Consider the following 144,179-nt stretch of genomic DNA (forward strand, 5'->3'; position numbering starts at 1 on the left):
CCGCAGTTATTATTTTTGACTGGCATAAGTAACTGAAGAAAATCGGCATTAGCTTCGTCCGGATTGCCCTGACTCATTCTGTTTATGTATTTAATAATAGCAGTCCGTTTGGCCTACCTAGCGTTTACGGAATCGCATACGGTTGGTACGACTAAAAATTTAAAACTCCAATAGCAAGCAATGGCTATCGATGAGATAGTTATATTTCGCTTTTTAATTACTGTTGCATTTTACTTTTTACCTCCAAACTAAACATAAAACAAATGCAGTGCTTCGCATCTCTACAATGTGCCGTCTGCGTTTACGAATTGGCTATTTTTTAGAGTTTGCAGACACGGTGCTTCCTACGGCCCCCTTCTGAATTATTCAGCCCTCAGATACCGCTGGGGTGATTGCTCTCCATTTGGCCGTACTTACATGCACACTAGTAATCAGTTGACGACAAAGACAGCAGTGTGTATGTAGTGATATTCTATATTAATGAACACGATCTACGATGGTTGAAATTAGTGGGGTACAGACAGGGATATGTCGTCAAAGCGTTAAGTCAGCTTTAGACAATAAGAACATGAATTATTTATGTATACTCCCAGCTCTTACGACGATTATGTTGCCTACGTTCTGAGTTTCTTTGAATATCCCGAATACATTTCAGCTGCTGCCGCCTGGCAATTTTGCTGGCTAATTATTTCGCTTCCGGAAACTTGCTGATAATATGGTCAATTTATCTCGTCTGTATCTGTGCCGTCCCTTTGACCCATGCGTAGTTGCTGAGTGTATGGGTATTTTATGCCGCTGCGCCAATCCTGGCAGAAGACATGTATGTGAGTATGGTGTTCTCTTCATCGCTACTGGCTATCGTAGCGGTTGAAAGTTGTACAAATTCATTATGCATATATACTATTAATCTTGGGAAACGGGTTTGTAGAACTTAATACGCCTGTTAGAGTTTGGGTCGTCCCAAGTGCCTTGTAGTAAAGCGCTCGCTGGCATTTTAACCATGTACTGCGGGCAGTGCCGCCGGCCGCTACTAATCGTCAGGTGCGGTGTCGATGCCGATATTGAAAATGCATGCATGGAGCACGCCCATCTGTGGAGGCACCTTACGATACACAGGGTGTTTATCAACGTGCGCCTCAACGCTGAGGCCTATTATTCCCAGCCCCTGTTCGACTTTAGTGACAGACAGTTTTTTAAAATTGTAGATTTTATGATACGATTATTGTTCCCGCCCATATCGTTATACAGCACGAGTGTATGGCACAATAGCTCAACGAGATTTACACACTTTTTTCGTTCGAGACTCGAATGTCACAGTTTCACCCTGGCAGAAGCCATGCGTGGATGAATACCTTTTTTACTCAGCTGAATTTGGTTTTTCCATAGTAAGCAATGTTGATTGGGGCGAAATTATCGTTTTTTTTTTTGTGACTTGCTGAACCATTGTTTAGAAGTCAAAAGCCTTAAAGGCTGATATGGGAGAGTTGTTTGTTCTTTCAGGTTGCACAAAATTGGCGCAAAGTAGGCTTGGAAAGTTAACTTTCGATTTTTCAGACTATAGCTTAGAAATAGTAATTCCTCTCAGCAAAATTGTAGATTTGTAAAAAACGCGCCAGTGTAGATGTCGCATGAGTTTCAATCGTCTCTATACAAGCGATGCAAGAAAGATTTAAGCGTCTTTGTCTGATGCAGATCTGTCCACAGGAGTAACTTCGTATAATAGCGATTCCAGTCAACTTGTGGGTCAGACCTGATCGAGACTAGTAACTCTATATGAGCCTATGCGTATTGAACAGTATAGTTAGTGCGTACATACATCGCAAATAGATAAAAACGTAGCTTTTTAAATAACTACTGTCCGTCTATCAAAGGGAACGCATCTAGAGCAAAAGGGCTGCCACTGATTATTGTCGCTCACACCAGTGTACGTAACTGTGAACGCAATTTACGTAGTTGCAAATGTTGCGCCACAGCTTGCCAAGACTTGTTTTTCCAGCAATATAAACAGTAAAAATGTTTTTGTTCTATTTGAACAAATCCAAATTTGATTAGTTAGCGAGTCGGCCGGGGCTGTCATTCTGACCACATTAGAGAACTTGCCGGTAAGAGGCATGCCCCATATGATTCGCAGCAACCTTACTTTCGAGAAAGTTGTTAAAGCTGTTAGAATTTTATGATGGGAACGTTCTCTTGAACTCTATATAACAGGATTTGTTGCTCATCTAAGCATCCTAGACAATAAGCGATTCTATTTTGGCAAACTGCGAACTGTTAGATGGAAAGTCATCTTTCATTGTAATTGTGGGTTTCAATTCAACTGGGTTCAAGCCGTGTGATGACAGTGTTGTACTGATTAAAATGTCTAAGCGTGTTGTTCACCCGAACTCTGCCGAAACGGTATTACAGAAACTATTGTGTCTTACTTGGGTGACAAGCAGTACGGCATTAATTTTGCATGAAACGTGCATTTCAGCCATCTGCGCAAAATACAAATCGTTTCGTTGCTTAAAGGCAGCTGCATGAAAGTTTGATTGCGTGCCGAATTAAATTATAAAAAAAAATAGCTATGAAGAAGCGCCTAGCATTCTTGCTTACGAAACCATAACTATATATATATATATATATATAGCAGCTTATATTATAGTTGCTTCATAAAAACCTATGTGGAAAAATTGTAACTGTATTAAAACTTTATGAGGCAGTATGCGATATAGTCGTGTTATGTAAACTACTGTGGCACATATGTAAAATCTTCCGTTAAAGTTTTCCATTTCTTCTATGTTGTGCAGAGGGTGTTGCTCAACTTGTATTACGTGACAAACTGTGTTCAAGTTATATTATTAAGTACTACCAGGGTTTGTATACATGAATACTATAGCCTAATAACTAGCTATTACAGCCGAAACAATCACAATTAAAAACGTCAGTCCAGAAAGACATAGATGTGAAAGGAAGAGAGCAGAGCCACTGAAACGGTAAAGGAAATAAATGTTCAACGGAGACCGGAATGGAAGGGGTAGCGAACTTATGGACGAAATAAAGGAAAAGAAAAAAAAACCATTGACGTAGAGCAAATCACGAAAGACAGCGAATTCCTAGACAGTATGAAAGAGCAGAAAAACAGATAATCTACGTCATAGAAAGACATAGGCGACGTAAAACGGCTCAACGCGAAAACATGCCAATAAGCGCTAGCATTTGTTGCTACAAAGCCTATTTCTCTAAAGATAACTATCAGAGCAGATTTATGTAATGTACAAACAAAGAGTAAATAAAAAAAAAACATAGAACTACATCAAAAACTGGATAAACTCAATACAAGCAATGCATTAGCAACAAGAATATTGGCACTACCAAGAATATTGGAAAACCAGGCATACAATTGTCTATTTCAGGTGACCTCGTTTGGCGTCACTCGGGGGTGCCGTCTTCCTGAGGGAACGTACAATTCTTTGATAATCATACAAGATCCTGTTTATCATAAAATCGGATAATAAGACACGACTATAATTACTAAGCCACGCAAGCACGAAAGGATGTACAGTAAGTACTGAGGTAGCAGACAAAACAGGAACTGTTGTTCAAAATGCAACAGGATTAGGCATAATGTCATAGCACATCGTCGCACGGTACCGATCAACCTCCAGAATAGGTTAATGAACAGGTACTCTCCGAATCACATCGGGTCTATTATTATTAGGTATTATGCATACCGAGTCATGAGTCGCGGATAGGCCATTTTTTTTTCAACAATATTGATCGATTTGGCTTCAAATAGTTCGCCAAAAGCCCTATTCCTGTTCAAAAGGTACCTAATATCGACCATATATAAACAATGAATATGAATTTGTAGATGCGGTAAACATTTCAAAACAGCGCAAATCTTCACGAGCTGGATTTCCCAATTCAATCGCGGAGCTAGAGCTTCATAGACTAATTTTCAAACATATGATTATAATGAAGGTCTGAATCATGCAGTCAGTTTACTTTATATGAAAGACGGTCGATATTTGAAATTATATCCAAAGCCATAGGCCGAGCCTGCTTTCTCTGGAAAAGACTCATACCACATATATGGGCGACGCTCTTACAACGGGAAGGGTTTCATAGGTTTAAAGGAAGTTAACACCATCAATAAAATTAAATTGAATCATAGAGTTGTTATCCCAAAGAATGTCGAACTTTTGAAGATTTTTAGGTATCACATCAATGTTAAAATATGCTCGTTGAGCGGATTATGTATATTTTGCAATATACTTCTACAAAAATTAATAAAGCTACCTTTAGAATGGACAAAATCAAACAATACCGTAAATGGTAGGTACGTAAGGTCGTGTCAGGTTGCCGTAGAAATGTTAAGCGTCCCTACCCGTAAGCGATACTCGTCCATCGAGCGATTGTATCTATATTTAGCGCAAGAACAACAGATATTTTTCATGAAGGCACTTCTTTTTCGGTAAAATTTCGTAAAAACACTGTCGAAATTATACAGTCGGGAAAATGATCGGTAGAACAAGAAAGACGACCAAAAAGCTAAAAAAAAATCCACTTACTATCACCAAAAAATCTTGCGTTTCTACACACGAAATTCATGTTGGAGGGAAATCTTTTACTTATGATTAAAATTCGATGACCCTTGTGATCCCATGTGGTTGAATCCACTGAGAATGCACCAAAGAGTTTTTCTTGCAACATTCAACGGAACTCGCTTACTCAAAAAGGATTACCCCTCAACGATAACCTCCGGTAGAAGACTATGGAAGATGTCGAATAGACTCAGATGTTTCTGAGGATTCACGATCTTTTCGTTATTATGTTAATAATGAAACAAATCGCTAACCTACCAGGTTATTGTACAGAATTTTTCAAAGAATTAGTTTAAGCAAGGTATCAAATTATGCTATCCTATCGATCATTGCTTGCATGATCTGTGGCTTGGCAAACGCGTATCATACCAGGTAATTCAATGTGCTTTAACTTAAGTTATATTAAACGCGCATATAATTTCAACACAATATAATACCGTTACTGAGCTAATTGTGGTTATGTACTGCGTTTAACTCTAACCGTCCTAGCTGGCCATCGGCGCCAGCCGTCTGTATCTATGGCAAATGCTTATTTCTGTCAGTTCCACGAGCATTGACCTAAGTATGTAGTCGGCCGAATGCTTTCCCCAGAGATCGACCACTGATTTGTTGCGGTTAACGAAAATCAATGTCCTTATCTGGGCGTTTCGCTATCGCTGCCGTCATTGCTGATGCCGAGCGAATCATCGGAGCGTGTATGGGAGCCTTTGGACTGATCGAATTTGAGAATAACTCGTTTTCTCCGCACGGTCGAGGTCTGCTAGGATTGGCCTGGAGCCAGCAGTTTCCCTGACTCCACACGAAATTGCGGCAGTTAGCGTCGTTCTCTTCCACTTCCAGTTCTTTCCTCCTATCTCTAAATTAAACCAGCAAACAAATGCTCATTTTAAAGGCTACACGAGGAGTAATGAACGACACGTCAGGACTGTGTATGGCTAGACGCTTTTTTTTTCCACAAGTTAAGTTGATTGCGGACAGAGTCACATGAGAGTGTCCTGCGGCATCGACGCGGATAATAATACCATTAGCTAAGCGTCTCAGTTTGAATTTGGTACGAGCCTATTTTACTATTACTGCTTCAGGCTCAGGTGACTGCGTGCAAACATAGCGTATACCAACGAATATAAGAATTTCAGGAGGCAAAAGGAATTAACTCTAATACACAACCTCTCTCCCTCATCTAAGGTTAAAAATCTCAATTGGAAACTTTAGAGTTTTATAGTCGAAACGTATTTTAGGAACTGCTACGTTGTTATATTATGGCTTTTTGCTCGTTACGTCTGCCCGACGTGTTCACCTTTTTAACCGTCGTTGTCATAAATCGCCAATTTCATTCGTTTACGAAATCTCAAAAAAGCTTTGGGTATAATTTTCTCTTTACGCTTACTAGACTCCTGTCCCACTTACAATCAAAAGCGGGTCTTGACCGATTCCTTAATTTCAAAAAGACAAAGAAGAACGCAGCCGTTTTCTCATTTTTTACCTAAAAATAATAGTAATGATGTAAACCGAGCCGACTCTTCTTAACACCTAACAATTCGACTAGGTCTGTATGCATCGCTATTATGACACATACCGATATGGACTATCATCGTTCAACGAACTTTGCTAGTACTTGTTTTTAGTATTAATAGAAGGTGCAGCAGACCACATACGTATGCGTGACGCATGTATTTAGTGTGCGCAGTTGCAGTATACGTCTAGCGAATCTGTATGCTCACGGCAAAATTACCGTAAAAAAGATAAGTTACAGTTATAGGTTTGTTGGTCATGACGCCGACTATGAAAAGATTGGAGAAGTTTTGAAGCTTCACCTTGGTGAGTGGTGCACGTTAAGAGCGCAACGGGTTGAAGTGTGGATTTCTGCAGACGCTTCAATGGGCCTCACATCTATACTACATGCATAGAGCGCTTAAAGTTGTACCTAACAAACAAGCATAACATGATAATAACAGAAAAAAGCTGACTAGCCATTAATCCGGGCTGCGTTTACGGAGGACAAACGGAGAACAGCGATAGGCTCATTTTAACCTCTTCAAGCTACCCCCATTGCGCAGTTCTGAGAACGAAACAAAAAACGAACGTTTCGAAAGCCATTCAATGGTGGACCAAGCTTATTATTATTATTATATTAAATTAGTGGCATAACATTAGAGTCAAACTCAGTTGAAGGTGGACGTAGAATAATGTGTAAATAAGAGGACCTATGAAAATCTGAGTTACATTAAGCAAGTAAATGGTATTTCGGATGTAGAACGTCAACACCAGATCAGAGTCACTTGTGCCTATAGTGGGCATAGATATGGTCTTCAAGAACGAATTACAGTTTGCATCTTACGTGATCATCATTAAGGAGTTCTAACCCCTAAAATGTTTGATGCACCTTCAAACAAAACATCTAAATATAGTTAAAGACAGTTATATTTAATAGGTTGAGTACCCAATATAAAGGACGACAGAAATTATTCAATATCAAAGAAGCTAGTTATTTCGTTTCCAACGTATAGTAGAAAATATGCTTTTCCAAGTCACTAGCTTATAGGTCGCGTAATTACACAGAGTAATCCATCAGAACTCGGACAAGTTTTGTCGGCCTATTCATCATAGCTGGCAGCCATTTGTTTGCTATTCTTGACACTAGAAAAAAACCAGGTCGTTCTATGGATGAAACCACAAATTTACCATGGCGGAGGCCCGAAATTTATTTTCATAATATTAGTGAAGATCGGCTAATGTCTAGCTACTTCGCACTGAACCAATCGCAGTGGAATCAAGAACCATTTGTTATAGGTAAGAACAAATGGTCAGCATTATTGCCAACTTCTATCCAGCTTCAGAAAATTTAGGTGAATCTTTTAATGCGGCAGAGATGGATGATCGTCACCAGCGTATAAATTTAAAGGGTTCATTAAAGTGGTACAAAAAGCTGTATTTACTTATCCCGAATAGGACAGAAAAATTAACAGCTATCTTCGATAGGGAACTATCGTTTTTTGGCTCAGGTGATCTCTTTGAAGCTTTTCGCACCTTTTAAACCTTTTTCATTGGTTCAGATTCGTTTTTTTTTTTTTTTTTATCTTTTTAGGAATTGTTCACCTGTTATTAGACCACCAGCTAAAAACCTTTTTAGGAAACCTGTTTGAAAAAAAAATTATAAAATTTTTATACGATTATGATAAAATATGTAGATGTATATTATTATTTGGGGATTACTAATGAGCGGTCTTGAGTTGAAACTGTAATCGAGTTAAGCAAAGGTGGTATCTAATCAATATAATTGTCAGCACAAGCAAAATATTGTTTTTTATTTACTTTTTACTTACTAAAAATGTATGTATAACCAGAAACAAATCGTGAACAAAGATCTGAACTTACGAAATCCTCGCATACATTTAGGCATAGTAAATACAGTTTGTGCTTTATTGAAAAAAATTCATAGGGCCTATATTAGGCTCTATAAAGTTTTGTACCGGAAGTTTGTACAGGAAGCACCACTCTATTCGCCACCCCACATTGAAGTGTTTTAGCAAGTGAAAAAGCCTATTTTTGGTCGACAACGTATTTCTTATCGCTTTAAAACAACCTTATTTTGATGATGAAGCTACCACTTTCTAGGTGTGTGTCTGTAGACGTGCCGGATCGTTGGAGCAGATGCGTTGGCGACATACCAATGATGCGACGCTGGCCTCATCTTTGAAGATGTATCGCTACTAATTGTAGAGCTCGCAGAAGACGCTGTGTAGCAGATCCGGATCGATTCTGTCAATATTCAGCCGAAATTCGCGCCGTTGAAACAAAGGTATCAAAGGGACAATGTCTTTGCGACCCAGCTCATTATCCCTTTCATACACTAAAACATATACGTTCGTATATATTCGACAGGTATCGACAACTTGGAGCGCAAACTGCCCAACAAGGAATCACACAGGACACGCAAGGCATCATCCTGATCTAGACACGTATCTGACAACAGGTCATCTTCACCGCCCAAGGTTTTGTTCTTACATACAGGTTTTTTTTTTGTCTATAAATAAATTTTGTTTAACAGGATACTGTTCTATTCGACTGGGCTTCGATGAAATTTTATTTGTGAATAAACATGAAAAATTGACATTAGTAAATGAATTTTAATGAACAAAAAATATTGTTTACTCAGGGATATATTACGGAACGTTTTACTAGACATTGTCAAATTTAAACTTCTCAATAACTTAATCTAGGCAACGAGCCTGACTTTTTTTTGAAATTGGTCATGTGTAACGTGTCAGCTTACCGCGCTAGCAGAGCCAGGTTCTATCTTCAGAATTGCCAACAATTTCTAATCTTATCAAGTGGGGTGGGTTGTTCATAATTAAGATGCTTTAAACGAGCTTCACAAGTATATGGATATACTAAAGAAAATCAGATTCTTACGAGGTCACTGGGTGGATGATTTACTGGACAGCCCCCATACATGCTACGTATTTACAAAAAAATAGTCAAAATAGAGAGGCAGTAGAAGATCAACTCGCAAGTATTGCGGATGAAACAAATCTCTGTGTACTATGTTTATCTTGAAGACAACATAATCTAACAGTGTTAACGAAAGACGTGTGTTGGTCAGGCTGAATTGCAAGTGCTGGAGCTCATTATTCAGGACGTTGCTGCCTAATTTGCCCTCCGATAGGCTCAGCATCTACTGTGAGCTAATATGTAGGGACATATATATTGTACGCAGACGGCCACACAATGAATAGCAATCTGTGGCCAATACACGGCATTCTAGAACTAGCAAAGCGGATCGGTGCGAGTTGTGAGACAATATGTAGATGTGGATACACTCCGGAGCATACGCTCAGTAATGCATAACAACGATGTGTCGTCTAGGGTTCGACCCAAAAAACGTACAGGTATAGGAAGTATAGGTTACATCTACACTTCTATCGATACCGCGTACAGCTAGTGTTCGGCGGAAATCAGTTCTACAAATCGATACAATTCTAGGTAAAAACTTGAATATGGAGTTATGTTAAATAGCTCTGTAGGTGTGTCGTGTAGGAAAAATCGTACTCCTGTCCCTCGCTAAAAAGTAACGACCGTCTAACAATCGTTAATTATCCAAATTTAGCTGAAGCCGTCACAAAGGCCATTCGCTTCTTGTACGCAACGAGATCATTTTTGTGTCGCCTTAAAATGATAATGCATAGTGACATCACAATATTGAACGTGGAATCGTGTACACTGACGACACGCATGTAACAAATGCTGTAGCTGTAAGTATGTACACTTCATCCAAGTGCTTCACCGGCTTCTGGAAGACAACAATTGCACTGACGTTTCAAGTTTAGTTGAAACATCATATCTACATTGAATCAGTAACTTCACTGAATCCATATCGATCATCTCTTAATACAATTCATTCGTCATCATTCTGCCATGAAAAGTGAGTTGTGGACGTCCTTCAGGACGCAAGCATCATCAAGACTTGGCCTTTTATGAAAATCGCTATCGCGCTACTCGTATATGCATATGAATAGCGCAATACCGATTATCGTATATATATTTAGTATAGTATGAAGAGCCACCGCTTATGGAATAATAACTAGACTTGTAATTAGCAAGGGATAATTTTGTAACTTGGGTTTTCGATTGAGACATGGTTTCTCATTCAGTGTACAGTGTTAAATAATTACTAATAATGCTATGTTGTTGAAATGGCGTCACATTTGCGGACGTTGTGTTGATATGACATAACAAGATCTACGCAACCGTGCACACAATAAAGTATGGTCCAGTATTCAGTTTCATCGAGAGACCTGCAGCTCTCCAGAGACGCGTATGTAGACCGACCGGTCAGAAGATCAACCGCGTGACGTGTCGTCCACAGTGGCCTAACTATGTTAAATCGGCCTAACGTACCTGCTCACTTTTCTTCTCGGAGGACACATCGTATCGTCTTACATCAACGGAAGATGTGCAGATGACACAGTGGTACAGAGTAACGAGGTACAGGAGACACTGAGCTATACGTGGTGGTAGTTATTTTGTGTTAGTAAACAGGACGGACAGACCCGGTAGGACGACGCACTTCGTTTTAGACTAACTATACTTAAAACTGTAGAAATTCGGGGCTGTAATGAATAGCAGTCACGATTTAGTTTATTCGCGTGAGTGACACACACTTAAGTGGATTTCGTCCGTCTAATTAGTCCCTTCACACAAGAACGGTTGAGAAGTTAGCCTTTTTTATTGCAATACGTACGTTCGCTTAAGAAAGCTATTTCGTACGTCATTTCCTTCTAACGTCACGTTGCCAAGTTCACAATCATCGTACTTTTCTATTAGATAGTCATAATTTATAAGCTGTGTGCGCAGTTTGCCCTTTCGATATCATTCCCATTTAGGTCTAACGCTTCTCGTTGCTAATCAAACTGTACTCAATGCTGATACTCAACTGATTTTGAAAATCGAATTTTAATACATAACAAAGGACCATTTACTTCATAGCCCTCTTCCGAATCGTTCCCTAGCGTTTCACTGTCTCGCCGTTGCCGATCTAAACCCCCTCTTTTTGAAGCATGTAAGTAGGCTATTTATATCTTCGTCGTTCTCGCTTCTGCTATCTTCGGTGTGCAGCTATGCAATTGTGTATGAGGCAGACAGGCACCCAGCCAGCCATGCGAGCCCGCTCGTGTCTTTCGGGGTGTGTAGGGTAGTGGGTTGAAACGAACGAAGTGAGGCATCGGTAGCTAAAAGTATTGCTAGCATCGGCGGTAGGAGACACATTGTTATACGGGACCTATTGAGATTTACATAATGTAGCCCGGCTTTTTTCCTAGACGTGCACTCAGACCCGTGCGTCTGCCACCACCAATGAACCAGCCACCAGCGAATTCACTCTACGACTTAGTTTATGATAGCTATACAACTTTGTTGAAAAAACTACACGGCAGGGTAGGATCAACGTAACGTGATCGCTCAATGAAGCGGAGCTCCTCGACGAAGGTAGACAGTGAGAGAGGAAGAAAAATCGGTCGGGTCTGAAGGAACGGCCGCCAGCCCAGTTTTCAGTATCGACTTTCCCGAACTCGAGGCAACGACAAACTTAAATGAAAGTAAGCGGACCTTGTGAAAATAGTCCATATTGTAAATCGGCTGGCCGCGTCATCAAAACGGAGCAATATTATTCGCTTTCTTCAGTTGGCTGAGTATCATGATAAAAAAAAAAAAAGGGAAGGCAAGTGTCGTCGAAAATGTTTGCCGAAGTGAGATAAATAAGGACTTTTAAGGTTTTCAAATATGTGCCGAATACGTTCTTGCCAGAAACAGGGCATTGCATAGCATGAATACACGCACCTTTAAGCACTCTATTAGCGCTATTGCACCAGCAGGAAAGCTTAGAACATATTATTCTAAGAAAAGAAAATATAGAATAATAGATTGAGGCAAATTAGGTTTAATTTTATAATATGTACTGTTAGCTAAAGGGCAAAACTGTGTTTGCAGTGCTCTAATTTATAGCTATCAGTTAGTATAACTGCGCTGTAAATTGATAATAAGAGCCACTCGAAAGAATCCTAAGCATAATGTAGGCAGCTAAGCTGAGACCTTCGGCTCTTGTGCCGGTCTGCCACGTCCTTTTGTCGGGGCAGCCGGATACCATTACATTCAATTATTTATTTTCAAAAAACGACTAACTTGTTAATTATTTTAATAGAATTTCTCTACTATTACTAGTTAAACCATAATACAACAGTCTGAGTGGTGTCGAACCAAAGCCGAAGATCTGATTAGAAGTTATTTTTTTTACAATGAGTAGTCAGTAACTAACCTCTGTCCACATTCTCAGAAGCCGCCGTTCTCTTCTTTATTGTTGTCTATCGACTTAGGTATAATAGGTATAATCACATATTTAGTAAGACAACTGTAGAGGTAAAAGAAAACTATTTTCAAGATAGAGCCTTAAAAATCGAGATAATAACAGGTAGGGGCGCATTTTGACAGGGCAGTAAATCAAATCAGATCAGATAGTGATGTGCTTACGGAATTCAAGCCCCATAAAATAAAACACTTTTAGGGGTATTTTCTAATAACTAAGTGATCTTTACAATAATTATTACTCGGTGTTGGATTGCGTTGTATCCGACATCAGCGGGATCTGACACGAAGTAACATCATTTTAATAGGTAACAAGCTATGCAGAAACTTCTGCCTGTGTTGACACAAAAAATTTGATATTTCACTGTAAGAATGGCCACGACATTAAGCGCTGGATAAGTTAGAGGTTTTGTTCACTTTATTTTTGCTCGATCTTAGAACACGAAGTAGAACTAAAAGATACACGGAAGCCTTGTTAAGTACTACTGGCTAAAAAGAACAGGATGTGGTATCTATTAAATAAGAACAAATAAGATTTACATCATAGTAGCTCATCACATTTATTATAGCTAAATAATCAATTCATTTTCCTTCCATTTAGAGCTGCGTCGTGCACCATCTCGTGCATAGATACCATCGGAAAATCATTCCACTGTCTTCGAATCCCATGTCGTTTATTCTCACGTGGCTGAAAGCGCGTTCGGTCAACGTACCTCCATACGTCCTTCTCACCGAGAGCAAAAATCTTTTTGTCACTTACTTATTTGATCTAATCAGCTAGCCGATCCGAGAACGTTCGGTGCTTCCTCGGCCAACTCGAGTCACATATATAGGTACATTTATATATATGCGCAGTCTCATTGAATCCTTCGGTAGGGGAGGACGTTCCGTCCAGTCGGAGCGTACCAATTTACACTCGCTTAGTGCAGTACATGGGTGGTGTGGAGGCTGTTTTTCCACAGCGTGGATCGCCCCTGAAAGGCTCGTGTCGTTAGCTTAAGCATGCACCGCGATGAGTGCGAGCCCAAGGCTGACAAGGCAGGCGAAGAGAGAATTCGTTTCTAGCGGTGCGCAGTACCTCATGCAAGAACGGTTATCTCAGGCTCACACATGTCTCATGAGGCATTGCTTTATGCGTATGCTACAGCACGTTCTTATTTTACTTGGTTAGTCGTAATTATCCTAATGGGTAGAGAAGCAGTTGACGAAAACGGTTGAGGTGAGGGACGAGTGCAAGAAAACAATACAGACGATAACAACACGGGCGGCGATCATGTCATTAAAGGGAATGACGACAGAATACTATATTCATGGTATATCAAAGCAAATGACGAACAGTACACTGCTTCTTTATGAGTGCGTGTCCAGCGTGTTCCTCGGGGTTGTAACATTTACTTAGACGCGTGTGTGCAATGGCACGAAGCATTCGCAAGAAGGGGTCAAATAAATTATGTAGTTCGTAGGTCGCTCTGCCATCGTCCTATACCTGTTTCTTATCAGTGGTCACATTGTGCAAGGTGAGAGTTGAGTTGCGGTAATACGTAAAGCCGACATTATATATATATATATATATATAATTCGAAATAATAGAAATTTTTCACGATATTGGGATCTCCCATCTACGTGTTTCATTCTAAATATTTCACACACTAACGCTTCATCTATTTTTGCTAAGCTCTATCTTTTAAAGTAGCAACAAGTTCGTGTGAGGTTGCACCTATACCGCACGCAAAATGTCTAACGGTTCGATGTTTGGTATTAGTCCAAAGATCACTCACACCGATGTTCTCTATTACGCTTATTCAATATTTGTTAATATAAAGCAGCATTTCTCATTACTATGTACCTAGGCGAAAATGATATTATAGGCAACTACATGCTTTCCTTCAAGAAATGAATGAACTATTAAATAATAATAAAAACTTAGTTTCCCACATCTAGAAAAAGGCCCAATGTATATTTTTAATGAAACGCAATACGTAACATTTGCAAAAAGACATTTGAACCATCCTGTCGTTACCCTAAACTGTTCTCAACCTGCAGTATCATTACAGTCCATCAACTTATGGAAATTAAGTTACGGTCTGAGAAGCAGTATTGGGGGTTAAGTAAGATGATGGGCCACATTTAAGATTTAACATTTTTTACCCTAATCCCTTAAACACTTCATCCCATTACTGTGTAATATATCAGACGCGCCGGCATAATATGATGGCGTGCAATCGAGTTAGGGATAACGTCGTTGCCCGACCAGTAACTCAGAGGGCATCGTTGTTCTCAAAATGAGAGAAAACTGGCAAAATTGTAAGCAACCAAGACAAATGTTTTTCACGCAGTCATAGAAAATTGTAGCTTTCTGAAGAGTGGCGGGGGACATCCGAGCGTTTCCGAATTATGTTGCATTCGCTCAGTCCCATAGCATTGCCCTCTTTGCCGCCTACTTCTTTTTTCGGGCTTGACGGATGACGCGTTTCAGATGAAGGAACATCGACGCTTTTGGTAGCTACAGGACTATGCGCTGTGCCATGGTATGGGACGCCGTCCTAGCTATAGCACTAGTGATAATAATAGTATTACCCGTCGTTCGAGAAGAAGTCTGCGAATATAAATTGGACATGTGTTCCCCCTCCTGCTCCCGCTGCCTGCACAGGAGCCATCAGTCGCCTCGTCGCCATTAACAGCGTCGTGGTTCTGTCAGTACAGAAGACGGCCAAACCTTATCCAGCGTCTGTATATCACTTGAAGAGCGTACGAGCAAAAAATGTACAGAGACGATGAAACGCACGCAAGGAAATCATGGTATGAGGAAAATCTTCTATTTTCCATGGAAAAGGACAGAGCCAGTTACAACTTCAGTACAAAGCGTTGAATTGTCAACTCTACACGTTCAACGCCGTTGGCGACACAGAAATCAGTTATCAGCATAGTGCTTGCGTTAGCGACGAACGTCAAGATAATGACGAGTCGATAGCCTCATTAACTGCTTTCGGCAACTTCCCCGGCAACTTCCCCACACTCAGAATCCGAATCAATATAATGAGCAGTTTCTAAATACTTCCCTAAGACGTACGGCAACCACAGCGTAACTACTATGTAGGGTCAAATATAAGTTAGCTTTTTGAAAAACAAAACCTGCCGTGAGGTAATAATTATACTAAAACATTTTATTGGCCTTTGGCTAGTGCCACAAAGTCTATCACTCTATAGTCGGATTTTTTTTATAAGCGTAAACATTTCAGTAGGAATATGTCAGCTTGTTACAAGTGGTAACTACACCTAATTAAACAATGCAAGGTTAAGTATCTGAGATCCCGGGCCTTCTCCTGTTAGCTTATTGCAAGTATAGTACATAAGAAAAATTCTATAAAAGAGAATAAAACATTCAAACATAGGACGCCGATCGTATGTCGAACACGCTAGTCATCCTATTCTAGCATTTATACCCTCCAACATCTTTAGCTCATGAGATTATTCATTCTTACTGCTTCGAAATACGCTTCACCTAAACGTAAGGTGTACTTTAACTAAGAGAGCCGTGTTCAGCCTTAAAAGATGGTACTATGGGTGGCTTAATTATGACGCCGGGCAAATTTGCTATCCCCAAATGCCCCCTTCCCCCCTCTCCCTAAACAATGTAAGACAATGAGACCATTACGTTTACAGTGCAATGATCTGTCAGTTTTTACGTTTTAAAGTTAAAACGGTTTTGCTATAGTACATCCATTAGTCATGTCACACATCGATTGGTAAATTAGGAAATATAGATTATGTGCGGCTAGGTAATGCGACAATCAAGGGAGGATATCCGTATTCTCGATTCTTGAACAGACTATGTGACGTAAAACGATCATACACAAGTCCGCGGTAGAAGAAAGGTTATGAATTCATCATTTAAGTCATACTATTTAAACTGCTATAAAGAAACGTAAGAGCCTTCGCCGATACTTCGTTGAAGGATGATTATTTTGGTTCGGGATCACCAGCATTGAATGGTCTGAACCAAGGCTGCACGAACGATAGCTTCCTGTGCGACGATCTTGGCATGTGACCGGAATCCTCAACTTGGGCGATGTGCATGTCAACGCTGTACAGCTGGCTTGTTTTAAGCATGGCTCCGTCGTGGACAACGCGTCTGTTCTCATCGTATGTATAGAGCTTGACTCGGTCAAAACGTACCGTATCGCGCATCCAAGATGAGCCCAATTTAGGACTATCCGGATGTCGGAAACATTCACGGTGACCGGACGAACCCACAAACTCTAGCCAAACGTTATACTGCTCCATTGGATGGAGTCCGGTAAGCTGTGCTTTTGGCGCAGGCATCATGCGTCTGCCACGGGCTGAAATCTTCATACGCATTTGACAGTTGTATAATGAGGAGTTCAGCAATGACACCGAAGGCTGATATAAGTTGACGGTCGCCTTTCGGACGGATTTTTTTGGCGTACTTGTCACGCTCGCAGTAGGAAGACCTCTCAAACGAGCTACGACGAGAGCTCGTCGCTGTTCGAGTCGTTCACGCTCATCGGCGGCTACCTGTCCTATGGCGGCATGAGCCACACGGACCTTTCCCGTTGACATGGCTGCCGACTCTGGTAGCACAGACGATCTTATGCCGACTTCGTCCGTCCGATAGCGTGGCAGGTTAGCAAACCCAAAAACGTTTCATGGCCTTCGCCGCTTTATCGATGCTGATACGTGAAAACGTGCTCTGTTCTAGAAGTGTCCCGTTGTAGCAAAGCAGGTTCGTTAAATAACACCATTTGGAGTGCCGAGAGCTTCGTTTCTTGCTGGTTACAGCGCTGACAACAGCTTCTATCTATGAAATCCCCTCTTCATTGAATGACTTGAGAAGCTACATACGAATAATTTTTCAGAAAGATCAGCTGCTAATTCCATCCATTTCGATGGAAATTCCAGTTAAGTCATCTCCTTGAAGAGCGCCACTTTACGATAATATAAAGAGTAAAATGCAAAAACTATATTGTACCTCTAAGTAACAAAGCGAATGGTTTAGAAAAGATTAACAATGCATTGTTTAATGTAGATAAATACACTGTCATATGTTATAAGCAAACCAAGGGAGCACAAACGAGGAGTAATGGAAGTTTTAATTATCAAGTTATTAGGGTAATTTCTTTTGAGCGGTATTATAAGTTCGTCGTCAAGATGGAATCACATATTGTTGCTCAATTGAAACCCGTGCGAAACATACCTGATCCAGTTGTGCGCTTAACGACGGCTATTGTATGGGCTAGCCATATACACCGATGTTTCTAATATTGAATTCAACGCTATTCTATTGAAGCGTGTCAATATATGATTTCAGTTTACGTAAGTAGCTTTTTAAGCCACAGCTTGCTCTGGGGTTCCTCAGAAGCGTACAGGCTATAGTGCACGACAGCATACCTGACCTTCGACCTTACATATATTTCTTCCATACAATGCTGATATCTATGAATAAATACTAAACAAAATAACTGCTTTTGTCCGACTTATCTGGTAGACAGAAGTTGTACAATTCGAGTATGATTTTAACGCTTCGTTATCGAAAGCGTGAAATTTCTTATTCCGTATCGTCGACTTGTATTATTTTCCTCTGTACTGAAGCCATCCTATTTAAGCTATCCTATAGATGCCGTTGAGAACGGCAGTGACGGTTCTCTAGTCGACAGTCAACTAATAGGTAACTTCAACAAAAGCATTTTGCGGCAATGAGTACCAGCTGAAGGGTGTTTTAAGAGAACCTGCGCATAAAAGACGCAATTTTTGAACAATCAAAGAAACTATATAATACGATTCACTTATTTAGAAAATGATTCGTGACAAGGTCGGCTTTTTTTCAGTTATCGCCGTCTCACCTGCATGCTAACTAAAAGTCAACAACTATTTTACTAAGTAAAAAACAATGCATAAATCAATTAATAGTTTGAACTATAACTTGAGCATATGGGTTTCGGTGGATAAAAACATTATACAATTTCTTGTCTTAGTATTTTTCTACTATGCAGTCTTTTAGACCCTAAAATTATAACGTTAGGATGACCTTTAAGAATATGACTGAACCGTGCAATTGAACCGGATTAATATAAACCGTACTTGCATACTGAGCTCATAAACTGAGTAAATAACAATATGCCGAAGTTCTAATTCAATAAAAACGAGAAAATATTTTTCCAGTTACTAGTAAGTTGAAAATTTTGTTTACGTTGGCTAGCAGTAAGCTTTGTGTGTCTGTATAACAATATGAACAACACCATTCTCAATTGCTTGCCTAATGTTTATTCGAATTTAAAACTATATTCCGATCTAGTCTGGATTTCTAACTTCGGTTTTATTATAACTGGTCTCATGATCTTACACACTATATAATGGTAAAATTCGGTAAAAATAGTAAAAAAAGCGAACACAGCCTACCCCGCTCCTCTTCTGTACATATCTACTTTATTTTCCAATCCCCTATCAAATAAATTTGCCAATTTCATGTCTCTTTGGCCTCTGTGCTTCTTTTGAGGCCCAGTCGAACAGAGTAGATTTAAAGCAAGAGAAGCGCTTAATTTACTAAGTGTTTTTAAATTTTCAAAAAAAGGGAAAGTTTTTTCCCCTCCACGGGATAGCAAGCTTTTTGGGCGAAAGATTGCTATTCCGGCGGTGTATTGGGGGTCGGGCCGATCACTGCGAGCATACATCTGAGGTCGTTCACAGATAGTCTGATAAAGGCAGACAAGTAAAAAAAAAAAGCTGCTAATAAAACGATAGTCAAACGATGTTTTTGCTTTTTTTTAAAATTGCAACTAGCAATATATTTCTAGATTATTAATATCGTTTTATTTCCTATTCATATTGGTGTAGAGAAGGCCGACGTTTTGGTTACCGTTGAAATAGCTCACCCGTCTGCCGTAGTCTTTGAAATTTTGATTATAAGGGAGATTTTTGGATGGCGTCTTATTTTGGCTCATAGTTGATTTGGTAAAGTAGCTCCTAACGCATAATTCTAATTTGCGATCTACTCTATAATGTTTACGTGATAAAATAAATATTCCACCAAAGATAAATAATAACATTGGTCTGCTTTACCAATTTTATTAACGGATTGAAGTAACCTCCGCATGTATTTCGAAATCAGTTAACAGAAAAACAGGATCAAGAACCGCTCTTAAAGCCAAAACGATGGCATCGTCATTACCCGTGTAGCTGTTAATAGAACAGAAGCTTTAAAAAAAATAGCCCACACACATTTGCTGTGAAATTCGACCGCCATACCTAGGAAGCAACAGTGACTTCAGGAATAAGCTGCTTCATTGGCGAAATGGAACGATGCATAGCCCATGCTACCGATAGACCTGTCCGCCCACTGTAGTGCCTTAGTAAGTCAGAGGTTAAGACTTTCCCCATATTACGGCTAATACTGCGGCTGCTGGTAGTGGAAAACTGCAATTCCGCGTTCAAGACTAAATGACTAGACAGTAGCGAAAGAGTAAAGGGTTTGGGTTATGCGACAATGATTGATTGGACTGTTATCGTTTCCTTGTCTTCGTGCGGACTTGTGCTACATTGCCCTTTATTAGGCATCCTGCCCGCAACTGCTGGAGCTGCTGGTTCTAGGCGTGTGGTCCTGCCTCTGCTGCTACAACTGTGGAGGGATGAAAGCTGAAGGCCAAAAGTAGTAGATCCACTTTGTGGTCTATTTGAGCGAAGCCATGGAGACACGAAGGAGTGTATAGCGGAGAGCGGGCGCATTAGTTGTTAATGCTAACTGGTACCATGTAAAAAGCTACGCGCGTCCCAGTTAGATAGTTAGCCCGGGGGCTGATTAAGCTCTAAACAACTTCCCTCACCCCGCCGAATGCCTCTGTTCCCCCTCCCGCTGCTCCAGCAGCCCACAGTCTACTTAGCAGCCTCAACTGCACTTTAACGGGTCTCTCCGACCGTTGAGACAGACCGGTTTACCCATCAAGGAAGTTGCGATAAGGAGCAACGGAGGCATTACAAGCTGCTTGTCTATTCCCCTGTAGGTGGCCCCTTTACCCCTCTCTGATCCTTACTGCCCGTCTCCTGTTTCAACATTTATTTTAAATCTTAGGGCTAGGGCTGTTTCTCTGTTCGTCGTCGATTGCCTGCGATGTGGAGCATGTAACCTTAGATTTGAAGCACATACTCCACTTGATGGACTTGACCCGATAATACTCGCTTCCCTGTTCCTCTCTTCGCCTCCATCTGTCCTCCGTAACAAATCCAAATTAAATACTGTGCCTGTGCTAACCGGAATCTCACGAGTCTTTTGCTTATTCATTCATATATACGTTCGTCTCTCGGTGGTCCGTTGTTTTTGATAGACGCACCGTTGTAGCTGCTTGCCTGCCCAAAAAATAGCTATTTTTTTCTGCCGCATTTATCTCTTCGTTACATACGTATACTATGTAATCGCAAAGAAGCAATCGTGGCATGCTCCGCTATGTACAGCGTTTGTTGTAATACAAAGCCACTGCAAAATGTATAACAAAAATATTTTTATTTATTTAGTGCCAAGGGCGTACGATACCATTCATGCATTTGTATCATATGTATGTCAACGGCTCAGTGCTATATCAGAGTTGAAGCAAAGAAAGGCACCATAGAGGCTAGCAGGTAAGCGTGGTACCCTGTTTCGCACTCATCCTTAAATGTATTCAAAGGACTATAAGACTGAGGTATTCAATTAAGCCCCAATATCGTTCTTTTAATAGGTACAAAATAACCCCTCACCCAACTTAAAACCATGCGACAACTGGCTGGAGACTAGCCTACACTAAACTTGTATGTTAACAGTCATTGTTAATATATTCGCGTAATTCACATTTTTCCAGTTCTGCTGAGTGTGATCTCTCTAGGGAAGCTGTTTCATGCTAAGGTTAAACCACCGTACCTAAAGCTGAGCCTCATTCTGGCTTTACAAAGAGGAATGCCTCTTGTTTCGTTAAAATGAGATAGACCTCGGGAGAACCTGTCTCACCAGTGTTATCTCTGAAGCTGTGTTCTGTTGTAACAATATAACAGATATTCCTATTAATAAAGTTAGTTGCCATTCTTTATTTTCAGCTAGCAACAGAACGTGTTACAAGGAATGCGAATCGAAGCGTACCAATAACAAGCGTTAAATATTATTTTGCTTCGTGTTTGCTCTACCGTATTGTATAGAGAGATATTACTCGCGTCGTCGTCGACGTGTGTCGTTACTCGACACATAAATATATCAATAGCTCGTTTTATGGCACATAGAGTAACTGTTTATCTAATTGACGCCGGGAATCTAGCGGCGTTCGCATCGGCAAAGCCGATTGGTTGCGCCTTAATCCTCAGAAGGCGAAGCTTCGAAAGCCGGACTGAATGACGCAAAGAAGCAGGGAAACAGCCACCATCGTCGTAGCGATTGTTTATCCGATCGTTGGAATGTCAGAAGAGTCATTTCAGCTTAATCCATCCCACTTGCAGTTGTTACTGTTTTCCAAGCCGTAGAGTCATGTACGCCACTGTCTGAAGCCGTCTAGGGTACGTATCACTCACTACTCGTTCGTATCAAAGCTTTCTTTTTGTTTCGAAAAACAAACAATTTTATTGATTTTCAGTTATATTGGATATGTGTGTGTGTTCAGTGCTTGATATAATTAATTCTTACATCAGAACTTAAGTGGTAAGTATCGTACTTGATAACAACATTTGGTGTCCATTAATTGGGTTGGGAAAAGTAGGACTCTGTGGGAGAGGTGCTGGGCACGAAGCTATTTTACTTCCTCTTCTAGCAAGGCTACGTTACCTTTAACTTTTTAATACTACGAAACCTTCGCAGCTTACTCTCGCAAAAGCTTTCTTGTCGTGTCAATCCCAACTACAGTAAAATGATTGCTTCTTCAAAGGGAAGGTGTATATTGTATATTGGACTGAGCCATATGGCTATCTACAATTCTATTACCGTCAAAATTTTTAGTTTTGAGATACACACGAGTCAAGAATTTTGCTCAGGTTACGTTATTGAGTTTTTTTCATTGTCCAAACTTCAAAAGATGGAGCTCTATACTTTTTTTGTTTGATGATAAAAAAGCAAGGTTTTTTTTACCACAATTTCCTGCCCCGAAGTTACTTTTTCACTCCCAAACTGAAAGCAAGCTACGTTTCACGAACGCCATTAAACTGAGCTTTATTACATAATTTATCCTGCGAGTTAAATGAGCCAAAGTAAAATGAAGCTGCATGGGCCGCTGCATTTCGAGCATACATAGAGCCGAGTACTTTTGATGCAAAGTTCAAAGAGAAATAAGCAGAACAATGTAGCCTCAGAGTACAAGTTAACTTATTAAAACTGCAAATACGTGGCTATATATCAATTTGAACTAAAGAATAGCACTACATGTCATCGTCATAAAGAATATACAAAACTGAGGTGCTTCTTTAAGAAAAGTCGTCGATTTTTTTTAAATATCGCATCGATCATAGAAAACATTACTACCGATGTACACGCCACATTGAGGATAATCAATCATTGATCAGAATTTTGTCCGGAAGGATCGTTCATCATAAGATAATGTATAACCACAATTGTTACACAGGCTTCAGTGCGGTCTAGCTGGTTTTGAGGGGCGATGCGCACATTTTCATTGTTCCTCCATTCCTCCGCCTTCAACTCGCCGATGTGCCTGTACTTGGGTCACTCAAGACCCGACTTCACACTGGGCGTCAAAACGTTATATAGATTTGTGATAGATGAAACACAATCTTTGACCTGCTTAACTTGGTAGTAAGTATTTCCTAACTAAAATTATGGCCCACTCTAGGAAAAAAAGTACTTTTCCTTAAATACGTTCTTCGCACAAAATCATTGGTGGCTCAGACAACTCCACCTTCACAACAGCACTGATGCTACAATTGATACAGTCTCGAAAATGAGAGAATGGTGATGATCCTATATGAATCATATAAAAGACCTATCCTTGAGGAATATTCTGGTATATTCGTAGTAGGTAACCCGTAGCAATAGTGTTGTGCAAAGTTCTGGCCCATATGGCTCCATCCTTCCGTCAATGCATATAAAAAGACCTGTTTAAGCCTGAAATCAATGTGATACGATGAACATGAGTACTGAATTGTATCTGTCCATGTTATTTGTGCGTACTCATTATTTCATCTTCACTATATGGTAGAATACAGTTCGATTTTTTGAATCATAAACTATAGGTGTGATTTCGTATCGTTTTCAGCATATGGCGTTCGGATTTCTGTATGTAGTGCAGCAGTTTAACCAATATAACCTATCGTTGCTCGTACACGTAAACCGGACCTAATAGGAAGCGGGTCGTTTAGGAGAAAGCAATATGCTTAATCCATGTATAATCTCGAGATCAGTGTAACGACGATCTCCGGGACGCCGCTGCTCCTCCTGGCTTCTTGCTTACACGGTGGCCTGCACTGACTAGACAAAGTAGAATGTTCAACACACGTGCTATGCTAATGTAAGCAGTATCGCGTTAGAAAAATACATTGGGTACTGATTACTCCTCATTGAGAATAGTACACAGTAATGTCAATTCGAATGCTATAGCTGTGATTATGCCAGAGGTTGGGTAGCGGAATGTTCCTGACACTCTTTATAGTTATAGTCTACATGTCCGATACAAAACACTTCCGAGCGCTAAGTCCCCGTGCAGCGTCGCTTGACATGGCTGCTGGGTGACATTTTGCTCTGTTTATATATATACATATATGATAATACAGGTTGAAGGGCAGCTTTATACACTATATAGCCTGCTGTCTCCGACTACATAATAAGCGCTTCTGGGCCGACGTTTTCCGTGCGCATCAGGATGCCGTTGTCCAAAAAGAGATGATGTTTGATGTTCCTTCGTACCACAAGACTCATGGCCGCCGCCAAACTAGCCGAATTTGGTCCACTAGCTACAAGGAAAAAAGCAAGTTCTAAATCTTGTTTCCTTAAGAGATTATTCGATATTGATTTTCTGCAGCCTTTGGGTAATCTATACATGTTACGCCATCACACACTCAAGTAATCTCGATGACCAAACTCGATGCCAATTAGTTCCAATAATAATCCAGTTATTCTAATTGCTCGAAGATTATTTCATACCTATAATAGACTGTCAATGAACACAGTTTAAGGCCTGCACGTCAGCACCGTACCCAGCACCTTGTTTTTCGAGCTATTTTCTGTGCCGCAAATTGGCTGCTGGGAGCGGACTAATCTTTTTGGAGCTGTATTGTTTAATATATAAACAATCTTGCTGTCTCGAAACCTTGTAATTCAAAAGTGAGGTTCAGATGTGTACTTTTGTCAATCACCTGAAAAACGCTTTATAGACACCTAGCCTTATGCCAGGGGACCTACGTTTAATAGTTTATGTTCTTTTTTTGAAAATCGACGAGCTCTAAGACTGTTATAAGAAAACCTCGTCAAAATCCTTCAACAATTATTTTATGTGATGATAGTGTTATGATTGATCTACTGAAATACATTCCAATGTTTGTGATATTTAGGGATGCGCCCGTCTAGCCCGTCTGAACAATGCGTTCTCTTAGCTTTGAACTCTCTAATTACGTTCAGTTGATGTTTTGACGATTTTTTTTGTTTGTTTTTACGTTGTTGCTTTCGCTCGAGACACGTGTACACACTGTGTTATGAACTAGTAATAAACAGATGTATTTCCATTAGGGAAAATCTATTCTCTAGCAATTCAAAGTACATTGGAAGCCAACCGATCAAATCTGCGCTTGTGACTATAGAAGTCTTATGGGATTTCTAACGATTGATCGAATTTACTCAATTCAATAGCATCCAAATATTTAGTAAACTTCCATCACAGTTCCTATCGAATTTTGTCTACTAATAGAACGTGCTTCTAGAAGCTCCTTCTTTTGGTTTTACAACGGAACCACGTCGATACGTAAGAAATAAGGTATAAAAATGTGTCACGTGTTGAAATACCTAACACATTAAAAGCCTACTGCCAAGTTTTCGTGCAACACGTGTGCCATCTTTTCTGCTTCTTCGCTGCCATTCGTTACCTCGTTACAACACGGTCGTTACTGTTCTCACTCCAAAAAATGCACTGCTACCATTCTAATAGACCGCTATCCCATCATTTACCGATTCAGCATGTTGCTACATTGTACACGCTGCCGTATACCGTTTTGCGCAATGCTTGCTTAGTACGAGTTGAGTTTAGGGGGTTACTCTGTTCAACCTTTCCTACTTTTTTTTTTTCAGCTTTTCCGTTTTTGTTTTTTCACTTCAAGGGTTCGATCACTAAGGGCCACCTTTTCCCAAAGTTTGTTTACTCAGTCCTTTCGCTCGGCCCAGTACTTTTGTCGACGGCGGTTATCGAACGCTCCTTGATTTAAACGAGGAATATGAGAAATCTAGAGAAAGGGACAGAAAGCAGATAAATTGATATTTTCAAGTACTCTGATATAAAACGTGCGGAAAGAATGCTTGAGCAACAGTTTAGCCATTACTGAAGCTTCATAGACGTAATACACATATTTCTGAACTAATCGAACCGTCTACTTGGTGACCATACTGCCCGTTTGTTTTGTCATCGTTTTGCCGCAAGCTATCACGGTTCACGCTGCCGCACAAATCGGCAGGACTGTTTAATCAAGCGTGAACTGTGACATCTCGAACGAACAGGCCATGCTCGCTATTTCATTGTTGTTGACCCATTTTTGTCTGTAGTATATCGCTGTTGATTCAGTCGTCTGCTATGCCTAAATTCCGCTATCTTCTGCTTTGTTTGTAATACACACACTAACAATATACTAGTAACGACACCTACAACATGGGAGTAGTGTCTACAGTAAAAAGTCAAGTCAGCTACAATTTGTGGAACTTACTTTAACTTCCAAAAATTCGTTTAAAGGAACGTTTTGTTTCTATTTAACTTAAAACGATGATATTAAGCTATTATAAACTATTGATGTATATTAAGTATCCATTACATACTTTACAGAATACAACTTGCAAGATATCTCCTGCTGACAGATAGGACAGTCGTTTTATGCATCTAATTTCGATTATTATTAGTATTTTATTATATTTCATTACGTAGGGAATTTCCGATACACTTTAGCTAGGCCATTCTACATTCTTGTAATTTTTTGAGACGGGTGGGTTCGTATTCACTGTGGCGCATCATAGGATTTAAAGTGATTTTGTTAACGTTTTGCTCAGGTTTCTATATTAGTTGAATAACTGCCGCATACCGTAAGGGGCACCTTCATGCGTATTTAATAAAGAATTTTATAAGATACGTTCGAGATACAGCTTCTGTTATAAGCGGGCACCTTTAATTATTCGTCAATTCTATAAAAACACCTTGTAACGCTTCAAAACCTTAATTTTTTTCCCAAGTTTAGACATTACTATAGTAGACCACCTTTAGTGTAGTCTTTGGGTAAAGGGGAATGTTTTTTCCCCGTTTAGCCTCTTCGTTGTCTGCTAAAATTGCAGTTTGTGGATGAAGGTTCGTCTTCCTAAACAGCAGGGTGCCAGAGGATGCTGTCTCTAATTTAAATTTTAGACTTCTACGTGCAGCGACTAAGCTCCACCGTTTAGCGCTACCGCGGCGGCGCCGTTCCAACATGCAACCAGATGAGGAAGCTAGAGCTGCCTGCCAATTCTGGACCTTGCGCCCCTTTTCTCTCTCCAGAAGCTAAATTCTGACCCTCTAATCTACATTCTAGCATCTGCGTTTCAGGTCTGGCTTCCGACTGTAAAAGATAATAGAATAGTTTCAGTCGCTCATGTATTAATGCAAATCATTTTTATCGTTTCTAGGTGGCCTTTGAGGAAAAAATCTATCCAAGGTCAACTATACAAGGTCGCGTTAATTTTTGCGTGCTAGCCTCTTCATCCCGTTAACACGTCGCGGGCGACTTCACAAATATGGACTTAATCCGTAATTCCCGAGAAGCTGACTGCTCTCATTTTCAAACAGGTGATATATGCCTAGAAGTCGGTAGCAAGTAACATAGTCGTCTGTTTGCAAAAGCGCTGTTTGGAGCATCGGCACATACAAATAGCGACTATCGTTGTTCGCGTTTAAGAAATATAAAAAACTAACTGTATCTCACGCTCAAGTTTAGCTGTTGTCATTATAGGAAATTTTAAGAGAGAGAGAGAGAGAAACTGTTGTGCGGCAGCAGAATTGTCCTGCCGACTCGGAAAAATTGGAAGCGCTATGCCGAACTTCTGTCTAGTGGTACTTTGAGGGTTTATGGAGATAAATAAATCATACAGCCCTGAATTGACGCCTCTGTATTTCAGTAAAAATTACATTGTTAGCTACAGTGCACGAAGGAACCGAGCACTGGTTTGCCTAAACACTGTCAATGGAATTAGAAGAAGAAGAAGCAGAAGAAAATCGATGGTTCTGACTGCGTGGGCACCCCTACGTTTGAACGGACCTCCCAACGCGGATCGTCGTTATCGTCGTCAGCTAAGTGGACTAGGCTGCTTGATCTAGTTTATTTGGCAAACAAGCACCTCTCGAACCCAACGATGACGACCGTAAGGACCCGCTATACCAAGTCGTTTCTCAGCGACACCGTTCGGACGTAAACGAGTGAAGTTTGTGCTCAGTTAGCGACAAGCAAGCAGCTAGTTAACTCGTTGGAACTATAATTGTTCATTTGAAACAGTAACTAGTGACTTTCAATTCTACGGTACGCGTCTTCGAATGTTTCATCTACAAATTGCAGTCTCTAGTGTTAGCAGCAGCAGCGGCGGCGGTAGCGGTAGAAAATGGACTTACACAGGACAGAACGGGTAACTGGGCAGACCCCATTTCCAACACCGTCGTCATCTGATGCGAGAAGTGGCAAAAAAAGTTTGCTCTAACAGCAGGGCTACCGCTCTGTCAGTAACATAAATTGTTTTATCGCCTCTGCCGTCGACAATGGTCACTGCTATGCTCACAATCACGATTTTAAACATTTCATTGATATATGTGATCAGGGAAGGCTTCTCGAATACTGACGGCTGACGACCCTCAAACGACGTTCCCCACTTCGCATGTTGGTTCAGTAGCATGAAGTATATTTAGCTTCTTCAGATACAGTCATTGAAAAATGTCATGTTTCGTCTCATAAAGTTATCACAGAGTTTCGCGCGAAGCCCTGTAATATTAGATTGCCGCGTGAAATGAGGCAATACATCAATCTGTTATAAAGTATTAAACTGAGTTAGAGGTGATCTCATAGGTCTTTGGTTTGGCGTCTTTCTTCCTGAACAGATCGCATATATTTTCAGGAGCAGGGTATTTACTATGTAAAGTTTGTAATGATGACCTTTGTTGCGTTATTTTAAACCCAATAGTTTTTGTATGCTTATATTTCACTAACTATGTGGGACACAAAAAGATAGACTAGAACCCGCTCGCAAAAACGCGTCAAGCGAGTTCAAGTTGGAACGCATACGTTTATACAATGCGTCACTGGAGAATAATTTTGTATTTCCTAGAAACAGCGGAAAGTTGATGCTTTTGTAGAGTTCTGCCATTTTGTCGATCCCGCCGCCATCATCACTGCCATTAAATTAGATCCTCCCAGTGGCAGTGACACTGCGTCCTCAAGAAAACAGTTTTCTAGCATTAGATGTTGACAGAGACTTGAATTGGGTTACAGACGGATAAATCGATCAGGAGACTCAACTCGAGGTGAAACTGGCGCTCTTATCAGGTTTTTGTACCGTGTTATCATGCGGCGATTTTTCTTGCTAAATTTTAGATTTCGATCGCCTAATAAATTGCGACTGATGTTCCTTGCAAGAGGCTTTTCAAAATGACTTTGTTTCTTCACTCGCATAACCCTTTTGTGAAATTGCCAGTAAAGTTAATGCGATGGTACTCTGTTTAGAGCATGTGCAGGTACAGCCCTCATTGGTTTTGATTCTCAGCAGACGAAACATTCGGTCTAGCGCTGCGTACTTTGTAGCGTCGTTATCTTCAAGGACTGCGATGGCGTATTTAACGTTACGCTGAGTAAAATCGTATACAGTGGTCAAACTGAATAGAACTACCCTTTATGGAGTGTTTCACGTTCTGGCAAGATTTAGAACAAGGCAGCCGTTCAATGAACTGGTAACGTTTTCTTACGAAGCTTAAAGGACGTAACACGCTTTTGCGACGTCGAAATATGTCGATGTCATTGGCATTGTTTGCAATACTACAACATTAGGTATTACTAAAGAATAAACTTTAAAAGTACAATTACTGAAATATTGCAGTGTTTTGCCGCGCGTAAAGATATGTACAGAGGGTGAACGCGCTCGTTGTTGTTATTCAGATTGATACCAGCTAAGATAATATGCTACCTTAACAAAGGCGGAAATCCTCAAAAAGTAGTTTGAAGAGACATAACCGACAACCTACAAAATTTACGGCCAAAACCAGACGAGTCCACCTGCCGCCCTCGAAAGACCTCTTCAGATTTTAGCTGTACACTACGTCAATATCTGTCCACTAAATATCTGACGATACCGTAACATCTGGATACCCCCCCCCCCCCCAAAGTACTATGCTCTTTGATGTATGAGAGGTCTTTGTATATATAGACCCCAGCGCACACGATGCCGTCGCCACTAAGGGTAAAAATGTATGCCAATGGTATAAAAAAATATGTACTCGTAAATAATATGCGAGAGAAATCTAATATGCGGCAGGGTTTGCTAAACTTTTATGAGTGGGCCTAAAGAATTGACTTAAAAAATTGATCTATCTATTAAAAAGTGCGCCGTTTCATGCTTCCAGCGTGGGCCTGCAAAACAAGAATATAATACGGGTGACGTCCCAGAATGCAATTAACGATCCAAGTATCGTCACGCCTAGCTTTCCAAAATATTCAGAACGTATGGCGGACATTTTGCTCTGCGCGACACAATGTTCTACAATTGGATTCTGCAAATTTTTTTAATAGAAGATATTAATTTATACATCACACTGTTTCGTAGATATGTTCAACCAGTTATGAGCTACGCAGCGCAACTGTAGAATTAAGGCCTAATCAAAGATAGGGGATTTCTATGCAAGGTCGTGAATACATTTACAACGAGTAGTAGAAGATATCCAGTGAAGGTTACGCCTATTTTAGATCATTTTAAGATTACTGATAGAAAAAAAAAAAGCGTTTACGAGGATTTAGAGAACACAGGTGATTGTATTTGAGAAATGATTTAATATAGCGAGCTGGAACGAGGGCTAACGGAAATGTTTGAGCACAGTTCACAACGACGATATGCGAATGGTCTTTCTCCGTATCTCGTATATACAGAGAACAGGTGTTACGCATACGTTCCGTAAATATGTACGAAACATTTTATGTATACATATATATGAATAAATTTTTTTATCGCTAACGTTTACGTGTCGCGTGATTTGTTTTATCTATAAAAGGATTATTTATATTCGTAAACAAAGTATATTACTACAGGTTTTCGGGAACAAAAAACAGGACGAGGTTTCACCAACAGCAGCAGTACATCCCACCGGCCCGATTTCTTGACAGCGTATCGTAATTAGTTGATTGAAGGTAAGCGGGAATCACCGACGGTACCAGTGAATTTTTTGTTTTAATTTTCGATGATAATGTTCAATAAATATGATTTTTTCTTGTCATTAACGCTGCAACAAAGTTTTCGTTTGAACACAGCGAGTCTTTATCGGTCACAAAAACTAGCTGACATCAGTAAGCGCGAGTAGCCGCGTTACAAATATAAACTAATTATATAATCGACAGGTGTGCAAATTATCTGCCCGAATTTGCTCGCTATTATAAACACAGAAGTTGTGTGTATTCGATCCGGCAACCCTTTCGCTGGACGTCTGGCGGATGCCCAGTGCTATTACAGTATGCATAAAAACGTACGCTAGGGCAACGCTCCCAGAGGGCGACGTTGCTGAATCACTTGTGCTCACTAAGAATGGCGCCTGTATGTTCATTATAGTGAAAAAGGCAAAAAGGTAATTTTTTAATGGAGTGTATTTGATCGCACAGCCTAGCATATTGGATAATCGAGAAGAAAAATGATCAGTGGAGCTTTTCGAATGTTTTTTACTTTTTGTGTCGTAATGCTTCGCTGCAATTCCCGATCATTTAAGTGGTGCACCGCTTCTTTGTAGCTTCACTTCGGCGTCTACTCGTGCTAAACATGGCCGAATGTATAATTTTCAATAGCACACTGTGCGATTTAGCCATGGGACAAATTTTTGTTGGCGGAGAGACGGATTAGTGAAGCTTTTGTATTCGTGAACGATCGATTGGATGCTCCATAGTTTGACTGGGTCCGGTAAAATTTTAGCGTAGACAAGGTAAGCTTCAAATTCACAGTTGATAACAGTTAACGAAATAGAGAAGTTCATATTGCCACTGAAAGTGTATTGTGATTTTCTGAAACAGTAATCTTTGGGTGCATATCTCGTTTATGAGAAATATCATAAAAACGAGCTGACGCTATTCAAGAGAAAATAGCGTCCAGTTGAACATCTAAGCCAACGATTTACCGGACACTTGTTGTTGAGATATGCTTTAACTTGATCAATTGCTGAATAAAGAACAACGTTTTTTTTTTTTAAAAGCTGCTATCTGATATCCAGTCTTCGCTTGTTCTTCATAAATAGGTTATAACTGGTGAATGAAATGATCCCTGACTGACAAGAAGCCACTGCTAATATTTAGAGGAAACTTTTCGCGGGCTGATGAACAATTCGATAATCTTTCGGTGACTATCTTGCTATGATGAGCTAACTGTCGAGAACGATAGTCAATATAAACGGACCTGCCTACAACGGCTAGAACTTCAATTATTTCGCAAGTGCCGATGACGATATAGTGGAAGTCGTTGTTATTAATAGATTAAGTTGTGCCGGTGTGTCTCGATCCTGACACGGTCGTCACTTCTGCTGTAAGCGCTGCCGTCGCCGTTTAACGACTCTCGCTGTTACTGTCGCGTTTCCTCGTCGACCCAACTATGGGTCTTCTACATGTAGGACACTCGTGTTCAAAACACTTGAGATGACTAGCCATATCGGTGAGTCGTTTTCTTTTATAATAACATTAATTTATCGTTAAAAAAGTTGTTCTCACGAAAATATCTGTTTTGAAACTAATCATCCGATAAACGACTGCGTTGCACTTTCTCTCGATGTCGAAATTCGAAATTTGGTGGACGCTTTCCTATAGCGCATATCGTCCTTCGACCTTAATTCGGATATGTGATCTGACAAAATCTGATCCAACATCTTCTCACCATCATATCAGAGAACGTATCATAGTTGATGTTATTTGCAATGGCTGTCTTAGGGAATTTCATCGTAGACCAGCAACCCGATAGAACTTTTTTTGACAGTTTAGGAGTTGCGTCACTCAATTCGTTGATTTCTCGCAGTTTGTCTGAAGCAAATGATATAAATAAATAATATAATAAAAAAAAACAATGTAAATTAATCAAAAGTTACACGTGACCATTGGCGAAGGCATGTTTAGTGGACTTTGCTCGCCATTCGCATGGGAGTGTGAGCTACGTTAGCTCAAAATAATAAAGAGTCGGCGATACTAAATTGTCTACGATTGCAAAACAAATGGATGCTTATTCCACATATGTTGACTGCATATGGCAAAAGCTGTATATCGCTGATATTAACGTGACTCTATATCAGATCTTTACTTATGTATCTCTAATTAGGTGTTGGTGCTACTGAAGCAGCCAGGAACATGCACTCAAACAAAAAAAAATGCCTTATTTGCACTGACCATTTATGATGACCACTAAAAATGTGTGCCATTCTGGGTCGCGTACGTAACGTATATGCGTTTGATCGATGGGAATGGGCCTGCTTACGTACGTAGCTTTCTTCCGCCTTTCGAGGTACGGATTCGAAATTGTCTAGATATTCCAGGTCGAAAATTTAGCATATGACTCACTTTTACATAATAAAAAAAGCTTGATCGTCTGCAGCGGTGTGCCACAGCGAACTACTCGTTCGTAATGTGCAACAAAGGCGAATTGCTTATGCTGGAGAGGCTAGACCTAATGCAAACGTAGGAACTAATCAATCAATCAATCAATCAATCGCAGCTCTATATGTATGGAAAGTACTAATGTTTACGGATTTGGGGCATTTGAGCGATCAGAGCTAAAGACGTATTGCTTATTTTTAATTATGTACAAGCTTTTTTTTACGGGTAATAATGGTTTATGCTGCATAATCAGTGATGGATTGTATTTAGAAAAATCCACGGCTAGATATAAGCGCTTCGATTTTCTGCAAAAACTTAATACGATAACTAAACGCGTAATCGAAGAGGATTTCTAATTAAACAACAGCAATATGCGTTTCTGTTCTTTTTCCTATCGTAAAACGGAGCTGCGACGATAGAGGGATGCCGCTGTGTCCAGAACTCCAAATATATAGTATTTTAGAATTCCAGTTCCAGATAGCGCCTATCGGTACCTCTTGGCGCTGGGAAAAGGAACCCCTCACCTAGGGGCTATAGCAAACGAGGAAAAAGTCTGTCATAATTCCCTGCCCGTTCTTTAGGCGGACAGGCCAATCAAAAACAGAAATGTTCTTACTATCCTAAGGGTTATACTCACGGCAGTTTACTGTAGCAGTATAAAGCATCCTTAATTTTCTTATTTATACAATTTACTGAATAACATGGCTTTTCTTCAACTTCCTCACTGGTATTATTCCTAGCAATATTTCGTTTATACAAAGCTGTGCTACCGAATAATAATTATAATATTATTATAATAGATGCTTAAAGTTTCAACTCCATATAATTGAGCACGCTCTTTTTTTTTTGTTTTCTCTTGTAAAACCAAAATCGCGAAGAATCTTCGCAAGCACCCGAGGAACTCATAAGATACTAAATAGGGTGCTTTATATGAATAGCTAGTATTATTGGTTGTATGCCATTGTCGTTAAAAGAAAATTGTGAACTGCTCGATGTTATTGTGCGACCGACTATATTAGAGAAAACGGCACCCTGACAAATTACTAGTCTGGTTGCGTTAAGCATTGTCTAGCAGCGACAGGCTTTTATGTCCTACTCTGCGTTTTATTTTCGTCTGCCGACAGTACAATTCTTGACAATACCGAAAAGGCGATCTTAGAAACGTCCACGAGAGCTGCAGCCCACTGACTGTCTTACAGGGACGAAGAACAAGTCAAGTGGACATCACAGTCATGTTTGTTCCTTTACCACGCGTCCTGCAACAGTGAGAGAATAAGTGCTTAGAGTAGAGATCGTTTGATGTCTTGGGACGCTCAGACATAGGGGAGGGAAGGAGTAGAAGCCACAGGAACTAATTATGATTATGGTAAAACGCCAACGACTAAGGCGTCTCTCCTTTCTTTTGAAGAAGCGTCGACCGCTCCCGGAAATCTTCTCATTGGAACAAAACTGAAATTGAAATTAATGTCATCACCGCCTCAAACACCGCCCGTACGGCGCTTCCCCGACATAATGATTTTGACTTTCAGAACGCCGGAACACACGTATGTATGTAATTGTAAATGGGCCGTCGGCGCTGCCATACAAGAACGGGGTTGGATCCTAGGTTGTTTTTGTCCGATCTCGTTTTCGCCTTCGTTCCAGTTACTTTTTCGCATAGAATTTTTTCGGACCAAGCACATATGAAAACTGACTATCAAATAGACCACTTTCAACTGTAGTAGAAAATATATACGCTCATGATATCCGTTATATACGTATGTACTCAATACATATCTATGCGTATGAGGACCGTATGGATATAAAGAGTGTTTGAAATATAAAGTGAAAAGAAATAATGGACTGTGAGATGGTTTTGTATTCTGAAAACCATATTATTTGCTCTTTTTATGAACTTCTTTTGCTTCTTGTTCCAGGTATAGAAGTTAGTTTAGTTGAAAGAAAAAATCATTCAACGCTCCAGCCTCTAGGAGTTTTTTGAGGATGTCTTTAAGAAAGCTTCGATGTGTATATTCTGCTCATGAATTTACTGATTTATTTTAACCCGATATGCTATAAAGACCGACGTCAGTGTTTGTGCATAGAACGGCGAATTTTCACAAGGTGGCACATTTGCCAACGAAAAGAGGCTCTATGCTTTTCTTTATGAATTAAGTAAATAGGCGGTTTTAGAACGGATCCGCCTACGATGTCAGCATGAAATAAGGGGGCACTTGATTCTATTCCGGCAAGAGTACTACGTATAGGATCAACAATTGATGTTCAACTGAAAATCGAACGCCTAGTATGATATAAAATTAAGAAATACATTATCACAATTTATTATTCCATGGAAACACAAAGTCTATTTATTTTATTCTAGTCAATGTTGCGTGTATGGACAGAATCGATGGTAGCGTGATCCAGTAAGTTCCGCGTAGGTATAGCAATCACAGCCATGTTAATCAAAGGTGACTGCTCGTTGAAAAACTGTATGAAATCACACATAGCGATCATGCAGGAGACTCTAGGAAAATCAATAAATAACCAGATATAGATTGTCTTTCCAACGAAAGCATCGTATTGCCGTTTGTGTTTGCTTTTGTTTTATGAACACGTTTGTCTGAGGTGTTTATACATTAGAGCAGTAAAGTTGTCCTTATCCATCCTAGCCATCCTTATCACAATATGGAATCATTCAACTCGTCGTTCTACCTTTTGTGTGAGATGAATACTGGCTCGTAGATAACAAATTCTGCAACCATACAGAGGTGGATTATAAAAATATAGTCTGAGTCAGCTGCTTCCACTGATGAATAAGGAGTCCGTGCGCAGTAAAAACGTGCGACTTTCTCTTTTTTCCGTAACTTCGTATAGCTCAGATGAACCAAAAAACTTCAGATCTCCTCTTCGCCATCATAGCCCACATCAAGTGCACGGCGTTGTTATCGACGCCGAAAACAGGCGGAAACGTAAACGCGTTTGCGGGAGCGAAGGATGATTGTTATGTAAGTTTATTGGCAAGTACAGGAGGCTAGATGACGCCAAACTGAGCTAACAAACGACCTTCTGTACTTCAATAGACTCAACGGACTTAGCTGACCCAACAGACCCAATAATACACGAGCTATCCACACACAGTAATGCCTCCTTTCGACGGGAAGAAATCGGATTAGTCTATTGAGTTACGTTACCCTCTCACTCCTTCATGGCCTGTCTTGCCATCAGACTCAATGTTTTTTATACCATGATGGGGCAATGGATTGGGCGGCCCATACGTGGTGGTTAGTATGCCCGCCATGTACCATATATCACAAAAGCTATTTCGAGTCGGCGACCGTTTTGTTAACCAAATGCTGAAGTGTTCTTTAGCCCGCGAAACGATTTTATAAGAATAAGGCGTTAGTGAATTACAAAATATTTGTTACCACGTTACTTATGAAACATGTAAACACAGAGAGAAATAGAAAAAAAAAATGCTTAAGATGAACGCGGAAAACGGCTTAAGAAGTGTTTATACTAATGTTTTAAAAAACTATCAAAATCAAGCCGATCTTCACACAAAACAAGACGGGGAATGCTTGTGGTCCCACCAAAAAGCTGTGACCTTTATTACAGAAAACGATGCTTCGAAGCATCTGGCGCAATGCCTTAAAAAAACACTATTAGGCATGTAAATAACAATAACGACATATGGCACAACAACTATGAGAACAAGATGGCTTACAGGGTTGTCAAGTAATAGTATTTCGTCTACTGACTTTTGGCAAGTATAAGTTGCTTTTAGTTGTTTTTGGAATATGTTATACTCCAGTGAACAGGATGACCTATCAATTTTGTGTATTTATAACTCAGCAAGCGCTCGATATAATTAGAAAAACTTTGCTGATTGAAATAGTTTTGCATTTTGAAGTCCTTTCTAAAAAAATCACAAGAGTGCCGCGTGTCTTTTCTGAGGGTGCCTCAAAGGCCCAAACCTTCAAAAGAATTCCTTCGAATTTCCCCGATTAAAAAAGCACTTCATGCCTACATCACTGCCTATTATTTAGAATTGTCTAACATGCATGTACTTAGCTTAATAAAAAAAAAAAAAAAAATATATATATATATATATATGCTTTGTACTGCTTAGGATTTATTGGTCGTCACTTCTTTTATTTTCGACCTGACATCATCGTAGTGCCCGTTTTTACGTAAGCTATTGTTCAAACGACGGTCAGTGTTGATTAGGGTGTACCCTTACTCTCGGAGCATGCCCTTTATAAAGGACTTATCTGGGCAATGCCCTGCTGTAACCGTGGGGCGATTATTAACTGTCGTATTGTGTTTCTGCTGTGCCGTCTTACGCCATTGTCTTCGATTCGACCAGTTAGTCTTTGATGCAATAATTCGCTCTCACCTAACAATGCTATACCGATGATGATATGGTCGATCATAACCCTATTAGCCATTTGTAGTTGCGTTTGTTCCTCACTCCTGTCCAGCCATGTTTAGATTATATTAAGCTACAAATTAATTACCTAACACGAGCCCCTAAATCTTGTTTTGTGTTCTCTGACTTTTTGCAAAAACGTTTTGCTATGGAGAGATCGAATTTGTTGACCTTTACTCAACTGTAATTGGCTTCTATCAAAGAGTTACACAATGCCTTTATCAGTAGAGGTAGTTCTATATGCATCGCTTTCGAAATGTATTATGTAGCCTAAGTTAGAATCGATACGTCCTTGCCTTAATATCTACATAGAACGATTTTTTGAGTCGATCTTCAGGGTACGGGCGAAACTATCAACAAATTTAGGTCTCGCGATGAGCGATTATCGAATTTTAACTAGCGCATGAAAAATTACACTATTTACAGTGGCATGTTAAAATCTTCTCCATACCCCTCAGTCGCAATAATTAACTAATGAAATTGCCATATACTATTTTAATCAATCCAATCTTTTCCATGTTCAATCGAATGACAATGAAGATTTTAGTATTGCAGAAACAACTCCGCTAGGAAATAATGTAAGTACCGCAATTTAGTCTACAAGAAAGCCTCTGATGAGTTTTCCCTTAGAAGAAATTTGGATGGGGTAATAACCAACGAGCTTGACCGGCACTCAAATCCAAGACAATTATTCTAGTCTCTATTTGTAAACAACAGTTTTGGTATCGTTATCACTCTGATATGATGTCATGCCATCGCTAGACGACAAACACTTACCAATGTGACTGAGCTCGTGCGAACATGAGCCTTTTTTCGAACTCTCCGAAATGATCGCACCTTTGGCGTATTCAAACTATTTTTTTCCTATTTTGAGGAGGAGTTTTTGAAGATCTGGACGTGTATAACGATGCATGATAATAGTTCCTTCCGAACAACTCGCTGGAACAATGACGAGCTAGAAAGTAAACATGAGAAGACCAACGAAGCACTACTATTATTATTATTACCCCATAAAAGTCCTATTTCCAGTTGTTTTGGTAAAGCTTTCATCTTCACTATCTACGTCCATCTACTGCTTTTGTTTCCAAACGAACACAGATTCCAATATAGTGTGAAGCCACCATTCAGTTTTACGAGATACCCAGGAGAAAGTGTTTTTTTATTTGATAGATTGACTAATTTTATTACTACTGTCATAATTATTGTCGCATATCCAATTTTATAGTATATTCTGTAACTGAGCAATCCGTTTACTAACTATAAGGGCAAGTGTGCTATATCCTTGGACTACATGCGTCTTCATCCGCGTAGCCCCTCCTTATGGATACGATACACAAGTCTAGCCCAACTAACCTAAAGTGTGCCGTACCGAAACGACTGAAAGCTGTTTTCCGAGGGATTCGTCTGGTCATTTTGTGGGATGGACGCCTTGTCTCTCATGCCAATGCCTACCTGAATAACAGTCCTTTTGTGGGTTCCGCTGCTAGTTCCTCTTCTTTTCTCATTTCTAGGTCTCTACTTTAGTCTTTGTCCAGAACTGTTATGTCTCGTCTTGAGAGGCAGCGTTTCACTCTCCCGTTCACATTTATTTTTCAGCAATAGCCACTACCGTGGCCACCTGCCCTGTCGAATCTTGGCTACTAGCAGTAGCGGTGGCGGAAGCGTCAGGAATGGCGGCTACGTGGAAGAGAGCACAAATCAATATGTCGATAGGGGATTATGTCACGCACCAAAGAACTTTTTTATTCTTGCGTTTTGTTCAGTCGAGATCGATCGGCCGATCCAAGCGCGTGGCTTACTATGGTCCACTATTGAAACTGACCGAATGGGAAAGAAATAATTCTCCGAACAGGATGCATGAAATGACTCATCTGTGCACATACAGCTTGATGCGTATGTGAGCGTCTCTGAGCGCACACATGTGTGTCTTGTAACGATCGTGAAAAAGATTTAAGAAGATCCGTTAAGACGAAGAGCTATTTGGGGCTATAGTTCTCCTCTCTCAAGCTTCTCATGAATGCGTGTTCAGAAGGTGAGCAGCAGGACCTTACGTAAATGCAAGTCGATTTATTGATAGTGACGTTTTGGAAAGAAAGAACCATCAACGTAAATAGGCGGATGGCAGCGCACAAAAATCGTGAGGTTATTACCTAACCTATTAGTTGGCGTAATTAATACATACGAAGGTTTCGTTAGAATATAAACGGAAGAGAAATCGGTTGTTTACGAGTAGTTGAATAAAGTAGCTAACTTACTTACCGCGCGCGTTGTAGCAAAGCTTTGCTAGAAGACGGAGCTTGAGAGCGGGGCAAGGTTTGCGGTTTCGGTACTGCGGTCGGAATTTATTCAGCTATGCAGACTTTGCTTCCTAGTGTTCAGTAGGATGCTGTCATATTGTTACATGTAATGTGTGTGCATATAGAATTTAGCTTGTTCGGGTTTTGAGTAACCTTTGTTGATCACTATGTTACCTTACTGGATTTTTTCCTATTGAAGGCGCCCAAATTATTCTTGCATACATATACGGTAACGCGTTTTTCACGCCATTATATATATATATATATATATATATATATATATATATATATATAGATATATATAGATGAGAATCTAGTCGAATGCAGCTTGCTAAAAGATAACTCTCGTGGACTCACATGGACGACTAAAGAAACAAATTACTCTGGGGTGACGCCTGTACAAGTTTCTCAGGCTTTAGGCACGTCCACAGTGTGAAACTTTTACGTCGCGAACAAGATCCATAAGCGTCATAATATATTACTTCTCCAGTCCAATTTCGAAGGTTCGCTTCATAGTTTGAAAAGTTCGCCCTGTTGGAAATCCAAAGTAAGTTGTTAGAAGATAATTAAAAGGAGACCATAACATCTTGCGTAAGGGTCAGTATCGTAGCCCTTGCAGTATCCAATGGGGATGGGGTAACATTGAATCAGGATCTGCAGGTATAATTCTTCTGTTAAGCCTGTTCTGTTTGGAATGTCCTTAGGCTAGTGTCCTAAAGCTTTACGCACTCATTTCATAGCTTTTTTTAGTAACTAAAACTAAATGTATCATTTGGTTTTACACTTTGTATTGCATTTTGACTCTTTAGGTAAAGTGTCACTTTATCGATCGATTATCGTCTGCTCGATCATTCGTAGATCTTGCTAACTTTGCTACGTGACTATAACCGTTTTATTCTAATAACGTCCGCTTTTAATGTGTTAACCGACTTAGAGTTATCCTATTTACAGGCCAAAAGCGCAAAGCGTGATAGCCCATTTCCTGATCGATCGGTTTTCGAAGCGATTTCGTTTTTTTTCTTTTGTGATCTTGCGGAAACTGTTCTATGGACGCCATTCTCAAATTAAAATGACCCTAAATTCGAATTTCCATCTATTAAAACAAACAAGGATATTCCACGGGCTTTGGCAAACAACAACAACTGGCTATTATTGTTCTAAGATAAACGTTGTTTAAAAGCTGTCATTTATCATTTCGAACAATAGGTAGATAATTTTTGGGGCATTCCATAACCTTTTCAACAGTTTAAAACCCTACTTCGTACCAAAATCTCCCTAGCATAGCAAGCGACACTAATACGGTACCGCGAACGGAACCGCCGGAGGGAACGTATATCTTCTACATCGATGTTTTGTACTGGGAGCAATCTCTCAAAAGTGATCAATGCCAAAAGTCATCACGAAGCGTGATCCTTTTTGAATAAAACGAAAGGAGGTATTGCGGTGGCCACTGGAGGTTAATATCTGAAGTCAAGAGAAAGGCAATGTGTAGGTTAAAAGCCATTTGGCTTATTCCCGACAGGTACTCAATCTTTCCATAAACTCACCCACAGTATTCTAGGCTTGGCCTTTTCCCGCCACTGAAAGATTGTTCTCTATCACTGCCTGTAAAATAATCCGTTATCATAATCGATGGCATTCTAACAATCTATTCCAGCTGGACCCAGATGCAGCGACTTTTAGTATTTGCCCAGGTCATCCAATTCACAATTTTAGTGATTATTAGACTATCTGTACCACCACGGGTACTCCGATGATATAATAGGTTACACAGATAATTTCACTTGGAAACTCGAATTTCTGTACCTTCGCTGAGTGAGATTGGGTAATAGCGAAGGCGAGAATTGAATTGCCATTGTTCGCAGTGCGACTACACAGTTGCTCATTAGGCTAGTCTTTAGTAAGACGATGCACATTTTCTCGAATCAGACATAAATTGGTATATAGTCAGGTAACAAGCATTCAACACCTGATAAAGACAGAGTGCAGTCTAGGGACACATTGACACGTCTTCAACAATTTAGAAGACCATTAGCCGCTAACCTCATTAGCCCAACATAATAAATATAGGCAATTAACTGATCGCAATAAGCGCATTCATATGGAGACCAGATTGAACAAAGGGCGTCGAGGATCGATTACGCGCTACAAAGGATCTGAGTGGGCAGCACAGGATTTGATTTTGGATATCGCACATTTTCAATGTCTACAAATACGCTACTGTTTTCGTTTACTATTGTTATTGCGCTGAACAACGCAGCGAGTACAGGCACATCGAAAACCACGAAGGCCAGTTGCGGCTATGGGATGGATGTTCAGCATGGTTACAGCTGTCATTTATAAAGGCGTTTAGGAGAAGCCTAATTCGATAATGAATTTGCATACGAGACTGAAAAGCTTAATAGAATAGATAGTTTAACAGATGGGACAACTTGTTTCAATAAAGGTTTACTTGGCGGCAAATTACTCTTCATCTTGTACCCTTGCAGATTTAGTTTATATATATTATATTTAGACAATTTAATGAAAAATCAACAGAACTTGTACGTAACGACACCTTTGCCGGTCTAATTTAGCCTCTATTCAGATCGGGAGGCGGTACTCCTGTATTTTGCAATACACAGCCCTTTTCGAAAAATTCTCGGCGCGTCAGTAGCTATTCTACCTTACTTAGCTCGGAATTCCTCAAACTGACGGCGTGTACCTTTTCGCGAACGCCCTTGTTTGTTCGAAATCGCTTAAAAGCTGTCCGTATACAGCGGTTCTTCGAAACTTCAATTTCGCAAACTGTAAGGGACTGGGAGCTGGTGGCGTTTCATGTCGAAATGTTTCATCGCGCGGAAAATGGCGCGATATTTAAAATTCGATAATAGTGGACGGCAAGGCAGTTTCTTGATTTAAAATGACGTTAAGCCATAAGAGTTTAACGCGAACGCATTCACGCATATTCTGTATTTGTCCTAGACAAATGTCTCATTGCAAAACAAATGTATTTGCAGAGTCGCTAGTCACGAATCACGAAGCTGAAACTGTATCACAAACTGGGAAGAGAAGGTGGAACCTCTCCTTCTTGGTAGTTATACCAAAATGTAGGGAAAACCTAATTAAGAAATAAGTCAACTAGGCTGAAAGGCGCCTATGATTGGTCTCACCTAATTACTGAAAATAGCAGGTTGATAAACTGGACAGTTTTCCGCCGAAAACCTCTACAGTCCACCGAGATTATGCACTAATGTTTCTTGCCCTACTATACGTTCTCATCACCGTAGGCATCAATAGCTATCCAGCGTATATGTGATTTGTACTTTAGACCCTTCTCCAAGTATTCTCAGGGCAGAAAGGATTTTTCTCTTTGATTATACTATGGGTACCGTATTCGTTAAGTTTGCGGAAACAACGAGTGTAAGCATTGGCATGTGCTTATTATAACGTATGTAACTAAGGGTCTGTGCAAGCGGCAATAATCTACGATGTAATCAAACGGTAGTAGAACCAGCATTGTGGTAGCTCCTAAAAATATATATATATGTGTAATTTTTTTACGAAATAATACCGTTGTTTTTAAAATCGGCTACATTGTACTCTAAGCTCTATGCTAGTTCACAAACGATTACTTGGTAAAATTGTTTGTTTTCCTACATTTTGGAAAATAGGTTTGCAGAAACCCGTTTCTCAAGAACACTTTTGACAGGTGTTTCGATTTACGACAATCGAATTAATCTATATTCAACGTGTTGCCTAAGGCAGTCCTAGTAACTCGTCGATGCGGCACCATCTTAATATACTGAACTGAATATATTGCTATTTCCTAATATGAAGTCCAATGGAGTTCAAGACGATCTTTTATATAAGCACGAATATTATTTTACTCATTATTTATTTAATGTTAAGCAAAAGGTGTCTTCTTTAGAGAAGAACGATTTTAGTTTTTAGATAAGTTCTATGACGATAGGTTTTAACCAGTTCTCGTAACTGGTTTTATGCAACTAGAATTTGAATTCCGTTTTCTTTTTTTTTATCATATATAAACTAAGTCATTTAGCTTACGTATGGTCCATCCCAAAGAAAAGATTAGAGTTAATATGATGTCCAACATAAAATCTGAAGCAAAATAGCGCAATACGTTTAAAAAAAAGGTTTTGTTTCTTTTCTACAGAATCTTTCGTGTGTTTACAATGACAGATGTTTGAATCCCGATAACGTTTCTGCGAACGAATTTAGAGCGTCTTCGAGACGCTTGTTAGCCCCTTCAAGCAAGTCGATTCTGCGTGAGTTCCATGTCTAATAACAGCTAAACATTACTAACTCGGTAACGTGTAAATAAAAATCGTAGAGAACATTCTAATGGCAATTTGTATGGATTAAGTACGTGCCTCTAGGAATATAGGTGAGCAAACGATTGTCAAGCCGAACTTGGATGTTGTGTAAGTGTTAGAACTTAATAGGCACTATGTTCGCGTATGCCTGTTGTTTCCGCTTAATGTCGGATTGCGCCATAAACCTATGGTTAAGCTGCACTAGAATTTGCATATAGGTTGCTACCGCGCGAAAGAAGGGTATCGGCATCATTGTAGAAACAATCCTAGATTTTAAACGCATCTTTCCATGCGTCATACTCCATAATAGCTGATATTCTTCACGGTTCGATAAAAGAGCCAGTGATACAGCGAAGATACGGTTAGCATGGTAGCCGTTAGTTTGTAGATGGATGTTATCTGCGAGCCATTTCTAGTCATGCAGTAGAGGCATAGAAGTAGCATAGCCCCGCTAACAGAAGTTCATATTTGTAACATGCTTGTTTTTGTTATCAACGTCCCCATCAAATTCAGGTATACAAAAACGAAAATTTGACTGGAAACCATTAATAAAAGTTTGCCAGACGCCCGATTCGAGTCGTTTGAATTGTTTACTAAGCTTTAAGCAAACCTCTAGGTGGGACAGAGAGCTCTGTACGATGTATCTCCTTCGAATACGCATTGATTACTGCTGGCACTGTCAAAAAATATATGTACGGACTACAAACTATCTGCTACGACCAAATTCCGCAAATACCTACAACGTCGCTTATTATTTTTAACTCAGCAGTGTCGTTTATGCGTTGCCTGCGTCCGCTGAGGAAAAAGTTTGTTACGTTGACCCACGTCCAAAGAATGATAAGGAGTACCCAAGCGGAAATCCTAATCGAGCTAAGCTGTTTGTCGTTGTGTTCGTTAACGAAAAACCGCTAAAAAAAGTTCTCACCCGTCCGCAAAACGCGGACACGTTAAGAGTGGCGTGCAATGCCCTAATGGTATCCTTAACACTAAGCACCTTTGGAAATCCCACTATAGCATCCACCATTTCGTTGCACAATCACGTCGCCACAATCAGTATAAGTAAAGCCCGTCGTAAGTAGAGAATTGCCAATCGAAATGTCGATGCCCTTAACTGCGAGTCGAGGTTCACCGCGCAAATATAGCAGTGGCATCTGATGATTGCTAAGAAAAACCTCTGTGTCATCGTCCGCGATTTCAACGATAAGGTTTGAGAACTTCGACATACACGGTAGCCTAGTCTTCCGGACGATGTGCGACTGCTTTGTCCTTGGAGAGGAAAAACGGCTGTAAGAGTCACTGTTGTCGTTGAAATAAATAGTCAGGCCTCACATATTTCATTAAATATCGCGACATATCCAACATTTCGAAAGTCTCAAAAGCGATTTGTTTTCGCATCAGTTGCGGAGCAAGAATCCTTAGCAAAGTGTAAACCTGCAACAACGGCTTTGGTCCTCACAACTAGGGGTTTTTGTGCAGTAGGCACGCAAAATGGGTTGCTAGCGTTGGATGCCACTGTGGTGGCTACTGTTGCATGTACTAATAACAGCTATTTGCTCGAATTTCGACACGACCAAAAAACCAGCTGGCAGTGGTAAAAAATAATACGTTGACGTACGGTTCTGCTGCTGTCTCGTACCATTATTGAATGAATAAGTTAGTTACACTATATTAATCGGGGTCTAGATTGTGCGTAGCTTGTTATCACATGTCGGTCACGCACGAGTGATGGCAAACGTCTGATTTGGTTTGTGACTACGACCATTCGAATTTGCTTCAAGGATATCGTCAATGCGAAAAGAAGAAGTGGGCGATTCTATAAAAATTACACAAGTTGTGTTGATAGCGTGACTATGATCATCCGTAAATGAACAAGCCGCTTGAATAAGCAATACACCATCGGACCAGGGCACTATTTTTATTACAAACCTATATTGTGCACGGATGGCGGTTAATTAATGCCGGTGTTGTTGAAGGCTAGATGTAGAACAATTACGCGCTGTACAAGTTTTATGCCTATGATAACGCACTAACTGCAGTCGATGTAGCTTGGGAAAGGTTGCGGATTCGCACAAATAGTCTGAGATTACATGGCCCCTTTTTCTGCACATGTTAATGGTAATGTAATTAAATGTTCGACTCGTAACAGAATTGCTCCTAATGCCACGGACGCTCCTGATACTGCCGGCGAATCGTTTCTAGGAGGCTCCCCGTCTCCTGGAAACGAGAAAAGGTAAGTTCCAGTTTAGAACATACAGCATGCAATGCTAGGAATGTTTTGCAACTATGGAAATGATACGATTTAACTATAAAAATGACAGTAAATAAGTTCTGTTTAGGCGAGACATGCTTTAGTACTGCGAATACAAATCGAGGCCACCTCTTCAAACTGACTACAACTGCGTAGTAGAGATATAACAGCTTAGAAAAGTAATTACTGCTAACACCTAGAGTACGCCCCGGCGCGTTTTAGCTAGTAAACATCGCGAATGTAATATATATAAATTTTATAAAGAGAAAACATCATGGTCTAATTGTTGCTTCGAGAAGTTGTTTGCTACCAGTTCCGAATGATAACTTCAGTTAGGTTCCTTTCATTGAAAGGCTTCTCTTTTCATACTACCACAAATGCTTTTTTTTTTGGAATACACTTCTGAACAGTGACCTATCTTTAGTCATTCTAAACAGGCTTCTCGGTAGGCGAATAGAGGCATTTTGTTGTTTAACGCCTTCGCTGCTGCCACTTTTTCGTCTACTTTCTTACGTATACAATGCATCTCCCTTATTCACCTCGTTCCAAGAGTTCGTACCCTCGTTACATAGAGTACGAATAAACAGGACGACGGAGAGGCTTTTCGATTTAGAATATATGTATGAAATTGAACAGCGCTGGTAGCAGACGAAAATTACCTAATAGATGTTTGAGTAAAAATCCTTGAAGTACTCCAAAAGAAAAAACACTTTTTAGTTTCAAAAATCAGCGCCCACTGCTTTTGTTTTTCGAAGGCCACAGCGCTGCAAAAATCATCGAAGATTAGTGAAAACATTAGATAGATAGGTTTAAAGCGGAGCCACAGTGCGTGAACGTGTGAATATCCAAAAAATGGAGATTGGAATGAGGGACAGGTAGACATCAGGATTCGAAACACGAAAACGCATTGCGGCAATCAAGGAGGCTTCTACAAGAATAAAGGCTCGAATCTAAAGGCTCTGTCGGACAAGAGTGACATCTAATGTATGTAACGGAAATTGAGTAAAAAATGGCTCCGCCTGTTAGTCGACTCCAGGGCAATTGGGAATACATGTGGTGTTTTTGGGAACTTGAATTAACAAAAAAAGCACCTGTAGCTTACGGTCATTACGGATGAGACATAGTTTAATCTCTCGTGTTAGTTAAAGAGAAACTGGCATTGCTTTAGAATAAAGTCGAGTTCGACAGAGTCTTGTGGGTTCGAGTATAAAGTGATAGCAGTACTTGCAATGGATACCAGGAGCATCTGCTACTATTAGATACTCGATGAAAATTAAACAATGAATGTAGCCCGCTATCTCGAGGCCTATGAACCGTTGTAAGAGTAAGCGAAGGTAGTCTGGTTACTGCATAACAACGCTAGACTTCAGTACCATTCCTGAACTGCTTCCTAAATTGGGCAAAAAGATATCCAACCTTGACTTGACTCGTTTATTTTACCCATCTAAGCCCGTCTGATTACGAGGCTTTCCATATCCTGCAAAAAGCAACTGGTTGGCATGCACATCCCACTATCAAGTAACTTTGAGAATAGGTCTATTGTGTATGGGAACGCGTATTGAAGGTAGGTAAATGTCAAAGCGTTAAGGTAAGTGTGTAAAAAAGAAACAAATAACGCATATCAAAAACTAATCATTGTAGCCCAACTAGTTCTAAAGTTATTTAGTCGAAACTACAACAGATTCGCTTACAACAGCTTAATATATATACGTACATATGTAGTCACTGCACACCGGGATTCCACTGTCCGTAGTCTATTATACGAAATGGATCATTGTCGTATCAATGAACATATTCCATACCATTGTGTTGTTGCCTTTCATCGCCCCTCTTACACGGTGCTTTGATCAGGAGAACGCGATTTTCCAGCCGAACGGACATCGTTAATGAGGACAGGGTAGTGATTCAATAAACAAGTCACTCGTCTTCGTCCTTAGCGCAGCCGTAGCGACCGCTTCGGTATTTCCCTCTTGCATGCCTTCTAAAAAAGCTTAAGCGCGACCTCTTCCCAATGTCACTTAACCTCGAAGGGCAGAGTGAGGTCGTTTAGAGAATGCTGCGCATCGTTTTGAGGTTATAATGCTCAGGAACGTACCACTGAATATCCTGACACCAATGCATTGAACTGACTGCTTGCTCCTCTAAGAAAGTTCATTTGTTTAACTTTGCAATGATTAATGCAGATAGCGTGTCTTAAATTTAGTCGCTAATCGCTTAATTTGCGATTAGATCCGGAACTAAGGATAAAAAATCTCCAAATCTCGCCGGAAGCGCTCAGTAATATGTTAGAAGAATAACGACAAAAGAAGAATCTGCGCTTATATTTAATAGTTGGTTTGCTATATGTTATACACTTTTTGCAAACATTTTTGCGAGGCTTGGAGCCTCTCAGAGCCTCTATGTTTTTTCGATGTTATGCCGGGTATCGCTGTTTGGCGTTTCATCGGACGACTAGCTCCCAGCACCTAACGAAGCCTATTTATGCCCGGATTCGAATATAGACCACAACATGTCCCTAAGATTAGCAAATACGTTATCTACTAGGCTATCATGGTGACAACTTTTCAAAATCACCTGTCTGCTAAGGGCCTTGAAAGCGGCACCGTGAGAATTTTTTCGAATATTTTACAGAAAAAAAAAGTACAAAAAGAGGATATGCGCTCTGATCGAAGGTTATTACGATCCTGGCTGATAATATAATCTCAAATTATTTGAAAATAATAGTTAGCTTCAATGTACGGTGGCACACGATACTTCACAGGCAAGAGTCTGACGCCCTATCCGTTTCACCACTGCGCAGCCGTCCGCATAACTTTTAGCTTGTTTCAGAATATTCGTTAGTTTTTTGAAATAGTACAAAAAATGGAAGAAGCCGCAAATAATAACGATATTATTCAAATGGTTGTATGACTTATAATACGAGCAGAATACGAAAACGCTGTTTAGATAGAATCGCTACTTCTCTATGAATACCTAGTTGTCTCGCACGATGATTGGGTCCACATAATAGTAACCGGACATTAGAATGGGGAGAACGCGCTCGAGAATCGGCGCTAGTTATGTTCATATCTTTTGCTTGACAACGTGGAACCATTTTCAGTCAGCAGGAGCGGATGGCTATTTTGGGTTTTTAAATGAACACTTCTTACAGTTCTGTCCTGATTTGCCCAAAATATAATCTATGATCTGATTAAACACAATACGAGCCACTCTGCAGGCAGGAGACTCCACTCTTCTGTTTGCCGATCAGCTAAATTAATGATTTAATAAACTGCTTTCTTCTGCCCGCCGTTATGGGCCGCTTCGTGGGCCATTCAGTCGTCAGCAGATGAGAATAGGTCTGACAGGTGGGTAGCGGCATAGGCTACCGATGGCATCGGATCGGCCTGTATCCCGCCTGCTTCTTCTTTTCTACATACACTAAGAATAGTAATAATTAATAAATATCAACAGAATAACGGGGGTACAATGACTTCTTGAGCGTTAATCTATTCGCTGCCGTGGCACTGTCAGCCAAGAAGCAAGTACAAAGAATGTGTCCTGAGGACGCCCTAGATACTGCAATGATCCAGCACAATAAGAGGTGCCTTTTCTAACACGAACCGTGTGTCCAATCTTTATCTACGTTCATCGAATGTGTTAATGACCGTTGAAATAGAGAGGGCTGCTTTTCCTGGAACTCACTCCAGTTGGGCGAGGGAACAAGCGATCGCTAGGCGCCGTTGACCAACCTTTGTACAGCGCCCACACTTTTGCCAATTCGTAAATGCCCTCATTTGAAAAATGCGTCTCTTTTCCATGGGCCACAAGAGTCAATGAATTGAAACGCATCTAGTTGAAAAATATCCAGCCGTACTTGTATCCAGCCGTACTTGTATCCAGCCGATCGAACGAAAAGGCCATTGAATAATCAGGTTGTGCATGTCGCGCTGGCTTCTACAGCTTAAACGATACTGAATGGTCGGTACAAATCAGCGGGCCACAATTAGTCTAAGAAAAAAGGTGAAGTTCCGCAACGAAGTAAAAGACCTTTACTTTCTTACTTTCAAAAGGAAGAAAAATTATACGCAAAATGTTGAATGAATTTTCAAAATGCGTCTGTCATCTAGCGGTTTCTCAGATTTACGAAGGAATATACGATTTAATTCAGGCTGAGATACTATGTTGGAAAAAAACATCAATACCTTAATCTGCATTGAAATGACGATTCGTGTTGAGAGTATCATCAACTCACACATCATGGCTTTTATAGCACGTATTTTTAATTACGTATGAACTGTATAGGGATACAGTGCAGTAGCCGTTTGCTGATATCGTCTGATTTTTAGCTGCTGCAACTACGAACAGCTTGAGTTCTCAAAGGCTGTTCTGTCTGGATAGGCTTTCTCTACTACATAGAAACGACACATTAAGTTTGTCACATCGTTAATTTTCAAAAACGTGCGTGTAAAAGTGCATTACAATGAGGCCTATTAAGGAACAATTTACGATAGAATCTGCTTCGAGATTGGTCGGTAGGCAATGCTCTACAGAATAATACAACCATGTATTAAAGCTTTTATCTTATCACGAAGCAAAAATGGCATTCTTAACCTAGACATAAAAATACCCTATGTGCGGACTATAAGTGTTACTTTTTGAGCGCATATTATCATATACACATCGATGGAATCTGGAAAGAACCGATACTGACATTTAAAGCCTGATTTGTTACTGCATATCCTTTTATATTAAGTCATTGGCTGTCATCAAATTAACTCTCTTTGTTTTGTACTTGAAAATATGTTTACTTTCGTCTCAAAGAAAAGCAAATCAGAAGTGCACGCTTTCTGCGACAAAGTTATAAGTGGCGACGTTGAGGGATGCTCATTTTTTTTCGTGCAATTTCGGCCAATTCCAAACGGAGCTTTTGAGGGACCCATCTCTGTTCGCTGATTTTGCACAACAGTCGTGTGGCAGGCAGATTACCTTTAGTATCCTCGCTCGGCGTAGTGGAAGCAGACAGTCGCGATGCTATCTCCAGCGTTAGATCGTCTTCTGTAGCTCTTTTTGAGAAAATTGGCGTTAGGCAACAGAACAATACGAGCTCACACATACTAATGACATCTTGCTTGAGAAAGTTCGGCGCGATCATCGAGCTGCGGTGTTCGATTTGGTCATGAAAATCGCAATAAAATTTCAATATATTGAACAGTAAATTGACCAGGGATTTCAATGATGCTTGCTGAAAATTGCGAAGATAAAGAAAAGTCTTCTCAGGCACATTTCGTATCCTAATGAACATTTCCAAGTTAGGTTTATTGATGAATAGTTCAATTTCACTCCAGTCTAGCCGACGACGGATCTCCTCCATTCGCTCTGGCTGGTCATGACGCTTCCATATCAGCCGCGTTTTGATATTGTACTCAGCTATCAGAACTTCCACCTGCCGAATTATATACGCACTGTTTTCGGCAACGCAAAATGGATTGCCCCAGAGTACGAGTGTCTTAATCTTTGAACCACGAAGAGCTTTCAGAATATCATTACAGCCCCCTTTTGTGATGAGATTCGATGAGAAATTGACGTACTCGACCTTAAGTCGTTGGAACTTAGTCATGAACGCGACGGCAGCGCCATCCGTTAGACTGCAAGCACCGAGGTTGACACTTCGTAGATGAATAAATTGCTCGAGACTATTGGTAAGTAAATGGCTGTTTTGGCCGACGTCGTTATCAAAGAGATTCAACTCGACAAGGCCCGTTAATGAGGAGCTAATCGTGCTTAAGAGCTTCTCCATGGCGGTGGACTGGAGAGAACAACTTTGCAATGAAAGCTTTTTAAGCACACTGCACTGGCTAAGTAATCTTGCTACCGCATTTACTGCTGCTCCTCTGACAGTGTTTTTTTCGATTCGTAGTTCCTCCAAGCCAGCCTTAAGGTACACATCTAGATTGCTTAATATGTTACTGTCCAAGCCGTTACTATCGAGCACCAATGTTTTTAAGTGTGACTTATGAAGCAGCTCAATGAAAATTTTGTTCTGTAGTGGAATGCCCTGAAGATGTAGGTGGTTTAATGACGGACTGTGCTGAAGTATGCTTTTGAGAAGCATCGTGCAATTATTATCAACGTCATCAGCGAAATGCACGAAACGACTTTTAAGAACAATCGTCTTCAACGAGTTCCCAAGCTTGTTCAATAACTCAATGGCTTCTAGCACGCTCTCCTTTGTATGCAGCACGTTATTCATGCAGAAGCTGTCCCCGGAAGGGGAATATACTTTGACATTTGCATCATTAGCTTCCTCTTCGGAAAACGGGCTATACTTTGAGAGAAGTGACATGTCGATTCTTATAAAGCTGCGCAATGTCGTCCATTCGGGTTCGTTGTTATAGATGAATAACGCCTCCGTTACTAATCGAACGACATCGCTCGCAGCCCCCAAACAACAGTGTGACTACATCAATGGATACCATAGATTAAGCAATATATTCTCAATTAAATTAAAAATAACATAGAATTCCAAACGGAAAGAAATCTAAACCCGGAAGGCAACGGAGCAGGGAAACGAGATGAAGAGGTTTTGCAAAACCAAGTTTAAGTTATATACATGAAAGTTTAACTGTGAATTACGCAAAGCTTTACGTAGTAGACTTCAGTGGAGGGGGTAGGTGAAATCGTCCAATCAGCATGTTACACACAGAACTAAAAGGTTCGATCCGTCTGAAACTTGATGAGATATTGTTCGTTATATGGTCTAACTTTTTCATCGTTTTCTTAAATCCTTTAAGAGCCTTCACTGAAACGGGAAATTAACTGACGAGATGGGAGAATATTCAAACTAGGTCGAAACGCTAGAGCTTCCTCATGGGGGGTCAAGACATCGTTGAGGGGCAACTCATGGTAGTTACTTCCGGGCCGTAACGTTGATCCTTAAAATTCGTTTAATAATTTTGGTTCACAGCACAAAATATCATTTGAATAAACTAGATTGCGAAGTCCGTCATAGTGCTCTTATGCGTAGTTCACTCGTGGAAACCAGCTTCTCTGAACATATATTGTATGTCATCATAATACCAAACAAAGCGCGTCATAACTTCCGAAATACGTGTCCGCTGTAATTCAAAACTGAAGCACATAAACAGATGCATATAAAAACGGTGGTGCTTTACTCTCCGCAAGGTTCGGTTCTAAACTAAGGTAGAACTCTCACTTTTTTTTTTCATTTTTGCTTATTTGTTGTATATCTTTATATATGGAAAGTAGAAACAACTTAGGAATTACAAAACAAAAAATTATCATATATAATATCTAATAGTTTAAAACGAATAAACCTGAAGACCATATTCGTTCTTTCGTCGGCTCTTCTCGACTGGGCCTTTTAATTTTTTTTACTTATATATATATACTTAATATTTTTTTACTTGTTTGACTTCCGCTGCTTGACATTCAACTTTGGTATATAACAGTAGTTTCCTGCCACTATTCGAAAGCAGATTTAAACTCAAAAAGTCCCAGCTAAGATTCGATTTTGCCTCCTTTCGCGCCGTCTGCCACCCGCCATCGCCCATAGCTGAAGACTATCATCAATTCTAATGCGTGATGCCAAAGGCAGTGGAGTATGGAAAGAAGCCTATGACACGTTCTAACGAGAACCGCTGCGCCTACTGTGAAGTAGCGATTCTGCTATAGCTACTGATACTGCCTCTACGCTAGCGAGAGCGACGTCTATTGCCAGCAGAACCAGAATAGTGTTCTTTTGCCAAAAAAATCATCTAACAGATAAAAGAAGCAACGCTGCTATGAGGAGTCGATCTTTTCAAAGATCCATTCGCGTTATACAGGGAACAGAATGTGGCAGACGTACCACGGTGGTGCTTATGATTGGAGCCGTAATGTCCAGCTAACTGGGATAAGCGTAACCCACTCGTGTATCATATCATGACATCGTTGCCACTGTATAACTCACCCATAGCTAAAACTGCCCGGCCAGCTAGCCTACGTCGACAAACCAAGGCCATTCGGATTTAGGATTAGGTTAGGTAGGTCCTTTTTGCCCTCTCATTGAAGGAAGAAGAAAAGAACTGAGCTATTGCACAACCGAGGTAGACCAAATTCAAGATAGAATCTAGGAAGCGATGCGAGGCAACGAGCGGGAGAGCTACCCTTATCCCTCTTTATTCGATCGAGCTGACAAGCATATAGAAACGACAATGAACAAGCTGCGTCGAGTAGTCTTTGTTATTTTAAGATTTTTTTGTTACTTTAAGGAAAAGCCAATGATATGATATTACTTGATTCCGTACAAAGATATAGCAAATAAAAGCATCTTTATTTACTTTATCATCACTATATATATCTCATATTTTAAAAACGTCCTATATATGTATATATATCCCAAAACTAATATATATATATATATATGTGTGAGCATCGTGAAAATTGTGCGGCGGTTGTCCAGGATCCTCGGGTCTAGCGAAAATCCATACATATTGGCAGTACTGCAAAAAGTTATCAAAGATCAAACTAGAACGTACGACTTTTTAAACTTATCTACGAGACTCTTGTAGTGCACAGAAACATCTTGTTTGCATATAAGGTTGCCAAACATAAGCACAACATTTGTTAGTTTATCAATCATTAATGTGTCAAATGTGTAAATTATCTAGACTCTGGCTGATCGAGTATAACAATGGAGCTTCTAGAAGCCCTGTTTTATTTTGGGCTTTTACAAAGTAAAATTCTCGCCTCCACAACACACATAATACGCGTACTAATATTAATAAATTCCCGTTACAGACTCGACACCTTTAAAGAAGTTATCATGTTAGAATATAAATGGCAACCTAAGTACCTGGCTAGGCATATATTTCGTTTACTTTTATTATCATCCCGCTATGTAGTGGCATGACAGGTCGATCGAATATTTATGTTCACAGCACGGGCATTCATAGACTACTTCGTCCTACTCCTTTGCCTATGTTGTTTTTGGGTAGATTGTTGACACGTACCCCACCTTGACTTGGTATGCACAATGGTATATAACTCATCAGCCCAGCAGCAGTGGCATCGGCTCTACAGATGCCTACGTCGTCAAAAGCCGTGTGGAACATTAGGTTTGGCCCTCTTTGTCCGGCTGCCACTGATGATGTACGCTGTTCATATTGCCATTGCTTATTACCGTGAAGAGCTTGCAAGCGTCTGCGTCAAGAAGAATGCAAAGGAGTTCGCAGATCGTGAAAATCCGCAATATTACTTGGAAGCAGTGTGCACTATTTACATCCCAGCTCATGGTAGTATAGCTCGCTGGCTCAATTTTTCTCAGGCAAGTTCCTCGGACGACATTCGAGGCATCCGCCGAAAAATCGTCGTTTATTGTGTGTCTCTCTGTACGGGAAGGAAACCCAGCGACCCAACCAATACAGTGTAAACCGGCAAACGATAGAAAGTCGACATAGGCCTACATGTGAGTGGGCCCCGTTTTCGTATCGTCTGCGTTCTATCTATCGATAATATCACAACACAACACGTGTTCACTATTTTTCCGCAATCGTGTAGGCCGCTAAGTAAACACGAAGTTACACTTCCAATCCCTACCATAGCGATGAAGCTCCATAGAATGTTTGTAGGGCTGTGAGTTTAGAGACCTACCTATTTACTGAAGTAATCGGTGTTCTTTACAGGGGGCTTCGCGAAATACGTGTGACATCAAAGTGATCTCGCTCATCAACGATTATAACTATTACGTATCACAAACATTTTCAAACGTCAACCTACTTTTATATATATATATTGGTGTTCGCAAATAGATGTCGAAAAGGCAGCACTACAGTTTGTTTCATTATTTGTTCTACCCGCTTAACAAGGTGCAACTAATTAAGGCTATGACTGAAATCCCTAAGGAGACACAACATTTGGTTATAAAGTAATGTGAAGGTATTTGTGCAGTACAAACATTGTTGTCGTTGAACATGATGCTCCTTGATGATGACACCTTAGTTCAACAACAGGACAAAGCAAAGTGGCGTGCAGCATAAGAATGTCCCTGTTATCGCGATACAGGAAAGCATCTGTCTGTACTACTACAGTTGTCTGCGGTAGCCAAAAAACACCGACTTTAATTTATATAGATGTGTGCAAAGGTTTTCGTTTGAAAACTGCAGAGTTCCACGCATATATATATATGAACGCACTTAGGAATTCAATAAGGATCTTGTTATTACCCAATTACCGTGTAAAATCTTTTCTATAATTCGTACTAGAGATCCTTTTACATGCTGATCTCGTTTACAATATCTAGGAGTTATATTACCTACGATACATTTTCTTAGATTATTATGATCAGATTGTAGATTCGATCGTGGATATAATATAGATTAGATGAAAAAAAAAAAAAGTTAATATCCACTAAACAGGGTAAGCTGGCCTTTTTGCCAAGCTTGGCACTCGGAATTTGGCCATCTTTACAACTTGCTTTCCTAGCCTCATTTAGAGAGATAGAGGACGTATATACTCTTCGAATTTCGAATGTTTCTGAACAATTGAATTTTACGAAGCATTCATCAACATGATCAACTCTTCAGCATCTTGAATCGTCTAAGATATCAACTAAACAAGCATATACCGTGTGACGATAGATACTTTTTTGTTACGATGTAGCTACAGCGGAAGCCCTACGATTCTACAAATAGCATGTCAGCTGGGATAAAACACGGGGCAGCTAAAAACGCAATAATCCACTTCTCCAAATTTAATGTTTTGAATGCTTTAGATCAACTTGAGAAATTTCCGTTATAGATTTCTAATAAAAATAATGTTATTTTCGCAGGGATATTGATATTCTTTCAAAGAGCAGCAGCAGCAGTTCCACTGTCGTTTCTAAAACCAAAGGATTTACCTTAATCTATTGTTATCTTATTTGTTAGATTGATTTGCAACAGCAAAAGTTGGCTGTATCCTATTGGAGTCTATGTTTAGGAATAGATGAAAAAATATTTTTATGTTTACGACAATGCTAGAATTGGCCTAATAAGGCTACTTTAGATTCAACCGATTAACCCGAGAGAACTCTTTAAAATGTTATTTCAACCCATTTTTGAGGATCATAACATACTTTTGACAAAAAATCCCACGAAAACGCCCATATGAATGTGACCAAATTAGCTACTACTGAGTTTTCCATGCCACCAAAACTCGCTTCATCTTAGCAAATCAATCGTTAGAAGTAGTGAGAAGCAATTGCAGCAGTAATGGTAGTTCGACATCCTCAAGTAAATAAAAATTTTTCCAATATATACCTATTCATATATAGGTGTGTCTACGCTTAGCATGGCGGGAACGGCGTTATAGATTTCTGTAAACTTTCGCGCATAGGTTTATCGTAAAAAAAAAAAAAAAAAACATTGTAGTAAAAACAACGTGACTGTAAGTAGATAACTTTTATGCTATCGCGTGGAGATAAATTGCCACGCTGTACCCGGTGTAGATTCGTGAAAAGGCAACAGGACAGTTATCCCGATGTTTTCGTGTCACATACTAGAGCTGAGGGGGCTATCTTGAGACAAATGACCTCCATAGAAAATAGCTAGTTAAGACTTCGCGATAATTTCATTCAAGATTTCTTTTTCGGATTCGTGGAAGACAACATAGTAAAAAATGTTCAGTGTTCCGTGCTCGGTTTTCGCCACTGCCTCGGAGACACAAGACTACTAGGCAATCTATATATAGGGTTAATGTGATTAAATCGCTAAAAGAGGGTGACGGACCAACACAGGGGGCAACTAAATCGTAGTGATAGTGCAATGCGTATACTACAGTAAGAAAAGTTTAGCAAAAAACTAACCCGACTCCAATCAATTAAATTTTCTTTAGTACGAGATAATTCGCTGTGGAAGACAGTGGTGACATCAATAGACGTGATTTCGAGAAAAAAAAAGAAAAACTGACGTTCATACTTTTAGGTCAAGAATGGACACAGCATAAGTTAATAATAACAACGTTGACAACGAAAATCTGAGACTGCTACTTCAGTTTATTCGTAAGGAAACGACTTGAAGCCTTGGGGGGGTCACCGGCCTTTTACTAGCCGGACTCTTGCAAGTACAAACAAGAACAAGTATAATTGCTCCTGTATCATAATTTATTTTGTACAAAGCAGCGTCGAACACGATCAGTTTAAGGGTATATTGATAGCACGATGTGATGATCACGGTTAATTAACTTATAATTCAGTAGTAATATAATAATACCGTTAGTTACTCAGGATACTGCTGCTGAACAGGAAGTCGTCGTGGATTAGACACTATCGACGCTTCTATCGTCTGCGCATGGCACCCCATCACTGTAATGGATGATAGCTGCTACGACGGCTTCATTATAAAGCGGGACTCTCTACAGTTAGTTGTCAGCGTAAAAGCCATAAGTAACATAGCCATCAGTGTTAACGGTGCTTACATGTTTCATTTACGCTTTTAATGACTTCAAACAACGAACTTCAATAATACATATCGGAGCTTAACGTTAGTAGAAGAGGGCGAGGAAGGGGCTAAGATTGTGGAGTCAACATGAACAAACTTCTGGTGGTTTCTGACAACTCGACGCTTGTGCTCTTCGTTGTATTCCTTTGCCGCATCTAGTTTGACTCGCTTAAAAGTCATCGTCGTCGTCGTCATGGCAGCCTTCTGAAGTTGGCCACACTTCAGCAACGCGTACATATATCTTTATTCTAGAAAGTTCATTCGAAAATGTCCTTTCGATCGAAGAGCCAGTTAGCAGCTGGCGTGCTTCGTATATTACTGCGTAACTAAAAATTTGCCTTACACACATATTAGTGATACTGCTTGAACAAAGCAGGTCAAGCTTATTGTGCTAAATCATACACATTCACCCCATATAACAACGTTGGGCTCTAGTTGTCATGCTTCACACTTGCTACGAGACAAACATCATTTTGATTAAAAACTACAATCTATAGAAAAGTACAAAACGGGGGACGACTTATCTAGAAGCCATTTTATGCGAATTATCAACAACGTTTGGAAAAAAGAAGCACAATCCCAGCTTACTGTTTATCGTCGTCTACAATTAGTTGAACGAGGGTGGAGCAGAACCCTAAAATACCAAAACGATATAAGATCCATCGCTAATGCAGTAAACATTAGACATTTAACTAATATTTTTGCCATTCGTTGCACCTTATAATCTGGTGCGTAGGTATATTCCATGCAATGCTTTACGTCGAGATAACGTGGTCCCGTGTCATCGCTAGCTCTAAGATCTGCTCATGTACCTTTTACATATATAAATACGTATCGGACCGCCATGGCCTACGTTACTTGCTTGTATGTCTATTGATAGCTAATATCGGCAATATATATATGATGGACACTGATGGCTAATATAAGCAAAATCGGTTTAGGGTCGAGTCGTCAGTGGCAAAACCATAACGACCGAGCGGCGTAAGCTGGATAATTACTTTGATATCGCGAGGTCCTCTTAGTCACACAGGACCCCGGCATATTAGGAACGATCGTGTCCGTAATCAATAGCTAACACTCTTTATCGGTTATTATTACCACGAAGAGCTTAGGCTTATGCACTCTTTTATTCTTTTCGATAACAGGCCCATAGACAACCCCTCATTAGTCAACGAACGAAGATCAACCTGACGAGCAGGACATAATCTCACTACATTAATTTAATGCTCGTTCGTAACGAATTCATGACCCGCGACGAGCCACACGATATTTCGTACGATAGAGCTGTCCTCGCAAGGCCTTCTAGAAAATTTCCATTACAGGACTCCTTTCAAAATCATGCATTATACACAGCTGGTGGATCAACCGTAACAGGGATCGTGCTCCAAACACACGAGATAATTCACACCAGATATAGCTAGATGCCATAATTTGCAACTGACAGCTTTTTTTTTTTGCAGTCTCTACATTTTCCTTGAAACATTTTTATGCAAGTTATTTTTGAGGAAGAGCATATGAGTGTATTAAAGATATGCTTAAAGGACATTTTGCACTGACTAGAATTTGATCAGATAGATAGCTATTTGTTAACGGCCCTACGTATGTGTTGCACTATGTAAAGATTGTCAGAATTTATTTTAACCTACCTGCAAAAATCTAGAGTTGAGCAAACATCTAAAACTTTCTGATTGTAGCTAATACAGCTAAATAAAGGTTATAAGTAAAAAAAAATTATTAGGATCTTGACCTGAAATTTGAATTTTTTAAATCTCTTATGTGCACCATTTGCATCCAAACAGGTACAATAGATGACGCGGACGAGTGCCAACGGCAGATAGCAGTGCGCGTGTTTACGTTCCAAAACATCCTAGGACGCTTTGAAATTTCTAGCGGTGCGCAAACTCTGCATCTTTCACTTCTGCCGCTAACATCACCATGAAACCTGCACGGCTTACACTATGCCCCAGTTCATATGTACGATGTATAAGTAAAGTGTACTGTCTAAGCCTAAAAAATAGAGAAACACAAGGCCATACAACAAGGTTTTTAGGTCTTAGCGCGCAAGTTTCATAATTTCTATCTTTTTTAGTGCGGGGTGTTATGATCCATGTGCGCACGGTTTTCTTGAAAAGGTTCGTAATATCCAGGTCACCTGCATATTATTCCTCGAATAGCCTGTTCTGAGAAGAAGATAACTGGAGAGCCCATACCCGCCATGTTACCTGAGTTTTACTTGCATAGTCTTGCTTCGATTGTGTATCTGAGTTCTTCCTGGTGGCATTCGGTCTATGGAGTGCATGAGCACACCTGTCGGATTTCTCGAATCGGAACGGACCAAGAAATAATTTCGAAATTAGCATCCAGTTTATGAGATGCATTAATGTTTATATCTTGAAGAGTCGATCGCTAAGAAAAACCGAACATTTTTCGGAGAGAACTTGGGCGAACCGTGTTTTTATCATTTTCCTGTTTCTTTATTAGTCGAGGCTGCGGCTGAGAGTCGGTGGTCAGCCACTAACGTAATATCTATGCTCTATATGTTAGGCCATACATCTCTTCGTATCGTTTAGTTTTTTTAACATGCATATAACCTTCGAATTATCCATAATGCTTCCTAGACAGATGCAAAAAATACACTTGATAGTTCTAGGGTGATGCACTTATGTTATTCGCAACGTTGCAGAATTGATGCATCGAATAAAATGTAGAAAGCTGATCAAATTAACATGGACTTGCCTCCTCGTCGCTACAAGACAATGTTATGTAGCTTTTTTCCTATCGATGCCTGCTTGAAAGGCGTGTTCCAAAGGAGCTGACGAATCAATATGGTCTATATGAAAATAGGCCATATTAATTCTTCTTAGCGTCTACAGTGTTCGTACATCCAGATCGATTTTTGTGGATATATTTTAGCACATGGTTACTTAACGGTGATGCCCTTTTTCACAGGATCAGAAAACATCGTCCTCGAGACTGATGTTTGTGGCTACGTTTGTGACGTTAGTCAGCAACAGCAAATTAACGGAACGTAAAAAAGTAAATATAGGGGGACAGGATGAGATAAGGATGGAAATTGCTTACGTGGTAAAGTCCTAGTCACACTGCATAGAAATACTACATGGGCAATGAACTACATAAGCTTTATTGACTATGCAAAAATAGTGTACATGCACCATGCAACGGGACTTGAAGCAGCAGTCGTTAGTTGATTTAGTCAAAAATTTGCCTATCTAAAGCACCGCGCCGACAAAATGTACAAAACAGGCAAGGACATTTTTCCCTTTTCAGCTGCTATTATCTGCTTACTAAACTTAATTTAGGCTTTCATTTATTTACATTACATTATACATTCGAGAAATTGTCCCTACGTGATCCATAACTAATAGGAGAAACTACAAGCAATATGGACACGGTGCCTCGTAGTTTCTCTATAGTGCTTATATCAAGGTTGTGTCGCTTATAGCTACATGGACAATTTTGACAAGTGTAAAAGAACGAACTAGGCTTGAAAGCTGTGTATCTCTCAGTGCAAGGCAAAACCACATTAACTCGTTTCTGCTGTTGCTCTTCATGTGCGCACATGTGGTAGTTCGTCGCGAAGGTCTGCTGGTCAAGCTGTAGTAAACTTTCGGTTTTTGTCTTCACATTTCTTATTCTCAGGACTTTTCGTGTCAGCCTGGTGTTTCTTGTTCCTCGTGTCCACCCCTGGCCCAAGTAGTCGTTCCCCTGTCTTGTTGCTATGTATGACGAGATCTGTGTCCTTAGGATCAACGGCTTTATGTGAAGGCTAACGTCATCGATCGGTTGGACAGCCACCGGAGTGGAGTTGAGGCCCATTATTGTCGTTGCTCTTCGTTGCCGTTTTTCGTTTCGAGCTCCTTTGCCCTCCGCTTGTGGCCGTCGTTGTTTCCCGTGTTTGGAATGTTGCCATCAAGATAACGATATCCGGCCATCGAAAGGCATCGATCAAGACACTGTAGAGAACCGTACGTGAAAACCGAGCCAGGGGCAGCAGCTCACATCAAACGAGATCTGCTCGGTACGTGATTGCCATTTTGTCCCGCATTATTTCGCTCTAAAGGAAGGACGAACGAGCAACCAACGTATCGATGAGAATAACAAGTCGAGTTAGAGTTGACGGCGAGAGGGTTGGGGACGAGAGGCGGTGAGGTAAGGAGGTGCTGACTACGATAAGGGTGCCGCCAGTAGTCGTGTTAATGCTGTTAGTGATTAAGATCTGCTAATGCCTGTGTAGAACAAGTCAACAGACTCGGTAGAGTTGAATCCTAGCTTCTGCAATCCCGAGATACCATTGCAGAGGGTTTTCGTCGAGCCGTGCGTAACTCTAGCATTTTTCGCTACCGCAACGACGAGAGGTGCTTCAATAAAAAATTAATAAGAAACATAAGCCGTTGGAAAATTTGCAAAAATCGCTTGAACGCTCGGTAAAAAATAGAACACAACTTGCATTATTGTATATGCTATTGAATAAACTATAATAACTCTATATTTATACAGAACTCAAAGGACTATTTCTATCGCAAAGGACCAGAACGTTGGAAAGCATGTGCCTGCCATTGCTGTAACAAGCCTCATTAGTTGTTGCAATGTGTGTAAAATAGATGCTCACTGGGCCAACAGGTATAAAGCCACTACAAAAACGCTGGTAGTTGTTTCACATTAAATAAAGACTACATGCGTTTTCTGTTACCACTGAGTCAGTTCGAGTTTTGAGCCTCTTTTTCAGAAGAAGAAAACCTATTTCGTTTGGAGCTAGCATCGTAGCTCACAGTGTAACGACAGCATATCTGCCACATATGTAGGCGCATTTAAACAACTTGGCGAAATTACACTCATTTGGTATCCGTTTAGTTATCATGGTCCGGTTAGTTAGTCCTCTCCTCCTCATTTGACGCTAGGCTAGATAACAGTTGTTGCGGTTCTATCATTGATGTTACCGTCTAACAGTGTCTTTCTTCCTTTCGCCGGAGAATGTTCCCTGTTCCGACTTCCTGTTCGAGGTTGCATTTGTATATCTGAGTGCCGAAGCCTCTAAACAACACCGATTGCACGGCACTGAATCAGAAAATTGTGCTTGTACATAAAAAGAGCTGGAAATAGACAGAAAGTAATAAATCGTATCAAGTACCTATGCTGATAACGTCACAACCTTGTTTTCGATGTTACACTGCGAACGTAGGAAAAGACCCAGAATCTTTGAAACGGCCTAAACTACATTATGAAAGTCATCACTGTTTCGCGCTTGCAACAGTAGGCCAGTATAATCATGATTACTTGTAAATATTAAATTTTTAAAGAAATATTATGATCTTTAAATAAAAATTAAATTGAAATATCTCGACATACGACGCTGTGAGCGTTGTTGTCGCGCAACCTGGGCACACGGTTAGCAGCTAGAAATAGCTTTGATTATGATTTCTCACGAAAATCTATTAGTTCCATTTGCATTGAAATACGAACTAATAATAGCTATTTTGGTGTTAAGCTTTGTCGGGCGACCGTCATTCTGTCGTTGAAAAAAAAAACGAGTCCATTGTAGCGGTAAAAGTACATTAGAATTGCTTAAATCTCAGTACTGTCGCATATTAGATCGTAAAAATCTAAGGTGATCTTTAGATCGTGTGCCTTCTGTGACAGGCTCAAGGGTCCAGTGTAGTCTAATTATCTTCTAAAATTTATAAATAATCTTAACTTTGCTATTGTTTATTGGATCTCGCTACGCTTTACAGATACTAGAATAAATTAGCGCAGCAATAATATTATACACTTTCAAAAATTACCACTAATTTGTTTAACCGCTTACTTATTTACTTGGCCATGCATAAACACCGTTTTTCCAAAGAGACATTATTTTTTTTTATTTTAGCGTGTACGGTATTAATTTATAAAGCGTAAGTATTTCTTCAATCCATATCATTCTTCTTAGCATCATCGAACTTTAACGTACGCGGTATTTTGCCATTCTGTAGGCTCACGTATAAATGATGACTTTTCGACTGTTCGAAAACAATATTTGAGAAGCATAGTGACTACCTACAATCTGGCCTTTCTATAGTGGCGGCCGGTATTATAAACTATTCTTTTCTCTGAGGCTTACTCCGTCATCTACTCGAAAAGGACATCACCACTATACAATAGCATTATCATAGCACTATTATCATAGCATTTCGATAATGGAATCTATCATATTGAAACGCCCATTGAGCAAACCTTGTCGACTTTAACTAAAAACGACCCTTGAGTGAGCCAACAAAATAACTGTCTGAAGAAAATATCAACAACGTTCGACCGAAGGCTTTCAGCTCTAAAATCAGAAATTGTACCATCAAGTGTGTGCCATCAAGAACATTTCGATGGACCGTTCACTCAAAAGGAGACAACCGGTGTAGTACAAAATAACTAAAATATAACGAAGTACTTCTTTCGTAAACAATTGTTTTGACTGATATGGCATAAGCAATTTTAGAGAAGCAGACGACTGACGTTTACAGGTTCCAGAGCAAGCAACTTATTTCTCAATGCTTAGATGTAGCTTCCGCACTTCTGTGGAGTCCAAAAAATTTCTAACTAAAAGTACTCTAGATAGTAAATGGTTTTCTTTTCCGCGAATACAATTTAAGAAAGTTAATTCATGCAAAAATGACTTCGGGCACATTCTAAGAATTGAGCTGTTCTAGCCAGGGTCAATGCAACCTGTCGTGTCTGATTAGTCGACAACTAGCTCGGGATTTACGTAAACTGTCATTTACTAGGATCTGCTAGGTATTTAGTTGTTATCTTGGGATAACTAATAAATCTCCCCAACGCTAAACCCACAAGGTTTTAAATACAAGCTTTGAATGTCTATTCAATGTCCAAAGTGGCATAAGCGTTCTTGCATGTCGAGTCGTTACTTTGGAAGAACTGGTATTTGTCAACCTGTTATCCCTTGGATCCTGTAGCTCTCTTGTACCCAATTTGGAACTACTCAACACAATCTTTTTTTAACGAAAGCTCATACTAACACATATAAACACTTGCAGCAACAGTCAGTATCTCAAAGACGCCAAACACCATAAAAGCAAAGCTCCTATAGGTCTCTCAAACAAATAGACAAAACGTTTATCTGAACCCTTATTTCTTAGAGTCCAATACAGGTGTAAAATATTCGCTCCGTTAGCTTTTTGAGCCATGTCTCACGGCCCTTTCGTCTTGTGAAAAGACAGATTTTGATTGGAGAAAAAACAGCACGATAAACGCAATTTTTCTATTGTCCTCCAAAGAACTGCCAGACGTTCCATATAAACGTCAAGTGCAATCCAGCATAAGAAAATGTTTACAATACAAAAAGCCTACAAGCACGTGACCATAAAGCAACTTGTTTCAATACAATATGTTAAAACGCCTGTCTCCTTTTACACTTCCAATATCTAGCTTTGGACCCGAAAAAATAACGGTACCGCCTTCCGTCTTGTTGTTGTTTATTATAGTCGCTAACAACCCATTTTTTTGGCTAATCTTCAAGCTCAGAAGATCCTCCATTCGAGGCGAGTCGTTGCTTAAGTCAGACGGAATCGCTGATATTGTTTCAAAAAGCTCCGTTTTTATCGCCTTATAAAATAAGCCCAAGAGTGTAGTGTCGTTCACGACGGCGTACACATACGGAAAGTACTTCCCGGTTGTCAAGATACCAAGCAGATTCTGACGTGTGCTCCGGGAGTGTCAAACGGCCCGGGAAATAAAACGCACTGGAGCAAATTCGAACGAGACGCGCGATAACTTTTGACAATCAGGCAGGCGACGCTCTGGGCCGTGTTGCAAAAACGCGATGATGCTATATCTATCAAGCTGTTGTCGAACTCGAAAAAATCTGCAATTGCGACGGTGTTCGCCGCCCGTCGTACATCAAAAGTTCCGGATTGCCTTAGGCACAAAGAACTCAAAGCAAAGTAAGAGGTGGTATAGAATTAGTCATATATATATATATATATATATATATATATATGAATATGTTTGTCACTAAAAAAATGCATGGCCGCTATGAGTAAAGGAAAGCTGTCTTCTTTTTTTTTGGCTGTGCAACAACCTGAGCGTCACCTTAGTCTTTCACTTTCGCTTTTTAACCTTATGGCTTTCGGATTATCCATCCACTGGGCAGGTTTGCTTGCCTAATAAGAGCGGTAGTATCTTTACGCTGAAGTCCGTACTAGCCCCTATATTACATTTATTACAGAAATATTTCAGGAAGTACCGACTCTTATTTAAACACGTTATCTAGCTTGGCTAAAGGAATAAAGATAACTCGATTAAAATTAACCATACTATTTCCATACGAAACAGTCTTCGAAAACAATTCATGAAGATTTACTATTCTATATATCCCGATATAAAAATTTGAAAATCGTGCTTATATATCTAAACTGTGATTGTTATTTCCGACGTTGAGCAACGAAAGATTATTGTAAGTAAAATGTTTGAAATCGAGCAGTACCAATAGCTGAAATCATATATTAATGAACTGATATAATTGAAGTGCTTTCTAGGTAGGTATCACGTGTAGCAGCGGGGATTTTTCGATTGCTTCAGCGAATCTTTACTATTATCCGATACTTACCTGCGTCTGTTCTCATCTCGGGGAAGTGATGGGGCACCTGGTTTCTCCAGGCAACATCAGAAGAAATGTTTTTTGTATTTTTGTATCTTCCAAAAAGAAGAGCGTTTGCCAAAAAAGAGAACCCGATAAAGGTGGCTGTAAGAACGGACAAGAAAGAGAATCCAAATCGGATGGCTTTAACCTTGAAACACTTCGATCGTTTTTTGACTAAGTATATATATATATATATATATATATACTTAAAAATTGTACCACAATAATATGTGTGGTACAATTTTTAAGTATATTTTCCACTCTAAATTGAAATCCTGTTACAGAGGACATTTATCTTGCTGCTCAGAAAATCTTACGAGTGATGGTCTTATGCTTTGCTTTGTTTCCTCAGGAATGCTGTATCGACGAAGCTCAGCCCGATGAGAAACAGATTCTGACCTTATTAAGCACGCTGGGGACGTAACCTAATATTATTTTAGCTTGGCTTGCGGGTAGACAGATTGGCCAACGTTTTCCGCTACGTGAAAGTGTATTACATATTATTATACTTTCAATTCTAATTATAGTTGTGCTCCATTATGACAGCATGTCTTTTTAGATTCTATAAGCATTTCCAAAGTAATTGGAGCCATTTAGACTTCGTCTGGGGGGCACGCGCTTAAAAGCTCTTGTGTAACAACCGCCATATCAGGCACTGCGATGACTCTTTTGATCTGCTTTGCTTTGTGTAACGGCATCGGCTGCTGAGCTGGGGCAGCGGTAATGGGGATTATGGCCTGGCCATCACCATTTTGGGTCAAGTGAGGCAAACTGCCATCATAACAATCATCATAACGGTTTCGAAAAGACGGGCGATTCTGAAGAAAACTGAGGATAAGGTTTGTGACTTTCCTGAAAGCATTCTGATGAGAGATTTCCAAAAACTAAACAAAAAGGAAACTTCAAGTGCTTCGCTGCAGCAAGATAGAATCTAAGTATTTATGCTAAACTATTATAGTTTATTTGCAATTTTTTATCATTTTTCATTATCGGCAAAAACAGTTTTTTTTTTTCTGCTTTTCCAATGTGGACTCGTGAGAGCTAAGAAAAATGATTGATTTAAAAATTTGAGGTATTAAAAGCACAACTTTTGGTTGCAGTGGCAGCTTATTGTGAGTGAGAATGCTTGATATTTTTGAGCAACTGGACTCAGATACAAATACAAATACAAAGTAAAGCTTATAGAGAAAATTTACCATTTCAAATATAACAAGTGTCAAATCTACGACCTGTATTCATTTTTCCCAATCTAAATCCCTCCGAAAAAAAAGCAGCGTCCAGTTGCCATGCAACATCTAAAACCTTCCTGCCGGATATCGTTGTGGAGCATAAAGATAGGATATAATAACGCATATGTTAATGGGGCGTAGTTTCTCATTCTGTCTATGACCCGGACTCAAATGCTATTTTTGTGATGTTTTCGTAGAACTTCTCAGTCCAGAACGAATGCTCGGTTTACCGTGTCTATGATTAGGTTTTCCTTTTCGATTTATAAAGTCAAGGTTATCGTCCTCTCCCGAATAAGGACGTTAAGACGAATGCAGAATTTTCTAGTGATAACAGTTTAGCTAGTGTTTTACCTCGTTGATCGTTCGACATTGACCCGCATGTTTACTATGTCCATTACCACACTATCTTGTAATTTTGCTTGTATCAACAACCCTTCTAGCAAGGTCGTTCAATTATGGAAAACAGCGTAGTATTAGTCCACGTATGGCGTCAGTTGAAGGACAGAATATTTAAAAAAAAAAAAAAAAAAAAGTCAATCAGAAATTGCGAGCCGTCATTTGTTACTATTACGTAAAATATATTTTTGTTTCTGGAGCGAATAAATGTTTGACAGTTTTTCAGGTTAGTGTAGTACTTTAGTGTAGTACTTTTACTACTAGTGTAGTACGTTGTGTTCATCGGTAATATATATAGCCATTTCAAAACTTCAAGTTTTGTTTTTTTCAGTATTAAAGTCATAACCTGACCAGGTGTTAACTACCTTTTGATGTCCTGCTACTATATATACTGACTCTTCTTTCAGTCTTAAATACTGACAGGAGTAATGTATAATTTTTTAAAAATAATAGTTGTACATGAAGTACATGAAGCAGGCGCCTGTATATAATTCGTGGTTCAGGACATTGATTTCAAAATGGGTGACAACGTGGCGGTTTGTCCGGCCCGACTCGACTCCTTTCAGCTATATTTCTCGTCGTTCTCGCGTTAAAAAAATTGTCGTCTACCTCGACATGCTTCTGCTTCGACTTCCCGAACAACCCAAACTGTCGGCTGTCAGAAGTCCAGAGCGAAAACCCAGATCTCTGATGAGCACCAAGATGTCGGTAAGCAGGTAAGGTCAATTACTTAGCTGCTTTCCGTACGATAAAAGCCTAAAGGCACACTTTAAAAAAGAGATCTTCACTTGATTGAGAAGCTTTGCCTACCTGAATCTGAATCCACCCAAATCACATTTAGCCCGTTAACCGTTACCGGCGCCACATCCACGTATAATACTCGGAACACTGTTGCGAGGGAAGGGCAGTTTGCGCTTCTCAAATAATACGATGTGATTAACGCTTTTCCATGATGTGGAAGATCCACCCGCAACGATTAAAAAATATAAGAGGCTCAGAACAGACCCAGAGGCCCACAAGATACTAGAATCGAATCTATCGACATATTGAAAGGGAGATCCAGCGGAAAAAAGCGTACCAGAAAGCTGCAACACTACCTTCCCTTCCGAATTTTACGGTCTCTGCCTAATCTAGGTTGACCATTGCTTCTATTCAGTTACCGTCAAATGAAGCGCAGCCAGGGCCTGCTGCATCTGGAATCCTCCAGGCCGGCAATAGATTACTAAGCTATCCACGTAAAGATTAATTTCCCTATCTCTCTGTTAATAATGTGAACCTTCTGTAATAAATAAATTAGGAGATTTGGCTACGGGCACGAAATCGAGGACTAGCATCTTTCTCACGATCTTAGGATAACGTTCAGAGACGTGAGTACTTGTCCAAGATTAATCGTGAGAAAATAGTTCTGTTCGATTAATATTAGGCCTGTCACAATCACATCGTCTATATAAATAACGCTGTGTTCAAAACTCCGTATTGTCATAGCCATTACTTGTAGGAATACGGCTGAAGCACACTATATGGCAAAGGGTTTCCTATTATAGCGAAATCGTCCCTTTGGTTTATCTAATACTAGTAGACGCCATCAACAGACGAGCTCCCACTCTATTTAGTTGGTTTCGCTCTATTTAAACACTGTTTATGAGACATAGAGTATTTGCCGATATAATTTTGCAGACAATCACTAAAGACTGATACATAATTATGGCGATCGTCCAAAGATTTATTCAGATCAGTTTTTTCTACACACAGTCTACGACCCCTAGATTCCTCTTAGTAGCTATTACTGAAGTAGCGAAGTGTAAATGAGTCGTCGACTCTAAAGCGCAACCGCTAGCTGAATGATCTAACTCGACCTCAAATTTAGGTAGCACTTCAGGAAAGACTGGCTGTTCGAGACGCTATGCGTCCGAATGTACATACGTAGACATAACTAGACGTCTATTGTAGACAAAAATATACCTTTCCTCAGTTGTTTAGCATTGGGTTTATGTAAGGCGAAACGTATCTCTACTATATTTGTCTTTTATCTAAACTCATCTATAGACTTATTCCTTAAAATTACCCTATCTTTCCTTCAATTCTACAATGTAACTTTTAACTAATTTCATTGTATAGTTCCAATATGTAACCAGCAAACCTGGATCCCCGAACTTTTGCATTTTAGCTGCCGTTAAACTGGATAAGTTGCGCGGAAAAATCGCTTCATTAACGATGATCATTTCAAGCTGAATGGAACACGAACGTATCCAAACCGTGTTTTGCAGCGGTGCTTTGTAGCTATGTGTCCGCTTTCTCAGAAATCTCTTCCACATTCCCTCTTATTAGATACCGATACTGGATGATCAGATAGCAGACGATATTGAATATATGGTTTTTGGCGAATAGCCCAGCGTTTTGTTTGTATGGCAGCTTTCCGTGCCAGTAATTTCTAGCAAAAGAAACGTACAAACATGATGGTAATAACGATGAACATTTCCTTATAGTTCTGTTGCTTCTTTGTGCTAAGGGTTTGATCTACCTCAGTCTTGTTCATGCGTATGTGCGGCCTCATTAATTGTGCATGATGTCCTTTTTCAGTTAGGTATGCTGCTCACTGTGATCATGCGGGAGTCTATTTGTTTGCGACATGCTTGTCATTAAAAAGCTTCAAAGAAACGTGACACATTTCTTCATGTTCTAAATTAAATAAGGTCAAGTGTTATACGTGGAAGTTGATGTTATCTATTACGATAAGTTATACGTACATGAAGGGATAGACATTTACTCGATATTGACACTTCTATTTGTACATACGTGCCGCCCATATCGCCGCCTAATCGTACTGTGTTTTGGAACTCTGCAGTCACACGCAATAAACAAATCAAGAGAACAAATGGGTCACTGTAGCCAAAGCAATATCGTTTCAATTGAGTTTATTGATATTTGTGAAATTATTTTTATTAATAGGATCATATTGTAAAGCTAGGCATTTTGAATATTAAATTTTATAGCTTGTTAAAAATATTGCTTGTATGATTTCCGGTTTTCCGGCGGACAGTGTTGGCATTATTATTATTATTATATAAAAGACATTATTCCAAAAGGCTGTTGATAAAAACCATTGGCCAACTATAAATGCGAACAATCGTTGTATTTGAATGACGGATAAATTCGTAATTTATTGATTTTTTTTTAATTCTATAATTGGGATGTACGCACGTCAAGGAATACATAAAGCTTGTATAAATAATTCAGAATTTTTAATATTAAATCTATAACAAACCAAAATAAATAGACAGGTTTTGAATTATATGTAGTTGCTCCTTGTTAAATCATACCTGATACGATATGATAGGATGTGTATTTTTTAAAAATCCTAATAGAAGAACACATTCAATTGATAATCAAGGACTGCTGTTTGCGGTGCCTATTTTCCTTCCATTAACGAGGACAATTAATGATAAAAGCCAACTCATTAAGCGTATACGTAGAGAGAGGTGCGGCGCCTAACCTGTGTACCGTAATCAATAGCGTAGCACTATATAATGCCACTGAAAGAAAAACAAAGAATCTATTGGATAGGCATAACGGTAATAAGGCTAACGATCGCTGGGTTCACTCCAACTTTGTGACCTCACTACCTAACCGTAAAAGCCACTTCATGGAGTCTATTCATGTAGATATTTTTATTCGCCCCACTTGACCTTAAAGCCCCAAGAACAGTCGTGGTGGTCAACAACTTAAGCTCATGCCGAGCAGGGATGGTCGCATGTGGGGGGGGGGGGGGGGTAAAGTTGAACTCTCTTCACTGTCACTGCCAGAAAGCGCTTTCTCCAATAGCGGCCGGCCAAAAGATAAGAAAAAAAACATTACTAAAGACAAAAATAGTGAGCGAAACGTCCAGCTTCAGAGAGGCTTGATCTAAAACGAGACCCTGTAGAAGTAGCAGCTCTTTTGAATGGCCACCTTCGACGATGCCACTCTGACTATAATCGCTGCTAGCACTTCTGAAGGCAATGCTGCGTGTGTGGGTGTGATAAAATGAATTTATTCCATGAATAGCTCGGCTTGAAAAAGTACCGTCCTTTACCCTTCAAGTCTTCGTACAAAGATCGTCACTAACAGCCTTTTGGCTCACATCGAAGTTCGCGTGCTATCTTCAAGTTCGAAAGAGGAGAGTGTCGAGAAAATCAAATGAGTGAAACAGTTTATTGTGGGCTGGTGTGATTTTGCTCTGTGGGTCTAGCATGCGGAGCCCAGATTTTTGTCCCCAGTGCCAGTTGGAACATAGTTCTTAAATTGTACACAAATAACTGTTTACTATGAGAATACGCTTAAATAAGCCTTTTGTACGTATGTTCGTGTAAGCTCTCATTCAGAGCAAAATGTAGTCTAAAACTTGAACCCACGAGAAAAAAAAATAATGATATTAGATAAAATCAATACGATGGAAAATAAATAAAGAGGCAACCGTCCTTATTGTTTATCTCAGCATTTTGAATTGAATCGAAAAGCTATCTTTGATTTTTAAGTTGTTTTTCAGGAGAACGGCCCTGCTAATTTTCGTGCTAGTGAAGCTTTTTACGGCAATCTTGCCTTTCTGCCGCACTGTACTATTGACCAACGTTCTAGCGTCTCTCTAGATATACTTTATGTTTGAAGCACACCCTATTTTCAAATTGTTTTAACGATATCGAACATTTTTATTTACTCCGTCTCAAGATGTCAATGCATTTTTCATGTGTGGTTGTTTATGATCCGAATGAAAAAAAAAATTTAGCATTTTTACAGTTATCGCTCGACCTCAAAAAAATAAGAGAGATTCAATATTCTATTGCAGCATGCCCACAGCGTAACGCGAATAGAAGTATCAATATAGATTTCGTTGGGCCAATATACAACGGCTTAGCGGATCTTTTTTTTCCCACTGGCAATGGGCTTCAGCTAAGCCAACGCATCCCTCACCTTGTCTGTGTGTGCCTATGTATGGAAACAGGTTAAATAACAGAATTTTAAATTAAGAAAATTCTCTGTTGGCCGCAAGTATCGTATAAATATCGTATGTTGGCTTACATGGTTTCCTTTAAATGGTTTTCATGCTAACTCGGTTAATGTCCATACAGATTGCGCAGAATCATCTGTTGTACGCCGTCAATCAGCAACTCGAAAAGGGAACTTCAAAATCAGATACAAACGATCGTGAAATATCATGAAAAATCGTCCGATCATACGTTGAGAATCGAAAGGAGACATCTATAGAATTTCACTGTAACAAGAGCTGAATGAAATAGCATTGATACGAAATAAACATTATGAAACTGGGCAGCTTATTTTTTACGCTTAACAATGGCACAATGGTAAAGCATCTAGTCATCTGGATGAAAGTACAAAGCCCAAAGCGGAATCGTGTTGACGAATCCCTTTCATTCTATTATAAGGTGAAGTGTTTTTCAGAAAAATATAACAGGACAAGACGGACATAGTCATCTGCTGCGCAGTTAGACTTATGACGCTCGATGTCAATGTTGATCTAGTTAGGCAAAGCAGCGATTGGTAAGAGAGGGTCTGGACTTCATTTCTTCCTACCTGATTTAGTATATTGGAGAAGAACAGGGCCAGTACAGGCTGAAGAAATAGCCAACAGTCGAGTCAGAAAATACGCTGTACAGTCAAGTTCAATTCATATCTAATATCTTATCATTTTTAATTTGGCCATTTAGTCTTAATTAGATTATTAAAAACAATGCCAGTCAACTATTTTGATAAGGCTGTGGGGTTGATGTCGACCTATAGGCAGCAACTGCACAGAATGCTCTTAATAGAAACTTCTTCACTGCTACACATTCTCATCGTATGAACTCGTATGCTCGCCAGGCAAAAACAATTTTGTCAACAGTACGATGGAATTACAAATAAATGTAGGAACGATACAACAATGTCTTCTCATAGTGCCCCTCAAAACCTAAAGCTCTATTTGTAAGAACGATATAATAGCGGAAATTTAATCTGAAAGTTTTCAAGGGATAACCTGAGTATTTCGTGATGTATGAACGCCTGCTGTTTGTAAGAGACGCTGACAACATATTCATCCAGCTTGTCCTAAACAGGCCACAGCGGTGTCATCATCTAACATCCATTTTCATAATCTAAAAAGGATGAAAACTGGTTTCCTGCTTACAAACAAAATCTGTAAACAGCTAAATCATGTGCAAAATAGGCTAAGTATAACTTAGAGCATAATAACTTGAAAGCTGACTACTTGTAACCTAAGGCCTTCCGCATCGGCTTCTTTCGAAGGTTATATCGATCTCAAGTCTTTTCATATTAACAAAACAATAGGGTTCAGCTGAGGTGCCAGCTAGCCTTGCTGGCTCCCAATAACCTCCGATTATACCAGATGCTGGAATACAAGTTTTTCAGCGAAGACAAATAAGAGAGGTAGGATTTTCTGTATCCGATAGATTATTATTTGCAATTTTATTGGGTCAATTGTAATTGGAAATCAACCATTCCAGCGGACATTAACAATGAGGACAAGAAGTTTTACGATCGATCGGTCAACTTGTAATTTTCTCCTCTTTATTACACAGTAAGTATAGTAATACGTTGAAATTAATACGGATAGTAGTAGGATTGACTCAACGTGGCCATTGCGAGTTACGTATCATAAACTGGTATTATATCGTATTTATCGCAAAATTGCCTATCTGTAAAATGACGGTTTGAGACGAATGTTTTAGATTTCAACGTCCGTTTTAGAAGCAAATTCGTTTATTCTATGGGAACGTGAAAAACCTGATTTCGGAAGCGTCACGCGTGACAAACAATTTACCATCGAAAAATAGAACTTCTAAAGAGGAAACCAAGTAATCGTTGCTGGAGAAGAAACCGATCCGGGTCGGGCGGCCCTTGGGAAATAGCGCTATTATGAGTCAGCACTTTTTGAGATGGTTTCGTACGACCTGACACTGCAGCTTCGGTGTATTTAGCCCAAAAAAAAATGACGAACCTAATGGGACTTTTAAAACTTTACACAGCCCAGAAATCATCTAACGAAGTATAGATGACGCATCTCAGAAAACGACCTAAGGGAGCAATAGCTACACTAATACGAGATCATATAAAGATAGCATAAGAATTTTGCCATATCGGATACCTTTTTGTGTGGAAATTAATCCCTTTATGAACAAGTCATGTTTTCACCTCATTCGCTTGTCGAAATTCGAGAATATTCTGTGCCTGTTTTAGATGGGGCAAAACACATTCAGTTCACTTCTGCGTGGCCTTGTATGGCATCCAAGATGTCTTGAATACCTCTTTTCTAATTTCGAGATTTTTTTTCAAGCTGAATTATCTTCGAAGCATGTTACCATAATTTCTAATTGGCCATAGATGGTATTATACTATAACGCATATGGTGACTAGTTATTTTTGTTTCGTTCGAATGCAACCTCTTGTTTTGTTCGATTCGATTTACTTGCTTTACGTGGGGTAGCAAAATCTTCGAATTGTGGGCAACGGTGGAGCCAAAAAAGAATCAAGGTCGACTCATAGGAATAACTTGACTTCTGTGTTTCTGTTCCTTATGTCAGCACTTTCGATAACTGGAACGAACTTATTAGCCTAGGTCAATGAATCATGGATCGAATATTAAATTGAAAAAGTTTTTAATATTTTGGCTCATACATGTAAGTACTATTACAGTGTTTATCCATACTACGGCACGACAGCCCACTGACTAGGAATCTTTCTAAAGATCATGACTGTTTTACGTTGAACAATTTCAATCCACTATATAATTACTTCTACTTGATAATCCCTGCTTCTTAAGTTATAGCTTAAGTGTATAATGAAATGATAATTAGAAAAACTTTGTCTGTTTGGCAAAGCAATCTTTTGTTTTTTGAGTTTAATTAACCGGGCTATACGACTGCTTGATAACACTGTCGTCATATTCTCATCAATTAAAAATATAAGGTAAGTGCATGATATCAGTAGCATCATATTAGCAGTGTCAAGCTTTGCTTGATTCCTCAAAGAGAAAGCTTCAGAAACGTCGTTTCTTTTTGTTTTGCGAAATACTAAGTACGTACTCAGTTGTGCTCATAGAAGTTCCTTTCTCCTTCCTACTGAACCCTTGCTGTGCCATATCGTAACGTCAGCTCTAGCTGCACAAGCAGAAAGGGCCAAAAGCGTACAAAAAAAAGTAAAGCTAGCTTGTCTTCATACCGCTACTACTTCTGCTACAGCCACCATGACCGGACTTTTAACCTTTGGACTCACGAAAACTTTGCGTCATTCAGTTTCTTGATGAAACCTCGCTGCTCAAACGAAGGAGCAGCAGAAACTCCATAAAACTTTTCTATAACACGACGCCTACAACGTCATAACGTAGTAATGAGCCTGAGCATCGTTCGCGGGTGCTCACGCTTCAAGTTCATTCGTAGTCCGTATGCGGACGTAAGAGAAGATGCGGCTGATTGACGCAGATTACTGACGAAGGAAAGGCCTCGGTCCAGCAAATTGTTGCTATTGGAGACAAGTTAGGATGCAGCATCTCGCAAACGTACGATGCCTTTAAGTCTTGTCACTATATTTACTAGGGTACAGAGCCACGTCTAGCTTTGCGGGCGCGCGACATTCGCAGGCGTTGACAGGTACCGGAAACCGCTGGCAACCCAATGAACGGACGAACGAACAGTAAAGCGGTTTCCCGCTTAAGAGCATGAATCAGCTTCTGGATTTATCGGAACCTTTTCAATAGGAAGGTCGGATTGAATGAGCTATGAACGGCAGGGTCTATTCACTACATTGACTTTCCAGGCCCTCGACACGCCGCATGCAGAGGCAGCATTGGCACACGACAGAGATCTCTTAGCTGGCTTTGTTGAGCACGGCAGCAGTGTAACGGAAAAGTTTCCCTTCGATTCATTTGCAACAGCAGCACTGATGAACTACAGCAGGCGAGAAGGACGGGACAGTCAGAAACACAAAACGAAGCTAAGAGAGAAAGAAACAAACCTACTGGCCATCATTGAATAAGTGTTAAAATGGCTTAACAATCTATATGTTTGTTCGACGCGTATAGCTGTCTATAGTATCCTCGCCTCTTGCGCTACCTACGAGAGATGTGCTGATTGAAACAGAATAAAAAATGTATAGGGGCTTAGCTTTCAACTTTTACCGCTAAATTATGACACAGGCACATTTTGAGTACAGTAAATATTGGTTAGTAATCATTTGTTGAGTTTACATTATGTAATCCACCATAGTTGAGCAAATCAGCAAAATGCAATAAAGCTTGATAGGTTGCATCCCTTCTTGTGATGGTTCATGAGTTCATATTCAAATGTCTTTAAGGACCGTTATTTTAAACTTAGTGTACAACTAAAACAAAGGCGAAGGCACTAAAGCAAATAAGGCCACTGATCCTACCTTCGGATCAAACAGGTTTGAATTATCGAAATAGTATTACCAGCGCCTGATTGAGTCTCTCAATCAACGTCATCTTTGTTTAATGTTAATTAGTACACGAAAAACAGCATTTTGTGCATAATTCAACTGTCCTCTTCTTTTTCTAATAAGGGTTATCCTCAAAGCCATGGTATAATCTCTATATGCGCTGTACATTAATCAAGCGCACATCAATCTTCGTAGCACTGTTCCTATCTATTGCTATTAAAATAACAGATGGATTACGGCGCGAATTTTTTTTTATGATTACTGAGGTCGTTCACAGTAGATCACTAGATGAATTGCTTCTTGTCAATCGTGTATCCAAACCTATTGCGTTTTGCCTATCATTTGACATACGTTCCTGGACCAGCGTTCATCGGCCTGCCATCACGAAGATCATACCTAACGATTGTTTCGTACAGTATAGAACATACTATATTCGTATTCTTCGATCGAGGCAGCAGCTTCATTAGAAACAACAGCAGGACCGGCGTGCATATCAAACTGCATATACTTCACTTTTAAATGAAAGATAGGCCTTCTAGTAGATTCATTTTATGCTATGCATCAACTTAGTAGAGCTATGACTTCTGGAGACATCCCGCTTTTTTCATTCTACCGCAGCCTTAATAACAGTATCTATCAACACCGGCGGATCCTACCCGTGGCGACATCCTTATCTACAATGCTAACAATGAATATGATAATGAATATAATAATATTGCCACGAGTGTTTCTTTGTTTCGCTGGTGTGGTGGATGCTCTTCCCTTTCATCGCTATCTATACCTGTTCTGTACCATGCAAAAAAGTATCTAGTGATAGTTCGATCAACAGCGTATCGTTAATTCCACCGCTCAGATCATCGCTACCCACGAACGCAGAATAGCTTGTATTTATTCGCCCAATGGAGCAACAGCACGTTCAGGTAGGCAAAACAGTGTCCTTGGAAAGCCAATCGATCGTCTGCCGATTGGCCGTCTCATTTTTGCCGCTGTGTTAAGGAATACAGCGGACTGTTTTGAGTGTTCGTCACTAGCGGTAACTGTTTTGTCACTTATATTGAGAGGCAACATGCAGGACACCACGAATACCTGAGATGAACCCACCTTATGTTATAACAATATTGGCTGTAACCATCAGTGGATATTTATTGCTGCCCATCTACGATGTCCAGTTGGAAAACAAAGACATTCTACTATGAAAAATCATTTCTCAACAGTAAGAGAATGAGAAAATTTTGAAAAAAACTTAGCTTTAAAAGGAAACCCTTATGATGAAGGCTCGACTGGTCTTCCATAGCTGACAAAATCTATAATAAACCGCAACTTAGATCTCGTTGCGAGGCCCTTGACGTTTGAAATTGGATAAAAATTCTTGACGTATGCGCGTAACCGATAGGATCCGTCTAGCTTTTTACTAGGCTGATCCTAGTTCTGCTCTAGTTCTGATCTTAACATTCAACTTACTAGACTCTAGCTTGAAGCAACGATTTAGAGTAAACATAATTTTTAGATTGCATAAAGCTATTGATTTTAGACATTTCACAGTTAGCGTAGTCCACTTGAAACGAAGCCCAAATGTTAGTGGACATGATAAAGAGTTCATTAAGGCTTCTCAATGTTGGAAGTGCTATCACAAGTTCGAATATGTCAACTCTGTTTCAGCAGCCTGCAGCTTGCTTCGCCTATACGTGTATAGGCTGTCTTTTTTAGGCAGCCTAGGGTGTCTTTTTCTACAAGGTATTCCAGTAATGATGTCATTAATTCTTGTCTAGAATTTTCAAGTAGATTTAATTGTCTTCATCAGTGCATACACGGAATAAAATATGGCATCGAGCTAGACTGAGCTCTGCTAGCCCTACGACACGTTGTATAATCATAGTTAATCGCAATAGTTTCTCTCTATCGTAAACAAACTAGCCCACCGATTGTTACCTACGCGCTACGTTTGCGGTCTTTGTGTTACTGTTAGTATTTGTTAAAAACGTTAACAAACAAGACACTGCCCCTTTCCCGGAGAACGTCCTAAAAGCTGTGATGTTTGACATTTTTTTTTCTGAAAAATGCTCTATGCTTACTTCCGTAACGGCACGAAGGCAAGACAAGCCAAAGTCAGGTCGTAGTTCTGGTTCACACGTTATCATCAGTATTGTTACTTTTATTTCGATACTGTTATCAGATGCAGTGTTGTTGGATGAGGGGCAGGTCTCTCTCGCCTTTGAAATTCAGAACGGTTTTTGTCAACCGGCATCGATCGTCAGCAACAGCTTCTTTTATCTTCTCTTTGTTAGGTGGACCGGCAAACGAACGGGATAGTGTGTGAGAATCAACGTCGCAGACAAAAGGCTGGAATAAGCAAAGATCGCTGGTGGCGTTCCTTTTCTAACTCTGTTACTGTGGCTACATACGCACATATTAATACGGTAGAATATAGTTTTCGGTTAGAACGACTACTAGGACAAAGCGAAAAGCGTCTAACCGGGCGGAATGATCTACTCGAGGTAGGGAAGTCAGAGGAAAAAGCCAAGGTCGTTTCGGCGAACCAAGCCCTGATGGCGGCATTAGCAATAGCATTGATAAGGGTAGCAACGATGACAGCAGTTACCTCGACGCTCACGACAAGCTTTGCTTTAGTGGAAGCAGCGACTGCCGTTGCCACATAGCTACTTACGCTTACGGCGTACACACCTTACCTCGATTCTGCCTCTACAGTTAGGACTAATGTTGCTGCGTCCATTGCCGCCATCTCCTGATGTGATGCGAAAGATATATCATCACAAAGGAAGAAAGTGGTGACGGACGCGGTGCGACGAGCTATCAACAGACGAAAGTCGCCGGGGTCAGCGGCCCATTACTCCTATTGTGGCGGTGGAAAAAGCTGCTATTCCCTGGAAAGGCTGGTGGGGTAATAGGCGTACGGCAGGCTACGGAAGCCTAAGCACCAGATCGCGTAGCAGCTAGAGAACAAAGGCGGCAAATTGGACCCCTCGGCAGTACCAGCAGTCATAGCCAGTTTCATCAGCAATGGCATTGAGGAATAAAAGCAAGCAACCTTAAAGAAAGGTGCGTACGCCCTGTAAACCTAGGAATAGATAGAAATACGTATTATATGAGTAATATAGGCGATGACGTGTTACTCTTATGGAAATGTAATGGCTGTTTAGTAAGAAAACGTAATAAGGCTAAAGATAACACCTTCAAAAAGCTCATTAAGTCTACTCAGAATATAGTAGAAAAAAAATCGACGGACATTGTGTATACAAACAGAGTGACAGCTGGAAGAGAAGAAAAAGATATTTAGTCCAAAGATTACTAAGGTAATAATTATGTTTAAAAGCCAATATGCATATTAAACGAAATAATATAACGAATAAATCTGCTGATAAACGATCACTTCGAATATCACTCAGTTCGAGAAATAAGGTTGTTTGTTGCCAATCATACTATTTACAACACGATTGTAGGTTTGATCCAGCTTTCGTAGACCACTTACTTGCGTTCGACTCTTATAAGCGTGCTCAAATGGCTATTACACTTAAACACGCTCATAGAACAAACGCAGTGTAATATTAATAAGTCCGCATATAAAACGAGATTCTATACACAATAAATACCCTCTGTTTTTTTTCTGTGATTCTATAAATAGTCTATATGACAAATTTTTTTTGCATCCATAGTCTCGACCTGTCCACTAACACTAACTGACGCTTCCTGTTCATTACACGAGAATGCACAGTCCCGCACGGCAGATATCGAGCTCAATAAAGAAACTAACGAGCCGTTCGTTTCCGCGATATTATGCTAATAAAAACCGTTGTTGAATCCACTGCCACGCCGTCCGGCAGGATCAGCTTAATACGTAACAGAATATAACTACATGACTTCTATGGTGAACTACGACTATTTGGAAGTAAGATAACCTCGATCGATGATCAATAACCGTGTGCCAGGAAAATGTCTGCTATGCCGCAGGTGATTACGCATTACGACGTCCTCAGGTATACAAAGCCCTCTATGCGAATCGGTATGCAGGAAACGAATAAACCAACTAAGTCGTGGAACCTCAAAGAACACGCCCGTTCAGTATAGGATTAAGATATGTCATTGGACACTCACCAACGAAGCGGAGGTTGTCGGAGCAGAAGGCGGCTTACCGAACGGCGAAGGTGGGGTGGTTTTTGTTTAGATGTGGTCCTGTTGTTCTTGCTACTGTTTGTGTGGGCTTTGGTTGGCCTGGCTCGCCCAAGAGTGACTGAAGGATTCGCAAGCCATTCTGCTAAGCTGCTCCTCGTCTTTAGGCTTTGCACAACACTGTAAGACGCACATCATTAATCTTGATAAATCATAAGCGTGAGTTATTCATCTATCATCATACGCTAGCCCATTCTTTCTGTGTATCACTAAATCCTTTTACTAGGGGCCGCCAGGGTTATGGTTGTGACCTGGACTGCCCTATCGTATTACGGCTGAACTAACGCCGTCGCCTTACTCATCCTGCCTGCCGAGCACATTGTAGTTCGTGTGCAATAGATAGCAACCGGAAAGCAACCGGCAACTGGCTACGTCTAGCGTTGGAGAGGAACTATCCTAAACGGTCCCCCCGGCCGGACGTCATTGTCGTGCGCAATCGTGGACTCGTCGTACAATGGCTTTTACCTTTATACTCTGCCATCGTACTGCTCCAGCATAATAAATAACGTGGGTGTACTCCGAACAAAAAAAGGTTGAATGAGAACAGGGCAAGGGGGAAAAATGTTCGTTCTCTGGCTGTCTGCTTCTACCTCTTACTCCAGCTTAATGCTTAATTCTATGGGGTGGCAGCTTCTGGGAGTAGCACTGTATGACATATCTGTTACCGGATAGCTTGACTCTGCCTACAGTCAACGAAACTATAACGAAAAATAAAATAAATATAGCAAAACAAATATACTGTGACAGAGGTTTGGCCATCATTTGTTTTACGTATATCGATGTAGCCAATGCAGAATTCAATAATATCAGCTTGTGCAGTCGGGGTTTGTGAAAGATACGCTTTTATGCTTCCTGCAATGATTCCCTTAAATCGATCTCTAAGATCGGTGCAAACTAGGATCGATGTTATGCTAATTTCTAAAAAGACAGAAGCACTTATCCTTCAAAAATTCTGACAGCTTACTAGGGCTACAAGGTACTGAGTTGTACATGCGGCAGAAGAGATTGCATTTACATGCGGGAGCAGTTGCCTTAGGCCATCAAAGGAATGCGAAGTCAATCCTAGCTAGTATTAAACCGATACAAAAGGAACTTTTAGTCAGCAGGGTGAACGAACAACAAGTGGCAAGTATGACATGACCGAAGATTTCAGTTGCTCTCACATCATTACGTCAACGAACGCTTTCTTTTCGATCTTAATTTGTTTTCTATTCATATATATTATTTCTGGACATTTTTGCCTCAACGGCTGATGGCGCTATAGGCCCATAACAGCAGAGACATACATGCACAAAGAATGTTGCCATACGGAATATAGCATAGAAGGGATTATATGCCGCTAGGCCACTGAGAGATCTGCAGTTTTGCCCTCCCGCATTATTCAGCAATCATCATTCCTTCGTCGCATGTTACAATCACTGGTTAGATAGAATAAGTGCAAAGTACCAGCTAAGAATGCTGCATACGCAGGCGTGGAGACGAACCAACGCGAGGCATATACTGGATGTTAACAAATAATAACTACACCGGAGTAACTAGCTGTTTATTCGCCGTGCTGAGCAGACTGCTTCTTTTACATGATTACACGGTTTTACACTGGAGTTTACACTTACCTACATCCACCGCCCCCCGGGTTCGGCTGGGAGAAGGAGCAAAACGTGCCGCCGAAAGCAAGCTACCTGCTTTGCCGACCCGTACTTCGCTTACCTCGATTCTGTGCTGTCGGTTTGTACTAGCGACGGGCAACTCGCAGTGCGGGGACTGCACTAGACAGAAAGACGCAAAAACCGAGATAGACACAGGCATCGATTCAACTTATGGTTGCTCCCGTGGAAATTTATATATATACTCCACTATAGGTGCGATTAAAGCTACAATAGTGATATTCGTTGATGTCAGCGCGATGGACAAATGGTTAGATTATAGATCGTTTCTAGCCCTCATAGTAAACAAGAATAGCTTTTCATTATTCCTCGTGCGAAAGTTTCTCCCTTTTGTCGTTCAGCCCATAGCGAGTATTCTTAAAGCGTCCAGCCATGTGCCATGCTGTTCCACAGCACTATCACGGAAGCAGAAAAACCTCTCTATCGAAATGAGCTAGCAGTGTCAAGTGGGACAAAAAAATACAAGCAATCAACGTAATTTCACTTTCATACGCTAAAGGGTACGACGTATGATATTGCTTTTAAATTTTTTTCCTTGATCGCTTTCGATGAGATTACCGGGGTATTTGACAGGTGCTTTTAAGCTCCTAGATACAGCACATCTATGATTGCTCTGGGCAGTAAGTGTAAGTTTTTTGCGGCAGACAAAATCACGAAGAAGTTTTTCTGATTGGGATGTGTCATTTTCATATTCTTCAATGAATTCTGCAACTCGTATGTGCCGTATAACGAGGCTGGTGCTAGCGATCCATGCGTTCATAGTCTGCCGCACAATGTTCAGATATAGTATTACTAAAGGAAATGAACTCTACGTGGACCGGCAGAGCAAGGGACTTTAAAACGCATTGTTTTGTCGAAACTTTGTCAGCACAGTTAGCCATCTTAATTCCAACGCTTTTCTTCATATCCGTATGGGAATGTAAGCAGTACTTTGTGGCCCTTTTTGCTAGATATTATATGGCTTTTAGAGAACACGAGAAGCCTTTATGTTATAGGTCAAAAGTGAAATAGAGATAGAAAAAGGGCGAGGAAGTAAAACTGAATTTTGTCATAATGTTAAACACGTCGAGATAGTCACATCGTACGAATAAAAAAAGCTCTCCAAAACACAAATGTCAAAGCGCATTGCCTTGGAGGATACCTCCAGCTGCACTGTTGTCCCCTGGAACGTCTGGGGAAATCTTTTTCAGTGAATAACGCTGACCACAAATACGAGGCCACGTTCGTAATGTGGTCCCAGTTAAAACTATAGCACACCCCTTCAGAAAACTACTACACCTCCATTATGCCGAGAGGAGGATATAGTTTGTTTTTGGTAATTCTGCACTAAGCTAAAAAAAAAAACCATGTTTCTCCTTGATCAAGTAAAGAAGATAATACTCATATATTTGATAGTTTTCTGAATTTATCATGGACTAAGACGAAGTACTCTTTCACGTGTACCTTAGCTTGCAGAAGTTTTGAGGTCAAACCATACGTTTTTACTATGTTGCGACTCAGATATAGATCTAGTTTGTTGTCTAGATGGAAATGAAAAGAATTTGCACTGAAACAAAGCACCTAGAATAAAGCGGGTTCGTACAATTGCACAGAACAGGCATTGTTAACCTAAGTTGTTGCAAAGAGCGCAGTGTATTCATTATACATGTTAAAACCATCTAAAAACCTAACCATGTGAGTGAAAGGCTCAATTATTTGAAACGCAACAGTTTTTTGTTACCATTGCATAATAAAAACAATGCCGTTAAGAAGGAGCTACGCAATTAAAAGGTTGAAAAAAGCCGTCAGGCTACAAGTACCAACAGAACACTAGTTTACCACGTACCATTGGATATTCAATCAAAACAAAAAAGAAACCTCAATAGTCAGGGTAACTTTTCGAGGTTCACTAGAACGAAATGGTCTACACGAATTTAGATTAGTGGAATCAAAGTTGATGCCATGCATAGCTCACTTATAAACAGGGAATTCTTTGTGACCGTACTTTTTGATTTTCTCCGAAATAAGACAGTGCGCGCTTACTGCGTCTACTGACGTATGTCAGCCATGCTTGCTAGTCAGTGTATGTACTACAGCCATCAGAACACACGAGTACCCGGCTGTTAGTTACACAGCGATGCTCTGTGCCCCCTGGTTAGCTGTCACCGTCAGAATAGCCTTCTTCTCAGTAGGCTTATTAATCTGGCAGTCAGCTCTGCGGCTGACTAAGACTGCCCTAGCTGACAGAGTAAGGTCAGTAGGAAAAAAGGGGGACGAAATAGCTCAACTAAGCAAAAACCAAGTGCCGGAGTGTCATCGAAGGATATCGTCGTAGTCGGAAGTTTATCCGGAAATGGTAAGCGCTCGCAAGGAAGAAAGCTGACCGTGGTCTGTAGGCGCTTTCTGTCCAATCAGCCATGGTAGACGAAGGAATTGGCTAAACATGAGGAGATTACTTAACCACGACGTCACGGCCAACATCAGACGGAATCGAGAGGCGCCTCCACACACTGTGCAAAACGTGAGGAACATTCATGCAATAGGACAGCTTGGTTTCTAAACATCGAAATGGTGCTGATACGTACACCGCCGTTTCGGCTAATACCGCCAGATGCGAGAGTCTATCCGACCGTGATGTCAGTGATTGGTCCCTACTTGGGACGGAGCAGTCGAGGCAACCAGTCAGTGTAGATAGCGTGTGCATGATGACATCTCTTGTTGCGGATAGCGATACGAGCATGATCGCAAATGATGCATATTCTTGATAGGCATAGACAGGCATATCTGTACGGGTAGATCTATGTATGTGCGAACGATTGACGGTAGTGGGGCAAAAAGTGATGCAAGAAAGAAAGGCAGTATCTACGTATGATAGAGGCAGGCAGCTGAATATACAAATACACACTGACTATAATGGCGAGGATATGAACGCTGCAGTACGTAATACGTAATTTGCCGTACTTGGCGTGATATTGGGATAAAAGAGGCTGGTGCTTATTAGAGTATGCGGAGAGCACAAAGGAAACAATACCGCACTAATAAGCCCGTTATCGATCGTCACAGAAAACCTACTTCGCTCACTTGGTGATACACACATAATTATTCATGTTTAGATTGTGTAGGGTGAAATTGGCGAGGTACGTGGTCAATTATGACCAGGATAATACGATCAAATTGTAGACTTCAATCCAGAGTCGGCGGTCAGAGATCTTGCATTGATTGTAAGTACGCGTCTCTTTTGTTGTATGCTATCATTGATTGTATGCTATGGAGATATTAATTTTTTCATTCTTAACCCATCAATCTACGCACGGAACAAGCTTGTAGCCTAATAGAACAACGCAGATTGAAGCGTTTGCGACTAATTTATTAATAACAAACGATTAGTAATTTTGAACTGGGTTATAGTTTGCAAATCTGTTACAAGAACAACGGGTCATTTCACTGTACAACTAAGGTCATCGTAAAGCTTGATATAAAAATATGGGACGTTGCAGTACAATAAATGGGCTCCATTTACAAAGTTTTGTTTTTCGATTATTTTTTGCCTTCTCGCACTTCCTTAGACAAAGCCGGGTGACCAGTTAATGCTGTTATCTGTTGTTATCTGGTGATTTTCAAGTTAACCTTGGCACAGTACACACTTACAGATAGCGAAACGTCTGTTTTCGCTTATTTCTTTCCTAATGATGATCTAATGGAGACTCATTAAGGCTAGAAATCGAAGCAAGAAATATAGGGGGTACCAACGAGGTCCACTGAGCGGCTACTATTCCTGCCATTTTCCTAGAAGGTCGTGTTAGAAGCCCCCAATGATAAGGGGTGTAAATTCCGAGACGCGTCCGATTAACGTATATTTTGCAATAAATTAATTTACGACAACTATTACTGAACAAAAATAACAGTCTTTCGACAATTATGACGAATGCAGGAATGCGCACAAACGAATCAAAAGTCGTTTAACAGATATATAAAAAAAAAATTACTTATTTTTTAAACACGTATATAACTATGCGCGTTACTAGACTCGAATGAGTAACTCCCCAATCTTGATCCCCAAGTACAATTTCATAGGTGTTACTAAATAACTGACATATAGAGGACTGTCGTTGCTATCAAAGGTCGCCGTGGTAATGTCTTCTATCTGTTAGGTCTATGCAACTCGGGAATCTGTACGATGGCCAATGTCACGCAGAGAGAGCTTTGGGATGATTTACGCGCGCGCTTCGTACTTTCGTTCACACAAACTCCACTAACCCACAGCTTTCCCTTTGGAGTCACTGTTTTGCAGATATAATGCGCAAGCCTAAGCCAGAGTTATATTCATATTTCGCACTGTACTTCAAGTTATCAAATACAAGAACTAATCCATAACATTATTAAGTTCCATAAAGTCAAATCATCAATTTCGTTAAGGTAAAGAAGTGATAAAGAGTGATACTTTCGAAAAATGATCTAGAATAGTCCAGTTATCTTAAATAACAAAAGCAATACAAACATTTTTTGAACAAACTTTGGTCGGTGAAAGATAGGCCTGGGCGATTACTGTAGCTTACCTAAAAAATCGTCTTTATCTAAGCTTGAAAATAACTTCGTTGTTACAATTTGTTGTTACAAGTGAAAGTAAACCATGCATAATAAATTGCATTTTCAACTAGAATAAGTTATTACTTTTAAAACGAATCAAGATTATGAATTTAAAAAAATCAATATTTGTACTTGTTTTTTTCTTTGCATTTTGACGAGAAGCCGTCGAGTGGTTGAATACGGCCGGTTTATTTTGTGCACAGCTGCCATTGCTTTCGGAAAGGAAGGAGGGAAGGCTCCGTATGTACGATCTGTTTGAAGATGTACTCTGTTCGATTAACTTGCTTACGTAAGGGCTAAAAAGTACCACTACGTTCATTACAAGCTATATTGCATTGGTGGATCAGTCAACTAACTACATACATTATTTGCATGCACGTACTCTGAGATATTGTACCTCTATCTCAGCATGAAAAACCGACAAAACTGACCCTGTCATAGACAATATTGTGTTTAACGTTAAGTAACGCTGTCCGCATCAAAACAGCTAGCGCCTTGTGCAACGCATGCTTATGCATGATAGTGCATGTTTATGAAAAGAACAAAATATGACATTCAAAAACGGAAGGAATATTGCCAGTGCTTACATCAGAAGCCAAAAATGCTTAATGGAGAGATATTGAAGAAAAATCTACTCGGTAAATACGGTAAGCGGCTTGATAATAGCTTAACAAAAATAGTTTAAAACAAGTTATCCAAGTACAGTCCCGCTTAAACGGTAAGCGTTGCGTTGATAACTTTGTGCTTTCTCGATACCGCTGCGATTCTAGTAACTCTATACAGATATTCCTACAGAACCAACATTATGCAACCTACTTATAAGAGATTCTCCCATATCCAATTGATTGACTCTAGCGTAAAGGGAAACCTTGGGGATGCATTTATAATTTATGAAATGTAAGCAAATTATAATGAATACGTGTTGAATGAGTTGTGAATAAGCAACACTTATAAAGACATCGTTGTTATACCTTACCAGTTAGCTTAAGTTAACTGTCTTTATAAAGGTCGCCTTTGCACTGTGATCACGATAGCTCATTGTAGCTGGCGAGTTTGACGGTTAAAAAGCTTATACAAAATTTTGTAATGAGTTTGAAGTCTAGCAGTTTCACTGGCATACAGAAACACAGACATCTTTTAATCGTGCAAAAAAAAAACGCTGAAACAGTGTCCATGAACGTCGTCTTGGGTCATCTGAGGCACTCGCCGAGATACTTCGATTGAACGTATAATTAAATCGTGAAAGCTGGTTTATCATGTCAAACAATGTTACATCTTGCCGGCGCTGTTTCGCTCAGCTCTTACAAAAACCCAAATGTACATATACATTCTCAGACCATGACATATATGCTATAGATAAACGTCAATAGTACTATCATATACATTAGAAGCAGTATATATAACATACGACAGGTAGCGTTGTGGGTTAGGAACGGCTCGTGTATTGCAACACAGCTGAACTGTCGTTGCTTGATCACTGTAGCCAAGGACAAGACAAAAAGACAAACGACTATTTACAATCTCCATAATATCTTATAGCATAAAGTATTATAGGTTGCAGCTACAACATCTAAAAAAAAAGTAAGCCGTCGTTTTTGCCAGGTGAACCCGCATATTGTGGTTTTGTCTCGTTCCAAAGTTAACTCTGAGGACAAAGCTTCGATTCGGTTTGTCGGCCCCTGATTCCGTAAGTATGCATCTACGTGAACAATATATTATATATCGGAAACAAAAGCGCTGCATCACAGACAAGATTAAAGTTTAAGTTGCCTCTCCCCAACAACTTGGCAACGTATACTCGTGGAACAGTCGTGGAACTAGATTTCCTTGTCTTCAGAAAAACTTGTTACAGATAGATGCTATATACTATTTTCTGCAACCATTTTGGGAAAATAGCTATACTAAGTAAAAACCGGTTACTGCATAAATTTTCTAGTATGTTAATTCATGTCTAGAAACACTGTTAACGACGCATAACTAATGGCTCGATCGAACTTTACGTTTTAGTCGGAGAACAAATATAATATAATTTTTAAAAAATACGAAATTTATGTAATGCCGATAAACTATGACGTCCGGTTGAGTCAGCAACGCCGCAATCTAGTTGCTGTTGCTAGTTCTGGAGGAGTATATATCATACGTTTTTTTTTGTGGCAGTCGTCGCGTCTTCTACGTGTGTACTTGTAAATAAAGAAAAACGCAAACAATACAGTTTAGGTTAAAATATATACTAAACATTCTAATTGATGAAGATGTATATATAGATAAATGCAGGCGAACTGTGAATACCTTATGCATAAATATCTTTCCAAACGAATTAAAAATTCTATACCTTGCAAAAATATTCGTCGGATAAGTTAGTTCCCTTGGGAACAGGGAGTTTCGAAGAAATGCTGCCTTGAAGCTACAATTTAGTTTCTATTTTTGCTTTACATTTGAGTTTAACAGTATCAGCCATCATATTCAAACCAACTAGTACTGCTAACTCTGAACCAAAATGCTCTTAAATCAAAGACAAACCTGTTCTGCTGAACTACGGATTTGCCCTCACTTGGAACGATGGTGCTTAAGGACCTGCGGACGAAGGCTGACCCGATACATAGGGTGAGTTCGATTTATCACAGTGTGGCACCTGCTTTCTCGTTCGATCTTCACGCTCGTTTCTCGAAGAACAAGGGGTGTCATACGATGACCTTTATCCTAATGTAACCTTCTGTTTCTCTCGTGGGGTAAGCATGAAGCACTTCTTCAGTCAGGAAAGTTAATGGACCTGTAAAAATTGCAGAAGCAAATACCTCCCCATCATGCGGAAGGACTAGTACGTAGTTCTCTAACGATTACCGAGACGGGGCGGATAGTTTTGCAGACTCCAGTCAAGCTTTATCCTCATCTATTAGAGTGCTTATTGGCAGTAGGAACTTGCTATCGTTTCTAAAATATTTCAACCAGTTGTTTGATTGCGATCACCCGATTGTTATTTGAATTATAGATGCATACATCACCCAAATGTAGTTGCAATTTAGTATAGTTTGTAAATAATAACGCAACACACATACACATTCATTTATATTTAATTCCAGTTGTTACCACTATTCGATACTTGTTTTTTATTGCTTTTGCCAGTACTATCTGGCGCTTTACTAGATTTAACGCAATGGCATTAGATGCCTGCGTCGATTAGTGCGAAGTACAGACGTGTCTTCCCAGAACGTAAATTGGACACGAAGCTACCCACCGATTTATTCCTTTGAGATATGATATTGATCCATATACAAGTAATGTAATAAAATACACACGCAGGCTTATGTTCTCCTTTTTACAGCGGCCTTCAGTCTCAATGACAACCTAATGACTTGACCTGTCAGTAGGCTTTAATGGACTGGCTCTGTTCTTCACAGGCTTGGGTCGCCACTCAAAAAAACATTTGTAAAGTTCCCTTGTATACAAAACTTCCTACTGACTTCTTCTTGAATGGATTAGCCGCACCTTTGGACAAGACCTAGCTGGTGTTCGGTTTTCTTTGCTATTTAGGTTTGGTGCCAAAGAACGGTTAGAGATGGGGTCTAAAGAACTAAGACCTATCCGTGCCTGGCACTTGAATAGGTAAACGTCAGATACCCTTTTCCTCTCTGGTGAACCGGTCACAGCAAAAATGTCCAAAACACTAACTCCCAACCGTATTTGCACTGTTAATTCCCTTTTGTACATGGAATCTACGCGGAATTTGTCCAGCTCAACATTTTCGTTCAGCTTCCCTTTGTTGCAGAGACATTCCGATTTGTCAGCAAAACGTCTGTAGATCTCGTCAAAGCAACGTATTTTCAATTCTAACCAAAGCAATACTTTAACACCTGTGGACAGAAACATTTTTTAAATTTCAAAAGTACTCTACATTGCGTTAAACGCACAAAAACGTCGATTACACGTTCGTAACAGGAAAATAGTTGAGCAACAATGGAACCTTGTTCTCAAAAAACCGTTAAGTTACCGCATAAAATTCAGCGAGTACTCGTCTTGTTAGCTCTCTAACATTTGTCTAACTCTACGTCATAGACGACTTCCTAGTTTAGGCTAGAAACGTCGACCAATTTTAGATAAAAAATTATGGCGTATTCTGCACAAATGATCGCATTGGACAAATAGAGATCTGTCTTGCAATGACAACGCTCCGTATTGTTGGTTATCTTTTATTACCGCCCGCTGAGATGACAATCGCTATAACGTCGTTTGCCAACGAAAGATATTACACGTATATTCAAAACGGACCACAGTCTTGGATTTTAGTATGCCGATGGCAGTGTTCGATGCTCGCCGTGAAATCCGTCATCCACTGGAGGGTTAAGTACAGACTAAAAGTAGAGCCAATAAAGTGTACTAACAACCATGGAAAAAAAAGTTAACGCTTGACCTAAATAACTAATACTTCAATAAATAGAGAAACTAGGCTAGATGTACTAGTTTATTATTGTTCAACGTGATTTGTTTGACGCGATTGATTGCCCTTCGTTCGTCTGGCTTTTACATTTGTTTGCTATCGGAACATCTGAGTATTATAGACGACGGATGCAGCGGTGTGCTCCATTACAAGCAAGCGGCAGGCTTGAGTAACCTACGTTCCCTGGAAGTTCACTTTGTTTTCATATCCATATGAACATTGCTGCGACAAGCACGTTGACAAAACTCGGTAATGCTCCTCTTGATCAACTTAACGCTCGACGCTACCGTGTACATTTGGAGCTAGATTTTTTGCTTTAACAGCACTGCTTTTTTATGCAACTATATGATAACGTAGGCTGAACTTAGAGATAATGATTGCATGTTTCTTTGAGTCGTAACTCGTTTACTAAAACTTCTCTATCGAGTTCACTGTACTTTGTCTAATTCGTCTCAACGTTCGCCCTAATTCAACCAAGCACTTAGCGTATTGAAATCACGGACGAAGGCATATGGGTCAATATGTGATGGGTCATAACCTTGACACAGTGAATACTCGGAATTTCTGAGACTAAGCCATTTGCTTCTTTATATTTCCATGCCCCATTACTGAAATGCAGGAAAAAATAGCTTTGTATTTGTACTATTTTTCGTCATCTCACATGCCATTAAAGGCACATGTCAAATCGAGTTAGAAACTGTAGTCTAAAGTTTTCTTCAGGTTCGTGCATTCTGCATGAATTTCAACTTTTGGAACAAAACATTACAAGAATTAGTTAAAAACTGATCCACACTTAGCCAAATGGCGAGTTATAGGGCATTGGCACCGTTTGCGTCTATGTGAGCACAATCTGTTTAAACCTACCAGATTTTGAAGCTTAATCATCCATCCGAAAGCAAATCGACATCATTAAGCGTTCCATTATCTAAAATAACACGTTCCTACCTTTTGGAAAACCTTAGGTAACGCATGCGCAATCGGTAGCATCGTGACAGCTTACCTCAGGTGGAAACACCCCTCGCTTTCGCCACATCATGCTCTTAACTCTTCCATTTACTATCCAAGTGAGTTCTTCGTCTGTGTCCCCTCCTCCTCCTCCCTAATGCACTCGTTCGATCGCCCGTTTTCTTGGCCTTTGCAAATGTAGGCTCATATAAAATCGATGCTGCCCTATGGCATCTATTATCCGCTTTTTTCGAGCATATGGAGCTTGACGCCGTTTGGGCCTGCTTAATGTCATTAGCATTACTGTTGCTGTTTTCATTGTCCCTAGCATTACCTGCGCATCGACCTAATTCAAAGGAACAAGCTTTTCGGCACGTACGACATAGTCGTCATGGCAACAGCGGTAGAGGCATCCGCAGGATTCGAGTTGCATACTGCCTGTTCTTGATCACCAACATCCTTCCATTTGTCTCTGCCAAAACAACTAACGCGCCCACCACATACCCAGTCCATTATGAATCTCGAATATATATGCATACGTGCCTCTTCTTGTCTATCTCTTTCTTATTTTCGCAATATATGTGGTTTCTCCTTGCGTAGGAATGTGTAATACATTTCTCTATGTCCATGTGTATGTGAGTACGCGCTACCATGTATAGAAGCGCGATACTAGCCCACCGATTTATTTCCTCGCATCTTGCATATAACGACTCACAAAAAAAACGTGCTGTCTTGGCTGGCAAATCCTTTCCAAAGGCAGTAACGAGGCAATACCTTTAACATCAATTATTACGGCTTCAGTACCTCGTGAGCTTTGAGTATGAATGTTGCTTGTTGGGATTTGTTTTGTTGTGAGATTTATACGAGGAATGCACAAATATGCAACTCATTATGGTCATGTGATTAAGCACTGTGAACCGGAATCAATACCGATCCCCATTTCAGAAATCAGGGAAAGAGACCTGAGAGAATAGGTTTAAAAAAACTGTGATATATCATACCTGGCAATAAGATATTAATATCTTTCATGCACTTTCTGATATTTCTTATGCTCTACAACATCCGACATACAGTGGGGCTATATGGGCCAAAATTTGCTTCACATTACCCTTTAGAGTTGGTGCTACAAGAGAGAAAAAGATTAGTAGTGTGCTTGCCCATCAACTGCTCTATTCTGCTGTTAGATAAATCAGTTATTCTTAACAAAATACCAATTTAAGGCACCTATGTCGTTGGCGGTTCCAGCCATTTATCAATTACAACATCATTTGGGCTCTGCAATATGAATACTCGTACATTCGCGTCTCTCAACAATGAAAGCATCCTCAAAATTATTCCACCGTATGTTTTCATTACTCTTCTCTTATTTGGGCCGCAGAAAAAAGCGTAACAGGATCTTTTTCGCGACTGATCAAAGTAAGTGACCCTGTAATAATATCTGGGTGCCTCGCGTCAACCACACCCATGGCACACAGGAGTTTACCGATGGCCTAAAAGTGGGTGGCGTGGCAGCAACGTGTGTAACTGTTAGTATTGACACGACTTTAGCGTCGTTAGGGCTTTTGCCTATCGGTATTCTATCGTCTCCGCCCCTGCAATTTTTTTTGTCGCTAGGATAACAAATCCAATTAGCCGTGGTGCCCAAAGCAGATTTCGGTAAGACCCCACTTATCGCAAAAAACGTCTCTGACCAGGTATGACACTGACCGCAACAAAATTTACGATTTTCTTGGTCATGGAACCATACATCTGTTGCTACCATTCAGACAATTAAATGGTTTACGTAAAGCAAATACACCTTTCACCCTAATAAAATATTTAGGTTCGATCTTTTTCCGGGATTGTATGAGTTAAATTAGACAAGAATCACTGTCAAATCAAGATAAATAGTCTAGAATAATATATACATACATTATTCTTATTTAAAAGGAACGTCAGCTCACTTTGAATCTACAACAGAAAATAACGTAACCAGTTATGATTATGCCCTATGAAGATCAATAAAGAAGCCTGATCAAAGAAAAGAAAAAGGACATACATCAATACCTTTTTTTCCTAGCCTACACTAACCAACTCTATATCTTTTTATCACAATAAGGTAATGCCACTGTTATCTGGATGAACGACGATTTTGCTTATTAGACCTAGCTTCGAAAGTCGCCAGCTTTGCGAAAGAATAAATCGGAAGGATGACAACGTGAAATTTTGGCAATGTTACCGTCACGTTATTGTTGCTACCGCAATGTAGCCCCAAGTAACCCCGACGCGCTGTTATTGCGGTATTATAGAGATGATTACGTGTGATCCACAAAAAATTTGCTTGCAGAACCGGTTTGCCCCGAATACAGTCTTCCGGGTTAACGCTGCATAGACGCGTTGCCAGAAAAAACCAATGTAAAAATAACAAAAAAATATTTTTTTTCTGTTTGGCTTTTGCTACAGCACTTACTTAAGCCACACGAGAAAGCTGTTTCCACGACTACGACGGACATGTGTATAGTATAAAACCAATGAATGGACCCCTATCCTAATCGAAGCTAGAAATTAAACCGTATGTTTCTTAATGCCCCGGCAGTCTGCTAAAATACTTCACGGAAAACCTAAGCAAGCTAAAAGCCGGCAAAAAAAAATAACAAACGCAGAGCTTCTCGCACGAAATTGTTTTAGCTATATCTACAACATATTGTAAATTACCAACACGTCTCGGAAAATCTGCGAAATAAGAACTTTGACAGTTAGCTAAACTATGGGAACGATCTTAGGTGAACTTCAATGTGTGTCACCATGGTAGAAACACAAAAACAAGATATGCCAAGTCTAGCACACATAGGAAATTTAATTCTACTAGTAATTCTGCGATAAAAAAAGACTCAGTTGTGACATAAAACAAGAGCCTTTCTTAGTTTTAGTTAAAACAGACATAAATCATTATTCGCGGAAACTTGTCATACACATGTGTACGTAAGCTCGGAGTAAGCCGCCTTATGCAATGCTTTACGGCAGTTCTAAGCGTCAAACATGAAATACTTATTTACTTACATATGCTTTAAATGAAATCTCTTCTTATGACAGTTGACTAATATGCAGTCGTATACAGTAGTGTTACATGCATTAACCTTTCCCTATTATAGCGTTACATAGATCACACAACCAGAACTTCTTTTTTCTTTCTCTTCGTATGTTTGCTTAGTATATAAAAAAAAAAAAAAGTTTATATAATTTGCACATTCTGTAAGAACCAAGCGTCCCTCTCAGAAATGGACGGACGGTATTGGATGAGAAATTCAATGTTTCTTTACCATCAACGACAGGGGCGGACAGAAAATATGTGCGTATTACGTCGAATGCTGCGAAAGCTCGATAGAACTTGGGCAGATAGTATAACATGTCGAGAACGATATTCCTACACTGTATAGCTCTTCGAACTATCTATAGGAAGCTAGTATGACGCTTGGCGTGCAGTACAAATCCTCCGTGGATTTCCAGCAGCCAGCACCGACTCCATCCATGACTACTTTTGTGTTTAAGTATCCGGTACTTGCTTGGCTGAACCTGCAACCTAACGACGGCGGCATTTGCAAGCAGCAGCTATACCTGTAGCAGCTTAAAAAGGGCGCGCCTGGCAACCTGTAGAGATTTCGACAAATCACACAGATGATCCTGATTTATGGAACGCTCTATTTATTGGCCAGGCATAGCCATCTGGAAGTGGCCATAGTTGTAGCGACGTTTCGCAAACTCCTACAACGTGAGTGAGCCAAAGACGGCTATTCATGTGCGGTTTTCCTTGCATCCAGTACGGCTCTGAAATGTATTACATCTTTAGAAACTACTAGCAGTAGATGCTCGTGGACCGGTGGGTCAGGTGACTGGTCGTCCGAAACTACACAAAGTCAATCATCTGTGTAAGGTTAAGGAAAAAGAACCTAGAAGATGAAAGCCCACTATCTTTCTACTAGCCTTCGCAAGTGCTTAAAGTTTGTTTAATATCAATATCCTGCTAGCTGGCTAACTGACGACTGGATCACGCGAAGATTGAAGCAAACGATGGATACTGCTATTGCCAGCAGCATTAATACCGAAATAAGCGCATCGGCGGCAGCAGAAAAGCTCTATATTGAAGGAGAGAAGGTTTCAGGGTTACCTCCCGCGACCGTCGGATAGTATGGTGATAAATGACATTTTCATTTGGCTGCACCTAAAAGAAAATAGACCGTTTCCCACCCGAAAGCCACCGATGGCGTGAAGAAGGAGGTGGAAAAGTCGACGAACGCTCGCTAGGCTCGTACGACCGATCCAGCAGAGCAAATTTTCCGCGAACGGGTGTCAACTGTCCCGCGAATAAAAACGTTAAAGATGGATCGCATGCAAACTTTACCACATATGTGCCTTAAATCCTGTGTGTGTTCGTATAGCCATGATAGTTGTTAAACAGCATGCGTAGAGTCAACTGCAATGAAAGCTTTACTGGCACACTTCTAGATTATTAATGTACTACAGGTACAGACTTCTACCATTTGAAAAATCCAAAGCTACTCTGCGTTGCATCCGTGCACCTTGGAAAAAGCAAACGTTAAACCTTGTCTCCTGAACCTAGATCTGGCGTTAGTTAATAGGCCGTCGTGATCGCATTTCTTTAGAACAGCATATGTGTACATTTATTTTAAATTGTGCGGAGTCGTCAAAAAGACATACATTATTAATCAGAGTAAAATAACAAAGAAAACACCGTATACTTATGTGTAGTATCTCAATTATAAAAAACTAATAATAGGAAATAGCAATCGACCTTCGTAGAAAAAATTGCTTGGTTTATCACGTAGACTAAACGCCCAGGTTCAATATTGTGATAGCACTTCATAAGCCTAGAATTGATCGACCAACAGCGCGCTTGGTTCCTAGCGACTAAATGCGCTTGGCTGCTTGAATAAGCTAGGCCTTAAGGTACTACTACCGAGCTACAGTTAGCCCTGATAAACTTGTGTTAGTTACGTGTTCTAAAGATAGCAGGTTGGCATATAAATGAATCGGTGACAAGTAGTAGTAAGTAGATAAAAAGAAAAAGGATCTCACGTATAGTTAAATTTGTTTTACATTTTGTTAATTTAAAAGATTAGCACTATGGTCGATTGCCCTAAGCGCCGCGGTGACGTGCCGGCGTAAAAACGAGAGGGAAGTATGGAGTGGTCTGAATTTGAGGCAGGTCACTGACAGGCGTCTGATGGCGGTTTCAGACGAACAGACTCGGGAGCTTTCTGGTGACGTTGCCTTCAAATTATTTTGCCAAAGATATTAGAGGCAGTTTTGTTGAAGGCAATAGACAAGCCGATGAGATCTAAGTGCGATGCAAATATGAAGTAACCACTATTACCATCAGAGATCCATCACGAAGTCTGTTCACTTCAAAACCTGTGCTGTTTAATTGTACGAAGGAATAAAAAAGCATCGGACCTATCAGAGGTATTCATATCTAGTTAGGAATTCGTGGAAGCTGTTACATATTTGCGCGAGAGTTACAAGACGAGAGTTCCGATACGGTTCTTCTTAGGAACCTTCGAACATACTAGGAAATTTAACATAGGGGTAAGCGCCGGTCACGCAACGGTAACATGTTGATACTCTACTGTCAAGGAATACAATCTGCTGCGTTTGGTCGTTTGAGCATGCTAGCAATGGTATAAATGGGCTAGTTTATTGGGATGATGCTCGTAAGTTCGACGGACATAAAGCAGGAATTTATTACAAAAATCCTTTAAAATAAACTATTTGTCTATAAGGCATAATCTATTCATTCAGTAAACACCATCAACCTATTATGTAATATAATCATTGATATGCCTATTTGTACATGTGGCATTTACCTTGTCCCCTTACTTTACCAAAACAACCTGGCTGCACTATGGTCCCGCGTGACGCGAGACCTTTACGCATCTCGGGGGGTGGCAACTTTTAGCCTACAACATCCGCATGTCGCATCTGACGGTACGACGACGTCTGTAGTATTCTATAGAGAATATAGTTTCAACGTTAATTATTGCATGTCGGATTATGCATGTCGATGACTAATGCATTTGCATGAATATTATCCGTATATGATATGTTCCCATTAAGCAGATGAGTCTAATTAGAACTGCGGTTGAACAAAACGAAAACGAATCTCACAAAAACAGGCTGACTCATCAAAATAGGCGAGTGGCTTGGTAGATGGAAACAGTCGCAACCGCCAGATATAATACAATGAATCCTATCTGGCTTAGGACCGCTTTTTCGAGCTAGGTCTCATCCTGACGAACAGACGTGCGGAGAAGCAATTAGATGGCAGAATGAACATTGTCACGGAAAAGACACGACCTTGCCAACGAAAAATTGGTTTCCGCTTGTTGCTAGGTTGCCCCTCCCCCCCCCCCCCCCCCCCCCCGGCGTTACCCGACGAAGACAACCGTGCTAGTAGTTGTAGAGAATTAGTTTGGCACTGTCGTTTCTTTGAGTCCTATTGGGTTGGGGTCAAGCGCAGAAAGGAGAGGGAAATGGTCGTTCCCTTTATTCTACTCTACTACAGGACCTTATTACTTGACGACAGACATACCGTACTTACAGTTCGCAAGTACGACATGTCTATCGTCATTAACTGGGATCGCACAACTGGAATAGCCTATTAGCGTTTGGAGATTTCATGTAACTTATAGAGGATTGTGTTAAAATAAAGGTGATCTTGTTGAACGGGCTATTCTGGTATTAAGTCTCGCAACCAAGATATGAGCTCGAAAAGTTTTTCGAGAACCTTCTTCCTTATTCTATTCAACAGGAACCAAGTGTTCACCTTATATTAGCTTGCAAATGCTTGCATGCTTCATAACTTTCTTTTCATAAGGTTTTTAGTCATATTTCAAAGAAATGCTTGTTTGAGAGAGACAGCTAACCGTGAAAAGTACGTTAATGTAATACACAGTTTATACTAAAAGACCCATTGTTTTAACCACATTAGCAGCGAAGGTAGCTCGAAACTATAGGCCGTCTTATGTTCTCTTGCCGTCTCTTTTTATCCATGTATAACGTTAGTTTCTTATGGTATGGTGCGAGTTGTATGAGCTTCACACGAGATATGGCACACTGACTGTGCGTACGAAGATCGGTATTCAAGTGCTACCAAAAGCTACCAAAAAAAAAAGGAAAGCTACCAAATAACTGAACGTAACGACTGGATATAAGTTTTGTTGGTTTTGGAGCACTGACACAAAATTGCACGAATGGGGCAAGGCAAGTTTGGACCTATGGACGAACCCATTTTCCAGTAATCGACCAGGGACAGACCATGACTTTACTATGGATTTGGATGAGAAGGACGAATAAAGTTGTATTGATTGGAAAAGCTGGAAGATGGCATCGCAACGTTACGATTACCTCATTTACGCCTAAATCGAGATAAATTTTGTCTAGTCATAGAATGTTTACCGGCGGCTGTCGTTCAATAGTCATGAGTATTTTTGCTTGTGTTTATACACATAGAGCATAAGCTTGAATTTTCGCAATTTATACTTTACAGGTATATGTAAATGTGAAGAAAGGACCTGCAAAGTTGAAAAAATTCTGGTGCTGTCGTTTTAGGCAGCCGCTAAATATTGTTCCCCAAATGTTAAACGCTAAAATCGTGATCGACCTATTCTACAACTACAAGTTCCCTTGCACTGCGGATTTCGCTTTTGTAGTATGATACTGATTTTTTTTCTTTCACACGAGACATGCCCATAACGTCGATAGTCTGGAGAACCGATGAAATCAGGTAAAATCCTGCATTTATCCGAAGCACTGAGGTACGTTAATCTCATTTAGGGAATCATGATAAAACCTAACTGATTTTTTAATTACACTGTATTAAACATGTGATCTAAACGTAGACGCTAATTATACGGAGAGTATATCTCATTTTATGGTTTTCTATAACTTGGATGGTCTTCGAAAATTGCAAGCCACGTGATCCGCTATTATATGGTTGAAGCCGGCCGGTCTTTTGAGCATCGTATCGTTGTATAACAATGTTCTCAGCAACAAAAAAATTGGCCAAAAAATAGACCGACGATGGTGTTTCTTGTACACGTTTAAGAAACACGATAACGATTAGAATCGTCATAGCGTATCTGAAACTTTCGATTGGAGGCGTAAGCATTTCGTAACACATATAGCCTATGTGGATCTGTTTTGGTCGATATAGCTTCTTAGAAGCCACTGTAACAACCTAGAAACAGTTATCAAAATGTATTTGTAATAAAAAAAAAAAGTACACATTCGTATTTCCTGTTGCGACTAGAGATACGCATGTTGGAAGCAAGATGAAATATCATCCCACTGTGTTGCTTGCTAACAGCGCCTTGATCGGTGCCGACTCTGTAAAAAAAAAATTGTGTTTTACACCAGAAAAAACCTGTTCAAAACGCGACTCGTAACGTTAATAATTTATTAGACCGATCGTTTAGTTGCTGGACTTCAGGCTGATCAAGCGTTTTGCGGAAGTATTCTGGATAAAGTAAAATACCACGATCTAATCTCTCACCAGCTATAGTAATAGTCGATGTTACTATTTCCAACTTTCATACCGCTGCATAAACGAAGCGTTATTGCTACTCCATCGTGTAAACGGTGCGTTTTCTACGTACGAATATATGAGCGATTGAATATTCGTATTTACCCTCAGGGTAATTAGTACGTGCATAGTAATGGCAGGTAAAGCAAACGACGAACGAACGATCGAAGAGTTACATAATTATTGTCAAGGGAGATTAAGAAGGCAGATTTTCTCGGAACGAGATATCACCCTGTTCTTTCGGAGTTTATGTCCATCCAGAATTAAACTACCTGATGTTGCTAGATAGCCTGTAAACGTAATAATTATAGACTATTTAGTAAGTGACAGTAATCACAAGGCATGTACGGTGATTCTGTATTGAAATAAACGCCCCCACAAGTTAGCTCCGGTACCCGTTACTCCGTTTTAGGGTCCTTTCACATCGCCTACAGTACGACCGCCCCGACAAGGCTCATTGATGAAGGCCACCGTATATTTAGTTCCTTGTTACGTTATCTATGTCGTACTGTATCATAGGTGTAGAAACACTACGAATGGTACAAGCGTCTAAAGAAACCCAAACTTCTGTTACCTTATCGCGCTTCACAGATGTTTTCGTTTGAGCAGATCATTGTAAATACTGAATGTGTTTTTGTGAATTAGCATTGAATCGGGCTGGGAGCTCGCACGAAGGTATGCGAGAATCCCGTAATGTTCATCGACAAGGAGTGAGCGAGTTTGAATGTACTCCCGTTGAAGTGAGTCGAGAGAAGAGAAATGGTGAAGAATGGAACCTGGTTATAATGCGGAAAGCAAATGATGGTGCCAAAGTGAAAATGACGTACAAAGAAATTGCTGATGTTGGTAAAGGGACTTTCGGAACTGTGAGAAAGATGATTACTTTTGAAGGCTCAACATTTGCTCTCAAGTGTCTCGAGCATGACCCAAGGTGCCACATAGATAGACACCTAGAATGTACGTTTCCTAGACATTCGTACAAATTCGTTTAGAAGAGATTCAAGTCATTTGATTACGGTATTTCATGATAAACAACAAATCAACGACGTTTACTCCTCTTACCTAGCGTATTTGTGATTTCTATTTAGAATATGCCGAAACGATTAGGTCAACCGTACCATGTTATACTAAGTATTTGATAATTTACCGCACTTATAAATATCTACTAACATGTTACTGTTTTGGAAGCAAGGTCAAAAATTCAAATAAAATGGATATAACATTATAAATTATGATTGAATAAATAGCCAACCAGTTTCGTGATAAAGATTTTTATATAAAAGACGATTTATTTATAAACATTTATAAAGACCCGTGCTCACGTCTTCTGGTTGCATGAGTAAAGGTCTCCACATTGCAATCCATATTTCAGATACAAAAACCGGGAAATCTCCATTATGAAAGAATTGGACCACTGCAATTGCTGTCGTCTATTTTACTACTTTTCAGAACAAATAGACGAAGGAACCGCTGACCTGCGCATTAACCTCGTCATGGAATTCATGTCTGACAATTTAGCAGCACTTTTATATAAGTACCGACGAACAGGGGATGAAATCCATCCCTTCATGATTCAGCTCTACCTCTACCAGTTGTTGCGCGGCACCGCGTATATGCATTCGAAGAAAATAGCCCACAGGTATTTTGTTGTTTCTAGGAGGAAAACTTTATTAGTAGTGGGAGAAAATTGAGTAGAGTATCAAAGTGTAACCATTGTAGGGCATAATAAGCCTGTACTCCATATAGGCGACAACCCATTCAGGAACTGTGTATGCGCCCCTTCATTTTTTCAGAGACATTAAACCGCAAAACATTCTCATTGAGACATCGACGTCGTTGTTGAAGCTGTGCGACTTCGGTTCAGCAAAAATGCTGAATGAGGGTGAACCGAACGTCGCGTACATCTGTTCCCGCTTCTATCGAGCGCCTGAATTAATCTTGGGTAACACAAACTACGACGTGTCAGTGGATACTTGGGCGGTGGGCTGTGTATTCGCTGAACTGTACCTTCTCAAGCCACTATTTCTTGGCGACTCGAGCATAGATCAGCTAACTGAAATCATCCGCGTACTCGGGACGCCGACAGCAGAACAAATGGATAAACTTCATCCAAGATTTCCTAAAATGCTGAAGAAACGCGAACCGATGTCGTTAAGTAAAGTTCTAAAGGTGGGCTATACGTCTAGTTGTTGACGGTGATCCTCATAAGACATTTTAGGTAGCCCCAGTAACTACACACTGCCTGCATCGACGTACCTAGTCTACATGAGTAATAAATAATTTAAAAGCGGGCTTTTTTACTGTTGCATGGACGGACGTTTACTCAGAACAAACCAACGCCGAAAGCGATACACCTGCTAACGAAAATGATACAGTACACGCCCGACTGCCGCATTCGTTGCTGGGAGGCATTAGCCGAGCCACTGTTTGATGACCTTCGGCGTGTGGGAGCGAGGCAGCCAGATGGGCGACCGCTACCCAACCTCTTTGACTTTACGCCTAGGGAACTTGAACAGAATCCTGTACTGAATCAGCTGCTCGTCCCAGCTGAGTCTGGAGCCGAGATTCAGGTAATTAAGAAAAATGTTTTTGTTAGATTCATTTCGTAACATAACAAGAGTTTACTTAACACGGGACTAGAGACACTTGTCGCGAAACAGCTGGAAACAAGCAAGATAACCTCCTAGAAATCACACTCATTATATTGTGAGCTTACTTGACATGAAGCAAGTTCCTTCTTTGTGGTAAGTTGTTGGCCTTTTGGATTCCATTCTATATGGATGAGCGCCAACACTACTGCACTAAATGTAGCGCAATAATATGCAGCAATTTCAATTTTCCTTATTGGCAGCATTCGAAGAAAAAAAAAAGTCGAAAGGATAAGCGAGAGAAGCCTAGCGGTATGGTGGGATGAATGCGAATGAAGGCGTCGTCAATCGAACTGGGTTAGCAATCACGAAAAGTCACGTCCCGTATACGCTGGGTGTCCTTCCATTCCAAGGAGATTGACGTCATGGTCAGTGGTACGAACTAATCGCAAGACAGTCCTTTAGCAAAGACGGTATTTTAAAAAAGAAGATAATCATAATAACAGAGTAATTGGCGGTAGAGTGAATTTTTGAAATTAGTGCCAAATTGATAAAAGTAGAAAGAACAATTTACGTGGACGGTGGGCAAACAGTTTCGCATGGTAAGCGTGTCAAGGCTACGTTGAGAGAATAGCTGCAATAAAATGACGTTGAGTACGTTGCTTTCGAGTGTTTTTTTCCTATTCGTGCCGTTTGATACAGGAACTGTTTTCAAACGCATCCCGTAACTAAGTCTACTGAAAAGTTTCTTTTACGCAATAACTACACTGCGTTACTCAAATATGCGTTCAGATAATAACTGCTACTATCAGCTACTTTTCTTTATACAAACGTTTAAAGTTTAATGAAACGGGGTGATTCATTGACAATTTCAATGTTCACCAACTGATGCTCCGCACGTTACCTAGAAGCGTTTCGAATTAAGGTCAAGTACTCAGAAAAAAAATGGAAGGAGTTCTCGAAAAAAAATATCTGTATTGTTGAGTGTTTATTTTTTTTCGAAACATATATATATATATATAAGTAAAAAATAAAAATATATATATCTATAAATTAAAAAAAAATTAACTTTTCAAACAAAAAAAGTATCTCAAATGAGCCGTGCGACTCGACTCATTCTTTATCGTGTATCCAAAGAAAGGTTAATCTGTCGCGACTATATAGAGACGCGGTCTATTTCAGCTACGTTTTTTATATATATTTTTTACATTTGTGTGGATCCTGTGTGTGTGGGACAGCAGCAGCAAGCGAACTTCCTAACCTTTGTACGTAAAGTACGTAAGGTACGTAAGCGGTTACTTATAAATGAAGCACGTTTCGGTAGCGAAGTTCGCATTTTTGGGAAACAGAACGACATTCTGGCCAGGGAAACACTTCTGAGTAGCTTCCGCGTAAATTTCCTTCGCACCTGAAATACCTCTCACCCTCTTACTATTGCCACGTTTTGCTCTGTTTATTTTCCAAATGGATCTCTCATGCTCAACTGTGGAGCCAGCCAGTAGACGCACCGTCATTCATAAACAAAGATGCACACCAAGTTATCGGAAGTGAGGGCTCGAATGGCTTTCTCCATGCTTTCCTTTTTCCATGGTGTGACACTGTTTCATGGCTATACGGAAGAGACCCCTCTTAGCTTGGGTTGAATTCGCGTAATTTACAAACCGGAATCACCTGCAGATCTTCCAATAAATTGAGGTAGTATTCCCTCTGGATTGGACTCTCCTTTTATGCATGGCTATATTCCCGTAAGTGCAAACCGTTTTAGCTTTACAAAAATGTGACTTATAAATAAATGGGTTAATAGGATCATAAACGTTCGACCTTTACTGGCTAAAATAGGCACTATTTCACCATCAACGAATTATTGTTGTTGTTAGCTACCAGCAAATCGTTGTCAAATTCTATGGAAAACGTCCTGTATCTTAATTTTCTCTATTCCATTTCTTGAACGTTTGCTGAATTGAGCCGTGTTCATTAGCAAGAAAAGGTTTGCGAGAAAACGAATAGTAACAACAGCAAGCGTATGTATTATCAGTATAAATTCAACAGACAGATTTTTCCACTGGTTTTTGGAATGTGCCCTTCCCCTCTCTGCAAACTGAACTCAAACTCAAACAAAAAAAAATGTGCCTGAAGTTGTCAAGTACAATGTTTTTTCTGCCCTGCGATCTGAAGTTACGTGACGCAATATATTTGCCATGTAACTAAGAGAAGGCTCCGGCAGGTATGAGGACAACGTATCAAACAAGATGTGCTCCGCAATAAACACGCACCAAACTGAGTACATTGAATTAACTGGAAGCTTTATATATAACTTCCAGCATTACTGAAGCAAATTCTATTTGTTCGATCTCATTAGATTTAAAATATTTTTGTGAAACGCCGAAAAAAAGTTATGCAGTAACTATCAAGTTGGTCTCCAGAAATATCTCTAAGTTATGCTCGATGCGACTGCTAACACAATCAAGCGACGTGAGACCAAAGGGCTATATCTTTGAAGCAAAATAGCGAATAAGACGGACAACGTTTCCGAATTTCGCTATCTCTGTTCGGTCTTAACTGGAACAACTAATGACTTGAGTAACGTAAATGGTAACGTGCATCTATATGTACATCTAGGGGGCCCGCAGAATTACGTTGTTCGTTCTTATCTACTTACGCATTTCTGTTTAGCTTGTAGGGTTAGTATTCATCACTACTGCATCACTACGCATCGCCTTTTAATAAGACCATTCTTACTTGAAACGATACATCATCACGAAAGCGGTATTATCTTTATGTAGGTCTAGTTTTGTAAACAAATTATTAGCGGCATAAAATAAATTTGATTCTTAAGCGGCTAAGTTTAATATTCAAAATTTCAGTCGTTTTTACTCTAAGAGGTTTTCGCAACATCACTCGTTACTTAGAGTATCTGTATGAGCACATTTCTTAGTAGCAAGATGGCGTGTTTCTTTAGTTCTCTAACAGTTTGGCGGGTAATGTATTCGCGTTCTAATCCTAGAAACATGTGGAGATCTAGGTTCTCGAACTCGAGTTCGAACTCGCGCATAGACACACTTCGTCTCGTGCTGGAAGCCGGACATCTTACGGTATACCTAAAGGCGGTATCAAGGCGAGGCATAGCGCACAATATTGTAAACTCGGACCCACACCGACATTATAATCCTCTTTCAGACAAAATTATCAGTTGATATCTTCTCGCATATGCAAACAGTTACTTTGCCTTAGTGTTATAATTAACACTGTGGCCCTATCATTAGCCAACCAAACAGGTCACGTAGGTACCATAGCGTACCAAAACACCTTATGAAATTATGCGGCACTCAGAAGCTGAGATCCTTTTTCATCCGTGCATTGGCGTAAAAAAGATCAAGTCGCTCTTTAGAGCCCTATACTTTGGAAAGGAGAAGAGCTAAGCTCCTTTTAACGTCCAATATGATGCTTTAATCCGTAGTCGTTAAACATAGTAGTTAAAACATTTAAGGAAATTGACGACTTCATTTCTAACGTCAAACGAAGGTATCGACTAGGAGTCATATTTATATGCGTTCCGCATAACGATGTTTTAGCGAGGGCTTAGATTGCTTATTTTTAAGACAATTTTTTGTTTCAACTACCCCATCCTCTTACAAATAGTGTACGGAAAACATGACCACTAAGGCCAGAAAATGAGAATGATTTCGAAATGGTTTGCATGCTAAAGATACCTCCCTCTAAAGGCTTACTTAGCCGAAAAAAGAACTCTTCCTTAAGAATTTCTTTTCCGTCTATATTATAGCGGTCATTAATTCATATCAGGTCTCTCAAATTTTTCTATTTCCAGGAGATTCGAAGTCAATCGGGCGTTCTATAAAATGTGCTATCACAATATCCAGATTGTACAGTTTAAACAATCTGACTGAAAACTCAATTACAAAATTATAGACCATACAAATATTTCATATTCTTCTTGAAGAGGGAAGATTCATGTTACCGAAGAAAGCATTAGGTCGACTGCATGCAGTATCGAGGAGAGCAGATGACATCCCACGCCGAAAATTAAGCACGCGGAAGTTTATACGACGCAACTGTGTAAACTGGTTGAAGTTCCATGGGTCGTTTTTCCCTCACCGAGTGCGATGTTGTACATTATAGTTCTCTATAACTATCCAACCGCCCGTCTTAATAGCCTAATCTACTAGTGAATACACAAAAGTCTTCATGCCAAGCTCCTCACCCCACCAACTAAAATACCGTGATAAGCAAGCACACAAAGATTTTAAAATCTCTACTTGAATGCGTTTTCAAGTTGGAGTAGCGTAGCATCGACGCTTTCCATCCTCAACATTGGTGCTCTTAGTAGCTAAAACATGTGGTAAATACTTTTCAAAAAATTCCATATTACCCTAAAAGCTGGCTGCGGTGATCGAAAAAACACCGCTACTCTCGTGGCCCACAACGCTTTACCAATATATGTCGAACTAAACATATGCGACCTCAATTAAACCACAAACTCCAGAAAACACGTATATTGGCGATGATACAAAGCTAAAGAAGTGGATTCTTCCGTTAATAACGTTATTCCATGTTAGAGTGTATCGTTTATGTGTGTTTCACCTATCGTAGTCAGTTGAATGTTCCTTAGTAGACCTGTGGTAAAAGGGTAACCTGTAGACTAACGTGTCCAATAAAGACAGGTGTTGGCTTCCTGCCAAAGTTTTGAGTACAGTGAAATCTATTGCAACGGATTTTTTAAGTGTCTTCTTTCCCGCTATCTAGCTGTACTCAATCCAGATAACTTCTTCACTATGCGTCTTCTTTTCTAAGAAAGGGCTTCTTCCTTCGCTCAGCTGCCCTCTTCACCATATTAATATAAATTCAACCTTTTTTAAATTACCCTTTTCATTGTCTAAATTTCTCTCAGCGCCTCTTTCCGCAATTACCTTCCACGCCGTAGGATGAGCGCGCGTTATTTTTAAAATTTGGCCTCTGGAATTTCAGCTCGCGAAGACCTGCCGTTGTTATCTAGCGTCGCGGCTGGTACAGCGCCGATTCAAAATGTCGTCAACACCATTTAGCACTGGTCCGCGTCGGAAGCGGCCATCCACGGAGCAAACGACAACGGCTACTAGCATCACACAATGGATAGCTAACGCTTTCATCCCTGTGTTGCTAAAACGTAACGCTATGTCGTAAGTAGCAGCTTGTTGCTTTTTTCCGACATATTTTTAACGCTAGGGGGCGGTGGAGGCGGCAGCAATAAAAGGAGCAGCTGTTTTGTCCAATGGTCCACCTACAACTAGGAATAGCGAATCGTAAAGTGTTCGCTACGAAAACTACGAAACGAAATTCATACGTTTAGTTAATTCATTCGATTTTATGCTCCCGTCATCGCTTTAGTACTCCACCGTCCGACAATATAGACGTTAGGCTTGCGATCGAAGCAGCGTAATTTTTAAAAATATTATAGATCGCAGAGACTATCGGTGGCTGTATAAAAAGAATGTACACAATTAAAGGTAGTATACGAAGAGATACATCATCAGTTTCGATCACTCAAAAACTATAAACCTCTAAAAATTTAAATTTCTTGTGGTATATTCTGGTTTCTGATTAACGACTAAGACAATATTTGGTCTAATATCGTGATCATGGACGACTCGTCTTCATCGAATCGGCTGATCGTCACTACATAGCGTTAGAGTTGTAGAATATTGAGCACTATTGAATAAAGCCGAGCTATATATTGAGTTCCTCGCTTGTTTGAATAGGTTCCGATAATAATATATTTGGAAATGTTTTAAAAAAGAAAAAACAAGCCATATATACGGACCAACACGCTCCAAGCGATGAAACGCGTCTACTAGAATGACGCACATTTGCATCGACTGTTAAGTTTTTACCCGACTTAGGTAGTGTTTTTCCGGGTGCTTGGTCAGATCCAACTTAGCACATTGTGTTCTTGCATTAGGTGGTCTAATACATGTCTTTTCATGACACAAATCCGCATCGGTGTGTAAATGCTGTTCGGGTAAAAGGGTAAAACCATTGGTTATCTATTGGATACATGGCAGACTTCAGGAGATGCCTATGCGCGATGATCGTCCTGAGTAATAATGTCGTCGTGATTATTGCTACCCTCGGCTGCAGTGAAGTCAGTTATGGCACGAATTCGTTACGCGAGTGTTGACGGAAATTGACAGACGAAGAAAAATCGTTAAAATATTTTGTTGAAACAACCCTCACTCTATAAGAAGTGGTCCAATGCATAACTGTCAAAATAAGTTGATAGGAAAAATTTTCGCTTTTCTGCCATCGTGCTAGGTGCATAAAAACTGTACATAGTCGGTATGTATTGTTGAGCCTTTGTAGGACATCGAATGACTTCCAATAGGCACGATTCAATTCTCTAGGAAGTAACATGTTTAGGCTCCCTAACTGAGCCTTAATATTCTTCGGCGAGAAATATTTAATTTTCAATGCGACATCTTTGTAATGGTTTGAAAAGTCCGACCTGCCTTAACACAGGACCTGATATTCTTGAAGAACTTTTTGTCGCACTCACCGATATGCGTGTGCTGGTCATTTCCTACCAACTTGTACAAACGACGAAAGAACGCAGCGCAATAGAAGCACAATCTCGCTTCGAAAGTTTGCTGGTGGTAGGGTTGACATAAAGCGGTCAAGTGTGGTCAAGAACCTCTTTAAGCCGAGCTGGTAAAGGTAGATACGAATTTCGGCTAAAGCGTTTGACATCGTCCATAGCAATAAGTTGTTGCTTGCTGTCGCTGTATGTTCCGTCAGGTGACATGCGTCCGTCATTGTTCATATGGCAATTACTAGGCCTTTCAATTTCGCATGAGGGATCGTGCCCAAAACGCAATGATTGAGATAACAGTGTTGAAAACGTATATTCTAATAATCTGCAGCAAGATAAGTAATGCTTGCCACTGCTGCTGTTGCTCGTCCAGCATTTTTTTTTTGTACTAGTAGTTCCTTAATAAACTTCCTTGATAAAATCACGACGACACGGAAAATCTGCGCGAGAGGGGGCGTTATAGTTTATGAATAATCAAACAGTACAGCTTCAAAATTAATCTCTGTAAATTCAAAGAAGTATAACTTAAAGTAATTATACTTTTGCCGACAGCTGGTACATATTCATCAAAGTATAATTTTTCATTACTGTGAATTGTAATTCGAAAAGTGAATTACCACCTTTAACTTTTCCAGTTGTAATTACGGCTTTGGCAAGGAGACGTTTGAACTAGCTTCGTAACTGGTAGCGACGCGTCATCTGTATTTACCACAAGCAAAAGGAAAAAAAAAAGAAGAGAGTGCGAAGAGTATAGCTTTCCGGCAATATATCGTACGACACAGTTATTAACAATGCAAGACCGATTTCGCATCTCCCAATGGCCAATGGCAAATTCACTGTCGGTTCCGTTAACAGTAACAGATCGCATAGCGGTTTCATCAGTTCCTGGTTGTTGTTATTATTGTTGCGTTCGTATCTCGCCTCCAGCAGTTGTGCTACTAGGCGTAACGCTATCGTTGCTGCTCCTGCTGTGATTATCTACGTCTTTTTTTTTCAGTATATTTCTTTTTCTCCAGTATAACTTTCGCCAGCGGCAGTAGCAGTCTGCTATGTCGGGTCGTTTCATCGTCTTTCCATTTTCATACATGAGCTTGCGCGCACACAATTCGACGCTGTGCTCATCCTCTACTTAAACGGTTGAGTTCAGCACCGTTATTATCACACACACATGCGTAAATATTGTGGATTTTAGTAACAGCGGCGGCGCTGAAGGCGATGGCAAAGAACTTCAACAGTACCTCACCGCGAAGCCTTGACTAACTCCGAATATTTGGAAATAGTCAATGGCATACGTAGAGCTTATATGCCTCGCTTCGCAAACCTCATGTAAAAAACAGTCTAGTCGCAGTCCAGAGCATTGCTGCTATCAAAGGTAAAGACAAACAAGTCATTTTACCATCGGCAATAGGCAGTAATGATAACGCAGTTAAAAGTGATACCCGAAATCCCCATGACGAGGCCCGGAAAATCTGTCGACGGCGCTAACTTTGAGGAAAGCGAAATGTCGTTCCCAGTTCCTCTTACTACGAACGTGAAGAAGACGGAAGCAAACTGTACGTCGTGCTCTCAGCACCTCGCAACTTCTGCTTGAGGTGTCTTCAATTCGATAACCAGTACAAATGTTGAGCTCTCCTGAACAGTTGCCGGAGGCAGCAGTAAGGGCAAAAACATCCTTCACCGTGGCCAACCGTAAAATCAGGAGGAACTTTTTCAACTTGGTGAAATTGACAAATACAATGCAGAATCTTTAATTACTGCCAAACTGCCTGGAGTACAGGCCACACAGTAACGCTAATGCCAAGGAAGCGTTTGTGTGATCTTTGTCGCGACATAAGTCCGCTTACTTTGAAAATCGTAGCCAAAATTATTTACGATGTATTTATTATCAACTTCCGTAGCTGCAAGCTACACAATGTATATACACTGCAACAGAGCGGACTAAATAATGCAAGTTGGATAATATTATTTTTATTACCAGTACTTTATCGAAGGTGTAAGTTCTGATATTGACGAAAACCTTCTGCTGCTCTGATCGCTAGTTGCTCTTGGCGTAGTAAACTGAAAGGAAGTGTTTACAACAGCTTTGTAATGTTCCTATATCACATTAGAAGGACATGATGCCATTGAGAGACTGCTGCCGTGGCCACTGAACATCAATCAGTAACGTGAAGAAGGAAACGACGAGGCTACCGCCGACGAAGCATTGACAAAGTGAGCTCGAGACGCTCACCAACAACAACGATGCGTGCGAGCAAAGCACTCGACCCTTTACAGCGGCGACGGAACAACAAAAACCTTCTCCTTATTAAGCGTTCTCGATCGCTTTGTTTCTGTACTGTCCACTGATAAAATTGTAATTGTTTGAACAGAGTAAGCGAAGTTGGGAGAGCTGTTGTAATACCAAAATGAATTTGGCCTACTGCTGGCAAATTATTAAGTCATCGAGTAGACGATGACGACCAACAAACACAAAAGCTGTTCTCCCCAGCCGAAATCCGTCGTTAAGCTAAGACCTCGATGATGAATTGACGAGTATACGATTCACTGTATAAAAAATCATCGTTGAAAGTTGAAAAAGTCTAAATGGGCGATCGTTATAAAAACGCAACGGTTGTATTTGCGGTGTTAAAAGATTTCAGTGCTTAGGCGCTGTTAGTGCTTAAACGAATTTCAAAAAAACTTTAATTGTAAAAAACGCAGACAGTTAAGGACGATTCGCTACGTTGTGAAACTTAACGAATTGAATCTACCAACACGTGCTATTTTCCTTTGGCGTTACTTATCAACTATTATTCATACTAATACTGCATTTGTTTTTTGCTATATAGGACCCACGATGCCGCAGCCGTCCGTAGTGAAGGCGATCAGTGGCGTCCGAAACAGGATACGGTACAAATGTCATATGACGCAGCCACGATGAACATCGACCCCGACCACAATTGGAAGTCCCCTAACCTTCATCAACATTTTACGAAGCTGCATTTGGCTATGTTAAACAGATATGAGCCATTCTTTATGGAACAGGCTCTAAAGTACCTCCAGGAAAAAACTTGACGACGGCTAGGAAGGCGACTGCCTCGCTGTTCCCAGGTCGACAAACAAAAATGCAGCAAGGTCGCTAGTGAACGCAGAATGGTGGAAATTACACGGCAGCGTCGTGAGGTGCACGAGCAATCTATATTTTCGGATATAGTCGAACACGATTCCGACTGTGTTCTGTTTCAAACTTCATCGTCGTATGTTAGAGTTCATGAAAGGAATTTTTAAGGAAGAATGAAAACCAGAAGTGAATATGTTTATTGAATAAAAAAATAACCGCAACAACAAAAGCATTACACGCTTATTAATTATATAGCTGGCTATGCGGGATAGATAAAGAATCTTGTCATTACATATTAAACAGCTTCTCCGCAGCGATGGCAAAACTCTGAACACTGTAATTCCAGAACTTAAGCATTCAAAACAATGCGCGACCCACGGCAGGCGAGAGGGTACTTGGAAAAGGTCTCTCGCGTTGCGAGAGGGAAGGGCAGTTTGGAGATGGAGAGAGCTCTGCCCGAGGAGAGAAAAGTCCAGCAGGAAAGGGAATGGAAATGTTACCTGCGAAGGGTAGCTGGGAAAGCGGGATACACGTCCGTTTCACTAAACCTTACTATAAAAACGAGACGTTTAAAAAAATTTAGGTGTTTTTGATGGAAAACGATGTTTTATTTAAGCTAAATCACACAACGCAGGCACACTGCATTTTATGTTTCCTGTAAATCGTTTCAAAGCGGGTAATTGAGTGTCGTGTTTTTCTAGGTTTCTTTCACTCCTAACATACAGATTCTATTCTCAAGCAGATTCCGTGTTCCTGTCTCCCTGAAGTCTTAAATTGCTTTAACCAACCTACGGTTTATTTATTACCATCGGTGTAGTTTATTTCGCATTCATAGAAGGCCAGTTACAAAATGTTTCGCTGTAAAATGCACGGATAGAAATGTCCTACTATCGGACAAACCACAAAAGAAATGTATATCTTCAAGTAACGGGGTCACATTTATACGCAGGTTTCCTGAAAGAAATGTATCCGCTAAAATTTGTCAGGAGATGTACTTCCTGATCTGCACGGACTTAAATGCAGTCAACAAAAAGACTCAATAAATTTTTCACGTATTCTTGAACTTATTATTGTGGACTGCGTTATTCAAATATAGTTTTATTAACGACCTCATCGGAACTGATCCAAATATTTACTACAAGGTTTATTTCAAAGCATTCTCGACGTTCGTTACGCAGACTGCATCTCATCAGGACCTAAGCACATCTAGGAGATTCATTGCATTACCGCGTTCCGACGACACAAGCTAGGAAGACGCGATAATCGCAATCAATATTACATCTGGAGTAAATTATAAGGTCCACGTTTTGTAGCTGTCAAAGCTTACTCGTCCAACCTCAAAAATACTCTCCTTCAATCTCAAGTCGAAGCAGAGATCCTAATAACCTTTTACGCTTAGACATTTTTTTCCTAAATGGCAAATCCTTTCCAAAGCAAAAAGAAATATCATTCTCGTTACGATAGAGTTGTTTCTGGCTGTGACGAGGTCCTGTTTGTACCTAGATACATTTGTACTGTCCTAATAGAAGGCTGATCCACTGATCAGACATCATATGATGTAAATAAACACTGGCTCCGCTTTATTTATATTTAGTGTAATTGGGCTATCTGAATGGTAGCATAAAATAGACTCGTCTATCGAACATGAAACTACACTGATACAGAACGTGTGTCTCAATTAATTCTATATTTTTAGTATACCGAAGGTGAAGGGACGATTTACATTTTGGAATAGTTTTGACACCTACGTGTGCGAAACTGCCATTGTATCAGTCAGTTCAGGTAGACAAGAAGAGTCATTTTTTGGATCTATTTACGCCGAAAATTTTGTATTTGTGAGAGATAAAACAACGATAAAACTCGAGATTAGACAGAAGTTCGTATGTGTGTAAAAGATTGGTAAGTACGCTCGGTTTAAATGGTCGCAGTATACATTTCCGAGATTTGTTTTCGTCCCTAATATCTGTGTATGTAATCTTGCAGCTGATTGGTAATCTAGCTCTTCATTTCTTATATTTTCTGCCAGATGCGGCAGAGACAGGTGAAACCAATGAAAGGGTGGATAATGCTATAAGCGTCTCTTCGGCCCCCCTCCAGCCTGCCTAGTGTGTCCCCCTTCCCCCAGCACGCAGTGCATGTTAAGAGATTCTGCATGTCAATTTTTTATGCCATACCGATCACTTCTCTTGATCCGGTTATGTCTATGCATATGTATCTCTTTGTGGTCATCGTATCAAATATACACGAGCGACTATTTCGTTATAAAATGTGTCTATTTACAAACATCCCCTCATATATAGAGTGGATATGCGCATTTGATTCTATAGTAACTCTATTTGCCGTCCTTGGCAGTTTAGGAAGATTGATGCATTGCAAAATTGATTTCCCAAACGCTTCTGATATATGTCTATGGATTACTCCCTGCCCGTTCGTTTATGGATCGTGCGACTTTCGTGTGATATATATAGGGTAAGGCAAAATCTTGTGGCAGTTTTAAGATCTAATTCTAAGATCTATTTCACACCTAGTAAAATAGCCGGAGACATAGACACTTTTGCAATAGGAAGCAAACCTACTGTGCAACACATCGATAGCGAAAGCAACGTTATATCATACTTATAATTTTATGTTCTAATGCTTTTATCTACTGCTTTTAATAGCTTTAGTACATATCCAGAGTACCCTAGCTACGACTTCTACGGTGGTTATTCGAATGGTTTTATTGACTAATATCGAAATACCCGTTATAATAGCATGCTATTATGTAAAAAAGTAAAGTATTATGTAAAAAAAAAAAAAAAAAAAGGTATTGGGGTGCGTATTCGAATCGGTTTTTATTGCAATATTTTGCGCATTTCTTGCCAATTTAATATGTGACAAATAAAACTTACCAACTGTTACTAAACTTTTGTTTCACTCTGTATATATAGATATGCTCGACAGCGTATCTGAGGCAAGGGTTACTTCTGGGTTACAGAACTGGGCCTGAACGCCTTTAAGGATCAGCCCTAGATGCAGCTTGAAGCTGGGATGGCTAATAAAGTATTTAATAGAGATTGCGATTTGATAAACGACGTATGTGGAAGCGTTTCATAATTACATGGGGCAAATCTGTGCCCTTTGATGCCGAATTACTCTCGGTATATAGAAGCAAGACGTGCACACATAGATGTCTTCTAAAATAGAGATTCAGAAAACCTTAAATTACTGATGGTAACCTTGTATGTGGTAAAATGAAAGTACGTTCTTTACTATTGATATCATCACGGTCAGAGATTGATTGATTCATGATAAATGAATATTGTCATCTGGCTTATAAATATTGGCGAAGTAAATACACCTAGCTATTGAATAGATTCTTGCATGGATTTTTACTATTCTCTTTCAAACAGTTGGCACGACTTACCTGACTGACACACTGATTTTATATTCGGCCGCCATCCGGCTGTTCTTTAATAACAAGTATCCAGAATATCACTGGGCCTTGACAAAACTGTCGGGACTCTGAAAAATCAGTGTATATAAAGGAGTCTAACTGATAAAGGATTGCGTATTTTAAGCCGCTACGTACGATAAAGTACCTTACAATATTATAAACCATACTGTACGCATGGCTACATATGCTTACATACGATCACTGTTGTACCCGCCAACCTTTATTGAATTCACGGAATAACGGCAGAGTTGTTTAGGATCCATTTTCCAGGGAACGTGTCAAGCACATAGGTCTTCTTGGTCGCATGCCCAGCAGTCTCACTCAAGACACTTCCCCCCACTTCTTTTACACCCCAGAAAGTAGCTATGTAAGCACCGTGAGACAAATCGTCGAGGACGAATAGTAAGCGCCACACAGAAAAGAAGCGCCGCGATTTATTTAGTTTGGTGTGGGCAACAATTTTACAAATATGATTAATCTTTTTATGAATTAGTGTTCTTAAAGGCTAAAGTACGTATACAATATGATCTGAGGCAAATCCGAGTATCCGTCCACGTTTCACTGTCCGAAAGAGTCGCAGTATCCATGAATTGCTCCTTGCAACTAACGTCTCTTTGTTAGTTCGTTGTTTAGGACGATATGTATATATGGACGCTGCATGATTATATGATCTGAACTTTTTTTGTTTGATCTTTGAATTGCTGTTTCAGGATTGGACCTAAGATACATTAGCATCACTGTGATAACACCGATAGCGGGGTATTTATGTAAATACATACAGTGTCTACCTCCATTAGTCTAAACCTAAGCAAAAAGCTGCAATAAGCGTGCGCGCCATAATTACAAGGGTTATTTACTTTGATCCTCCTATAGGTATATATGTGCCTGGACTGTGCCATAGACGCTGATCCGTTCAAATTGCGAAAAGCTTTGGCAGGCTGTCTATCGTAGCGGACATGTGTTCATCCGCAGTCTCTACTACTACACAAAAGCCAGTTATTCTAGAGCAAAATAGTCATTTCGTCATGGTGAGCAACAGTGTGTCGTTGTTAGGAGTTAAAACGCAGATCGGCTATTATCTCATTTTTCCACAATGAACGAACCCCCCACATGGTAAGAAAAGAAAGCTTTGTCGACAAAATCCGGAATCGACAGTGTGCATTATTGCTGGTATCCTCACAGCTTGTAAAAAAGTATATACCGACTCTAGCGTATGAAATAACATTTGCATGGTGGTGTCGGGGGCCTTAGTCATTGCGTCTTGCATGATCCTCCGTTGAGGTAGGGGCATAGGTATCATAAATCTATAACCCACTGATACGATGGGCTGACTAGGCAAAAACCGACAGAAAGAAACATAGCGTATAGTACTTCACAGCGGGGCTGACAATCCGCCAATGTAACCCTTTCTTTTGCAGCTTTCAGCAGCGAACTGAAGTGACCCCAGATGTGACGTGCGTTTCCTCCAAAAATGACCCCCATAGTAGCAGTACCTCACAGTTTAGATTCCAGGTGATTCAATATACCGGAGACAAAGGCTGAGCGTCAGCTGCGAGTTGACAACGTTTTTTAATTGCGTATTCACTGTTTAATAATACTTGGTAGTTGGCTGCTAACGGTATTATTGTAGCTTCACATTGGTATTTTGTTCGTGCAAGTTTGGCGATCGCACTAGCGGCTATATGTCGCCTGCGCTAATGTGTAGACGACAAAAGAGCCATTGGTAACAGCAGTACTAGAAGCGTTCTTGCCCCATACGGCTTCCTACATGTCATCAGTGTATGTGTATACATATTACATGTACGGAAGAGAATGAAAAAGACAAGAAGCTTTTGAGAGTCTCAGTGGCATCAATGAAGGTGAAGCCTGCCAATCCTACTCCTTTGCCAGCAGCACTCCACTTGCATTGGTATATTCAGCATCAGATCGCCTGTGCTGCAGTGGTGCCGTATCTAATATTAGATTCTGTCGGGATCATTTATCACGAGGCAGACGAGGAAAGGACAGATCGAAATGGGGTCCGGCCAAGTATCCGAACAGAGGGAGATCTGGGGGTTAACAAAAGCTTCGGATCAATATGCCATTCACTGTTTGTCGCCTACTGCCCCTAGGCGGGTGAGTGCAGAGGCAGGTTGATGACCATGAATACAGCAGCAGAAGCAACGATGAACTGTTGCATAGAACCTAACTACGTTGACGAATTGTGACGAGATTAATGCAGTCTGGTTTGGAGTGACGTCCACTGAGTCTCATACTGCCTGGAGACTGTCGCTGCCAGATTTAGTAGGGAAAAAGATTACCAGTAATTGAAGCTATGCCTAATAGTTGAATAAAGACAACTGTATGCCTATTACAGTTGTCTTTATATCTTTCAACTATTTTTTTTGTCGATTAAGAACACTGACCCCCTAAACAGTCTGCGTGTTCAGCTCGACTTCCTGGATGTAGCTTTTGAATACGAATGCCAGAGCCAAGCCTCCTTTGATGACTCATTAAGTTGGAACATCACGTAATCCCTCCAGCCGTCTCCCGCAGTAGATTATATGTGCGTTTTATATATATTTAGATTGTTTCACATTTCGTGTCGAAGCCACACATGCATCTGACTGATACACGTAAAGAAAAGCTACGAGCAAAGGGTTACTGCGTGATACTCTTTTTACATGCAGAATCGAAATTAATTCACCATTTTACGCTCAGAGAAAAACTGCGGTCAGCCAGAACAGAGAGACTAAGTTGCATATCTCAAAATATCTGTAAGCCGCAATACTTACCTTCTTCATCGTATTTTTTTTGTAGGCCGATGCCTGCCTTGTGTTCAATAAAATACTAAGAACTTCAGCCGAAAAGCAACAGCACATCCTTTACATTCATATCAGCGGCAAGAAGGCACGGCCATGTGATCATGTAAACACCGTAAAAAGTCTCTGTAACTCCTGCCTCTTTTCGTAACTTGCGATCTCACTCACGTAGCCTTTACTCTAGACGGATGTATACTATTGTTACAGGTAGATCAAGTAAAAAACGACATAGTTCATCATGTGTATATATATAGATGCAAATGTAACTTCTATTCAATCCATTGTAGTACTGTTAATTTAATTTAAAAAGGATTCGTGAGTGAAGTGCGGAGTAAGTTTATAGCGCGGCTGTAGTTGGGTTCGGGCAAGGCAGTTGAGCAGCGGAAAAAAAAGATCACAGTCGCCAACGAGTCGCTCGTTAAAGCTACTAGACAGCGGTGAATACGAATGTATCCGTGAGAGCCTCGTCAACCACAAAGTCGAAAAAGGAAGACCCTTTTACCCGTGACTAGTACATCGCTCTGGCTGGCGACAAAGAGCTCTCCAGGGAGGTTTGTTCAGGGATATAAATAAGGTCGTATTCACCTAGCGCTAAAATTCACGTGACAGAACAATGCGATGTTATAGCAACTGAACATGATCACTCACGTCCGTATATTCCTAATAAGAAACTTTCTTTTTACCTATTCAGACTATTTTGACAGTAATTGCGTTTACCATAGTTAACAAGGTCACCGTCATAGTTCAATCTGTTTACTGATTACCTTAATAACTGCATCCTTAGTATCACCAAATGCATTGATACGATACATACGTCATGCATCTTCACGCAATCGACCTAGCTAATTCTCAACTCCCAATAAACTGTTACTGACGCACTAACATTCATCTCTAGTACATTCACCCTGATTGGGGAAACGACGCGCAACAGTTAAACGAACGGCAATGCGTCTAAGTGGACCCGCGAGGTTTCTTTCATTGGATACTTGTCACTGGATATTTTGGTGATAATTTTTCAAACGTTTATATAAAGACACGGCTTGTAGGACTTGCGGAAATATCTGATGCCATATTAACCTGAGCAAATACGACGTTGCAACGGTTTTTGTGATGTTCCAGTGTGTTTAAGGCGAACAAACGATGATCTGAAGACATCAATGGGAACCCGAACACTCCGTGCAAGCGGCGCCTACCCGTGATAGATTAGCGTGTGAAGTCTGGACACAGGATCGTCATCGACACAATGTCAATCGTGTCTATGTGTGTTTGCTGGCTCTCGTGTATGTACACGACCTAATATATGTGAAACCATGAATACGTTCCATGAGTGAGCGTTCTTTGATTTATCGAGTTTATGGTCTTACATCGAGCCTAGATTCTCTTTACCGCCAATAAAGTTTTATATTATATATACATATATATAGATTACGTAAACTCGTAGAATTACTACGATGAATGAAAAACTGTGGCCTCTGTGCAGCAGTACAGCTGTTACCACATAAAATCATGGTATTGCGAAACAGTAATGCTCACCTCAAATCTTAGCAGCGTGTTGGCCAATACACTATCTCATCACTATTCAACCTCCGGCTCTTGGCCAGTTTACCTGCACAATAAAGGATCTGCGACACGAACTAGTATTTCAACATGCCGTTTCATAAAATCAGAGCAGGACCTGAGTAACTATATCCACTTGATATATCTGTTAGGCACGCGCCTAAAAATGTAGGCGACAAGTCCTAACAAATAAAATCTAGGCCGTTCAAACAAGTCCGTTTGTCGTTACGTGTCAGTGCTTGGCATGAAATCCAGTCACTCTCTCGTAAGTGGACCGCTTCCGAAGGTAATTAAAGCAAACTTGTTTGCCAACGAACTCGTCAGATTATCGTATACTAAATCGTCAATAGCTAACTGATCTAAAATGGGTATCACTGGGTAAATGGATATCGCCAAACCTTAGGGTCTGATACTCTGTAGACATTCATATTTCTCGCGTAATACGGAGTATTTTAAAACGCCACACGCAAACTCACTATTATCGAATCAGCGACCACTTATATACTTATGTCAGCTGTTTGCCTGATATTGATAATGTACCAAGAGTATGCAGGTACACCCGCTGAATAATTTTTATATTGACCATCAAAATACCATTTGTACGGTCAAGTTACTTTATAATATCAGATGGGCTTCGCTCAAATCTTAAGCGCCTGCTGTTGACTTAAAGCGTTAAAAATTGAGTGTGTTCTTTGAATTATATATGCTCGTCAGATTATTTACATGTTATATATTTGTTAAACTTTTAGTTGGTAGCGATTTTATAGGCTCTCTTACGAAGGTATGACCACATATATGAAGTAAGGCACAGATGTGGGTTAAATCTTAGCAAAATGGTAATGTTTAAGAAGAACTGCTGACATATTCTATTCACTGTCGGAGCACAGTCATGCTTCGCTCAGAGTAGATAGCGCTTTATTGAAGGTCTCGCCGTGGTTACTTGCAAGTTTTCTATTGGTTCCAAACAGAGTCAAATGAAGAGACCTTGCCCACGATCTTCAAACCTGGCAGAATTATTTTAGGGATCTCCGATAATGTTAAAGTGAACCAAGGATATTTTTTACCCTTTGCGACCAAGGATCTAAGTGCATCGGCTATTTCAGGCAGATCTGATTTTCCATATGAAACACTGTCAGAAATTGAACTTCTTTCGGTATGACACTGCTGTTGATAAGGAAGATTCCCTCTTTCTTAGAATGGGTTTAGGGAGCATTGATAATAGTTACGAATAGGATGGGTCACAGATAACAATATATATTAATGAGCGAAATTTAGCACTGATACACTTAACTGCAAATGTAGTAGCCATTATTGGACACGCCAGAGTCTCATAAATATGGTTTAAAGTAAATAAACTAGTTATATTTAATAACAGCTTCTATAACATTATGTCTGAATAGTAAATAGGTCTATTAGCTGAATATGTTACATAAATGTCTTGCAATCAGATGACAAATATGTATTATCAAATAGGAATGAGAGCTGTTTTCATTTTCCAAACGGGTACTACAATAAGATTGGTTTATCTGCTAGTGATATACGGCAGCATGTGCCCAGGAGGGGAAACGGGAGCTAGCAGAAAAGCTAAAGTTAGATTCTCGATGATACTGAGGAATGAATTTGAAACCTTTGCCTAGGGTATAATTTTGATTAGAACGAGTGTACCCAGGGAGTTGCGTTATGTTAGGAGAGACTCGAAGACGTATTATTTTGAGCCGATGCCTACGAGCATCGACGTCTTTATATCGTACGAGCGATTTTACTTGGTAAAGGATCGCTGAATTTCTTATATTGTTCGGTGAGATGGCTTCGCAGCCTACGATAGCTGGTGACAAGCAGAATCCCGAAAACAGTCGGGTTAGAACTAGGTTTTGAACGAAAAACTCGGCCTATTTCATGCAGTGCTACAATAAAACATGAGCTAAAAGGGTTAAGCAGGAACTCGTGTTGTTATGGAGCATACTCTGGTAACGACATCTGCTGCAGGATACGCTATAGATATGTACGTGTAAAAATACAAGAGTCTGCGAAAAGTTCGAGGCTAAACGCTGCTGGAAGTCTGCGAGGCTCAAACAAATATATTTTTTCATCACAGCCTATCAAAGAATGACTCATAAGGAAAAGAAATTGTATCTTCATACTTACCCAGTGAAGCTAAAAGCTGGCTGAAAAACAACAAAAACAAATTTTTCTTGCCTTGTCAATATCGGGTTCTATGCGAAACGAATCAATGGTTTCTTTTTATAAACGCATTGTATATAGAAGGGCCTGGTAAAGAGAAAAAAAAAAGCATTGTCGGTCAAAAACCACTTCGAATTCGATAAGTTTACTTCAAACAATAATATCTGTTCTGTTTTTAGAAGTAATGCAGCTGCAATAAAGTAACTAGCCCAAATGAATCTCTGCTTGCAAAATTGCTATCTTACCAAAGATAGCGGTAATGAATGGTAGCCACGTTATACATGTTTAGGACCTGCAAAAAAGATATTGCTTAATGCAAATGCGAATTTCTTCAGAAGCAATACTTCACTCACTGAGAACGTGCGTTTTTAGGAACGAACACGTTGCTGCAGTGGGCTTATAACAAATTATTGGTTATTATTTTCACATAATTTATATATATATTTTTTCTAAAAGTAAAAATCATAACCTTGTTTCCTAACGTATTCTTACTGCAGGAGGGTATACTCTTGGCAGGGGCGGCATTTTTGTGTCTTGACAAAAAAGACATATTTTCCCTGATGCACGCATATTATTGCACATCGAAGCCTTTAAAAAGGTCGACGCCTACCTTGGCAAACAACTAAATCAGCCTCAGTAACCCCGCGTATCCCAACTATACCTATAACATACATTGTGGGATTTTCTGTTGCTGCACCTAACATTAAATAGTGGAGATTTTATTAAGTATACTTTGCCTGTTTCCTCTTAGTATTATTTTTCTTATCTCTCATATATCCCCGACCTCTTACTTCATCATATTGTGCAGCTGTGCGTGCTATTTATTTTGCTTTCACATAACAGAATCTCATAGAGTTACTTGGGCAACAAATGTCGACAAAAAAAATTTATATATACGTGTCTTATGGCCCAATAGTAATATATGATTTTCTGAGATGAGGTATGTTTTCTTCGAAAAAGGTTGTTAATTGGATCTGTCATGTTATCTGAATTAAAACTGTGAAATATTCAAACAGACCTTGTTCCTAAAAATCACGAAAATTAATGAGAAAGGGAAATTATGATTTCAAAAAACCGGAATTGCCACCTTAAATCTATTCAGGAATGGACGATACCGTACCTAATAACTGAGCGTTGTGAATCCCATGAAACTTTCGAATATACGCGATACATGATAGTATTTAGCAAAGAGTAACCTCAAATATGTATTCCAAAGCTAATAGTAACATATTTAGCACTACTTCGTATAGAACTTCAAGACGGCGTTATCTCAAATCTGAGTAACTGGAAGCTTGTTCAATAATGAAAAGTATTCCTGAAGCCCGTCTGCTTAGCGATTAGAAGGTCGCTATATAAAGTTCTCTTTAATGATCTAGCCATCCATACAGTATGTAAACGTTTTGGCGTTCTTGACAGACGATTCGTTTGACGGGTCCTCGTCGTTGTCCCCGTCTGTGTTTGCTTGACTGCAATATTATTGATAAAGCCCGTTTACAATATCCGAAACGTATGTAGGGCAAGATGTTGTTTCTCTTTTTCTGTTAAAGCCAACTGTCTTACTTCGTTCTGCTTTATCAATGTATTCAGGGTGAATCTGCGCGTATGTCTATTCGCGTGAGTTTGCTTTGCTAAAAAAGCTTCTGTCTTCTATCACACGTATGCCTAGGTATACCAGGTGGAATAGTCGGCCAATCAACGGTACTGTGGATTTAATCAAAAAAAGGTTTGCGAGCCGATGCGTTTATGATCTCGTTATTGAAACGCATCGATCTATTAGCTACAGAAAATATGCTAGCTACATTATATTAAACATACAAATATTGATAAATGTGTTTCCACAATGCTGGTTATATATAGAAGTACTATAGGTGCGTCTAGGAGCGTATAAGCAAAGCGTAATGGGGCCTTAAAAGATAATTTAATAAATGTTCTTCCCTTTTTTGTTCTAGGGATTTGAGCAGGTTTCTTTTTTGAGACAGCAGCGATGATAAAATTGGTCGTCTTTTGGAACGTGCTTGTACTAAGGGTTCAGCTGCTTTAATAATATAGTGTATATCATATGGTGTCCGGCTCCTAGCCCAAAGTAAAAGCAAGATGGAGCAAATCCAGTAACTATAGCATGTATACCCAACGATACACGGATGTGATGTGTATTCTGCGTATCGGTACGCTTCTGGCCCAGTTTTTTCCCCTTCTCTGCCTCGATTGTTGCCGAGGCATGGTGGGACATTTGGCGTTGGCTAACTAACTCCTGCCGCACATATCATCCAGTGTCCAAAGATTTGTTCCTTGCCAGTGTTCTATAGCTGCTTAGCTATCCTTGCCGCTCACCCATGCTATTGTAGGCTATTTTATATAGCAACCGACTCCCATATTGTGCACCCGTATATACAGCTGGCTGTTTGCCCATTCCACATCGCAGTTACCAAACGTAAGAGCAGCAACACAAAAAGAAAAACTATGCAACATAACACTGCAATGAAGCGGCAGTGAGCGGAGGAACCAACAACTTTTTTAGCCTTCACGATGTTTGCTCACTTACTTCCACCACTGGCGCTACAGCTGCTGTTAGTAGCCAGCAACTCTTCGACTTCGTCGGAAAGGGCCTGTCTTGTCCGGACTCATCCTAGTTTCCGCTTTTTTTTTTTTCTTTGATTTGCCAACCCCTTCCTATTCCGTTTAGTCCACTGTGCACCCTCTAGGAAGACCGCTTACTGAGCATCCCGGAGAGATTGTCTGTGCTTTCGTGTTCGCTAGCGTGCTAGATTCTAGCTGGCTTTGGCTTGCTATTGGGTAATCACTAGTAATAATGGCAGCAGTAGGAGTGCTGATAGGAACCGCAGCCGGCTAAAGGCTAGAGTAACAGGCGGACAGCAGGCGGTGCTGTCAGTATTGCGGTGCTGCCTTTGGTTCCAGAACGAGCGTGTTCTCTCCAGACTGAAGACCTTGGAAAATTTAGGGAGTTAATGGAAAAATGCTGTGTCCTTCAATCGAATGGAACACTAACCGAGTAGCGCCCACGAAAGTCTACTACGAAAGGATGGCGATAAGCGGGAGGCTGTCAACCGGACGTATGCGGAAACTGTTAGGATGGCTTGGGGTGTCAGGGTGGACAGTATAGTACGTTCCGATGGGGCCGAGATCGGTTGCCATGTTCCTGCCAGCTAAAATCCACCTTTTCGTTGACTATTACGGGTCCAACTCAATACAATCAAGCCGGCTACGATAGACACAACTGACAAACTCAGAACGAGCCGAGCTGCGGCATCGAGTGTGTAAAATTAGGAAACAGCAGGAACAAACATGGAAGATTCATGGACGAACTAACTAACTAGCAGAAAAGAGCCCATTGTTCCGTGTTGGTCTGAAAATTCAGATTACATCGTTCTATACCTTACACACCGATTCGATGTAGACAGGAATGGAGCAACACGATAGATAGTTTTTTCGAGGAAAACTTATGAGGAGAATCCTGCTATGACAAATAGGTGCTGACGGTAAGACGCTGCGAATATTGTTAGAGAATTTATAATTATAATACTAACGATAATAGTAATCTCTGTGGGTCCCAATGTGCCTTTTTGGGGTCAAAAACGAAGTTGGAAAATAAATGATTGAATGATAAAAATATGTTGTGCATCTATACGTTGGGCACACCATAAGTGGACGCCGATGCATATAGAATGCACGTGCCTTTTTAGTACATGCGATTTAAATTATGGTAAAATTCGTTTGTTGAAAAATAAACTTCGATTTCACTGAACGCGTTTTTAAAATTGTTTCATGCACGTATTTACATTCGCCTAGAAAGCACGGAGCAAATGATTGCATGCCAGCGACAAGTGTGAGTATTATCTAGTTTAGCGTTTTGTATGTGGTTATCGCGGAATGCTCTTTTACAGCCAGCTTTCGGTTAGTATGCAAAGAGCACATCTGCAGCCTGAGCCTAGGAAGGACAAAAACTGGGCTATTGTCCTGCAAACCCGCCTGCGTTTTCAGGATCATGCTTCTCTTTGTAGCTGTTTGCTGGACGCTCTCATCAACGATGACTACAACAGCAAGCTCTTTCAAACGCACTATTAGACTGTAAAATTCATCGATTACGGTAAGTTAGTTAAGCGCGGAAAATACAAGCGGAAGCGTGATAAAGGGAGAGCCGTTAGATTAGATGTGTGGGCGTAGGAAACATTTCAAAGCAACAAACAACACGTCTGCTTTGACAAAGGATCGTTGAGATACACTGTAGCATATTCTAGAAGATGTCAGAGTTTTGTTCGCTTTCAGCTATAGATATATACCTATGCATGTATGTATATGCCAGCAATATACAAGAATATGAAGCAGAAAAAAGAACACGTTATGTGAATAATAAATAAAAGTCTAAAGAAACATAAAAAAAAAATGTAAGCAACTGACAGGGGACAGAACACGGATAAGTAATTTAATTTCCCATCACATAACTTAAGTGCATACAGCCTAAAAATCGAGTGCGCCTCGTTATATTTCACAAGGTTATTACAAGATGTCTGATTACATGAGAGATTGAAGTTACATGAGTTAGAGACCTATATATTGCCTCTTGGTAGCGCAATGGGTAACGTAATTGCTTGCTAAAATTGAGAGACCCGTCCTAGTCGCTGGGCACGAACATACTTTGTTGCATGCTGAGAGCTAGCCGTCTGAACTAATACCCAACGATTTAAACACTGGAATAAAATCACGATATCAAGTAGTTTGTTGACATGAGTTATCAATTAATTTAAAAGCAGTCTGTTCTTTGTTAACGGCTATAAAAATTCTATTTAAGTCTGAAATATTATATCAAATATGATTTCTTTAGTAAAAGAGAAGATGTCTATTTTTGTTGAATCGGAGTTGTCCTAAATAGGCGTAAGTAGCATTTAGTGCACACTGTATATAGTACGTGGACTTTACTTACAACGCATACTACTGCGCTTCGTCGACAGTGATGATTCCGACTTCAGAACAACTCTGATCAGCTAATTATTCTCCGCATCAATTAGTGAATTGCTCCAACCAATGACTATGTTTAACAGTTCTACAAGCCTCAATATGCTTTATTTTTTTTGCTCTTGTTAACAGAATATTTAATAAAATGTTTATGCTTCCTTCGTCTGCATCAGCAATCCATCATTTCGGAGTGCGCATTGAGTTCCATACTTCGGAGAGCGGTAAACGATTGCGCAGGAAAATTTCTTTTATTTTAATTAGTGTTCTTCTTTTAAATAGTTTGTTCTGTTTATATCCCCGCTACCATCTTTTTCGATGGTTGTCCGACACTCGCACTCACATTTTCCGTTACTCTCTCGCTCTCTCTCTGCCTACCTACCTACTTAGCATTTCCTTCAAGAGTAAACCTCATGTCTCTCGTCAGACTTGCACGAGCGCACTCTCACATGTCGTTACTTTAAGAATGTTGTGACGACTTCTGCAATTGCCATAGCGGGAGCAGCTGTGGGCACTGACGGGCGTAATCTAATAATTTACTCCGTTTGGCGAGCATTTCCTTCGCAGAAGTACACGCGATGTGATCTAGAGAAACGTGTCAGATTTGCAGATGACACTTTCACTACGAAGAGGAATCCTCCGTCTTCGTCGTACCGATACGATGCAGCTAGAAAGAGGCCAGGAATAAAGAGAATCGAATTTGTAACGGTGGAGATCCGGAACAAGGCAAAGAAAACACAAAGGAATAGCTTTGTTATATTACCGATTTGGCGTCTAATCTCTTGGGAAGACACTGCGGCAAGCGGACCTGCGCGAAGTCAGCAGTCTTGTTTCTTCAAATGCAGCTTCTGTAGGAGCAGAAGCGCGAATACAATGTAGCAGCCTCGCCCAAAAAACAACTCGTCTGTAGCGTTTTTAGACAGTGATAGTCTTTCTCACTTTGATAGTCGTAGAGTGTACTCAAGACACGAGCATGCTCTTTTGTTCCTAATGTATTTATTTTATTCGTTCCTTCTCGGAAATAATAATCAATCTGACATGTAGCACTGTGATTACAACACATTGACGTAGCTTGCGCAGGTTCCACGAACGGAGAGGTAACGTTAACACCAACGCGATCCCGCAAACCGCCGTAGCAGGGATTCGGTGGGGTATGGACCAAAGCTGCCAGTGTTACCGGACGGACGTATACGTGCTGGCAAAATCATCTGTAGGCTAACCAGTAAAACTGTTTGTCGTAGACGGACTGTCATTCGTGTTCTCCTTCATAGTTGAAATCGATTTAATATTGTTTTCACTGCCTCGACACGTGAGCGTCGCTGGTTTATCCTTTGAAATACATTTCATTATTGAACTATCGAGCTTCCATAAGTGACTTCGATAGTTCTTCACAACCGCTTTCGTTGTCTCGATATTCGCGTCGATTTCGCTTCTTTCCTCTACACGACTAACGGTTAAACTAGACACATTGTGTGTAACACTACCTCATGATGGTTTCGTTAAAAAATATCTGCTTGACCTTCTGCCTACGACGTATCACGTAAAGCATAAACACTCTATAAAACAGCTTCAAAGGACGCACTTCAATATTAAACTGCGTTTAGACCTTGGTTCGACAGTTGCGGAAAGAGATGTCAGCTGGCAGATTTCCTATGGATCCAAGCACGAACATTAATTTGCCGCTTGGCCGCGCTGCTTCGGAGCACACGCCGTCCGGCCGAAACCTGCGTAACAGAGTGATTCACCCGGTAAACGACAACCCGTCGCAGTTCGACCACACCGAAAAAGCGATCTAAAAATATCTGTAAAATCTAATGTCCCGTCTAGGAGGGAGCGATGGTTTACTCGTATTTTAACTGCAGTAATTGGTATTAATGATGATAGTAATAATAAGCATTGGCTTTTTTAGACTTGATTCCTGCACATACGTAAACGTACACCACAGATTCTCGATGTCCATCATCAAACCGTGTTCAGTAATTGCGCCAAACGAGCTACAAGCAGTTTTTGGGCTTAAAAAGATATCAGTGCGGATGATCGGTGGCAATTTAGAACGCAACTACATAATGGATCGTTTATATACGACACTAAATCGTTTGTGGACCTGATAATGAAAATAGGGCAAAATGACTTCATCGTGAAAATTCAACCAATATATACATTGGCAAGTTAAGACGACATACTTGAAAAAAGGTGTCTGCTCGAATTGATACATAAAAACGAATTATTTTTTCTTTCAAAAACAGACCGATTGCCATTTAAACGGCATCATTTATACAGATTTGGTAAAATGGTTTTCTTCAGAATTCTGATTATCTCTGACATAAATCTGATACTACGCACCATTATAGAAAAGAAGAACTCACAAACTGAATAATTCCGTACCTCATAAATGGATATAACGTCTTCGCAATTCATTATCAAGCCGTCAATACCGCATTCCGTCCCATCTATATACGATGGCCGAGCTATGTTTCCAGAGATTCCCTTAACGATTGATAAGAACCTTTTGCGTTTCAATTTTCCAGCTTTCTATATTCATTTCACGTGCGAGTGTAATCAGCGCATCGTTATGCAGGAGCATTATTTACTCAACGATATAAATGTGCATTTATTTAGAGAGTCGGTTTGTTTGACTTGTCTTCTTATCTCTAACGTTACTCGTGGGTCTGATGTTCAGGCATTGGCAAACATCGGTGTAGGAGCCTACGACGTACGCCCCATTGAGAGAACGGAAAAACAGTGACCGAGAAGTCGAACAATTGACAGCGGATAAGAATAACTGTCTACCCGACTGAAATCTAAATACGACAAAATGTCGCAGTATTCATAGGGTCATTTAAGAAAATGAACCCGTTTCCTACTGTTGCTCTGGCGTGTCTTAATCCTTTTGTTTTAAAAAAAAAAATATTTTTTTCGAAAAGTGCAGTGATAACAGCTGGTAGCGAGTGATCGTTTGCGCACTCCAAGCGGCCTTCGGTGGAGCCGCAGCGGTCTTACGAAAAAAAAAACGAGTCTTAGTCAGAGCTCACGCGACGGCACGCCTTCGACGCAGGCCAGTGGACAGGCGCGAAGCCATAGAGAAAATCGGAGACTAGACGGACCTATAGAGAAGGGTTGAAGTGGCAAAAAAATCTAAATTCGCTGTGTATATGGTTTTAGTTCGATGCTGTGAGCGAACAGAGTGAGTCACGCTGTTGACAGCTACACAAAACGTTTGAAGAATGGACCCAAGGCTGATTAATCGAACGACAAAAACAACGCAAAAAAATGGGATATAGCAATGTAAACTGCGATGAACGAATCAATTGTTGAGCTGATTGGGGAGAGTATACGTGCAGAAGGCCCACTTTTTCAAGACAGGTGTCCTAAAATCGAAATCAGATATGTTCTAATTTAACTGAATTCGTTCAGTACATCAATTGACTTGTTACACTTGGTTGGTATACGTTCATTGGTAGCCTGCAGAAATAGACTGATATACGCTAAGTCTAGAATCTCACTTTTCAACATTTAGCTAAATAAAAAATATTCTCTAAAGTACTGGAGTTATTGTCCAAGTTATTTTTGGTAGTTTTTTTTAAAATAACTTTCGTAAATATAGTAGGGCTGACAGTGGGCACCTTTTACGTGAGATCACCCACCAAATCGAGTATCTGAAACGTAATGAGTTAAATTTGATATGATATTATAGCCTGGCTATATGACACCGTAGTTTAAATACATATATTAGAAATTACTACGTTGTGTTTTGCAAAAAAAAGCATTTCAATTCATCGCAATTTACAATACAAACATCGTACGATACACGGCGCGCTGAAACGCTGGGCCCAAATGCCCAGTTACGCGTGACTCCACACATCCCTACCCAACCTTTGTATACTCCTCAATAAATAAAATAAACTAGGTGAATCAAGACATGCACCCCATTGTAAACTAGAGGTTTGGCAAACATTGATTATATAGACTCGTGACAGGTGGATAACAATTGAAAAGTAATTTACGAAAAAATTTAGAACTTGAAGACCAACTGGTGATTTTACTTCGGTCTTATTTTGTGACGTTATAAAGTTACTGGCAAATCCAGTATCAATTGTGAAAAATTTCGCAACCAAAGCATGTTGTGTCTCAGCCCTTGCCCTATGCTACTCATTCAAAATATATCAATATTTTCTCTAATTAGCTAGATTTTTTCCTTTAAATTTTGTAAAAATTACAAACACAAAGTTTCTTCTTCAAAGCTTCTTTCATTTTGTTCTAAATAATATGGTTTTTTGCCTCTAATTATATTTGAAAATTTCGGGCACTTAAGGCAAGCTGTTCGTGTTTGTGACTAGCTTTTTATAGAAGATATTAACAATATGCCGAACTTCAATGAAGATTTCTTCATAGAAATTTAAATTTAAATTAAATTAGACTCTCCGAGTATTTTAGTACAAGTAGATTCAGCGTCCGCATTATTTTATAAAACGTCTAAACATTGGATTTCTATCACAGAATATGTTCTAGGACAGCCTTGCAAACCATGGAAATGAAAAAGCAGCTCAACTTAGACGAACCGACGAGAACGCTCTTCTTTAGATAATGGGACTGTCAAAGCTGAACATAGTATCCCCGAACGTACGTACCAATATATAACTATCCTGATATTTCTATTCATCTTCATTTTCCTTACAGCGTTGTCTCCTGTAACCAATAGTAAAAACCAAAATCTCTTATACAATATTCACTGGTTGCTTCTGACGCTTTAACGGGCTATTCGTATGGTTGGCCTGTATACGGTGTATAATTAGCTTGCTTGCAGTGATACTCATGTCCGTCTCACATGTTCGTCTGACTCGATTCCTCCCTATATTTTACCCTCCTCGAAAAATATATCAGTGTTTTTGTTTTGTGGAGACAATGTAAACAGCTAGGACAGTGAGAACCCCGCTTCAGTGGCGAGCTCTGAGAGTTGTGTTCCGAAGCTTTTACTATGGGAACGACAACGCAGTAACACAGCCTTTACTATCATCACCAGCGGCCCTGCAGAAGCATGGGTAAAGGTTGTCACTCGTAAAAGTCATGCTCACAGCATCAGAGGTGAATATTATGATGGAATCATTGTCCTTGACGGCTCCGTCTTACAAGAAGCAATTGCCTTTTATGTCACGTGGGCCAAGTGGACTGCATCGCCTAGAGCGGCGGCGTCGGCGGCGGCGGCGGCGGCAAGTGGAACGGTAACGAGTCTCGACGTGAAGTGCTTGCAAAATTTTAAACATATGCAAAGAGAGAGAGAGCTTCGAGTCCTTTAACGCCGGTTTGAGGCCACAGCATGCAGTATGGTCCTGTGCGTGGCACGCAAAGTCGGCCGTCCTTCACTGAAGGATTCTGGAAGAAACAACGAACGATGTAAAACAATGAGACCCGAGCATCAACCGAACTGGTTAATCTTTGGGGGGCTCTTAGTTCAGATCATGTTTCCGTTACAGTTGTTGTCGTCATCGCTGAGGTAAAGTAACCTACCGGATCGGTTTCTCTCTTTGTTCATGAAAAGCCATACTCTACTCGTATGTTTGTTGCTTAAAAGTGGGATCCCACACCTTTATTGACTTGTGTATGAAACGACAGATCCTGTGGTTTTATGGGCGGTGATTAAGATGACAATGCATTCGCAACTACTCACGGTAAATTATTATCGAATGTAAATGGATTTGTAGTTATTGACGAAATCGTCTCACAGCTGGCTTAAATAAGCCAGTTCTTTATTTGTGATGATACCTCGACCACCTGTTTGCGGTTATCACTTGCATCTATAAAGTTCACTCTTTTCTCACCCGAAGTACACCTTAAATTTCTACTTATCTATGCACTAAACGTAGAACATACAAGCCCAGCACGTGCAGCTACATACGAAAACTAGACTAAGTATGGAAGCAGTCACCTGAATGTCACACAATGGCGCGCTGTTTTCTGCAGATAGCCTTCAGACTATCAGGGGCGTTATAGCACGTCAGTGACATCTGTGTTCAATTAGCACCCGAAAGAGACGTATGCGACCGCAAAAACTACTCGAAATGGTACACTGTCAGCGGGGTGGTTCAATTAAGGGATTGGCACGTTATGCGTTGCCGGCACTAGGCGAGGTCTAGACGTATTCTTCAGTCAGTAAGGCCTTTACCGGCTGGGTTTCCGAGCCAAAATTTGTACCTCTTCAGAGGCTTAGTACAAGGACAAAAAACGAATCGTGTGTTTTCACCATTCTGACGCTTTTTTTAAACGCCATCGATACGTGCCTTTCTTGATTAATGAACGTTTATGAGAATAGCTTATTGTATATTTGAGGAAAATTATAAGTGTTTATAGTTATGTGAATTCTAAGCACCATTGGATAGCGCTTAAAGATGTTCAGCCTTGGCCGTCCTATACATTAGATAAGCATTTTTTAATGAAAACGTCTATGAACAGCATGACATTGACAGTCATTAATAGCGCAGAATTAATAGTCATGATAACGTCCAGGCGTTTCGTTAACTTATAGCTATTCGGTGCATACTATATGAAGTGCCTGCTAAACTTAATAACAAGTGGTAATCTAGGTCCGAATTTGGGTGTAGGCACACTTCGTTTCGTGCTGGGAGCCAGCTGTCTGAAGCAATGTCTAACGACTTACCGATACAGTATAAAACGAGAGTAAATTAGATACTAAGGTTCAAAATTTGCGAGTTTCAGTTCTGCAAAGTTTCAAAGTAACGATTTAATTTTTGTCTGAAAAAGCAAGAAGTAAGTAGTTCAAGCTCGGTTAACAAGATATACTATACGACATATGTGGCTGAACAAATAATCGAAGGACTAACCTTGGGCTGGCCTATGAACCTATGAGCAGCGGTGAACAAAAACATTGCAATCTACATTCGTGGCAGCAAACATTACGCGCTTAAGAAAAATGTTTCCTAGTTAGGGCACAGGCTGAGGAGCTAGATAAAGCTTTGTGCTTTTTCTCCTTTGTACGCTTCGTGTTAGCAAGATATTCTAAAATAAAACTCCTATCACCTATAGCAGATAACATACTCCACCGATGCCTTCGTAAGATCATAGTACGCTACGTGAAATTTGGTCTTTAAATGAAAAAACCCGCTTCACAAACACTAATCGAAAAGTTTTGCAGTTACTTGAACTGAACTTTTAGCCAGCAGTTGCCGTGCAAGGTTTCCAAGTATGTTTGGGACAAATTTCTGAACTAAGATAGTCCATGTAGGTAGGGAGGCGTGGAAGAATCATAAATACTCAATTAGTATCATTTGTATAACAGTTGAATCCTTTATACTTCTGTATTATACCAGTAAACAGGAAAGAATTCGGCATAAATACGTAAGCCGTATCTTCAGCGTAAATGCCCAAGTTGGTGCATCATATAGATAGCTCGACAGAACATCGTAAATACTAACCTGCACGACTCGTCTACCTTCTTATCACTCGCCCACACATTTATAACGGTGTAAAGTCACCATCGTCACCCTTGTCTTCCGGAACGTTATCCCGATTTGTCACGACTATCAAAGTCCTTTTTCCATTACGTTCAGGACAATGCCATGCAAACCGAGCCGTCAATAGACATCATTCTTACAGCAAGCTCCCCCTTCCGCGAACTGAATTCATATCTCACCTATTCAGGATAATGCGTTCAATAAAATTTGGCCGCCCCAGGGTCTGGTTCCCTGCAGGCTTTACCCGATTCTTCATCTTGTCCATCCCAATGACTGCCAACATCTAGCCAATACGTATGCCTTTAATACGTAGTGTAGTAAACTCTGCGCGCCATTGCTATGGATAAGTAGGGAGTAACTGCGAAAAGGATTCACAGCGATGCGGAAACACATTTATCGTCGTATCCGGCATCATACTAAAGGTAACGGTCTGAAACAGACAGACGAAAAGATTGCACATCTTTCGTATCAGGTCAACAACCTCAGATATTCCTGAGCCTGATGGAGAAGGAATGCGTCGATCAGTAGAAAACAGTAAGAACCGTTGTCCTCATAGCATATTTTCTTTTCACTTTTTGTATGCTAATGCCGTAATTTGTGCCTTTATCGCTGAACCATTTTAGATTGAAACGCGTACGTTTTAGCGTGAGAATTTTGTGCTCTGTTTTCCAGTGTACTCGGAGCTTTTGGCTACCGCATAGATGCAAGGTTAACAGTGTATGTACGTACGGGTGTAAATTAGGCAGATACTAAATAAAACTGAACAGTCATCTGACCGCTAATCTATAATCAGAGACCATACTACATTTAAGCGCTCATGTGTATTCTTTTTTGCTTTATGTTATTTTTGCAATAGTTACATACGGACGGGGAGGGTCGCGAGGGAGGAAGAACTGATAATGGCGGTTCTAGCCCTTTTTCGTAGAATTGTCAAGGTAACCATGACTTAGTTCTTCGATGCTTCGAGCAGACTATCGTCTAGAAGGGAAACCAAACATATACACCATGGCAAGGTTTGAACACCTTTGTTGAAGAGGCTTTTTTTTATCGAAGCATCGGACACATCGTCATCAACAACTACGATGCTAAGATGCCGACGGTTCAAGTAGAAAACTGTTCCTTATCTGAACAAGTATCCGCCGCTCGAGTGTAAAGTGTTTACCGGTTCAAGTAGCTAACGGCCGGCCCGGGGTACCGGAAGAAAAGATGACAATGCTATTATGAGCTGGTTTCAGCCTATTCTTAGAAGTCTACTAGAATTTGACGCCCTATACGTGTACAAAAAGGCTGTCCGACCTTCGTGTCAGTGGACGGGGCAGCGAAAGCGACTTCTACGTTCATCTTTGCTTGGATAACAGAGCGAAATATCTTGAGAATGTTTTCTGTTTTTCCTCTATCGTATCCTCGAGACCAATCCTCCGATCCGATCATTTCCGTCATTTTCTGTTTCGTCTATCGTTCCGCCTGGCCGCTGTCGACGATGATCTAGTGGCAGATCCTCCTTGATTCTCGATTTGGCGGCAAAGACAGCGTCCGTGAAAGGAATGTGTTTGTCTCGTTTGGGCGGCATCGACGATGCCTTCGAAGGCACAGGAACAGGGAACGGGGACAGGGAACGGGGACAGAAGAGAGAAAAAAGGTTCTCCCCTTGACACGTGATTGCCATGTCATTTGCACTTTTTCAGAAACGGGACAAGACAAGGGAAAAATAATTAAAACAAAAGGGGTAGAAGATAGCTTATAATTTTATGTTGAATTTTAGCAACAACGGATACTAAAACAATATACCTAAATATCATTGAGTCTATTATCGGGCAACTTTATGAGCGCACTGAGTTGAGCGTATTAAGCTTTTCAAGTTTAGAGTTTTGCGTAGTTACATATACAAACTGATCGTGTTTCTCAATTGATCTCGAGAACAAAAAATGTGCAAAAAATATGAATCGTAGGCGAGATCACAGGAAATTTAGTGGCAGTTTCGGATTTATTATTTTGAAGACCTCGGTATAAAGTTGGCCCACTTCTATTTTTCATTCCATTCAATAAAACCTTCACTTCGAGCAAATATTGCTTTCATCACCCTTATTTCGGTTAGGTTAATTTTTTTTTAGTATTATGATTGGTCTTGTGGGATTTTTGATAGTCAGTGCTGCTTCAGTGGGTTAGTGATATAGGCTTTGTATTGCAAAACTTTTCGTAAATATGGTTATCAAGCCATACGAATGGCCATAGGAATGTTTGCCGGTTTGATTTGTTTTGAAAAATACTTTGTGCGATATCGTTCTTTGAGCACCTGAAACAATTATGTTTGATTAATTCTAAGAAAATATATTTCAAAACGTCAAGAACTGTCAAGTATTTTTTAAAATGTCCCGAAATTTTCAAAAATACAATAGGCTATTTGAGATATTGTCCAGTATCATAGACTATAATTGACTCTTGAACAAATTTAAAATCCATATTTGCATATATAGTTTTTCAGCGATTGATTCCACAAGCCTAATTCGTAAATTAATTCCGAGCATTCATCTTGGCTTCAACTGAACCTTTTCCAGGAAGTATCATTTAGACATGATTTCGTGCAAGAATCTATTTGATATTATCAATAAAAGTAACACGAGGTAATTATAAGCAGTTGTTGTTCACAACAAACTATGTAAGGCAAGTAGTAAACAATTAAAAACGTACGTATGTTAGCGCAAGCTACTTACGTATTTAACAAAAACAATTATTTGTCATATATCCATGCGCTTCATTTTGTGGACGGAATGCAATTGGTTTTATAGAATATTTATGGCGAAAATTTATAGAATTTTTCCATATTTTACCGAGCTTTCTCGTCACGAAACCACATCACGCACATGCGTGACGAAGCTGTCATTGTTCACATCGAGATGTATCGAAAATACGTAGTCGAGGAAGTAAGTGATTCGCTTCAACCATCGATCGCGCAACAACGCGATAATATGCACATTTTACGTCTTGTTTTTCGAATTATGTCTTTGTTTGGCGTCATTCCATCTTGCATAACCTGTCTTCGACGATTCGCAACGGTCACGCGCACAACAGAACCTCAGTGTAAAACATCATCCCGTTCTCTGTCGGCATGAGCCATACCCATCGCAAAATGCTATTGAACGTGAGGGAGTTCCTGTGCAACAGGGGAAAACTTAGCCCACGATGATCCTGGAGTCTGCTGCCATAACGATACATTGAAATGAACTTGGCTGGCTTTCTGTTCTCCGTCAGTCCAGTGTTGCTGACGGCCAATCGATCCCGTCTTCATAGTGGCATCTGACCTTAGTTGTCGAAAACGCTCAGTACCGATTAACCGTCAGTCAACTAGTCAATTATTGAGATCCCAATTTCTTATAGGATGATCATAAATTTTTGGCTAAAAGTTTATTTCCTAGGTTGTAGTTTGTTCTAATCGACAAAGCGTTATGCAAGCTTATTAATAAAGGTGAAATTCGCAATGCAATCCGTAGGACTGACTGTCTTGTTTAGCAAGCACGGTGACCACAGCAGCCTGGTCCGATTAAAGCCAATATTACAATGGTTCTGCCTTTTTGTCTGATAGTACTAAACGCTACGTGTGTTTCCTTGACGCTCACATAGAACGGCTGCTTCCGCTGCCTCTTTTGTGCACGACTATAAAGAGAAGCAAATCGCAGAACGGATGAAACAGTCGATTGTAGGCAATGCTGTTTAACAACAACTGAAAAAAGCTCTATGAAGAGAAAAATTTCCTATAATAACAGTTCTAAGCGATACAAACTAGACAGCCCTTATCAGATCGTCTAGCTTGGCCACGTTAGTATGTATGCCTATGACGTACTTTTCAATTATCCTTTCAATTGGTCAAGCTTCGCTGCAATGCAGATACACTATATCTTGATTAAAACATTGCCTTGGTATCTGATTGTTACATACGGTGGACTATATTGTTCTGTTATATTCTAGAAAAAAAAGCTAAGTACCAATATAGTACCTAGATTTCATACTGCAGAAAGATGCGTAACCATAGAACTCTTCGTTTCAAGAATATGATGCCGGTCGTCTTTCCATGCTTCGTTTTATTGCTAATATTATTATCCTGTTTTCATCATCTTACTATTATTAGTATACTATTGATATGAATTAGAACGCTGCTCAGACATCCATGTAGTAGTAGACTCACGTCCAATGGATCCTTTACACATGTAAACCATCTTCGGTTTTTTCGCGTTCTACACATATTTGTATGTTTATAACAAGCAAAGGATCTACATTTGTCTATCCTAATGGAGCAAGTCTGTAGTTGTATGCTTGTTTCGGCTTAGCGAAAGAAAAGGCTGGCTGGCCTTCGAGGGCTATATCCGAGGTCATGTTTACCTTACTGATTTACTCCGCAATCACACCTGGTAGAATCCTGACAATCAAGGATTATGTCTTTTCAAAGCTCGCGTTCAATTCATGTTCAAGATGTACTACCTGTTCGGAAGCTTAATGTTAATTCTAAGTCCCGAACGTTTCTGGAAGCTAACGGATATCGCAAAGAGCGTATTTTCATATACGTTCTCAGCCCAATGGCATGATCAAATGTTGCCACAGAGTTTTGTCCTTACACGAATGCTACCTCGTACGCTAACGTCTCGTCCACGTTCAGCAACTGCTAGGCCCAATAGAAAGCTTCTCAACTTTTCTAGTACAACGCCAGAATGGTTTCGAGCCAACTGGGACGTTAGTTTATGCCATGCTGAGCGCTTGAGCTACACCAAGATGATATTAGAACCTAGATACCTGTATAAGGAGGCACGAAGTTCGATGACGCGTAAAAAAATACTAAACTACGGCTGTAGTCAGATAAAATTGATCTAGCAATAATTATAATAATCATGACTCGTTGTACGTTTTTCGTATAAACGTTTGGAAATGCGAAAATGAATTTAATGGATTTAGTGCCTATGGGACGTCTGCGGACACACCTACGAACACTTCAAATAGCCTGATTGTTGCCCGTGACTTTCAGTTGTTTGTCGCATGGGAATTAAGACGCCATCGATCGTCTTACGCAAATCAGAGTTTTTTTTATTTATTGTTTCCTTCACAATCAGTTCTCGAAACAAATCCAATAGTTGCTTCCGCCTGATTTCCCCACAGAGTATGCTGTTTATAGCGGTTTTAAACATGATTAAATTGATGACATGATCCAAATGTTTGCATTTGTTTCTCTAATGCATTATGTACAGCTCTCATTATGATCATTTATCAAGTTCAGCTAGGGTGATCCCTTAATCAAGGCGTAATTGAACACGTTTGAAGTCCTCTTCCAACCAAACATATCAAAAAGGCAGCTTTGCATCATTGTTATACAAGCTAAAATCAACAGAAAAATCGATGACTGTCTATAGGAAACAGAATTTAGTTTAAAGACGTTCTCTGTTGAAAAAGGCGTGCGCCCACAATGTCGGCATCTTCGTAGATCTTCGATGATACCATTTACGACTTCGCGCACTGACTGGATTAGCCGTACATCGCATATGGCGTAAGCGGTTGGACCATTTGAGTTTCTTGCTGGAAGAATAGCGAATAGTTAAAGAAGAAAAGCAATACATATTACGTACATACGCACCACAAGCATTGGCAAGTGCGCTGCAAAGCTGCCTCTGTCGACACAACATGTCCAATAAGAACGCCGAGTTTAATGAAAAAGGGACCACCAGAGACAAATGTCTCTGGTGGTCCCTTGAGACAAAAAAAAAAACGAGCTGACATCACAGTTAATTATCGCACGTTAGAGAAACAGGCTGTGTGAGAAAAAGGAAGACGGATTGTTGTTTATGCTTATTTGAAATCTTTGTTTGCCTTAGCTTGCCTTTATGTAGAAACCTTTGTATATGGATACTGTCACCGGCTCCCGATATTATAGTGTAGAATAATTCGTATGGAATACTGTCGCTTTTCTCCATAGATGTTGATTTGAAAGGCACTTGCGGGAAACGGGGTACTTCCTCTCATATTGAGCTCTTTGTTCTGTACGGGTCCTCTACGGTGCAGTAAAGTTGGCTTTTAAGGGGGGCCTTCTTACTCGTTCGCCAGTTACTGTCAGCCTAGCAGCGTATTGGCTGGCCAAAAACAGGCGTTCGAGAAGGCGAACCAAGAAAAAAGGTGTTAGGGTCTGTAGACGCGTGACGTTATGCAATTAACGAACTAAACGATCGAACATGAAATAAATAATTGAGGTGGTCAAAATATAAGCTG

At 40.1% G+C, this 144,179-nt stretch overlaps 3 protein-coding genes and 4 long non-coding RNA genes across 11 annotated transcripts; 4 read left to right on the top strand and 3 right to left on the bottom strand.

The window, feature by feature from the left end:
• The first annotated feature begins 3,400 nt into the window (after positions 1–3,400).
• LOC111269290 (uncharacterized) lies at positions 3,401–9,000 on the top strand. 2 transcript variants are annotated; one of them, XR_002685699.2, is made up of 3 exons: positions 3,401–3,543; positions 8,188–8,385; positions 8,469–9,000. It is a non-coding gene; the product is annotated as an uncharacterized LOC111269290 (long non-coding RNA). The 2 variants fall into 2 exon arrangements; XR_002685701.2 differs by having other exon boundaries at positions 8,202–8,385.
• Positions 9,001–16,335: 7,335 nt separating this feature from the next.
• LOC147752269 (putative T-box protein 7) lies at positions 16,336–17,218 on the bottom strand. The gene has a single exon (XM_086972041.1). The coding sequence runs from the start codon at positions 17,022–17,024 to the stop codon at positions 16,404–16,406; it is 621 nt and encodes a 206-aa protein (XP_086828167.1). The 5' UTR covers positions 17,025–17,218; the 3' UTR covers positions 16,336–16,403.
• A 4,490-nt stretch (positions 17,219–21,708) lies between these two features.
• LOC111269294 (uncharacterized) lies at positions 21,709–35,782 on the top strand. Of its 4 annotated transcripts, XR_015314529.1 has the most exons (7): positions 21,709–21,971; positions 27,265–27,424; positions 30,915–31,013; positions 31,604–31,792; positions 32,102–32,511; positions 34,849–34,984; positions 35,357–35,782. It is a non-coding gene; the product is annotated as an uncharacterized LOC111269294 (long non-coding RNA). The 4 variants fall into 4 exon arrangements; XR_015314531.1 differs by lacking the exon at positions 34,849–34,984; XR_015314530.1 differs by lacking the exons at positions 30,915–31,013; positions 31,604–31,792; positions 32,102–32,511; positions 34,849–34,984; positions 35,357–35,782 and adding an exon at positions 27,754–30,846 and having other exon boundaries at positions 21,722–21,971.
• On the bottom strand, positions 33,337–40,289 carry LOC111269295 (uncharacterized). The gene is made up of 4 exons (XR_002685706.2): positions 40,111–40,289; positions 39,304–39,528; positions 38,629–38,806; positions 33,337–34,696 (listed from the first exon to the last, which is right to left on the bottom strand). It is a non-coding gene; the product is annotated as an uncharacterized LOC111269295 (long non-coding RNA).
• A 6,074-nt stretch (positions 40,290–46,363) lies between these two features.
• Positions 46,364–83,807, bottom strand: LOC147752270 (uncharacterized). The gene is made up of 2 exons (XR_015314532.1): positions 82,997–83,807; positions 46,364–46,678 (listed from the first exon to the last, which is right to left on the bottom strand). It is a non-coding gene; the product is annotated as an uncharacterized LOC147752270 (long non-coding RNA).
• LOC147752271 (uncharacterized) lies at positions 81,857–115,778 on the top strand. Its single transcript, XM_086972038.1, has 3 exons — positions 81,857–81,943; positions 110,831–111,021; positions 115,256–115,778. The coding sequence occupies exons 2-3, from the start codon at positions 110,888–110,890 to the stop codon at positions 115,479–115,481; spliced, it is 360 nt and encodes a 119-aa protein (XP_086828164.1). The 5' UTR covers positions 81,857–81,943; positions 110,831–110,887; the 3' UTR covers positions 115,482–115,778.
• LOC111269296 (glycogen synthase kinase-3 beta) lies at positions 103,260–106,341 on the top strand. The gene is made up of 6 exons (XM_022848760.2): positions 103,260–103,315; positions 103,905–104,190; positions 104,632–104,898; positions 105,053–105,428; positions 105,587–105,829; positions 106,111–106,341. Exons 2-6 carry the CDS (start codon positions 103,937–103,939, stop codon positions 106,171–106,173), a joined length of 1,203 nt encoding a protein of 400 aa, XP_022704495.1. The 5' UTR covers positions 103,260–103,315; positions 103,905–103,936; the 3' UTR covers positions 106,174–106,341.
• Positions 115,779–144,179: the final 28,401 nt, after the last annotated feature.

This window comes from Varroa jacobsoni, unplaced genomic scaffold, assembly GCF_002532875.2.
Source record: "Varroa jacobsoni isolate VJ856 unplaced genomic scaffold, vjacob_1.0 scaffold_1376, whole genome shotgun sequence".
Taxonomy (NCBI): Eukaryota; Metazoa; Arthropoda; class Arachnida; order Mesostigmata; family Varroidae; genus Varroa; species Varroa jacobsoni.

What these genes read in the sequence shown, in the direction of transcription:
- LOC147752271 (XM_086972038.1), top strand. Translation starts at nt 110,888, where the DNA reads ATGTCGTCAACACCATTTAGCACTGGTCCGCGTCGGAAGCGGCCATCC. An exon ending in CTAAAACGTAACGCTATGTC is followed by an intron (nt 111,022 to 115,255) that starts GTAAGTAGCAGC and finishes TTTGCTATATAG; the next exon opens with GACCCACGATGCCGCAGCCG.
- LOC147752269 (XM_086972041.1), bottom strand. Translation starts at nt 17,024, where the DNA reads ATGTCAACGGGAAAGGTCCGTGTGGCTCATGCCGCCATAGGACAGGTA.
- LOC111269296 (XM_022848760.2), top strand. Translation starts at nt 103,937, where the DNA reads ATGCGAGAATCCCGTAATGTTCATCGACAAGGAGTGAGCGAGTTTGAA. An exon ending in CGTTAAGTAAAGTTCTAAAG is followed by an intron (nt 105,429 to 105,586) that starts GTGGGCTATACG and finishes ACGTTTACTCAG; the next exon opens with AACAAACCAACGCCGAAAGC. An exon ending in AGTCTGGAGCCGAGATTCAG is followed by an intron (nt 105,830 to 106,110) that starts GTAATTAAGAAA and finishes CCTTATTGGCAG; the next exon opens with CATTCGAAGAAAAAAAAAAG.